The 120,868-nt window shown below is 42.7% G+C and overlaps 9 protein-coding genes and 2 long non-coding RNA genes across 23 annotated transcripts; 8 read left to right on the top strand and 3 right to left on the bottom strand.

Moving 5' to 3' along the window:
• Window positions 1-2,811: 2,811 nt before the first annotated feature.
• On the top strand, window positions 2,812-9,857 carry mlec (malectin). 2 transcript variants are annotated; one of them, XM_046350483.1, is made up of 6 exons: window positions 2,812-3,010; window positions 3,349-3,601; window positions 4,667-4,845; window positions 5,790-5,966; window positions 6,233-6,290; window positions 6,623-9,857. In XM_046350483.1, exons 2-6 carry the CDS (start codon window positions 3,394-3,396, stop codon window positions 6,868-6,870), a joined length of 870 nt encoding a protein of 289 aa, XP_046206439.1. In that variant the 5' UTR covers window positions 2,812-3,010; window positions 3,349-3,393; the 3' UTR covers window positions 6,871-9,857. The 2 variants fall into 2 exon arrangements, with proteins under 2 accessions (XP_046206439.1, XP_046206437.1); XM_046350481.1 differs by having other exon boundaries at window positions 2,812-3,086.
• Window positions 9,858-10,824: 967 nt separating this feature from the next.
• LOC124036212 (protein unc-119 homolog B-like) lies at window positions 10,825-18,076 on the top strand. Its single transcript, XM_046350480.1, has 5 exons — window positions 10,825-11,110; window positions 13,316-13,429; window positions 14,150-14,252; window positions 14,670-14,842; window positions 15,180-18,076. Exons 1-5 carry the CDS (start codon window positions 10,873-10,875, stop codon window positions 15,290-15,292), a joined length of 741 nt encoding a protein of 246 aa, XP_046206436.1. The 5' UTR covers window positions 10,825-10,872; the 3' UTR covers window positions 15,293-18,076.
• Window positions 18,077-18,147: 71 nt separating this feature from the next.
• On the top strand, window positions 18,148-20,109 carry lg05h12orf43 (linkage group 05 C12orf43 homolog). 3 transcript variants are annotated; one of them, XR_006838885.1, is made up of 7 exons: window positions 18,148-18,335; window positions 18,521-18,551; window positions 18,683-18,781; window positions 18,929-18,996; window positions 19,124-19,217; window positions 19,383-19,857; window positions 19,908-20,109. XR_006838885.1 is itself a non-coding variant. In XM_046350479.1 (6 exons), exons 1-6 carry the CDS (start codon window positions 18,206-18,208, stop codon window positions 19,756-19,758), a joined length of 795 nt encoding a protein of 264 aa, XP_046206435.1. In that variant the 5' UTR covers window positions 18,148-18,205; the 3' UTR covers window positions 19,759-20,109. The 3 variants fall into 3 exon arrangements, 2 of the variants coding, with proteins under 2 accessions (XP_046206435.1, XP_046206434.1); XM_046350479.1 differs by having other exon boundaries at window positions 19,127-19,217; window positions 19,383-20,109; XM_046350478.1 differs by having other exon boundaries at window positions 19,383-20,109.
• hnf1a (HNF1 homeobox a) lies at window positions 19,975-27,349 on the bottom strand. Of its 2 annotated transcripts, none has more exons than XM_046350476.1 (10): window positions 26,779-27,349; window positions 25,546-25,745; window positions 24,625-24,805; window positions 24,283-24,485; window positions 23,922-24,067; window positions 23,318-23,459; window positions 22,936-23,109; window positions 22,654-22,769; window positions 22,407-22,491; window positions 19,975-20,609 (listed from the first exon to the last, which is right to left on the bottom strand). In XM_046350476.1, the coding sequence occupies exons 1-10, from the start codon at window positions 27,075-27,077 to the stop codon at window positions 20,479-20,481; spliced, it is 1,677 nt and encodes a 558-aa protein (XP_046206432.1). In that variant the 5' UTR covers window positions 27,078-27,349; the 3' UTR covers window positions 19,975-20,478. The 2 variants fall into 2 exon arrangements, with proteins under 2 accessions (XP_046206432.1, XP_046206433.1); XM_046350477.1 differs by having other exon boundaries at window positions 19,975-20,571.
• An 8,849-nt stretch (window positions 27,350-36,198) lies between these two features.
• LOC124036208 (RNA-binding protein Musashi homolog 1-like) lies at window positions 36,199-62,411 on the top strand. Of its 6 annotated transcripts, none has more exons than XM_046350475.1 (15): window positions 36,199-36,426; window positions 36,795-36,835; window positions 37,571-37,652; window positions 38,897-38,981; window positions 51,552-51,593; window positions 52,244-52,336; window positions 55,464-55,512; window positions 57,773-57,855; window positions 57,962-58,079; window positions 58,634-58,714; window positions 59,383-59,439; window positions 59,709-59,765; window positions 59,872-60,017; window positions 60,460-60,505; window positions 60,657-62,411. In XM_046350475.1, exons 1-14 carry the CDS (start codon window positions 36,368-36,370, stop codon window positions 60,499-60,501), a joined length of 1,035 nt encoding a protein of 344 aa, XP_046206431.1. In that variant the 5' UTR covers window positions 36,199-36,367; the 3' UTR covers window positions 60,502-60,505; window positions 60,657-62,411. The 6 variants fall into 6 exon arrangements, with proteins under 6 accessions (XP_046206431.1, XP_046206430.1, XP_046206429.1 ...); XM_046350474.1 differs by having other exon boundaries at window positions 59,872-60,038; XM_046350473.1 differs by having other exon boundaries at window positions 58,577-58,714; window positions 60,726-62,411.
• Window positions 62,412-77,549: 15,138 nt separating this feature from the next.
• Window positions 77,550-92,911, bottom strand: LOC124036203 (phospholipase A2, minor isoenzyme-like). 3 transcript variants are annotated; one of them, XM_046350467.1, is made up of 8 exons: window positions 92,728-92,911; window positions 91,631-91,677; window positions 90,906-91,007; window positions 90,479-90,611; window positions 86,040-86,119; window positions 85,731-85,872; window positions 77,990-78,117; window positions 77,550-77,818 (listed from the first exon to the last, which is right to left on the bottom strand). In XM_046350467.1, the coding sequence occupies exons 5-8, from the start codon at window positions 86,071-86,073 to the stop codon at window positions 77,691-77,693; spliced, it is 432 nt and encodes a 143-aa protein (XP_046206423.1). In that variant the 5' UTR covers window positions 86,074-86,119; window positions 90,479-90,611; window positions 90,906-91,007; window positions 91,631-91,677; window positions 92,728-92,911; the 3' UTR covers window positions 77,550-77,690. The 3 variants fall into 3 exon arrangements, with proteins under 3 accessions (XP_046206423.1, XP_046206422.1, XP_046206421.1); XM_046350466.1 differs by lacking the exon at window positions 92,728-92,911 and having other exon boundaries at window positions 91,631-92,063; XM_046350465.1 differs by lacking the exons at window positions 90,479-90,611; window positions 90,906-91,007; window positions 91,631-91,677; window positions 92,728-92,911 and having other exon boundaries at window positions 86,040-87,482.
• Window positions 86,549-91,352, top strand: LOC124036207. Its single transcript, XR_006838884.1, has 3 exons — window positions 86,549-86,737; window positions 88,930-89,014; window positions 91,051-91,352. It is a non-coding gene; the product is annotated as an uncharacterized LOC124036207 (long non-coding RNA).
• Window positions 92,911-101,015, bottom strand: LOC124036206. Its single transcript, XR_006838883.1, has 3 exons — window positions 100,927-101,015; window positions 100,357-100,485; window positions 92,911-92,971 (listed from the first exon to the last, which is right to left on the bottom strand). It is a non-coding gene; the product is annotated as an uncharacterized LOC124036206 (long non-coding RNA).
• Window positions 101,016-101,094: 79 nt separating this feature from the next.
• Window positions 101,095-106,046, top strand: LOC124036205 (cytochrome c oxidase subunit 6A, mitochondrial). Its single transcript, XM_046350468.1, has 3 exons — window positions 101,095-101,253; window positions 105,402-105,550; window positions 105,740-106,046. The coding sequence occupies exons 1-3, from the start codon at window positions 101,151-101,153 to the stop codon at window positions 105,827-105,829; spliced, it is 342 nt and encodes a 113-aa protein (XP_046206424.1). The 5' UTR covers window positions 101,095-101,150; the 3' UTR covers window positions 105,830-106,046.
• Window positions 106,047-106,196: 150 nt separating this feature from the next.
• On the top strand, window positions 106,197-116,216 carry hps4 (HPS4 biogenesis of lysosomal organelles complex 3 subunit 2). 2 transcript variants are annotated; one of them, XM_046350464.1, is made up of 13 exons: window positions 106,197-106,432; window positions 106,709-106,767; window positions 106,910-107,000; window positions 107,144-107,287; window positions 107,567-107,674; window positions 109,566-109,682; window positions 109,859-109,953; window positions 110,056-110,128; window positions 113,401-113,534; window positions 113,737-114,469; window positions 114,954-115,080; window positions 115,452-115,563; window positions 115,732-116,216. In XM_046350464.1, the coding sequence occupies exons 2-13, from the start codon at window positions 106,727-106,729 to the stop codon at window positions 115,901-115,903; spliced, it is 1,947 nt and encodes a 648-aa protein (XP_046206420.1). In that variant the 5' UTR covers window positions 106,197-106,432; window positions 106,709-106,726; the 3' UTR covers window positions 115,904-116,216. The 2 variants fall into 2 exon arrangements, with proteins under 2 accessions (XP_046206420.1, XP_046206419.1); XM_046350463.1 differs by having other exon boundaries at window positions 113,395-113,534.
• Window positions 116,217-117,145: 929 nt separating this feature from the next.
• Window positions 117,146-119,667, top strand: si:ch211-170d8.2 (uncharacterized protein LOC571755 homolog). Its single transcript, XM_046348609.1, has 3 exons — window positions 117,146-117,882; window positions 118,132-118,276; window positions 118,914-119,667. Exons 1-3 carry the CDS (start codon window positions 117,471-117,473, stop codon window positions 119,257-119,259), a joined length of 903 nt encoding a protein of 300 aa, XP_046204565.1. The 5' UTR covers window positions 117,146-117,470; the 3' UTR covers window positions 119,260-119,667.
• Window positions 119,668-120,868: the final 1,201 nt, after the last annotated feature.

Raw genomic sequence — 120,868 nt, 5'->3', positions numbered from 1 at the left:
CATCAGAGAAAAAAGCCTTCTTCAGAACAATTGAACCGCTCTCCTTGAAGTTCTTGATGATCCGATAAATGGTTTATTTAGGTGCAATCTTACTGGCAGCAATATCCTTGCCTGTGAAACCCTTTTTGTGCAAAAAAGTGATGACGGCACGTGTTTCCTTGCAGGTAACCATGATTGACAGAGGAAGAACAATGATTCCAAGCACCTACCCTCCTTTTGAAGCTTCCAGTCTGTTTTTCGAACTCGATCAGCATGACAGAGTATTCTCCAGCCTTGTCCTCGTCAACACTCACACCTGTGTTGAGAGAATCACTGACATGATGTCAGCTGGTCCTTTTGTGGCAGGGCTGAAATGCAGTGGAAATGCTTTTTTGGGATTCAGTTAATTTGCATGGCAAAGAGGGACTTTGCAATTAATTGCAATTCATCTGATCACTCTTCATAACATTCTGGAGTATATGCAAATTGCCATCATAACAAACTGAGGTAGCAGACTTTGTGAAAATTAATATTTGTCATTCTCAAAAGTTTTGGCCACGACTGTAGAGCTTGAAAATTCAAGCCCCTTGGGTGCTGCCATAGTTACATTAGAAGTGCCTATCCATGAAGGCTCAAGGTCATTGGCCACAGATACAATTACATCAAATCACATATCTACAGTAGCTTTGAGTTGGACTGATCATGTCAACATCATACTTTCAAAATTGTGCAGTCATCATCACGAATCAAGTCAACAATCTAGTGGCAAATCCTTTTTAATCCTTGTCATATGAAGATAAATATATATATATAGATAAAACATATCGGTGCTCAACGGCTATTGGAAATAAACATTACACAATAAGTTGGAAATCGCAAATTCAACAATGAGTGGTTTGTAAGGAATCAGTGGTTAACTGCAAACATTGCAAAGCAATCATTAACCTGCTATTCAGTTGAGTGACTGTGTGGTCCCAAGTCTAAGATTAATGGTCTCTTTTCCTAGTTTAAAATTATAAACATTCAACATTTGGGAAAGCTGTCAATGAAGCATGATTTGTGCCACGCCCAAAACAACTGTTAACCCGGAAAGGCAAAATCTGACTTTAGTGAGTTCAAGACAACTGGGAACTCTGTGAAAAACAAGCTACGACTGGGAAAATACATTTTGAACTTTCATTGAACTCTGAATTGTAAATCGGGACCTCGGGCTTCTTTCTAGAGCTACGACCTGAAGATCACTGACGTCATCATGATTCAACCCCCCCAGAGTTCCAAGTTGTCTTGAAGGCACCATAAATCCAGAGAATACCAGACTTTGATGACAATTTGCCCACCAAGACCCGCCGCATCACCTTCCTGTTCAAGTGAGCACAGCACAACAAGGTGAGCCCAAACATGTCTTGTATGCTGCTGCATAAATGGTGTAATATGCCAGGGAGATATGTATACTGTAGCTAAGTATTGCTAAGTGTATGTTGTGTGGTAAGCTGTTAGTAGCCCATGTGCCTCACACTAATAATTTGGTCTATTTTCACCTCTTAATTTCACCTACTGTTCTGACTTGGTGGTGCACATGTAGCCTATAACCTGTTATTGAGAAATGTAATCATCTGATAGCCAGGTGTCTCAGTGGTATAGTGCAATTAATGTATTGTATAGTGTTGTGGCTTTGCTAGCATGCATCCCACTTGTATTTATTTTTTGCCCCACCAAGATTAACATGCTAAAAATGACCACTGACCATACATAACCCAGGGCTCTCCAACCCTGCTCCTCGAGAACTATTCTGTAGAACAATGCTGTAGATGTAAGTAACCTGATTGTTTATCAAACACTTCATTTTTAGAATCAGGTGTGCTAGATTAGGGTTGGAGTGAGAACCTACAGGACGGGAGCTCTATAGGACCAGGATTGGAGGGCCCTGCCTAAATCCCTTTCCAACCTAACCAATTGAAATGTAAACTTCAATGGTGGGTATGTACGTCCAAAGGATCCCGGATAGCAAGGGCCTTTTTTGACAAACCCATAGTGCAGTGCAAGCATGCTGCGTTGGACTCTTCTGATTGGACAATATTTCAAACATCGGTTGGTTCCAGGCTATTTTTCATTGTAGTAGCGCTGCGCCGACAATCAGATCCCAAAATGCCTGAGAAAGTGTTTTACATATTTCGGGAGCCACATTGCTTTATACAGCAACCTTCTTGTCTTGATAATGGGTTTCTCGAGAAGTTAAACACTTCGCATAGCAATGTGAGATCGGATCATTTACGCAGCACACCTACAATAAATACGACATGAAACACGGCCATTTCCATCTACCGATTTTGTGATTAGGGAAATCTGGGGAAATTAATATTACTTGAATTTAAATTTCTGCCATGTAGCAGACGCTCTTGTCCATGGCGATTTACAGGAGCACTTTCGTCATTCAAATTTGCACAAAATACATATGCAGATTTGAACTGCAAACGTTTTTTTATTGAAATTATTATCTATATATTATATCTATGTATTCTAAATGTTATTTTCGAACACACAATTAATAAAATCACGAATAACTCCCATTAGATGTAATTGTGTGTACCTTCCGCATTTTGCCAACTGAACAACGTTGCACTTAAAGCAAACCTCAGCTCGGTCTCTTTTGCATCAACTTTGACCCTCTCATTGGTAAATAAAGTGAAAGTTAATATACAGCGGTTGTATGGAACTGTATGTGATTCGTGAATCCAAAGCATTTCTATGAATATGCTAAACTTTTAATCCATATGTAGAAATACTTCAATAATGCCATGTGATTGGATGTCTCTTCAGTCATCCACTTCCTGTACAGTGAACCAGCAGTTCGTTCACACCCTCATGCAATGTGTGTTCCTCTATGGAAATCAACGTCAGTCATACCAATTTGGCAAAGAAGACCAAACGGCCATTACTGTCAATGAGAGCCGCAGTGTAGATTGTGGACTATTCGGTTTTATATTTAGCAGGAAACAGGCATAGAAGCAAGTTCCACCAAGGATTTTTCAACGTAAGAACTTCGTATTCAGCTAGCCACAGCTGCTGAGAGCTAGAGGAGGTCCTGAGATAGCTAACAAGCTAGACAGGTACTGTAGCTAACTAAATGTAGTAAAGCCCAACGAGGCAATTCGATCTAAGAGTATTTTACATTTTATATAGAGTAAACTGTGTTGACCGTACATTCTAGTTCGCGAACGTTTGCCAGCTACAACATATTCACAATCAATGTTAATCTTAGCCAGAGAGCGAACATGCTAGCTAGCTAAATATATTTGACTATCTGGGGAGGGTTTTGTGCTGTCATTTATGCTAGCTAACTACCTACTATTGATGCCTTCTCTCACACAGCTTCCTTGGGCCAACTGGTGTGTGTCTGCTTGTACCAAGCTGTGTATGGCAATGCGGTGGGTAAAAGTCCCACTGGTCCCCGGGCTGGTCGTGGCGGTGTTGTCGCTGCTGGCTGAACACTGTTGGGCGGATGGTGGGGGCCCAAACCTTGCTGAACGAGTTATTTGGGCAGTGAACGCTGGCGGGGAAGCTCACACAGACATGCATGGCATTCATTTTAAGAAGGATCCTTTGGAAGGGAAGCTTGGGAAAGGTGAGTGTCTAGGCATTGCTGAATCGCCATTTCCTCATTAGCTTCCTAGCTAACCTCTAACTTTGTATGATACTGATAGAGTTCCCTATTGCAAATGTGACTGCTAAATTTCAATTAAAAGCTAACTAGCCAGCTACACGTTAAATCTGGGTGAAATTAGCCACACGTTTAACTATTTGGCTAAAAGCAAGTGAAATATTTTCATATGGCAGAGGGTAATCGTCTGATTGCAGATGTGTATTTTTCATAAATAAGATATTTCAAGCTAATCGACTCATGCATTGTTTTGACTTCCGCAATTTAACCAGGTTAACCCAATGAAGAGTCAGCATTACTTTCTAGTGCCTCGCTCGAAAATGAAGCACCTCATGGAATAATAATTAATCCAACTGTGATAACTAATGATATTCAGAAATGTATTTCTTTAAAAGCAATAATTGGAAACTAATAACACTTTAATTAAAAGTAAAGTATGAGGTGAAGGATACCGTGAAGAAACGTCCTATTTGATGTTGTATGATAGCCACTTTGCTTAGTTCCACGGCATGTTCATCTATTCATTTGATGAAAAACACTTCACTCAGAAGCGACATTTCATATTGTTTCTTACATCCACTCTACTAAAACTAAAAACCAAATGGGTCTGTCAGGAAATATACTGAACAAAAATATAAATGCAACATGTAAAGTGTTTGTCTCATGTTTCTAAAATCGCTAGGCTACTCTTAACCGCTAGGCTATCTGCCGCTAACTTGCCAGAACAGATAAGTCATTCATATTTGAACATGCCAAACCATGGTTAGGCAGAAAGTTTGCATTTCACATTTTTTACATTACTTCATCAGGCATAAAAATGCATGCACTATTTGCCTTGTTTGCAGCATTTGTGTGCAAATACAGTACAAGAAAGTAAATGTATGCAGGCATCACTACTGTTCCAGAAGATGGGTAAGCAAATGGGTTTGTATATTGTGTAAGTTTATGTGAGTAGTGTTGGGTGCAAATGCGACTCAATTGCTTATAAATCGACAACGTAAACAATCTACTCTTTGTATTTCCCTCTAGCATCAGATTATGGAGTCCGTCTGCCCATATTGCGTTCTAGTCCTGAAGACCAGGTTCTCTACCAGACAGAACGCTACAATGAGGATACTTTTGGCTATGAAGTGCCAATTCGTGAGGAAGGAGACTATATACTAGTCATGAAGTATGCAGAAGTCTACTTTGCACAGTCTCAGCAGAAGGTATGACAGCCATCCAATCAAATCATAATAATATGTTTTCTATTTAGATCTCAAAGTTCTGTCCAGTAAACTGTTATTCCAGTAAAATGTTATTCTAATTTGGCTGCAAAGATTGTTGTTCAACTTAGATGATGATGTTGATAGTCTCAAAATTAACAAATAATTCCAACAGATGTTTTATTGCAAGGTAATGATTTATTAGTAATCTATAAATACTTCTTACTTAGGACTGAGGATTTCCCATGCTATTTTCTTTCTTTCTTTTGTATTTTCACCCCTTTTTTTCTCCCCAATTTCGTGGTATCCAATTGGTAGTAGTTAGTCTTGTCTCATCACTGCAACTCCCGTACGGACTCAGGAGAGGTGAAGGTCGAGAGCGTAGCCTATTGGTTCGAGCGTTGGACTAGTAACCGTAAGGTTGTGAGTTCAAACCCCGAGTTGACAAGGTACAAATCTGTCGTTCTGCCCCTGAACAGGCAGTTAACCCACTGTTCCCAGGCCGTCATTGAAAATAAGAATATGTTCTTAACTGACTTGCCTGGTTAAATAAAGGTTCAAAAAATTTTTTTTAAAGTGTCCTCTGAAACCCAACCAAGCCGCATTGCTTCTTGACAGTGCCCAGCCAGCCGCATCAATGTGTCAGAGGAAACACTGTACACCTGGCAACCGTGTCAGCGTGCACTGCGCCCGGTCCGCCACAGGAGTCGCGAGTGTGCAATGAGACAAGGATATCCCTGCCGGCCAAACACTCCCCTAACCCGGACGACGCTGGGCCAATTGTGCGCCGCCCCATGGGTCTCCCGGTTGTGGCCGGCTGCGGCAGAGCCTGGACTCGAACCCAGAATAGTGGCAATGCAGTGCCTTAGACCACTGCGCCACACGGGAGGCCTCCCATGCCATTTTCATGTTGCGAATCTGGTTGACTGAAATTATCCTTTCTACAGGTATTTGATGTGCGTCTTAATGACCATGTGGTGGTGAAAGACCTGGATATCTTTGAGCGGGTCGGTCACAGTACAGCTCATGACGAAATAGTGCCCTTCTCCATACGCCGCGGTAAGCTGAGTGTCCAGGGAGAGGTGTCCACCTTCAACGGCAAGCTCACTGTGGAGTTTGTCAAGGTGAGTTGAAGTGTCAGTGAATATAGTTTTTTCCTCTCCTCCTGACTCATTAAAAAATATATATATATCAGAAGTGTCCTCAAGTTAGACGATCAAGCACAAAATGTACTATTACCTACATTCAACTCTGAATGTGTGTTTGTTTAGGCTTTTTCTATGCCATTAATATTTTTGACAAATAATGGTAGGATAGTGTTTTTCAAAATGTTCATTTGACATGTGGCTTTATCTGCTGGGAACTGATAATCTGCCCTGTGTTTTCTCAGGGTTATTATGACAACCCCAAGGTCTGTGCTCTGTATGTGATGAAAGGGACATTAGATGGTGAGCCTCATCATTCTTAACAGGAGAATATTCAACAGTGCCAGTAAAAAAATGCATTTTCTAAGATGTTCTCTTTATAATTCTTAAATGAATTGTAATGGCTTGTTGTATTATTATGGAATATTTGGTCTTTATTTATCACATTCATTTTCAATAACATTTTTCATTTGCTCCTGAATCAATTAATTGTATGCACAATCCAGTCTAAAGTCATCACAATCTCTCATTGTCCTCAAGTTCTGTATGACAAAATATTTTATTACCTTTCTATTTTCACTTGCACTATCTTTAAACTCATAATCTCGGCCCCCTCTATATTTTCTGCATCTCAGATGTACCAAAACTCCAGCCTCACCCTGGACTGGAGAAACGTGAAGAACTTGAGGAGGAGGAGGAAGAAGAGACTGAGGTAGGCGAGGAGGGTGGTAAGAAGAGTACCTCGACAGCTCCCAAGTACAAGGTCCAGTCAGGCCCCAGAACGCCAAACCCGTATGCGGCCGACAATAGCAGCCTCATGTTCCCTATCCTGGTGGCGTTCGGTGTGTTCATCCCTACACTCTTCTGCCTCTGTCGGCTGTGAGAACATAAGTTTGAGGGGGAAACGGGGACATGAAGGACAAGAGACTGTGAAGAAAGGGGGGGGGGGGGGGGTTAAAGTGACATCAAAGACACAAGGCAAGCATACAGATGGGAGAGAGCACAAGATCCAAGGGGAGAATGTTGATAAGAGGACAAAAAAAAGAGACTACAAACCACATCGCAAAGAAATAAGACAGGATTTCCCACTTACAAACAAGGTTTCTCTTGTCTGGCAGAACGTGCCTGGGATTATACTGAGGGGTTCTGAAGTGTTAGTGGCTGTCCCTCTTTATAGATACACGTATTGTTATTGCTTTGGATGAGGTGTGGCTTGGAGTGAAGGGAATGCAGATAGGCTGCTATGCTGATCAACAAAAAATCAGGCCCAGTATTTAGTCAGATGAAACAGGAGGTGAAATCATGAAAATTGACAGATTATTACTAAATAAAAAATGAAAGATTTTGTTTTAGAGATTGCGTTGTTGGTGGAGGTTAGGGGGAGATGGTTACCAATTTGATCAGTTAGGCTTTAGAATGTTGTTTTTGCTTACTCTTTTTGACTTTTTATTTCTGTGTTTGGTTATCTCCCAACGTGCTGGAGTTTTAGAGCAAAAATGTACTTTAGCTTTTGATATAAGATGTGCCATAGTCTGATGAAGACAACATGCCAGTAATTTCAACAAGTTCATACTGTTACAGCCTGTTCTTTGCAGCACATTGACATTTCATGTGCTGTTTTATAAGACTGCTGATGAAGTGTTATCACATTCAAGGTGGGTTTCACAATTCTGTTGCATAATGTTTAAAAAATGCATGTGTACCTCAATGGGACTATCCCATGCTGTGCTGTTTCATATAGCTGATGCAAGTTTCCTCAAATGTGATCACAATTAAGAAGTCCACTTGTTGTGCTGGCACGCATAAATATCTGTCCTAGCAGGTAACTTTTGAGGCAACTAGACTATAATGTTATCAGAAATTGAATCCTTTGAGGGTTTACCTGGTTTTTAATCACATTGATAAAACCCTCTAACTTCTGTGTTTTCCACTTAACGGTACATGGCTTGGTTTGCAGCTGATGAAAGGTTATGTGAAATAGTTCTGAGCGATTTGAGTTACATTGCCAACAGTGAGAGACCTGATAATTTAACAAATACTCTAGTGGGACAGGTCCTAAATCAGGAACATGTCTAAATTGACTCAAAGATGCATGTCCTTTGTCATGGTCACTGCCTTTTCTGCTCATTTTATGATTGTGCATGCCTTTTTGTTTCACCAAAGAGTGTTTTGTGTTGTAAAATTTTGTTTTATAAAACTCTTAGTAATCCTCCATTCATAACATTATGTGATTAATATGATTTAGTTTTTTTACTCACATTGTTGGTGATGTAGTGATGATTAAGTACTAGGTCAAGATAGAACGTAAACATCACAAGTTATCCCGATACAATTTTGTGTCATTAGGAGTTATAATAACTGGAAGAGCCTAAGCATTTTATTTGATTTAGTATTTATGTAATGTACTCCTTTGAGATACTGCTGGATTCTTTAAAATTATTGGAACATGAATGTAGGACTTACAATGTGAAGAACAATTGTGTGTATGCATAAATAATTAGTTATCCATGGCTACCTAGAGGGTTAGAAAGTGAAATGAGTTAAAGAACTAGTTATGTTGAACATTTGTTGCTAAGCAAGATTTTCAGTGGTATGCTAAATTGAAACTGGCTGACCAGAAAGCTTGAGTGGCCTTAAGAATTATTTTATTGCAATTTTGAAATTATGATCCCAGGGAAAAGTGTTTATTTTTTTTAAGCCTGTACACTTTTTAGAACTAATTTGAGTCGCTATTAGTCAAATCAACATGATGTAAAAACAGTGTGCTTGCACCAGTCTTAATCATGATCTATAGCCTATTCACTATGCACCTGTGCGTAGATATGGGTGTGTGTATGTTTCACTGTTGAATATTTCTCCTCTTCCCCGTCTCTCCATTAAATAGTTCAGTTTAGGCCAGTATTTTTGTCTCATCAATCCCTAGCATACCTTGTCTTAAAGTAGACCGCAGCATTTTGTTATTAGTCTCTAAGGTGTCAGTGACATCCTATATTCTTCCATACAGTTAGCCTGGAAGTCAGTAGCTGCATGTTTGCATTTTTTTATGTGTCCAATTGCCTCTGTATCAAGAACGTAGCTCTTTTCAAGAATGACACGTCTTTTACCAAGCCTTGTCTTATGTTCCCCCAAGCCTCTCCACACTTGTCATTGATTTCACACTTGCTGAATACTTGACAAATAGTTGATCCAGGTGTTGTAAATCCCCTCACTCCTGAAGTTTCCCTCCATGTTCCATGCTGCTGGAAAATCAGCCAGGGGAGGTTACAATACTTGATTGTCAGCTGATAGTAGTTTGGTTTATTTGTGTTTTTTTTAATATAAAAATGAAACAATCCATAAATAATCAGAAGCACCTTTTGTTCCTTAGTTGAAAAACTGCAAAAAAATGTAAATCTTTTGTTTGTTGGCTAATCGAAATCTACACAGTTGCGTGTGTATATACTGTATGGTACAATATCACACTTATTGTAGTGTGACAGCGTTTTTTTTTTCTCATCAAAATATTGTTATTATTGAGGTGTTAGGTATTTTTTTTAATGGTTAATTGTAAAGAAGACTGGCCTTTCTGCTGAGGATGACAGTCAGGCAAACACTGACTGTCAGGAAGAGAAATGTGATTAGCATAGTATGGAATTCTTTACATTTTATATTGTATAATTTAAGTAAGAAAGTGGGGTTTAATCTTGAGATATTTGCTAAATGATTAATAAAGATTTGTAGCTTTAACATTTCTCAGGATTGGTTTAATTTTTTTTTAAATTACCATGATTTAGCTAGTTTATTGTCAAAGCATTTGTCTGTTATTTGTGTGTAATTTTGTTTTGATTGAGTCTTTGTTGCCTTGGTTTGAATACATTTGTTTTACCATTATCTGCTTTGAGGTTCCTTTTTTTGGTGTGCTTTTCATTACTTAATTGCATGGTTTTTATTTATTTATTTTTGCCCACGAAAGTCCTAGTGTGCAAAAATCCTAACCCTACATAAGCTCACCTTGGATAAGAATCAAAGGCTTGCCGCCATATAGATATGTAGGCCTAAGTCTTCAATAATTACATTTAGCTGCATCACTCTCCCATTATCCCCACTGAGGTACAGACAGACAACAATCATACACCCTTGCGCTCCACACACAGTCACAATCACAGAGTATGTATGATTTTGTGTGAATGTGTGTGAGAGTGATCAATGCCAATAAGGAATCCTACTCTCCTTATTGATTTCTCCCAGCCCTGAGAGCTTCAGGTGGACTGATGGGGTAACTTGAGATGCCCCCCCACCTTCCTCAGTTTTAGCTCTGCAAATAACATCTACAAAGTAGGAACTGCTGATAAATGCTGTCTCTTAATACATGTGCTATTTTATCTAACTGGTGTTTTAGCTAATTGTTTCTTTATAATTTATCCCATGTTCTATCCTTAGGGTTATTGCAGTACCCCGCCCTCAACTGAACGGTTCAACATGCTGTATCACTGAGATACTGCAGTCGTCACAAATAATGAGAACTACAATTATATATTTCTATGGGGGGGGGGGGGGGGAGATTGGGATATGTATGGTCAGTAAGGATGAAATGGCAGTAATGCGTTTGAGAAATGATGAATAAAAAGCATGGGCAAACTTAACTACATTGGTATAGTGAAATCATTTTCATGAAGTTGTACCATACTTAGGTGTTCCCTGGTTGGAATTCCATTTATCTGCAACCTAGGTTAAAGATGAAAAACATTTTTGAACATCCCGCCCTACTGGTAACTATGGTAACCACCTACTGTTTTCAGCCAATTACAATCGACTGTTCTCAGCATAGGTTCTCCATAGAGACGCTTCGCCATCTTGGATTTAGGGAAAGTTGCTGTTGACTAAACAAACACAGAACAACCAAGACATGAGCGACTCTAACTCTCGGAACGAGACGGCAGCCACAGTTAAAGGACCGGACACCGATATGGGGCTGGTGGCAAATTCCAGGGAGCGAAAGTCCGGTGGAGATGTGATGAAGAGACTCAAGTCGCAACGAAATCAAACGGATAAACAGCGGCCTGTTGTTACAGAGGATGAGCTCAGGGCGCTAGGACGAGACATCACACCAGATGAAATCCTTGGTCTTTGTGCTGTTACACGGGGTATGTATGGAGTTAGCTACAGATTGTTAAAGCAGATAATGTGATGTAACAATATTTCTGGTTTCCATTACCGGGAGTTACTGTTTGATGTAGAACAGTTGTCCAGTTGTAGGTGGTGCATTTGAATTTGAGGTGGACCCACCTGTCTAACGTTAAATCAATCAGTGAAGATTTTAAATAGCCAAGATGGCGGCATACACATTGTTGGATTACTTGAATGTAATTTTTGTAAATGTATTTTATTAAAATAGCTTTTTTTTTTATTCAAACGCTCCACCTGCAACTGGACTCAAACAAGTGTTGGTCCCATGTTTCATGAGCTGAAATAAGATCCCAGAAATGTTCCATATACACAAGTGTGTTTCTCTAAAATTATGTGCACAAATGTGTTTATATCCCCTTTAGTGAGTATATTTCCTTTGCCAAGATAAACCATAGACCTGACAGGTGTGGCATATCAAGAAACTGATTAAACAGCATGATTGTTACACAGGTGCACTTTGTGTGGGGGTCAAAAAAAAGGCCTCTCTAAAATGTGCAGTTGCACAAGTCAATGCCAATGATGTCTCAAGTTTTGAAAGAGTGTGCAATTGACATGCTGACTGTAGGAATGTCCACCAAAGCTATTGCCAAATAATTTAATTTTCATTTAACATTTTTGAGAATTTGGCAGTACGTGCAATTTGGCAGTACGTGCAACTGGCCTCACAACTGCAGACCTTGTGTAACCACGCCAGCCCAGGACCTCAACATCTGACTTCTTCACCTGTGGGATCGTCTGGGACCAGCCACCCGGACGCCTGATGAAACTTAGCTTGCACAACTGAAGAACCTTTGCAACAACCTTTCAGAAACTGCCTCGGGGAAGCTGATCTGCATGCTTGTTGTCCTCACCAGGGTCTTGACCTGACTGCAGTTTGGTGTCGTAAACAACTTCAGTGGGCATATGCTGACCTTTGATGGCCACTGGCATGCTGGAGATGTGTGCTTTTCATTACTGAATCCCGGTTTCAACTGTATCGGGCAGATGGCAGAGTGCCCCATTGTGGGGTTATGGTATGGGCAGGCATAAGCTATGTACAATTAACACAATTACATTTTATTGATGGCAATTTGAATGCACAGAGATACCGTGCCATTCATCCGCCTCATCACCTCATGTTTCAGCATGATAATACACGGCCCCATGTTACAAGGATCTGTACACAATTCCTGGAAGCTGAAAATGTCCCAGTTCTTCCATGGCCTGCATACTCACCAGACATGTCGCCCATTGAGCATGTTTGGCATGCGCTGGATCGACGTGTATGACAGCGTGTTCCAGTTCCCGCCAATATCCTGTGGTCCTGTGTGACTCATTTGGTAGAGTATGGCACTTGCAACACCAGGGTTGTGGGTTCGACTCCCACGGGGAACCAGTACCAATGAAAATTATGCATTCACTACTGTAAGTCACTCTGGATAAGAGCGTCTGATAAATTACTAAAATGTAAATATCCAGCAACTTCGCACAGGCCACAATCAACAGCCTGATCAACTCTATGCAAAGGAAATGTGTCGTGCTACATGAGGCAAATGGTGGTCACTCCAGTTACTAACTGGTTTTCTGATCCATGCCCCTGTCCTTATTTTTAAGGTATCTGTGACCAACGGATGCATATCTGTATTCTCAGTCATATGAAATCCATAGATTAGGGCCTAATTTATTTAAATTGACTGATTCCCTTATACTGATACCCAAGCTTTGAAGTTGTTGCGTTTTATTTTTGTTCAGTGTACATGTTTGGCCAAATCGAGAACGAAGATAGTATCGCCATGTTAAGGTTGGTCGAAAATTCTGTGTACTACACAGTACTTAACCTGTAACTCCCGGTAATGGATACCAAAAATCTTTGTGTAAATCTGGTGTAACAATCTGTAGCTAGTATGGAGTGGATTGATTGGAGATGATAATAGATGTGATTTGGATAAGATTCAAGTTAATCAATGTTGCCATCTATTTTTCTAGCTCATCTAGCTAGTTAATGTGTTAACTAGTTGGCTAACTTGATGTGGCTGCAAACACTGCATACCTCGCTTTGTAGTGAGTCAGTTGACTTTAACTAGCTAACTAAGTTTGCAACACTGTTTTGAGGAAGCCAAACAAAGAATCTGTGGACATACCAGATTCCCTGTATGTGCTGCTTACTATGAATTTCCTTCCAGATTATCTATGTAAACCTGAGGACAATGTCTACAATATTGACTTCACACGTTTCAAGATCAGAGATCTGGAAACTGGGTCAGTGCTCTTCGAGATTGCTAAACCTCACAGCTGTGGTAAGTTTAAACTTTTCCACAACACTTTGCACAACATAAGTGACAATCTTGGATAGGCCACATCTTAAAGGTATACTCAGCAATATGCCATCATAATACACACTGGGGTGACTTTCTGCTTATAGAAATCATGCTGGGGTTGCTGTCAGCTTGAACAGGGCACCAGGCTCAATCTGTGAGACACCCCAGTCGCTGAAACCATTGCAATCACTGCTAACCGGTGCACTGGTGGTGTTAGGTTGGGACACAAAACAACTGCTGAAATCTGCCACACATGACACTTGGCTCTTTACAATGTGGACTTGCCTCATTGGAAGGTATATATTGGGACAGCCCATAGTTTTGGGAGATTTGAGCATTAGTTTAGTAAGTAGGAAGTGCTTCTACACCTGCATTGCTTGCTGTTTGGGGTTTTAGGCTGGGTTTCTGTACAGCACTTTGAGATATCAGCTGATGTACGAAGGGCTATATAAATACATTTGATTTGATTTGAAGTTGCCCCGCTGTGTGTCATATTGCTGAGTCTACTCCGAAGGGCCCCAGACTAAATTAATCTGTATTATTTCAAGTAAAACAAAACAAGCCAAGTTATTTTTTCTATGATAATGAATGTAGTCCTTATGCAAATGTTGTAGCTATAATTTTAGGTTGAAATCCGAGATGACCTTTTGTCACTTATTTGGATGCCAATTACATTTGAATCCATGTTGTCTTTATCAGACCCTGAAGATGAGGAGAATGGAGATGGAGACGCCAGTGCTGGGCGCTTTGTGCGCTATCAGTTCACGCCAGCCTTCCTCAGACTGCGGAATGTTGGTGCAACGTAAGGCAGTGGATTAAACAGGAAACATCACATGCATTATTGTTAGAAGTCACATGACTCATCATTGAAAAACCACATACTTTGGTAAGGCCTAAATGTTCCATAGTATGTGTTTTCCCTTATGCTGACAAATTCTGAACTGTTTCGTTTGCTGGTGTGGCTTACCAGCACAAGAAACTAAGTCCTGCAGCTCCGGCAGCCACCTAAACTACAACAGAGAGAATTTGGCGGAGCACATAGCTGGGAACAACTATTGAAAGAATCATCCTACTTTTGGACTATAAAAAGGAATATAGATGGTCAATGAATAAATCTACAATTCAAGTAGTTGACGCAAATGAATGCAGATACCACCCACAGTTATGTTCAGCATGTCCCTGCTAGTATCTCAAGTGCCTCTTTCTAATCTGCTTTCAGTGTGGAGTTCACTGTGGGGGACCGGCCTGTTAACAGCTTTCGCATGATAGAGAGGCATTATTTCCAGAATAAAGTTCTCAAGAACTTTGACTTTGACTTCGGATTCTGCATCCCAAACAGCCGGAACACTTGCGAACACATCTATGAGTTTCCCCAGCTCCATGAGGACCTCAGTAAGTCTAATAGTAGTAGTGCGTCTTTCTCACTTCGTCTATCAACTTTGTTGTAGCCTGTATGTGTCCCTACAAGCTAAAGTTCAGACTGGCCAGAACATAGCTGGCCAAGTCTGTAAGTCTATACTATCCACATCCATACAGAGCGAGTCGGACAACTCTCGTTGTAAGGGGAGGAATGTGGATACTAGACAGTCAAATGGTTCCTCTACAGGTTGTTTGTTTTGGTGCGCTGAACAGCAGTAATTTACTTTTTTAGTCTGTGATATGTGTGTTCTGCTGTTCCTTATGAAGTCATTTGCAAACTGAATTTCCCTTATTTTTTGTCTCTTTTAAGTTGGCCTAATGGTGGAGCACCCGTATGAGACCAGGTCCGACAGCTTCTATTTTGTGGACAACAAACTGATCATGCACAATAAGGCAGACTACGCCTACGATGGGGGCCAGTAGTGTCTGAAGATTAGCTTCTTGTGTGCAATGCAACGCAGGGGTCACATTGCCCCTGAATACAACCATCATGTAGGTCTTTTGGGAACAGGAGTGTACTTTCTCCACTTCAGACATTCCAACAAACTTTACCAGCCCCAGGTTTGGGGAAAAATGACCATATCTACCTTCCAAACAGGTTGCTGCATTTATTTGATACCTCGTACCCATCTATTGCTTGGACTCATAGAATTCTCTCGTCAATCACTCTTTTGTAATGTTGAACATGTTTTCCTTTGTCTTTTCTAATGTTTCCACATTTAAATGGTTACTGCTTATTTCAATCTGCTTTGAGTTCAGTATTTGTTGTAATATCCTTGTTTTTGAGTTGTATTATGTTTAGTCAACTGTTACCAGACAGCTCTACAGAGAGCTAAGGGAACATTACATGATCCCAATCTGAATGTTAAATAGCGGTCAATTGTAGCCCGTAAGATGAACAATGATTGAAGTTGACCAGGACTTATGTTCTTTTCTACACACAAGGGTTGACAGATGGCACAATTGGATTGCAAGCAAATTACAACTGTGATACTACCTAATTTCATTGAACAATAGTTTGGTTCTGGTCATCAATTTTTAACTACTCATTCTGCTCAAGTAGCAATCGTGATCCTTTTTTATGTCTTTGTTCCTCAGATAGTGGGCTAAACTGTATATTCAGCTTTGAGACGAACAGATGCTCCATTAATTTGAAATCTTGGCACAATTGGATTGCAAGCAAATTACAACTGTGATACTACCTAATTTCGTTGAACAATAGTTTGGTTCTGGTCATCAATTTTTAACTACTCATTCTGCTCAAGTAGTAATCGTGATCCTTTGCTATGTCTTCGTTCCTCAGATAGTGGGCTAAACTGTATATTCAGCTTTGAGACGAACAGATGCTCCATTAATTTGACATCTTGCCTTGGTGTAGAAGCTGTTATTCGTTTGGGTGTCCCGTGTCACCCCTCTAGCTATATACACAGAGCAAAAAAACATTATGAACACCTGCTCTTTCCATGACTGACTAACCAGGTGAAAGCTATGATCCCTTATTGATGTCACTTAAATCCATTTCAATCAGTGTAGATGATGGTTAAAGGACTTTTAAGCTTAGACATGGATTGTCTATATGTGCCATTCAGAGGGTGAATGGACACGACAAAATATTTAAGTGCCTTTGAACGGGGTATGGTAGTAGACATCAGGTTTGTGTCACGAACACTGCTAGGTTTTTCACGCTCAACATTTTCCTGTGTGTATCAAGAATGGTCCACCACCTAAAGGACATCCAGCCAAATTGACATAAATGTGGGAAGCATTGGAGTCAACATGGGCCAGGATTCCTGTGGAATGCTTTTGACACCTTGTAGAGTTCATGTCCTGACAAATTGAGGCTGTTCTGAGGGTAATGGTGGGCAGGGGGGTAGTAAGTGACAGACAACACCCCTGGTCTGTTACGTGTTTCGCATTTGTAAATGTGCTTGTAGTATGTTCGTGCCTACTGGAGTTACACTGAGTTTTCCAAAACTAAATGAAACCTCCCACATGTGCCTTTTATTCAGACTTCTCAGCTCAAGGGGCTTTGTTGTGTGTGAGAGAATGTGAAGTCCAGCGCTGCTCCGCTACACATCTGTCCAACAACATGTCAAACTGTCTGGAAGAGATTTTTGTGAATTCATTCTAAGCAATCCCAGTCAGCTATAAAATAATATTGGTTACCCAGAAGTAAAATTAGAGCGAAAATTATTGTTTTACTTCTGGGGGAATGCCGTTAACAATTGATTACCTTGGTGCGAAGTCTCCTCCCTTGTAAACGGAAACGGCCAAATCTTCCTTCTGCTAATTTCACCTGTGTTTATCATGGTCACAAAGCACATTTTTTGTTTTCATGAATATTTATGATAGACAATTTTGAGTTTATATTTGTGGAATTTAGTGGAAACCGCTTATCATCCACACACATGCTTTAAAATCACAGCACCAATTTAAGAACCGCCTAAACCCAATCCTGCTGCTTGTAATCACATATTTGTACGTGAGTTTCGACATATTCTTGCCGTTTCCTTTGTCCACGAGAGGTTAGTTCTGAAATTATAACTATACAGTTCATAATGACAAGTGGAAGTTATGTATCAGTGGAGGCTGCTGAGGGGAGGACGGTTCAAAAATAATGGCTGGAACAGCACGAATGGAAACCATGTGTTTGATACTGTTCCACTCATTCTGCTCCAGCCTACCACGAGCCCGTCCTCCCCCATTTAAGGTATCACCAAACTCCTGTGGTATGTATGAGGATGTGGCTGTTATGTTAACCACTTTAGAGACTTGTCTTTTCTTTACCTTTACTGATGGGAAGGTCTGTTATAGCAGCCACCATTTTTTTTTCTAATAGCACCACCAAATTAACACCAATTATGCATTTTACAACACGGTTGCTACTGATTTCATTTTTCACTCTTGAAGTTAGACCCACATACTGTGTACACTGGAACCCCTTTGAATTTATTGAGCATATTGTACATTTATTGATGCATGTGTTTTAGGAAAGACACATTTCACAGTGAGATTTTATTCAACATTACTACAAAGATTACTGTCTTTTGAATGTTACATTTCAGGGACCATAGACTCAGGGACCATAGATTTGGTGAAGTAGAACTAGAAGCCCTCCTAACATTGCCTTTCATGTTCCGTTAAATGTTTCTGTTTCTGCAAGATGATATACTGCCAGGAGAGGGGGGAATAAAAAATTGAACAGATGTTCTGTATACATTTTGGCTTAAATTCACTCAAACTCTCACTACACTAACTGTGGCGTACATTTCTCCCACGAAAGACTTCATTACCCATATTGCATTGCTATGTAGCCGCAAATGTACTTGATCCAACATGTCAGCCCCCGTTGGAACGATGGTTGAAGACTCAAGCAGTGAAGATGAAGATTTGGAAAAGTTTAAGGAAGCAGCTTGGAGTTTTGGCACGTATGGAATTAATGGTACACACAATACCAACACGGCAGGTAAATTCAGCCTAAATAACATTTTGCTTTAGCTACAGGATGTAACTTAGCTAGCTAATGCTAGTCAACAACAAATGTGGGGTGGGAGATAGATTTGCTCGCTTGCTAAAGATTTCACACACTAAACTGTCTTACCCCAAAACAGCAGCAAAATCTTAACAGTAATGTAACGACTGTTGTTTTAGATGGGGAAAGCAATGGGAAGTTATCCCGTCGGTAAGTTGTTATTTTTCTCTGAATGGCATGCTATCCCCTCTGTATTATGACTCACCATCATGCATAGAGGTTCTGCCTCACGTTTGGCTTCGCCAGAACAATCGTGTTTTATGTCATACTATGGTCAACAGTGTGGCTGTATCTAAACATGAACATGATGGGAACGAGCTTCAGACGACTCCGGAGTTCCGTGCGCACGTTGCAAAGAAATTAGGTGCTATACTTGACAGGTACAGTATTTCTTCTTTGTCATGGGAAAATGTTAATGAAAGATCAGTTTTACTAGTATAGCTACGTTTAACCTTTGCCTCGTGTTACCTCCACCTATCAACTTTTCAGTCGCCAACTTTAATCTAACTATGCAATTCGATATTCAGTTGCATTTCAGTGATATCTGCAGAAACAACAAAACCCTGCACACAGGCAACCAAAGATGAAGATGAAGGTGAGGGTTTATCCAGAAATTGTTTTACATTGAAACTAATGCAGTAGTTACGAACTGTATGATGTCAAATATGATGCGATATAAATGCTGTGTGTGGTCTTGATCTTTTTTCTTGATTTTTTTAAAGAAGGTTTCCGGCTGTTCACCACATCTGTCCCAGGAGAGTTTACCATTGATCCCCCTCCTCCCCCTGTAAGGCGTCGGCCCGTCCCCAGCTCAAGGTGATGCTTGTTCTATGTAGGCCTGACCTTTTAACCTTTGGGATGTGTGAGGTGGTTTGATGTCACCTTCATAACTAACTTTGGGAATGATTGAAGTATTCCTGTATCTCATATTGTAATACTACTGTAATAAACTGTAAGTTTGTTTCTGCAATTTTCTCCTAGTGACAGTGACAGTGAGCTGGAGATGAGACTGAGAGAGGCGGCCGTGTCAGTTACAGACCTCCTATCATCTGCTCTCCCCAGCGCAGTTACACCTTCCCTGCCAGAGTCCCTCAGCTCAGATAAATTGAAGAAGAAGAAGAAGAAGAAGAAGGTTCAGGAAGGAGAGGACAGTAATAACAGCCCTGTCCCAGAGAAAAATAAGAAAATGACAGCTCCTCGTGAGGTTGAGAACTGTGGAGAAGCCTCATCTTATGCTAAAATGGAGGAGGACCAAAAGAGCCCCGAGGAGGATAGTCTACCGCTGAAGGTCAAGAAGAAGAAAAAGAAACAAAAAGGCACAGATGAAAGGGTGGAAGAGGAAGTAGAAAAGCACTGAGAGACTTCTGGACTCACTTGTTGTGTTTTGTGATATTGGCAGTTCCATGCTTGTAAGAACTATTAACCTTAGCATTCATTATAACATGTTCAGGTCATACAGTGTTATTTTCTTTAAATAATCACTGCAATGTTGTACTACAAACATTGCAGTGATTATTTAAAGAAAATTGTTTGGAATGGAATACGTTCTTTCAGAAATGTGGAATACTGTAAGTTTTACCAGATGTTTTATGACATTTTATTCTCTGCCCAAAACACAATCAGTGCTATGCCTTGTTTTGTTAAGAAAGCAGTTTACACTGATGTCAAGAATTCTGAGAGCATTTTTATTAAAACACTTTTCTATTGATAATATACATGTTTATTGTAAAACGGGGATCAATCGCTCAGCGTTCTCTGTTTGCATGGATTTAGATGTGGTTGTTTCTAATGGTTCATCTCTGACCTCAGATCAGCAGACTGACACTGAGTACAACATTATTTAATAGTAAGGCTGCTAATTCAAGTGACGAGACTGATAACTGGCAGTGAGTCTGTCCTGGATTTATGTATCTAGCAGAATGAGTTATAGTTTCTCTGGAACATTTTACTGCAGAAGTAGCTTTGGAGAATTTGCATTACATCTCTATTACAGTTCTCTACTTACTGTAAAAACTATTTTGTTTCACCCACCCTCTACTCCCACCCCTTCACATTACACAGTAGTTATATTCTGTTGCTACTGTGCGGTAGAGACCATCTGTGCAGGAATGTAGGAGTTGATGTCTGCTGGCGAAGAGGAGAGGCGGTGAGGTGGATGAGTTTCACTAGACTGAGATGAAGGATACAGCTGTAAATTCCCAGAGGAAACTAAGAAAGACACACGGTAAGTTATTAATTTACAGTTTCTCTACTGTCATTCCAATTACAACCCTGCATTTAAAGTGCCCTATTTTGACTGGCAACTAGAGAATTCCATGGGTTATACTATCTAGCTGTATTAAGATGACTTTGCAGTACAGTACCAGTCAAAAGTGTGGACACACCTAGTCATTCAAGATGTTTTCTTTATTTTTTATTATTTGCTACATTATAGAATAATATTGAAGACATCAAAACTATGAAATAACACATGGAATCATGTAGTAACCAAGAAGTGTTAAACAAATCAAAATAGATTTTTAGATTCTTCAAAGTATCCACCCTTTGCCTTGACAGCTTTGCCTTCTCAACCAGCTTCACGAGGTAGTCACCTGGAATGCTTTTCCAAAAGTCTTGAAGGAGTTCCCACATATGCTGATCACTTGTTGGCTGCTTTTCCTTCACTCTGCGGTTCAAATCATCTCAATGGCGTTGAGGTCGGGTGATTGTGGAGGCCAGGTCATCTGATGCAGCACTCCTCCTTCTTGGTAAAATAGCCCTTACACAGCCTGGAGGTGTGTTTTGGGTCATTGTCCTGTTGAAAAACAAATGATAGTCCCACTAAGCGCAAACCAGATGGGATGGCGTATCACTGCAGAATGCTGTGGTAGCCATGCTGGTTAAGTGTGCTTTGAATTCTAAATACTAAATCCTTGACATTGTCACCAGAAAAGCAACCTCACGTCATCACACCACCACCTCCATGCTTCACAGTGGGAACCACACATGCGGAGTTCGTCCTTTCACCTACTCTGCGTCTCAAAGACGGCAGTTGGAACCAAAAAATCTCAAAATTTGGCCTCATCAGACCAACAGACAGATTTCCACCGGTCTAATGGCCCAAGCAAGTCTCTTCTTATTATTGGTGTCCTTTAGTAGTGGTTTCTTTGCAGGAATTCGACCATGAAGGCCTGATTCAGAGTCTCCTCTGAACAGTTGATGTTGAGATGTGTCTGTTACTTGAACTCTGAAGAATTTATTTGGGCTGCAATTTCTGAGGCTGGTAACTTTTTAATGAACTTATCCTCTGCAGCAGAGGTAACTCTGGGTCTTCCTTTCCAGTGGTGGTCCTCATGAGAGCCAGTTTCATCATAGTGTTTGATGGTTTTTGCGACTGCTCTTGAAGAAACTTTCAAAGTTCTTGACATTTTCTGGGTTGACTGATCTTCATATCTTAAAATAATGGTCTGTTGTTTCTCTTTGCTTATTTGAGCTGTTCTTGCCATAATATGGACTTGGTATTTTACCAAATGGGGCTTTCTCATATATACCACCCCTACCTTGTCACAACACAACTGATTGACTCAAATGCATTGAGAATTTGTGGAATTTCTTACCTTAACTTTTAACAAGGCACACCTGTTTAATTTAAATGAATTCCTGGTGACTACCTCATGAAGCTGGTTGAGAGAATGCCAGGCGTGTGCAAAGCTGTCATCAAGGCAAAGGGTGGCTACTTTGAAGAATCTCAAATAGAAAATAAATGTTTTGTTGAACACTTTTGGTTACTACATGATTGCATATATACTATTTAACGTTTTGATGACTTCACTATTACAATGTAGAAAATAGTGCAAATAAAGAAAAACCCTGGAATGAGTAGGTGTGTCAACTTTTGACTGGTACTGTATGTGTTACACACTTAGTAGCTTTTTTTAGATGTCTTCAGTCTCCCCTTTAGTGTAGTGTAAGAAACGGCATCTTTTGGGAAATAGTCTACACTTGGAGTAACATGATTCATCTTACCTGGCACAGGTGAAGGGGACTGCAGGTGTAGGGAGTCCTCCTGGATGGGTTGGTCTGTCTGCTCATCAGGGTCTGTGGTCAGAATCTAACCAATGCAAAAGTCCTTAGCAGATTCAACCCACATTAATACTACTACTGATCATTAGCTAGTGAGTCTAGACTTTTCTGTACCTGTATACTCAGACTTATGCAACTGATTATTAATGGCATCACATTCATTTTAGGTGAATGTTTGGAATCACAGTACCTGTCTGACTGTGGTTAGACTGGTCAGTGTTCCAAGGCTGCTGCTGTCAGTGATGACCATTGCTTGGGACAGTAGGCTGGACGGAGGGTAGTGGGACATATCAGACTTGCTGTACACTGCAATGGAGAAATTGAGAGCAGGTGCATGGATACTTTATGAAACCCTCCTTAGTTCTAGCAGTTCTAGTTCTATTAGGTTGCTCTCACTCATTCCTTGTTTCACATATTATATTTCTGTCAAAGGGCAAATGAAGGAGTAAACATGCTGCCACTGTGGCCTTACTGTGACATGGAAGCTGTGTCATGGTTGCCATGAAAGGACTGTGGTGGCCCATGTGACTCTGGAACTGCTGTGTGAGTTGCTGCTGGGAAGTGGAATGAAGCTGCTGCTGGAAAGAGATTGGCTGAAGGGTGGTGAACCCGCCTCCCACGTTGTTGATGACAGGTACGGTTTGACCTGTTGAGCAACAGGCCAGGAAAACATGGATTATGCTAGGCTACTTTGTTAATGTCAGTTGGTTTTTATATCTGACAACTTTCTGATCATCACTGGAAAAGGATAAGATACAATACAGTGGATATGTTTTGAAATGACTGTTTTAAAAATAACTATGCTCTGACTTAGAGCTGTTTGAGTGAAGGGGACTGTGTGTAGAATCAGTTACCTATGAGGAGAGAGGACTCTCCCAGACTCATGACGCTGGGCAGGGAGGTCATGATGAGTCCATGGTGGGGAGCAGGCGAGGAAGACAGACTGTGCAGTGATGTCAGGGTGCTGACTGGGGGCAAGGGGCCACCACCTGATACCTGAGATGGGAAAAGTTGGTGGCAGAACCACAGCCATGGATTCTTGTGAGGATTGAGATGCTTTGTATACCCAAAGGTTTATGATGACGTGAAGTAATCTATGATCTCACTAGTTTAATGTGATATGGCTTGGGATTTCACTGCATTACATGATATATGGTTGGTGACCTCATGGTCTTATATAACGATGTAATATGGTTTGTGATGTAATTTGCTTATTATGATGTAATATGGTTTGTGAAATAATGGTTTGTGATCACACTGATGTGTTTTGTAGTTACTAATCGATGTAATAATGTGATTGGGATTATGTGATCATAGTTACTGATCTCTGGTTGACAATGAGTGACAATGAGAGGGTTGTTTGCTCCTATCTCACTGGTTTGTGATGGTGTAATGGGGATTATAACAATGTGTGTCGAGGTGAGATATGGTGAAGGATAATATGGTAGGTGATCTCACTGGTTTGTGATGGTGTGTTTCCAGGAGTGTGTGGCTGGGCTCCAGTTGAATGGGGCTGGCCAGGCGGCCCCCCAAGCCTCTGTCTCCATTGTGACCCCTCGATGACCCCAGATTGTCACATGTGATTTGCTGGCTATACTTCATGCCTGGAAGAGAGGAAGCCTGTTAGGATGAGTTAGGATCAGGTGTTTCCTGGGAGGAGGGAATGCTGCACCCTGTCAGTCTTGGCTCTGTTCCTCTGTGTAAGGGCACTGAAAATAGTACATAAGCAACATCTGATGACAACACTAATGATGAATTATGCTCTTTGTGGATTAAATGAAATTATATTTTGATTCACTTTGGTGAGGGTGAGTGTTACCTTGCTCAGGGCTGTGTGAGAGTGTGTGGTTGGTGGAGCTTGCTGATTGGCTGTTGTAAGGCATATCAAGAGCCAGTTTATGGCGGAAGGCCTCCTCCTTGCGGCGGTTAGCGAACCAGTTGTACACTCGTACCTCTGTCACCAGGTTAGAGCCCAGGCCAGCCAGCTGGGACGGAGACACGCCCCTCTGAAGACACTCAGCCCTGAGGGAGAGCCAGAGAGGGCCCAGAGCAAGAGAAACATCTTTAAAGGGGGACACTCTAAAATGACAGGGGCAGTTCCTCCATTGCACTGGAACTGGGAACATTTCCTGTTTTAGCTGACCTCTCCCCTCTCTCTCACCTGTTACACTCCTCCACTAATCCCTCTCTCTCCTCTTTGCTTGGGTTCCTCTGTCGTTCATAGGCGTGGAAGAGGATTTGCTGGGAGGCGGGTCCCCATTTGAACCTGTTCCTACGTCCCTTCCTCACATCCTCTCCCTGCTCCTCTCCAGACCCAAGGGCATGCCTGGCATTAGTAAACTCTGCATAGGGTGGTCAGTGAAAGCATATTTGTAGACTTTTGTATTGATATAGTATCCATATTGTTATATCAGTATTGTTAATTATTCAGATAAAACAATACTATTTTTAAAACAATAGGGCTAATTCACAGTAATCTTTTTTTATATTAGCGTTTGAGATCATTTGCAATGCAACGTGTGTGTGTGTGTGAGTGTAGGACATGCAGATATTGTGTCTCTCTACACATGGAATGTGAAAGTGGACAGTATCATGTTACCTTACATGTCTATATTTGACTCACAGTGACCAGTGGGCCTCCATAGTTGTTTACAGTTGATAGACATATTGAATACTGTATCATGATGGATTTACCAGTCTAAGGATTGGGGTACAGGGGATTGTGATTTCGCTATCATTGGGAAAACACAACAGAAGACCACACTTTCCTTACATGATTGAAATGGAAAGTTTGCAAATGTCAAAGCTATTTGAAACTTTTCCAGGAAGTGGATATAAGGAAGGACATAGAGTAAGAAAGATCCGTTGGCATAATTGTTCTTCGCATCCTGAGATTCAGTCTTGTGTAAGAGCTCCCAATCCCTAAAACCGTATAGATTTATGGCAATGTATTGTGAATATTAATGAATGAGGTAGTCACGATTTGACCTATTATAAATGTTACACTTCAGAGTCCAGACTGTAATATCATACTGTAGTGCAGTAAAGGCAGGGTCAGCTCATCAGCTGGTCAAATACTCACGCTGGCTAATCTCGCCCTGCTTCCTGACGTACCAGCTGTACAGAGCAGCCCGTTTCTGGTTCTTCATGGGCGTGCCTTTGTTGAGGTGCTGGGAGAGATGGGACTGGTTGAGGCCTGTGGACTCGACCACCTCTCTCTGGGGGAGGTTATGCTGCTGCATGTAGCTCTTCACTAGTTTTGCCACGCGCCATGGATCCTCCCTATCACACACAGACACACACACACACACACACACAGACAAAACACATATGCATAAAGAGGGGGAGGGAGAGAGGGATGTTGACAATAAGAGATAAGGGGAAACACAGCAGGGCAAAGTCCAGCTCTCTCTGGTCACTGGAATTAAAACCCATAAAGATATGGATAGCCTACTTGCTGCAACACAAACCTTGACGGCTAGCAATAGTACATTACATTTGTATTATGTATATTAACATACAAAAGCTTTATCTATGTTCGATGCATTTTATACTAAGGCGTGGTTGGTCAAGTTGTGTTTTCATGCTAGGTGTTGTAAAATGGCCAACTTTTAGCTAAATACAATTACCAGTTAAACCATAATCTTGAGATATATTTTGTAGTTTGAAATGTGGTGAAATGAAATCGGCTTTTCCAAATAGTAGTACATATTCACTCAAGCTGTTCTAACACACAGACAAACATAGCACATTTCTGTTAATCTTAACCATTGCATGTAGTTCATTCATTAAATGGACAGAGAAACCTGATGGGGTGGGTAATTAGTAACCAGGAAAGGAGGAACCCTCCTTTAAATTCACCTCAGAGGCCAAGAGAGATCTCAGAGGGAGCAGGAGAACGAGGGAGGAAGGGGGAGAGGGGGACTAAATTTGAGAAAGACGAAGAAAGGGAGTAGAAAGGATGCTGCCAGGTAAAACCGTCAATTGTTTGTCCTCTCTGGAACCTTTACTTGGTCAGAAAACGACAGGAAAAGAAAGCAGAGAAGAAAAAGAATGGAGAACAGAATCAAGTAACCATCCTAACACGTATTTGTTTTAAAGATGTTTTTTTTACAAATAAGTTGGACATTATTTTTTTTAAAGTGAGAGAATAATAGCACAGCAAAGGGGTATGGCTATGTTGTTGTTGTTGTTGTTGTTGTTGTATGGGTTTGTGTATTAATATTTGAGGTTTTATAAAAGGAAGAGATTGATATACGATAAATGTTGTTAAGGGGAGGATAGGGTGGATGGCAGACATTTGGGAGCTACTTACTGAAGCAGGTGGTCGACCAGAGCCCTCTGCCTGGCTGCCTCCTCTGGGGCTAGGGCCTCCAGCTCCTGGAATATGGGGGGTGGAAAATCCATTTCTCCCTCCTCCGAACTCTCGCCATCCCCCCTGTCCCCCTTCTCTGCTCCAGGGGTGACCCTCTCTCGCTCCAGTTCTCCCAGGGCATGGACCAGGACCTCCCGGGACAGTCCAGAGCCCAGCAGAGCCCAGATCAGCTGCTCCTGGAGAGCAGACAGACGCCCAGGGCCGGACCCTGCTTCTCCTTTCCTCTCCTCTCCCTCCATTACGCTGTTGCCTAATCTTTACCTCACTAACACAGCACACAGACTACGCAGGCCACAGGTCACAAACACACACTCACACACCAACACAGACACACTGCAGTCATGCGCTTACACAAAAAACAGAGCAATTGGCTTCTGGAATCATTGCATTTCTGTCCTTCAGTTTAGGAATAGAGAAAGTTTGCTTTCATTTTCCCCCGTTAGATTTTTCTCCTCGTTCCGTTCTGAGCTGAGCTGTCTGGTTTTAGCCCTCCACCTGCTGTTATGCTTTAAAAGGTATTTTTTTCCCTCCCCCTCCTCCCCATGCGCTTTCTGTGAACTTTGTCCTCATCTCCGTCCATCCCTAACAGTGAGCAAAGTGCAGTCAAACTATTAATGAAAATAAACTGCACATTCATACAGCCTCCTGTATAACACACAAATGCAATACATATGTGAGAGGCTACAAAAATAAGCAAACTGCATCTTCATACGCACATTAAAACCTAGCATATTTATTTTTCAATATATTCTAAACCGACACAATTCTCCATGACACTTATAGGCATTCGTTTTAGGATCCAAAAAGGATAACAGCAAAATGCATATGATGTCATTTATGGCTAGTATAACTATGCTATTCTATTTCAAATCAATTGTAATGTAAAGGCCAAATGGAATGGATGTTGTAGTTTAAACATTTATCATGAAAACCTGATAGGTGTGTTTTGAGCGGTTTGGAATGAATTGGACAGAGAAATGAAAAGTAACTGTTGTCCTGCACAGCACTAGAGGGCACTGCTGCATCATTCTAGAAAGACGAGGTATGATAGAGGTAGCTTTTAGATTCCCGAGAACACCTGCTAGTGTGCACTGACTTTGGTTTCTGTTTCTCTCTGCTCGCTTGAATATGTCTGCTGTCCCTTGACAGTCACCTAACCTTTCTTCTGACCCTCTTCCTGGGTCTTTTTCTCCCCCAGGTAACTTAAACTAAGGTTGGGTTTTCACTTTCCCAGAGCAGGAGACAATTTGGTCATAAAACCCAAACAAAAGCATAGCACCCCCCCCCCTTTGTCCAACCCTTTTCATTCCTTCCTCTGTCTCATTGAAAGTGCTTTACCTCCTGTGATTACATCAGACGTAGATGTCACATCAAAGCTTTCGCTAAAGATTTCATATATTTCAGACTCGCAGGTCGTTACTATCACACGTCTGTTCTGTATTATCCTAGATGACTTTGTCTAACTTCAAGCGTACATCTAAATCAGTAATACTTAAGAACCCCTACAGGTGGCATTGTAGCTATGCTGTGGAGGTATTGCTTTCGCAGTGTGGATTCATCTCCAATAACACTCTCTCTCTCTTTACCTGTGCTTCCTCCGGTTCAGCCTCTTTCCTCACCCCACCCTACACTAGGGAAGATGGCATTGTGCAGTATATGAAAGGGGGGAACAGGGCTCCCTCTATCTCTCTGGAACACTACTGCCCTGTAATTAAGTCCAATTGTGCCTGAATTTGCACTGTTCAGAGGACAGCCCAGTGAGGGAGGCAGGGTAGTGTGGCCTGTACTGCATTTAAATCCCATACAGTTCATTATATCACACATTCTAGCAGGCATTTGGTGTGAGAAAGTAAATATAAAGTTGTAATTTTATTATCAAAGAAAAAGTGTGTTTGCATGTGTTAGTAAGTAGCCTACAGTATCTTCTGTTCTAGAAATAAAGAACCACACTTTGTTTACTGGAAAAGTAGCTCACTAACAGAACTGCTATTTTCCCTGCTGTCCTCAGTCTCATTAATCAGCAAACCTCCGTTTCTGCCCCCTCCTCTTTCAGCCTTGTGTCCATGCCACCCAAGACCCCCTTCCCCCCTCCAATACTATTCAACCCCATTGATCATGCATGCAGAAATTTAACACACCCCTTAGTTCCTGCCCGAATAAGCACTGTCCACATTTGTGTAGTTTCCTCTGCAGGGAGGAGAGGCTGTGTGCCTCCAACAATGTCCAACAGCTCACCCAGTATAAACTTAATGGACACTTCACACACAAACGGAGCTTACCATAAACAGAACAAAAATAAGTAGTCAATAGACATAGCTTTCACATATTCTTGAGTAGGCAGTGCGAATGCGTGTTTGTTCAGTCTCTCATTCTTATTGTCATCTGGTGTTAGTTTAGCGGCTTACTTTGAGAGTGCACCCCCTAATGGAATGAGCTGAGTGTGTAAAGGGGAGTCGGAAGAACCAGAGGCTTCTAGGACTATACTGTAGTTACGGTTAGTCTATTTGAAGTGTTAATACAGATTTGAAAGTCTTTCCAAAGTTCCCTCTCAGGCATTCGGAGGCATGTGAATCAACAACATTGTTCACCTTTATCACCCTAGGCATTGGTGCTAATGCATTGCCATTGCTTGAATTATTTGAGTGGCTGTTTCTTTGAGGTAACATTGTGATCGGCCTCCAATCGGTTAACAAGTCACATGATGTGTTGGAGAGGAGATTAACTGGAGCTGGTTTTGGCAATAATGAAATACTGAAGACCCAGCAGTGAATGAGCAAGTGCACTACCCAAAATCACCTCATTGTCAGCGGGTTAGAGTATGGGGGTGGATGATGCTAGAGGGAGCGACTGGATTACTGATGCTCGTGTCAGGACTGTTCAGGTGTCGGCGAACCAATGCCTGGAGACTAGCTAGGTTTCCATCCAATTAGTAACACATTTACATGTGAATATTCTAAACTCTGCATAAAGAAAATCTCCACATTTTCCCAGCAGTGGTGTTTCAACTTAACTGACTTGTTGCAGATAAAGGAAATCAGAACGTGATGACAGTGCAGACACAATGTATTTTTGTGCTTAAGTTTTCATGTACCAAATAAAAATCTAAAGTTCAATGTGTTTCCATTGCATTTTCAACTCTACAGATATTTTTTTTAATCACAAACTGTTGTGTTAAATAGCAAATGTGTCTGCTCTGGTCTTGACAGATGTGCTCTAGCCAACAGCTAACAGATATAGTGTGGGTAGACTAGTCTTCCTGATGACATTATTATGGAGAATATATTATTTTTCTTGAACGGCAGTCATATTACCCTCAATATTTATTGGAAAGCAGCATCAAGCTCATCACCGTGCACTTGCATCACTCTGAAGTTCATCATAACTTGTTTCACCTGTAGCCTAATAAACTGCATGGTTTCCCAAGTCTTAGTAAGAGGACCACACACCATATCATCGTAAATGTACTTCGATATGATGGTTATTATATTAATATTTGCGCATAAAGGCGTTTCCACCGCCGTTTCTTGTATAGCGTAATTCATTTTAGACACACCAAGATCCCACTATGTCGAGCGAAGAATTATCTGTCAGTTCTACAATTGTAGCGAAAACTTCCTGTTTCCATCACAGCTGTCGTGATTTTTCTTTATACGTTATGCCTTCACTCTAATAACTGTGGGTGGAATGTGGCTAATGACACACAGTTTAAGACAATGTGGACACTGATATGACATCTGTCCTTCAAAGAACATCAACCAAAAGTTGTATTTTCTCAATCCATTTTATTTGTTGACCAAAAACTGCACATTTTCATGAAGGCCTATACTGTAGCTGTACAATGGCATGTTTTGTGAGATTGATTGAAAGTGGAGAGCAGATATTTCAAGGCTAGCTTCATTGTTCAATATTTAGTAATGCAGTTGTCAATAAGGTAACAAATAACTATATGCTATACATGACCTACTGTCAAACAAAATAGAATTCAAAATATGTCATCTGTACAGTGTTGGATACAATTTGGATTAGTCTGAGCGTAATTTGGTGTCGTATGTTCACCAAGCTTAGTCATTTATTTTCTTGTCTATGTCTTGTAAAGTGTTGCAGCAGCCTAGAGTGTATTCGAAAAGTATTCAGACCCCTTTTTGTTACATTTACTTATTCTAAAATTGATATAGTTTTTTCCTCATCAATCTACACACAATACTCCATAATGACAAAGCAAAAAGGGTTTTTGACATTTGCAAAATGTATTGAAAATAAACCATCACATTTACAGAAGTATTTAGACTCTTTACTCAGTACTTTTGAAGCAGCTTTGGCAGAAATTACAGCCTCGAGTTTTCATGGGTATGCCACTGCAAGCTTGGCACACCTATATTTTGGTAGTTTCTCCCATTGTTCTTTGCAGAGCCTCTCAATTTCTGTCATTTTGGATGGGGAGCGTTGCTGCACAGCTATTTTCAGTTCTCTCCAGAGATGTTAGATCGGGTTCAAGTCTGGGCTCTGGCTTGGCCAATCAAGGACATTCAGAGACTTGTCCCGAAGCGTCTTGGCATTGTGCTTAGGGTCGTTGGCCTTTTAGAAGGTGAACCTTCGCCCCAGTCTGAGGTCCTGAACACTCTTGAGCAGGTTTTCATCAAGGATCTCTCTCTACCCTGCTCCATTAACCTATCCCTCGATCCTGACTAGACGCTGTCCTTGCCGCTGAAAAACATCCCCAAAGCATGACGCTGCCACCACCATGCTTTACCGTAGGAATGGTGCCTGGTTTCCTCTAGACGTGACACTTGGCATTCAGGCCAAAGAGTTCAATCTTGGTTTCATCAGACCAGAGAATCTTGTTTCTCATGGTCTGAGAGTCCTTTAGGTGCCTTTTGGCAAACTCCAAGCGGGCTTTCATGTGCCTTTTACTGAGGAGTAGCTTCCGTCTGGTCACTCTACCATAAAGGCCTGATTGGTGGAGTGCTACAGAGGTGGCTGCCCTTCTGGAAGGTTCTCCCATCTCTACAGATGAACTCTGGAGCTCTGTCAGAGTGATCATCGGGTTCTTGGTCACCTCCCTGACCAAGGCCCTTCTCCCCTGATTGCTCAGTTTGGCCAGGCGGCCAGCTCTAGGAAGAGTCTTGGTGGTTCCACTTCTTCCATGTTAGAATTATAAGAAGCCACTGTGTTCTTGGGGACATTCAATGCTGCAGAAATGTTTTGGTACCCTCCCCAGATCTGTGCTTTGACACAATCCTGTCTCAGAGCTCTACAGACAATACCTTTGTACTCATGGCTTGGTTTTTGCTCTGACATGTACTGTCAACTGTGGGACCTTATATAGACCGGTGTGTTCCTTTCTAAATTATGTCCAGTCAATTGAATTTACCACAGGTGGACTCCAATCAAGTTGTAGAATCATCTCAAGGATGCACCTGAGCTCCATTTCGAGTCTCATAGCAAAGAGTCTGAATACTTATTTTTATTTCTCATACATTTCTAAAAACCTGTTTTCATTTTGTCATTATGTAACACTGTGTGTAGATTGCTGAGGATTTTAAAAATCAATTTTAGAATAAGGCAGTAAACATAACAAAATGTGAAAAAAGTGAAGAGGTTTGAATATTTTCCAAATGCACTGTATGTCACATGAGGGAGTTGGGTGAACTCAAGCATGTGTATTAGGCCTGTGGTTCGAGACCTGTGGATCTATGCCTGTAGGACAGTTCATTCAATCCTATTATCTCAACTAAATGAAGAGATGGTGGCACGTTCATTTCAGGATTGTTTCATTGAAAACCATTTTGTCAAACTAATCAAAAAGCGTTCTCTTTTTAAAACAGGTTTTTACAACACAGGTAACTACCAAAATAATGGAAACACTTGAGTAAATGAGGGATACACACTGTAACTCAGTAAAATCTTTGAACTTGTTGAATGTTGCGTTTATATTTTTGGTCTCTGTCAACATGATCCCAAACATGAGATGTTAATTGCTTAACTCCGGAACCACACAGTTCATAGAAGGAAATCAGTCAATTGAAATAAATAAATGAGGCCCTATTCTATGGATTTCACATGACTGGGCAGGGGTGCAGCCATGGGTGGGCCTTGGAGGGCAGGGGCCCACCAACTTAGCAGCCAGGCTACCCCACTACGGAGCCAGGCCTAGCCAATCCGAATGACCCTTCCCCACAAATGGGCTTTAGCTACCATGGCTATGCCCCCCATAGGATAACAATGTGCCCATCCACAGGGTACAAGTGGTCACTGAATGGTTTGACGAGCATGAAAACCATGGAAACCAAATGCTATGGCTGTCTGTCACTAGATCTCAACCCAATTGAACACCTATGGGAGATTCTGGAGAGGTGCCAGAGACAGTGTTTTCCAGCACCAACAATAAAACCTCAAAATATGGAATTACTTGTGGAAGACTGTTGTCGGACACCTGTCCACAACCTCAAAGTCACACTCCAAACTCCACTATGGCCAAGACCAAAGAGCTGTCAAAGGACACCAGAAACAAAATTGTAGACCGCCACCAGGCTGGGAAGACTGAATCTGCAATAGGTAAGCAGCTTGGTTTGAAGAAATCAACTGTGGGGGCAATTATTAGGAAATGTAAGACGTAAGATCTCACCCCGTGGGGTCAAAATTATCACAAGAACGGTGAGCAAAAATCCCAGAACCACACGGGGGGACCTAGTGAATGACCTGCAGAGAGCTGGGACCAAAGTAACAAAGCATACCATCAGTAACACACTACGCCGCCAGGGACTCAAATCCTGCAGTGCCAGACGTGTCCCCCTGCTTAAGCCAGTACATGTCCAGGCCCGTCTGAAGTTTGCTAGAGAGCATTTGGATGATCCAGAAGAAGATTGAGAGAATGTCATATGGTCAGATAAAACCAAAATATAACTTTTTGGTAAAAACTCAACTCGTCATGTTTGGAGGACAAAGAATGCTGAGTTGCATCCAAAGAACACCATACCTACTGTGAAGCATGGGGTGGAAACATCATGCTTTGGGGCTGTTTTTCTGCAAAGGGACCAGGACAACTGATCCGTGTAAAGGAAAGAATGAATGGGGCCATGTATCGTGAGATTTTGAGTGAAAACCCCCTTCCATCAGCAAGGGCATTGAAGATGAAACGTGGCTGGGTCTTTCAGCATGACAATGATCCCAAACACACCGCCCGGGCAACGAAGGAGTGGCTTCTTAAGAAGCATTTCAAGGTCCTGGAGTGGCCTAGCCAGTCTCCAGATCTCAACCCCATAGAAAATCTTTGGAGGGAGTTGAAAGTCCGTGTTGCCCAGCAACAGCCCCAAAACATCACTGCTCTAGAGGAGATCTGCATGGAGGAATGGGCCAAAATACCAGCAACAGTGTGTGAAAACCTTGCGAAGACTTACAGAAAACGTTTGACCTCTGTCATTGCCAACAAAGGGTATATATAACAAAGTATTGAGATAAACTTTTGTTTTTGACCAAATACTTATTTTCCACCATAATTTGCAAATAAATTAATTAAAAATCCTACAATGCGATTTTCTGGATTTTTTTCTCTCACTTTGTCTGTCATAGTTGAAGTGTACCTATGATGAAAATTACAGGCCTCTCTCATCTTCTTAAGTGGGAGAACTTGCACAATTGGTGGCTGACTAAATACTTTTTTGCCCCACTGTACCTGTAGAATCTCAATTAAACCTATTGAAGGGGAGCACCCACATTGGGGTTTGAACCAGCAACCCCAAAGGTTATAAGGAAAGTGCACTACCTCCTGTGCACTAGACAATTATCTTGGAAGAGGCCAGTAAATGTTCATACATTGAGGACTGGGCACACAAGTTATACCCAATGCTTACAGATTGAATCCCACTTACAAAAAGACAAGGAACTCTTTAAATATCCCATCACTGCCACCATTGTTGCGATTGACTGGAGACAACCACCACGGTCCAGTGGTTATGCAGTAACTGGGAAAGCTCTATTCCTCATGTGACAGAAAGGTCCAGGCTTCTTGGCAGAAGGCATAGTAGCACACGTTACATGTCTACTTCTATTTCACTACATGACCAAAAGTATGTGGACATCTGCTCGTTGAACGTCATCCCAAAATCATGGGCATTAATATAGAGTTGGTCCTCCCCTTTGCTGCTATAGCCTCCACTCTTCTGGGAAGGTTTTCCACTAGATGTTGGAACATTGCTGTGGGGACTTGATTCCATTCAGCCACGAGCATTAGTGAGGTCGGTCACTGATGTTCGATGGGGTTGAGGTCAGAGTTCTGTGCAGGCCAGTCAAGTTCTTCCACGCTGATCTCGACAAACCATTTCTGTATGGACCTCACTTTGTGCATGGGGGCATAGTCATGCTGAAACAGGAAAGGGCCTTCCCCAAACTGTTGCCACAAAGTTGGAGGCACTTAATCATCTAGAATGTCATTGTATGTTGTAGCATTAAGATTTCCCTTCATTGGAACTAAGGGGCATAGCCCGCACAATGAAAAACAGACCCAGACTATTATTTCTCCTCCACCAAACTTTACAGTTGGCACTATGCATTTGGGCATTTAGTGTTCTCCTGGGATCTGCCAAACCCAGAGTCGTCCTGTCGGACTGCCAGATGGTGAAGCATGATTCATCACTCCAGAGAACACGTTTCCACTGCTCAAGTGTCCAATGGTGATGAGCTTTACACCACTCCAGCCGACGCTAGGCATTGCGTATGGGGATCTTAAGCTTGTGTGCGGCTTCTCAGCTATGGAAACCCATTTCATGAAGCTCCCGATCGGTAGCGAGTGTTGCCACCAAGGACAGGCCATTTTAATACTTTTTTTACGCGCTGCGCACTTCAGCACTCAGTGGCTGAGCCTTTGTTGCTCCTAGACGTTTCCACTTCATAATAACAGCACTTACAGTTGACCGGGGCAGCGCTAGCAAGGCAGAAATCTTACAAACTGACTTGTTGGAAAGGTGGCATCATATGATGGTGTCATGTTGAAAGTCACTGAGCTCTTAAGTAAGGCCTATTGCCAATGTTTATCTATTGAGATTGCATGGTTGTATGCTCGATTTTATACACCAGCCAGCAACGGGTGTGGCTGAAATAGCCGAATCCACTAATTTGAAGGGGTGTCCACATACTTTTGAATATATACGTGTGTATGTGCCTCGTTTAAAACCTTGAACCGGTACGAAATATCTTTAGCTCACACCAACAAAAATTATCATTCTAATGATTTCATACAGTATTATCATTTACCCAAACTAAAATACATATTGATATCTCTACTTGTTTATTTTACAAATTGTAACACATTTTTGTATTTATAAGCATGAGTAAAATGTGCGTACCGCTAGGATGAGAGGAACACGCGGGCACAGCACAAGAAGGAGGAGTCGACCAGCTCCTTGAGCCAAATGCACTCGTCCCTCCTCTCTGCAACAGCCCGTTCCTCTCTTAAACCTTGGCCAAACCCCCGCACCATCTCTCCACTCGGTCTGTTTTTCCATACCGTACAGTCTGAACACACCGGCACGAAATGGATACGGAAGGGAGCCAGAGCAGCCTGTCCTCCACGGACTCCCCTCACGACCCCTGGTAAAACCTACCTTCCTCATTCGGCTATACCTAGTCATGAGATTGATACACCTCAGAGACAAACCCTGGAGTTGAGAGAAACTACCTATTTTACTGAGACGGAGAGCGTGCTCGCACTTTTTGTGTTGTTGGTCCAAGGGCTTCTCATCTTCAAAGAGAGACCGCCCATTCATAGTATTTTTGTGAACAACAAAGTTATTCTTAGGCTTCAATAACGGTGTTATAATTTATATTAAGCGAGTTAAATATTGCTGTAACGGGTCGACCTTTCTAAATGATTGAACTGCCCTTGTTTACCACTCATCAAAGCTTACATATTACGTAGCCCTGTTTCATGTGCATTCTCACTTACGTGTTATTTCTTTTAGCAAAATGTTTATAGGCGGTCTCAGCTGGCAGACGACACAAGGTGAGCTTTTTCTCCAAACTTGATCAAACTTTTATCTGCCGTTTATTCTCGTATGTGATTCTCAGTCGTGTGTTTTTAAAGTCGCAGTGAGAGTAGGAAATAATAATCTGTAGCTATTAGCCTAAATTCTTGTTTTGATTAAAGATTTCTAAAAGTGATGAATGAGTTGTGCTACACTCGCTTGGCATCTAGATAGATTCAATCAGAGGTCCTTTCCTAAAATCAAAGTCCCTCATTCAACAAAGATCAGTAGCCTAGCATACAGGGGGATATAATACAGAATGCCAAGATAAAAATGAATCAATGCTAAAGTAATGAGACAAAACTACAACTGTCCCTAAATCTTTGGCAATAGGCTATTGTTCAAGACAATAATTGAGCACATCGCAGGAAGAAAGATCGTTGCATTCCTTGAGGGATGAGTTTTGTCTTGATTCTGTCATTGGATATTGTATCATTTCTTTTATGCGGTATGCATGTTGATATAACCGAAATATATCCGATTCTGTATAGGCTGTCATGGTCCAATTTAAATATTCCTTATTTTATGTTCTCATTACTGGAAATTAACATTGTTGACGTTTGAACCGAGTCACAGACTGCGACCATCAGAAAGTTGAACAATGGTGGCTACAATTCTACCGTAGTAGGCTGTAGCGTCACACACCACCTGCCTTAAGCAACTGACATACAAAAAAAAATAGTTTCTCAGTTTGTTGATCTTCTTTCTTTCAGAGGGATTGAAAGAGTACTTTTGCAAGTATGGCGAGGTGAAGGAGTGCATGGTGATGCGGGATCCAGTTACCAAGCGCTCTAGGTGAGGGGGGTGTGCGCGGTGCAGCGCCCTATCAGAAAAGCCCAAGCCCGCTCAAGACACATCACATCAGTTACAACTGCTCGTGACTACACAGGCCTACTTAATTCACATGATTATTATGTGTCCATGCTTTCTTTGTGTTTGAATTATTTTACAGTGCCTTCAGAAATTATTCATACCGCTTGACTTATTCCACGTTTTGTGTTACAGGCTGAGTTCAAAATGGAATAAATAGATTTGTCTCACCCATGTACACAATATCACATAATGACAGTGAAAATGGTTTAAAAAAAAACATAATAAAAAAAAACACATTTATTGAAAATAAAATATAGATATCTCATTCAGTATTCATACCCCAAATGTTAGACTCACCTTTGCCAGTGATTACAGTAGTGAGTCTTTCTGGGTACGTGTCTAAGCGCTTTCCACACCTGGATTGTATAATATTTGCCCATTTATTCTTTTTCAAAATTATTTCAGCTCTGTCAAAATGGTTGTTGACCATTGCTAGACAACCATTTTCAGGTCTTGCCATAGATTTTCAAGCATATGTAAGTCAAAACTGTAACTCGGCCACTCAGGAACATTCACTGTCTTCTTGGTAAGCAACTCCAGTCTAGATTTCAGGTTATTGTCTTGCTGAAAGGTGAATTCGTCTTCCAGTGTCTGGGGGGAAAGCAGACTGAACCAGGTTTGATCCCAGGCTTTATCTCAACCGGCTGTGATCGGGAGTCCCATAGGGCAGCGCACAATTGACTCAGCGTCGTTCTGGTTAGGGGAGGGTTTGGCCAGAGTAGGCTGTCATTGTAAATAAGAATTTGTTCTTAACTGACTTGCCTAGTTAAATAAAAAATGAAACAGTTTTCCTTTAGGATTTTGCCTGTGCTAAGTTCCATTGTGTTTATTTTTTATCCTAAAACTTCCCAGTCCTTTAACGATTACAAGTATACCCATAACATGATGCAGCCACCACTATACTTGAAAATATGAAGAGTGGTTCTCATTCATGTGTTGTATTGCCATAAAAAGGGGTTGAATACTTATTAAATAAGACATTTCAGCGTTTCATGTTTAATTATTTCTAAAAACATAACTGCACTTTGACATTATGGGGTATTAGGCCAGTGACGATCTCAATTTACTCCATTTTAAATTCAGGCTGTAACACAACAAAATGTGTAAAAAGTCAAGGGGTGTGAATACTTTCTGAAAGCACTGTATCTGCTGATATTTATTTGCAGGGGTTTTGGATTTGTCACTTTTGTTGACCAGGCCGGTGTGGATTCAGTTTTGGCAGTAACCAGGCATGAGTTGGATTCAAAAACAGTGAGTTATTAATCCACTTAAAGTATTTCTGTAGACTAGAATACTTTTCTAATATTATCACTTCTATTTTTTACCCAAAAGCCTACTCCAAAACATGTTTTTTGTTCTCAAGAATTAACTAAAACCATATTTCATATGGCTGTAGTAGTTTTATCCATTTTTAAGTCTTTTAGACATTTTCTAAAAAAAAACTTTTGTAAAGTTATGACACTATCTCTGGGAAATAAGTCAAATGTAAATACAAAATTAAGTAAATGTAGATATATTATTGCCTTTATATGGCACTATTAAAGAGTTGCCATAGCTGCCTTTTAATTGAATCTAGACTACTAAACTATGCTATTAGTAAAATACTTTGCTCTTCCCAATATGATTTGCAAGTATTCTTTACACGTGACACTTAACGTGGTCTAAAAACTACATGTTGAGCCATGGAGTAAAGTTCAGGAATAGACTGGGCTACAGAATGTGCTCTCTTTCCCTTACCCCCCCCCCCCCCCCCCCCCCCCCCACACAGTGAAACGGTCAAGAAAGTGTTACACAGCGTCAATTGCCATGGAAACTGGGGGACCCAGACAGGGTTGTGCTCAATTGCACCGTTTCTGCTTCATAGCAAGTGTAAACTCATCGTCAAACGTTCTGCATGCTGTTTTATACTTCAGTTCGCAAGTCATTTGTTCCTAGGGTGAAAATGACCTCCATAACTGTCTTCTTTAAACACATCAATTCATTAACTTGTGCCTCTGCACCCTGAAATTAGTAAGCTACAGGTGTTTATGGAGTTGGGACAAGATAGTGATATTCCCAACACTGTCATATCGGTGTTATTCAATAGGGAGGGAGTGTCAGAACAACCACTACCATATGGAGGGGCATTATGATTCCTTGTAGGAAAATCTCAGAACTCCGTTAGCCAGATCAAAGACATGCACTATTGTTTCGAACAACCTGTTTCTATGTGTACATATGCATGAGGGAGTGTGTATAACTTGCGTTTTTAAAACTCTGGGGGTTGTGTGGTTTTGTTATTAATGAATGTGGGCTGGTTTGGGAACAATGCTGCCTGTTGGTCGTCATAGGGATGGCTGAGTTCCCCCTTACTGGGTGGGAGTGGTGATGGTTGGGGGGAAGGTCAGTGTATTGAAATGTGCTGAGGCTCCTTCTTTCCTTTTGTGTTCAGAGAGGTACACCATCAACATATCGACAGATATACACAAGGAAAATGAGACTAAAGAGGACACCACTCGAGGGAGGGAGGGTCATAGTTAGGGTGGAGAGCTATATGGGAAAGAGAGCGCGAGTAAATCTCAGTAAGACAAAAATAATGGTGCGCAAAAAAAGGTCCAGTCACCAGGACCACAAATACAAATTCCATCTAGACACCGTTGCCCTAGAGCACACAAACTATACAGACCTCGGCCTAAACATCAGCGCCACAGGTAACTTCCAGAGAACTGTGAACGAGCTAAGAGACAAGGCAATGAAGGCCTTTATGCAATCAAAAGGAACATAAAATTCAACATACCAATTTATGATCTGGCTTAAAAAAAAACTTGAATCAGTTATAGAACCCATTGTTCTTTATGGTTGTGGGGTCTGCTCACCAACCAAGAATTCACAAAATGGGACAAACACCAAATTGAGACTGCATGCAGAGTTCTGCAAAAATATCCTCTGTGCAAAACACCAAATAATGCATGCAGAATTGGGTTGATACCCGCTAATTATCAATATTCAGAAAAGCCGTTAAATTCTACAACCACCTAAAAGGAAGCGATTCCCAAACCTTCCATAACAAAGCCATTGCCTACAGAGGGATGAATCTCGAGAAGAGTCCCTTAAGCAAGCTGGTCCTGGGGCTCTGTTCACAAACACACCTCACAGAGCCCCAGGACAGCAACACAATTACACCCAACCAAATCATGAGAAAACAAAAAGATAATTGCTTGACATATGGGAAAAAATTAACAAAGAAAAAACTGCAAACGAGAATGTGATTTAGCCCTAAACAGAGAATACACAGTGGCAGAATACCTGACCACTGTGACTGACCCAAACTTAAGGAAAGCTTTGACTATGTACAGACTCAGTGAGCATTGCTATTGAGAGGCCTTCGTAGGCAGACGGCTATGTGCTCACTGCCCACAAAATTAGGTGGAAACTGTGCTGCACTTCCGAACCCCCTGCCAAATGTATGACCATATTAGAGACACATATTTCCCTCAGATTACACAGATCCACAAAGAATTAAAAAACAAACCAAATTTTGATAAACTCCCATATCTACTGGGTGAAATACCACAGTGTGCCATCACAGCAGCCAGATGTGTGACCTGTTGCTGCAAGAAAAGGGCAACCAGTGAAGAACAAACACCATTGTAAATACAACGCATATTTATGTTTATTTATTTTTCCTTTTGTACTTTAACTATTTGCACTTCGTTACAACACTGTATATAGACATATTATGACATTTGAAATGTCTTTATTCTTTTGGAACTTCTGTGAGTGTAATGTTTACTCTTAATTTCGTTTTTCACCCTTGTTTATTATCCACTTCACTTGCTTTGGCAATGTTACATATGTTTCCCATGCCAATAAAGCCATAAAGCAAGTCATAGGGTGGAGGGCTTTATGGGAGTGACAGAGAGAGTCATAGGGTGGAGAGCTTTATGGGGGAGAGAGAGAGAGAGAGTCATAGGGTGGAGAGCTTTATGGGAGAGAGAGAGAGAGAGAGTCATAGGGTGGAGAGCTTTATGGGAGAGAGAGAGAGTAATTGGGTGGAGAGCTTTATGGGAGAGAGAGAGAGAGAGAGAGAGAGAGAGCGAGAGAGAGAGAGTCATTGGGTGGAGAGCTTTATGGGAGAGAGAGAGAGAGAGTCATTGGGTGGAGAGCTTTATGGGAGAGAGAGCGTCATAGGGTGGAGAGCTTTATGGGAGAGAGAGTAATAGGGTGGAGAGCTTTTTGGGAGAGAGTAATAGGGTGGAGAGCTTTTTGGGAGAGAGAGTAATAGGGTGGAGAGCTTTATGGGAGAGAGAGAGTCATAGGGTGGAGAACTTTATGGGAGAGAGAGCGTCATAGGGTGGAGAACTTTATGGGAGAGAGAGCATCGTAGGGTGGAGAGCTTTATGGGAGAGAGAGTAATAGGGTGGAGAGCTTTATGGGAGAGAGTAATAGGGTGGAGAGCTTTATGGGAGAGAGAGAGTCATAGGGTGGAGAGCTTTATGGGAGAGAGAGAGAGTCATTGGGTGGAGAGCTTTATGGGAGAGGGAGCGTCATAGGGTGGAGAGCTTTATGGGAGAGAGAGAGTCATAGGGTGGAGAACTTTATGGGAGAGAGAGAGAGTCATTGGGTGGAGAGCTTTATGGGAGAGGGAGCGTCATAGGGTGGAGAGCTTTACGGTAGAGAGAGAGTCATAGGGTGGAGAGCTTTATGGGGGAGAGAGAGAGAGGTTGGAGAGCATTATGGAAGAGAGAGAGTGTGCGTGATAGGTTGGAGAGCTTTATGAGATAGAGAGAGAGTAATAGGATGGAGAGCTTTACGGGAGAGAGAGAGTCATAGGTTGGAGAGCTTTTTGAGAGAAAGAGTCATAGGGTGGAGAGCATTATGGGAGAGAGAGTGTGTGTGATAGGTTGGAGAGCTTTATGGGAGAGAGAGAAAGAGAGTCATAGGGTGGAGAGCTTTATGGGAGAGAGAGAAAGAGAGTCATAGGGTGGAGAGCTTTATGGGAGAGAGAGAAAGAGAGTCATAGGGTGGAGAACTTTATAGGAGAGAGAGAGAGTCATTGGGTGGAGAGCTTTATGGGAGAGAGAGAGTGTGTGTGATAGGTTGGAGAGCTTTATGAGATAGAGAGAGAGTCATCGGGTGGAGCGCTTTACGGGAGAGAGAGAGAGAGAGAGTCATAGGTTGGAGAGCTTTTTGAGAGAAAGAGTCATAGGGTGGAGAGCATTATGGGAGAGAGAGAGTGTGTGTGATAGGTTGGAGAGCTTTATGAGATAGAGAGAGAGTCATCGGGTGGAGCGCTTTACGGGAGAGAGAGAGTCATAGGTTGGATAGCTTTTTGAGAGAAAGAGTCATAGGGTGGAGAGCATTATGGGAGAGAGAGTGTGTGTGATAGGTTGGAGAGCTTTATGGGATAGAGAGAGAGTCATAGGGTGGAGAGCTTTATGGGAGAGAGAGAAAGAGAGTCATAGGGTGGAGAGCTTTTAGGGAGAGAGAGAGCGAGTCATAGGGTGTAGAGCTTTATGGAGAGAGAGAAAGAGAGTCAATAGGGTGGAAAGCTTTATGGGAGAGAGAGAGTCATAGGGTGGAGAGCTTTATGGGAGAGAGAGAGTCAATAGGGTGGAGAGCTTTATGGGAGAGAGAGAGTCAATAGGGTGGAGAGCTTTATGGGAGAGAGAGAGTCAATAGGGTGGAGAGCTTTATGGGAGAGAGAGAGAGTCAATAGGGTGGAGAGCTTTATGAGAGAGAGAGAGAATCAATAGGGTGGAGAGCTTTATGGGAGAGAGAGCGAGTCATAGGGTGGAGAGCTTTATGGGAGAGAGAGAGTCAATAGGGTGGAGAGCTTTATGGGAGAGAGAGAGTCAATAGGGTGGAGAGCTTTATGGGAGAGAGAGAGTCAATAGGGTGGAGAGCTTTATGGGAGAGAGAGAGTCAATAGGGTGGAGAGCTTTATGGGAGAGAGAGTCAATAGGGTGGAGAGCTTTATGGGAGAGAGAGAGTCAATAGGGTGGAGAGCTTTATGGGAGAGAGAGAGTCAATAGGGTGGAGACCTTTACGGGAGAGACAGAGAGAGTCATCGGGTGGAGCGCTTTACGGGAGAGACAGAGCGAGTCATAGGGTGGAGAGCTTTACGGGAGAGACAGAGAGAGTCATAGGGTAGAGAGAGAGAGGTTGGAGGGCTTTATGGGAGAGAGAGGTTGGAGGGCTTTATGGGAGAGAGAGGTTGGAGGGCTTTATGGGAGAGAAAGGTTGGAGGGCTTTATGGGAGAGAGAGAGGTTGGAGGGCTTTATGGGAGAGAGAGCGAGTCATAGGGTGGAGAGCTTTATGGGAGAGAGAGAGTCATAGGGTGGAGAGCTTTACGGGAGAGAGAGAGAGGTTGGAGAGGTTTATGGGAGAGGGAGAGGTTGGAGAGGTTTATGGGGGAGAGAGAGAGAGTGATAGGTTGGAGAGCATTATGGGAGAGAGAGTGTGTGTCATCGGGTGGAGCGGGACATCGGGTGGAGCGCTTTACGGGAGAGACGGAGAGAGTCATAGGGTAGAGAGAGAGAGGTTGGAGGGCTTTATGGGAGAGAGAGGTTGGAGCGCTTTATGGGAGAGAGAGGTTGGAGGGCTTTATGGGAGAGAGAGAGTCATAGGTTGGAGCACTTTACGGGAGAGAGAGAGAGTCGTCGGGTGGAGAGCTTTACGGGAGAGACGGAGAGAGTCAACGGGTGGAGAGCTTTACGGGAGAGAGAGAGAGAGAGAAAGGTTGGAGAGCTTTATGGGAGAGAGAGATTGGAGAGCGTTATCGGAGAGAGAGAGAGTGTGATAGGTAGGAGAACTTTATGGGATAGAGAGAGAGTCATATGGTGGAGAGCTTTATGGGAAAGAGTCAATAGGGTGGAGAGCTTTATGGGAGAGATAGTCAATAGGGTGGAGAGCTTTATGGGAGAGAGAGAGTCATAGGGTGGAGAGCTTTATGGGAGAGATAGTCAATAGGGTGGAGAGCTTTATGGGAGAGAGAGAGTCATAGGGTGGAGAGCTTTATGGGAGAGATAGTCAATAGGGTGGAGAGCTTTATGGGAGAGAGAGAGTCATAGGGTGGAGAGCTTTATGGGAGAGATAGTCAATAGGGTGGAGAGCTTTATGGGAGAGAGAGAGTCATAGGGTGGAGAGCTTTATGGGAGAGATAGTCAATAGGGTGGAGAGCTTTATGGGAGAGATAGTCAATAGGGTGGAGAGCTTTATGGGAGAGATAGTCAATAGGGTGGAGAGCTTTATGGGAGAGAGAGAGTCATATGGTGGAGAGCTTTACGGGAGAGAGAGAGTCATAGGGTGGAGAGCTTTATGGGAGAGATAGTCAATAGGGTGGAGAGCTTTATGGGAGAGAGAGAGTCATAGGGTGGAGAGCTTTATGGGAGAGAGAGAGTCATAGGGTGGAGAGCTTTATGGGAGAGAGAGAGTCATAGGGTGGAGAGCTTTATGGGAGAGAGAGAGTCATAGGGTGGAGAGCTTTATGGAATGGTAGCGTCACAGTTTAACATTCTGTGCAGTAGTATAGAAGTGTAGAGCAACGTTTGTAGATAAATACTAGATTAAAGAAGTCCGACCAAGTCAAAGCTTACTACATCAGTCTGATTTGGCAAGATGATAGTTACACTGGGGCTTTAATGGTTAGTTGCCATGGCTTTTTTGTCTCCATGACGCCTCCCTCCAAAGAGATTGGACACAAACCAACATCTTTGAAAATGATCATTCATGGGATACCAGACTAGGTGACAGTTTAACCTCCTATAAAAACCTAGAGCAGTCATAGATTAGATCCATGTGTTGCCAGCTGGATGGAGCATGGCTGAGTGTGGTTGGTAACAGGGTGTGACTGTGCTCTGCGTGGCCGGTGCTCTGTTGCAGCTTTAGAGTGTGTGTCTGGGGTGGAGAAGGCTCAGTGACCAACGGCAGGGGTGGGATGGTGAGTAGGGTTGGCTTTAGTTTAGAGCAAGAACACCCGGCTCCCTCTCTTCTCTCTCACAGCCGCAGGCAGGCTCTCCTGTTAGACAGTAGAGAGAGAAACCTTCTCTAGTGGCAACCGAAAGAATTGACCATGCTGTGACTGACTAACCTGCTCCAGGACAAGAATGGAGGGGGGTTTACTCAGAAGGACTTTTTTTAATTGACTTTTATTTGTGGCTGCTAGGCACACTGTCTGCTAGTGACTTGAGTAGCCTATCTATGTGGAATTATTGTATTATGCTTTAGGATTACTCCCATCGGAGTGATGTTGCACTCTGTCGTCATGGTTTAGAAAAGGGTTTGAGGTAAAGTGAGTTTTGCAAGATGTTATGTAGTCCTACATTTCTAAAGCGTAACTTGAACACACGGATACTCCCAACAGGCTAATATATTGATGATGGCAACAGTAGTTCAATCTCAAGTTACAGAGTGTTAAAGACTCCTGCAGCTCGTAAAACATGTTCTATCTAAACATAGAGAATTGTGTCAGTCGGACTCAGTCCTTAGTATGGATGTCATTGGTGTACTCCACTAGAGGTCGACCGATATTGAGTTTTCAACGCCGATACCGATTATTGGATGACCAAAAAACCCGATACCGATTAATCGGCCGAATTTCTTTAAACTTTAATTTATTTTTTATTTTTTAATCTATTTATTTGTAATAATGACAATTACAACAATACTGAATGAACACTTCTTTTAACTTAATATAATACATCAATAAAATCAATTTAGCCTCAAATAAATAATGAAACATGTTCAATTTGGTTTAATAATAATGCAAAAACAAAGTGTTGGAGAAGAAAGTAAGAGTGCAATATGTGTAATATAAGAAAGCTAACTTTTAAGTTCCTTGCTCAGAACATGAGAACATATGAAAGCTGGTGGTTCCTTTTAACATGAGTCTTCAATATTCCCATAAGAAGATTTAGGTTGTAGTTATTATAGGAATTATAGGACTATTTCTCTCTATACCATGTTTTGGAGCGATACATGGCCCCATTCATTCTTTCCTTTACACGGATCAGTTGTCCTGGTCCCTTTGCAGAAAAACAGCCCCAAAGCATGATGTTTCCACCCCCATGCTTCACAGTAGGTATGGTGTTCTTTGGATGCAACTCAGAATTCTTTGTCCTCCAAACACAAGTTGAGTTTTTACCAAAAAGTTATATTTTGGTTTCATCTGACCATATGACATTCTCCCAATCTTCTCCTGGATCATCCAAATGCTCTCTAGCAAACTTCAGACGGGCCTGGACATGTACTGGCTTAAGCAGGGGGACACGTCTGGCACTGCAGGATTTGAGTCCCTGGCCGCGTAGTGTGTTACTGATGATAGGCTTTGTTACTTTGGTCCCAGCTCTCTGCAGGTCATTCACTAGGTCCCCCAGTGTGGTTCTGGAATTTTTGCTCAACGTTCTTGTGATCATTTTGACCCCACGGGGTGAGATCTTGCGTGGAGCCCCAGATCGAGGGAGATTATCAGTGGTCTTGTATGTCTTCCATTTCCTAATAATTGCTCCCACAGTTGATTTCTTCAAACCAAGCTGCTTACCTATTGCAGATTCAGTCTTCCCAGCCTGGTGCAGGTCTACAATTTTGTTTCTGGTGTCCTTTGACAGCACTTTGGTCTTGGCCATAGTGGAGTTTGGAGTGTGACTGTTAGAGGTTGTGGACAGGTGTCTTTTATACTGATACCAAGTTCAAACAGGTGCCATTAATACAGGTAACGAGTGGAGGACAGAGGAGCCTCTTAAAGAAGTTGTTACAGGTCTGAGAGCCAGAAATCTTGCTTGTTTGTAGGTGACCAAATACTTATTTTCCACCATAATTTGCAAATTCATAAAAAATCCTACAATGTGATTTTCTGGATTTTATTTCTCATTTTGTCTGTCATAGTTGAAGTGTACATATGATGAAAATTACAGGCCTCTCTCATCTTTTTAAGTGGGAGAACTTGCACAATTGGTGGCTGACAATACTTTTTTGCCCCACTGTATAATATAATAACACACAGAAATACGAGCCTTAGGTCATTAATATGGTCGAAAACTATCATCTCGAAAACAAGACGTTTATTCTTTCAGTGAAATACGGAACCGTTCCGTATTTTATCTAACGGGTGGCATCCATAAGTCTAAATATTCCTGTTACATTGCACAAACTTCAATGTTATGTCATAATTACGTAAAATTCTGGCAAATTAGGTGGCCCAAACTGTTACATATACCCTGACTCTGCGTGCAATGAACACACACAATTTCACCTGGTTAAAATTGCCTGCTAACCTGGATTTCCTTTAGCTAAATATGCAGGTTTAAGAATATATACTTGTGTATTGATTTTAAGAAAGGTGTTGATGTTTATGGTTAGGTACATATTGGTGCAACGACAGTTATTTTTCGCGAATACGCATCGACTATATGCAACGCAGGACACGCTAGATAAACTAGTAATATCATCAACCATCTGTAGTTAACTAGTGATTTATGATTGATTGATTGTTTTTTATAAGATAAGTTTAATGCTAGCTAGCAACTTACCTTGGCTTACTGCATTCGCGTAACAGGCAGCCTCCTCGTGGAGTGCAATGAGAGGCAAGTGGTTAGATCGTTGGACTAGTTAACTGTAAGGGTGCAAGATTGAATCCCCGAGCTGACAAGGTAAAAATCTGTCGTTCTGCCCCTGAACAGGCAGTTAACCCACCGTTCCTAGGGCCGCCAATGAAAATAAGAATGTGTTCTTAACTGACTTGCCTGGTTAAATAAAGATTAAACAAAGGTGGAAAAAAATAAAATAGGCCAAGTCGGTGTCCAAAAATACAGATTTCCGATTGTTAACCTGTCCTAGAAAATGTCCAATTCAAATCTAAACAGTTTGAGAGATCATAAAATCATTTGTTCTATTGGTTGTAGAATTGGTATGGATAAGGGGTTTCAGTTAGCCCTGACGTGAAGGGACTAGCATGCTGACCCAAGAGGTCGTCGAGGAGAGCGAGGGAGGGAGTGCGGGAAGTTGTCAGGTGGGATCACCCCATCTGTGATTAATATGGATCTTTCAGTGTCACATTTCTCGTGTTGATTCAAGAGTTACATTAACACCGTAAAGAGTTAAATTAACACTCAATAGTGTAAAAGAACGCCAGTGTTGGTGTTTCCATTATTATCATATTTCCCAGCACACTCTATTGCAGGTCGATTTTTGTTGTCGTTGTTTGTGTCAATATTTATGTTTTTACATGTACATTGATTGAATTAATCTTATGCTACTCAAATATAAATAACATTTAAAAAAACATATTTATTGGACTTATTGCACCCGTTATGGTCGTTCCAGTTTCTAGATTTAAGGTATTCTCATATCTTAGTCTTCCTAACCCTGGCAGTCATTCTGAATGCAGGTGATGTGTTAATACAAATTCCAAAAATGTTGGATATCCCAACTCTGTCTGGATTCCAATAGGAATTGCACATCACTTCACAAGCCAGCATAATGTGATTTGCAGGGCTGATGTGGCATATAAACTGAGTTTCAGGCCATTGAATTAGAGTAAAACCTGGCCCTCAAAAGAAGGACTTATGAAATATGTATTGTATTGTCTTCAATAATTAAATTTTAATGACAATATATTCAGCTAAGACTTCACTTGGTGAATGCCACAGGACTGAAAAGTAATGAATGTAACAGCCATGTCTCTGTCACTAATAAACACAGTCATGGGGGGTACTGGTAACGCTAGAATTCACCCGAAAGGCACCCTGGGAAATATGCCATGGGAAATATGCAATTAAGGCTTAAAACTACAGCAGGGCTATTCAATATTGTATGGTTTGATTTTGTATGGTTATTCAACGAACCATCTTCAAAGAACCATCCCATTTATGGTTCTTCAGAAATCCTAAAATGGTTCCCCTATAGCATCGCTCTCAAGAACCTTCTTTGGTTCCAACTTGCACCTTTATTTTAAAGAGTGCATGGTTGGACTGTAATTGGTCAAATTGATTGTCCTGATTTGATAAGCCCCCTTGCCTTTTTCTAAGGCTCAGCTCTGTGGACAGTCGGTGTGCCTAGGTTACGGCCTATCTCCCTGACACCAACACTTCTGCCACGTTTAGCATGATCTAATATATGTCATCATTACATTTTTTAAAAACAGGATGTTTTGAAGTTTGGTTATGTATTTTACTTTGTGTCATAAATATAGAAAAGGGGGGAATTTATCTTTCTCCAATCAATTCTCTATCCGGGTCATTAATTTTGTTTTCAAAAGTAATTTTATGAAAAAGTTCCCTCACCTGTCTAATGTCCATATTTTCCACCCATGGGTGTGTGTTGGTTGCTGTAAGTTGATTTTTTTGTGTGTGTGTCTGTTTGTTTGTTTTTTAATGTGCACAGGAGTGTTGGACATCAGGAGGGTTGGTGACCGGAGGTGACTATCAGAGTAGTCTAGCAACCATAGAACTAAACAGTAGACTGCATCCTATACACCATTCAGTCTAGCCGAGCCTTCTCACTCTGCTCAACAGAACCTGCCGTGATGTCGACACTATACACGTAGACATAACTGTACTTTACTCTGGTAAACGCATGTGGTGTACCACAGAGGCACTAGCTCTCTACTGTAGTTCTACTGTAGTTCCACTCTACCCTGTCATGGTTACGGACTAATATAGTGCTCTTAGCACTGTACTGTCTTACTGTCTTGTAGCATAACAGTACAGCGTGGAATAGTCTAGTTGTTCTATTAGATCAGTAGAGACTAATACTATAGAGGTCTCTAATTCCTGTACTATAGTCTCTATCGTCGCATCTTATTTGTATGGTGTAGTTACTCTTTATCCAATCTGAACAAATGACTATATTGTCAATAGGAAATGTATGAATTCAATGGTTTGGCTTTTGTTATTTATTATCGTTATATTAATTTAGTATTATCGTCTTCCTGAAAATGTCCAATATTTCAGTCTCTGCGCTGTTAATGATAGCTTAGCTCCCACGTTTACTGAAGGACTGTGTGGAAGAATGGCGATAAACACACTATGAAATGTTGGCTTTTAAATAGCTCACAAAATCATCGTAATGTCTTAGCGGGAGAGAAAAGCAAACAAAATGAGGCTGATGTGCTGTCAGTGTGTGAGGTTGACGGCTCTCTCCTCGGTCTACGTCAGTCCATTCTCCCTCCTCCTCGTCTTCCTCGTCTTCCTCTTGTTCTGTGCTGTCCCTCCCTTTATTTCACCTACTGTGTCTCTTTCGCTGTCCTTCCTTTTTTTTTTGTAGAGGTGAGATGTGTCTGTGATTGTAGTGCCTTTGTGAGATTCCAGGAGGTCACATGTTGGTGACGAGAGGAGGTGAGGGCTGTGGAAGGCAGGCAGGCATGCCGGAAAACATTCCCACTCGTTCCACCTGCACACCTATAAACCAGCACTTCAGGGGTTGGAAAAGTATTCATAGAACTGAGAGCGACCCTGGCTAGGCCAATGGGGTTATGGTTACAATGAAGTTAAAACGAGAGCTTCTTAGTTCCAAATCTAGCAGCAGATTCTTTCGGAGAGAAAGTAAATGTTATACTCATGAATGTTTTTCACCTTCTATGCCCCCCACGTTGTGAAAACAACAATCCCTCGGGTCTATCCTCTAGTTGTCTTTTACCTCTAGCTTTCAAAATGACCTAATGTACTGGTGCAGCATTGTAACCCGGACACCCATGTCAATAAGGAACCCTTACAGGATGAGGCAAGGAGCGACACCAAGGAGACCACAACCATGGACTTGGTTCACATTTACCTGATTTCATGGGCTCTGTATTGAGCTGCGTGTCTAAACTGGCCTTTCTCCTCTTTAACTCCCTCCTCTAGATTGATCCGAAAGTTGCATTCCCTCGTAGAGCCCAGCCCAAGGTGAGTGAGCCAGTCTAGTCACGGTTCGTCAGGGCTTAGTCCTGTGAGTTCAGTGTGAATGGCATTGCTGGGAGGGAGCAGGTTAGCCTGTGCTTGCCATGTTAAGCTTTTCACATTCTATCTGGCCTAATGCCTTGTCAAGAGATGAACATGACTGCTGCTGTGACATCAATGTGATCTGGACACTCTTTTGTGATCAAGTGGCTTTTGTTAACACCTTATACAGCACAATAATGTACATGAGTATATTCATAAGAGCCTGTAACCTGCAAGTTCACCGGCATTAATGCAGGTGGTGGTAGGAGTAGTAATTTCCTACGTAAGCAGTGTAATAACTATGTTAATAATGTACTGTTGGTGGTGATGACATAAATATCAACATAACACAAGTCTAAAAACATTTTGTGCTAATACTTGGGCAGAATTATTTCGTCGGACTTTATTTTTCATGCAAAGGGGTCTTTTAGGAGCTTTGAGGTAAATTGGGAGCTTTGCCTGCTGGTGGTTTTTTCATTGGCACCTGAATTTATCATAGAGATGGACAATACCAGGCTACCCATCTACAGCCACCGTTAAAGGGTCATCTTAATCCATGGTGTTATCCCAGTTATTCTCCATCCATTCATAAACGGACCCATTTCTCCTTGCAGCTAGTGACTCGGACCAAGAAGATTTTTGTTGGAGGTCTGTCGGTGAACACGACCATTGAGGATGTCAAGACGTATTTCGAGCAGTTCGGAAAGGTAAGCCGCATGGGAGCTGGTATATAGCTATTGAAATGTGAGGTAGAAGGTAGACGTCTGTGGGTCTGTGTCTCGGACTGTGTTGAGAGGGAGTGGAGATGAGTGTGATGTCGCATCATCCTCCATGCCACTGTTTTCTTCAACCCGTCTCACATCTTTATTGTTTAGATGAAACTGATTGCTGTGGTAAAATGGTAAAAATGAAGTGCAATTGAAGAGTTGTTTTGGAAGGGAGGAGAGTTACTTGTGGGAGGGGTGGAGGAGAAGGATAGAGAGGGTAGAACGGAGGTATGGAGCATTAGGCTTTAGTTAGGGAAAAGAGGGAGAAAAAAGTTTTGGTGAGTGTGGTGATGGTAGGGAAGGGGGAGGGATTATCAGAATTTGAATTAATCTGATGTAACAGCTGCTCCTACCCCCAACCCCCTCCTGGCCCGTTACCGTGGTGACCCAGCTTGCCCATTGTCCCCAAGTAATTCAGCGGGCAAGGGGTTTTGTGTTGAGGGTGGGGAGGGGCGGGGGGTTGGAGAGTGTCAACCCAGGAGTTTTGTAACAATAACACTGGTTGACCAACGGTCAAACCGACCCAAACCGGCATACGTGTCACTTCCAGTCTGTCTTCACTTCTTCAAACTTATGCTTTTGATTTTATTTGAATATCCGTATTGTACTCAGTTTTGACGCTTCCCACCATAGATTCCAAGGGCTTTGAAATGCAGAACAGAGATAATAAATGAAGAGGTAACAAAGGCAGAAGGGAGAACGGGTGCAAGGACTATTATGTCTTTGAACAAAGCTAGGCAAATATTTTGCAAGTTTGTACAGGAGTTCAATATTTAGGTGGTGTACTCTTACTCCTCTGTTGAATCTTCAAACTTTTCTTACTTTTTGTTGACACTAACTATTTTAAACAGACAACTTGAAATAGTGGTCGCAAGTAACCTATGCAAGAAAGTAAGGTGCAAATTCAGTAGGAAATCAGATAAACCAATGAGCCTGCATACTAACTAGATTAGCTTTCAACCCCAATAAAAGGCTGAGGCAAAGCTCATTTATGTAAGTTTACCATTAGCCATTGTGATTATGTAATATTAAATTCAGTCTTGATAATTTAAACTATACTTCCTGTATCTATCACATACTACTGTAAGCGGCACATTTTATTTTAGCTTTATTTAACTAGGCAAGTCAGTTAAGAACAAATTCTTATCTTCAATGACGGCCACTTCTACATGAAGTGCTTCACTCCCAATCATAAAATTGCATTAATGGAATGAGATGGAGAGAGAGAGATGGCTAGATGGAGAAATGTCAACTCTAGCCACCCATGGAAGTTTCTGATTCGACTGCCTCACTGGACCTTTTGTCTCCTGCTCTGGACAAGGGGGCGGAGAGAATGACTGGGAGGATGAGCAGTGGAAGAGAGTGTAAGAGGGGAATATTGTCCAGTGCACCATTAAAATGTCCCGTGTTTGAAATATATAGCTTTGAAGGACGGTTATTGTCTTACTAAGAAACATTTAGTTAAATGAGGACATTGATGTTTTAACTTGTGTACATTTTAATTGCACTGGGTACTTGTGGGGATGATGTGAAAAACATACCTGAAGTGTCAGGACAGTTTTATCATCCTGCTGATTGTAGATTTCAGCATATAATTCAGTATATACAGTTTGGTTAAAGTTTGGTGCTCTAAACTGTGGAGCAACATTGTCTGTGTTGTTCCATTGCTGTGTCATGGTGCTTGGACTATGAAGAGGCAGGCCTGGTTAGGGAGACAGGAGGGGTGATGGGGAAATGTCAGAGTGGAAAGAGTCAGTGATTTGAGAGAGTGAAGACTGACAGGTCTTTCACTCTGGCTGGAAGCCCTCCTCCCTCACCCTTGACCTTTCTTCCTGCAAGCTACCCAAGGGTGGACCCAAGCACGAACACACACACACACACTGACACACGCCCATTTACTAACGCAATGTGTCAGCTCTGCGTGGAACCGTATAGGCGTGTGAATAAGTGGTTCTGGCAAATAGATGGTGGAACCATGTGCACCTGCCTTTGGCTTTATTGCAAACTGAAAGGCATTAGATATTGAATGTGGAAAGCACACATTTTGCTTTACTAAAATATTAGTTAGCAATTAAATCAGGAGTTAATTTGAATGATATTAGGTGTTTGACAGTTGCTTTTTTTAATGCGATTTTATATTGAAATGTATTGGTCTGTGTTCAGCTGAAGATGAATCCTGGGCCTCTACTGTGAAGGAGGGAGGTATAGAGGGAGAGGAAGAGAGGGCACTAGGAGAATAGGAGTTATGGCTGGCTGTGCCAACAGACAAAGCCTCCACACCTCTTTGTTCTCTTGCACCCATTCTTTGTCGCTCTCTGTTCTCCTCCCTCCCAATTTAGTCCCACGTTTTCTGTCTCCACCTCTATCTCACGATAGTTTCTTTCACCTCTCTCTCTCTCTCTCTCTCTCACACACCCATCTCTACCTCACCACGGGCTGTACCTGTATTCTCTCCCCAGTCCCTCTTCCCCACATCCAACATTATACATGCCCACATTTCTATCTTACTTATTGTACCTTCTGTCTATCTACATCTCTCACTCTTCCTCTCTTTCTCTGTCTATCTGTCTGTATCTCTCTCTCAAACTCTCACACATTCTCTTTCTCTTAACAAATAATGCTTGATGCCAGATAAAGATTTTTAAGATAACTTTTTGCACAGTTGCCATGGGAATGGCAAACTTTGGAAAGTAGGGGGAGCGAGGGTAGATTATGTCCTCTTTCAGAGAGAGATTCCAATTATGCAGTTCAGAGGCAAGACATCTAACTAAGAGAAACAGGGGAATTGATTTTGTGTTTGTGAATCAAACCTTTTCTAGCGGCCATCTTGTGCCCATGCATCACTAATGTCCCCTCTTAAGATGTTTATCCTGTTTTCTTCTCCTCCTCTACTGTGCTCCCCTCCCTCCTTTGAAACCTGTCCCCCTCCTCCACCCCTCCTCTCTCTGCCCCTTTTGTCCATCTGTTGCTGAGCCTCCCTGGAGAACTTGAGGAGGGGTGAGGTCAGACAATATGGCGCGTGCGTACATTGTGTGAGGTGATGTGTGTAAAACTCTGTGTCCTCTAGGTTGATGATGCCATGCTCATGTTTGACAAGACCACCAACAGACACAGAGGTGAGACTGAGAAACCCTCTCTCTCTGTCCAGTCCCCCAGTACTCTAAGCCTTACATCTCTGTATCCTCAATAGGTTTTTACATTTAAGTCATTTAGCAGAAGCTCTTATCCAGAGCGACTTGCAGTTAGTGGGTTCATCTTAAGGTAGCTAGATAAGACAACCAAACATCAACATTTAACATTTAAGTCATTTAGCAGACGCTCTTATCCAGAGCGACTTACAAATTGGTGCATTCACCTTATGACATCCAGTGGGACAGTCACTTAACAATAGTGCATCTAAAACTTAGGGGGGGTGGGGTGAGAGGGATTACTTAACCTATCCTAGGTATTCCTTAAAGAGGTGGGGTTTCAGGTGTCTCCGGAAGGTGGTGATTGACTCCGCTGTCCTGGCGTCGTGAGGGAGTTTGTTCCACCATTGGGGGGCCAGGGCAGCGAACAGTTTTGACTGGGCTGAGCGGGAGCTGTACTTCCTCAGTGGTAGGGAGGCGAGCAGGCCAGAGGTGGATGAACGCAGTGCCCTTGTTTGGGTGTAGGGCCTGATCAGAGCCTGGAGGTACTGAGGTGCCGTTCCCCTCACAGCTCCGTAGGCAAGCACCATGGTCTTGTAGCGGATGCGAGCTTCAACTGGAAGCCAGTGGAGAGAACGGAGGAGCGGGGTGACGTGAGAGAACTTGGGAAGGTTGAACACCAGACGGGCTGCGGCGTTCTGGATGAGTTGAAGGGGTTTAATGGCACAGGCAGGGAGCCCAGCCAACAGCGAGCAGTAATCCAGACGGGAGATGACAAGTGCCTGGATTAGGACCTGCGCCGCTTCCTGTGTGAGGCAGGGTCGTACTCTGCGGATGTTGTAGAGCATGAACCTACAGGAACGGGCCACCGCCTTGATGTTAGTAGAGAACGACAGGGTGTTGTCCAGGATCACGCCAAGGTTCTTGGCGCTCTGGGAGGAGGACACAATGGAGTTGTCGACCGTGATGGCGAGATCATGGAACGGGCAGTCCTTCCCCGGGAGGAAGAGCAGCTCCGTCTTGCCGAGGTTCAGCTTGAGGTGGTGATCCGTCATCCACACTGATATGTCTGCCAGACATGCAGAGATGCGATTCGCCACCTGGTCATCAGAAGGGGGAAAGGAGAAGATTAATTGTGTGTCGTCTGCATAGCAATGATAAGAGAGACCATGTGAGGTTATGACAGAGCCAAGTGACTTGGTGTATAGCGAGAATAGGAGAGGGCCAAGAACAGAGCCCTGGGGGACACCAGTGGTGAGAGCGCGTGGTGAGGAGACAGATTCTCGCCACGCCACCTGGTAGGAGCGACCTGTCAGGTAGGACGCAATCCAAGCGTGGGCCGCGCCGGAGATGCCCAACTCGGAGAGGGTGGAGAGGAGGATCTGATGGTTCACAGTATCGAAGGCAGCCGATAGATCTAGAAGGATGAGAGCAGAGGAGAGAGAGTTAGCTTTAGCAGTGCGGAGCGCCTCCGTGATACAGAGGAGAGCAGTCTCAGTTGAATGACTAGTCTTGAAACCTGACTGATTTGGATCAAGAAGGTCATTCAGAGAGAGATAGCGGGAGAGCTGGCCAAGGACGGCACGTTCAAGAGTTTTGGAGAGAAAAGAAAGAAGGGATACTGGTCTGTAATTGTTGACATCGGAGGGATCGAGTGTAGGTTTTTTCAGAAGGGGTGCAGTAGCAGACTCACTCTCTCAGTGGTAGCCATTAGTGAAGGCTGTAGCAAACATCACAAGCATAGTAAGTAATACTTTTCCTGAATAAAGCAACTATCAGCTATCTCCTCCTCATAGCCTGAACAGGAGGAACTGAGTAGGAGGAGAGGAACAAGTCTAGGCTAATTAGTCAGTCTGTTAATCGAGGATCAGGATAAAGCCTCCTAAAGCGCCTTCTACCCACCCTGGGACTGATCGATTATGACAGCCCGCCAGCTTTACTCTGCTGAGGGAGGGAGGGAGGCTCGCTGACCTGGCCAGCAGGGAGAGGAGGAAGGAGGGGATGAGCCAGGAACAGCACCCCAGAGGGGGGGAGGGTGCGAACGTACTAAACGGCTACTACAGTACCTAATACAGAAGGTGGTTAGCAGTCGTGCATTAGCTCCACACACTAACCCCCAGAGACAGCAGAATGGATTTCCCCAAACATGGGTTTGAGATGTTCAATAATGGGCTTTAATCAATGGTGTTGCTGAGCTCTTCATGAGCTGACCCTCCTCACATACATTATTTGTATTTGTCCACTCCAGGGTTTGGCTTTGTCACGTTTGAGAATGAGGATGTGGTGGAGAAAGTGTGTGAGATGCACTTCCATGAGATAAACAGCAAAATGGTGAGCTAAGAAGGCTTTGTTATTCAATACACAATGTAACTGTTAGTTGTAATTCTTAGTTGTAATTGTTGACTGTTTTGTTCCCCCTCGTGTGTATTCATGACAGGTGGAGTGTAAGAAGGCTCAGCCCAAGGAAGTGATGTCACCCACGGGCTCGGCCAGGGGGCGCTCTCGGGTGATGCCCTACGGCATGGATGCCTTCATGCTAGGCATCGGCATGCTGGGTAAACTCATAGTGCCGAGGATGACGACAGTAATGCCGACGAAGATGTGGCCCCTCATCCTGTTACCCCATACCATCACACATCCTCTCATAATATCATATTTTATATCATGAAGAGATGATTTACCACAGAAGTTACTACCGCTAGTGGACAGATGACATACTCTTCATAACATCATCTCCCCTTAATAAGATATTTTCATATTTGCACCTGCCAAGTCTATTAAAACATGTGGTACCAAATTTGTTTGAGGTACCCTGGAATTGATGGGGAAATGACACTATCATGTACTGTTCAGTCTGAGAACTGCAATATTCCCAATGACGTTGGCAGGACAAGAGGGAATTCTAGGCAAGGGTACAGTTGTTAAGTTAGATCAACTTTAAACTGAGCATACGTACACAACATACACTGTTGGCTGATCTAGAATAAAGAATGTTATTGAGTGCATTGTTTTTGTGAACCTGTTGTTACATTGACAGTATCCTCTTTCACAGGCAGGGGGCAGCACTGTTTCACTCAAACACAGACCCATGACTGTCCTTTCACCATAGGTTACCCAGGGTTTCAGACAGCTACGTATACTAGTCGAAGTTACACTGGCATCACCCCTGGATATACCTATCAATTCCCTGGTAAGAACCCACTCCTCCACACATTCATACTCCCTTGTGTCAAGCATGGCCATTTCGTTAGGTTCCTGGACGGTCACGGTCAACCATTTAATGATGGTTGTGTGATCCTATTCATCTTTACTTGGTGTGTGTCTAGACTCGTCATAGTGTGTATAGCTCCCACAACACAGAGTCTTTAACCAACACAGCCTCCATGGAAGCTCATAAAGCACTCAGTGTCATTTGCTGCTTATAAATATCAGGGAGTGGATTACATGTGCTTTGTGTGTGACTGTATGTGTTTGTAAGAAAAAGAGTGGGTATGTTTGTGGGGGGGGCAGTATATTCTTATTCCATCCTAACGTATTCGGCTTGAACCACCAGTTAAGCTGAATCTTTATTCTATGTAAATCTGCCACTTCCCATTCGCTCTTCATTTCTTCCTCTTACGCCATCTCATTGATGTGTTCCCTTGGTGTCACCCTAGTTGTATGTTCCGTGTGTGTGTGTGTGTGTGTGTGTGTGTGTGTGTGTGTGTGTGTGTGTGTGTGTGTGTGTGTGTGTGTGTGTGTGTGTGTGTGTGTGTGTGTGTGTGTGTGTGTGTGTGTGTGTGTGTGTGTATGGATGGGTGTGTCCCTTACCTCGCTGGTGTGTTGTTTCAACAGCACTCTCTGATGTTTCTGTTCTAGAATTCCATTTAGAGAGGACCCCCCTTCTGACATCACCACACCCCTCTGAGCTCACAGGTCAGTCCCTCCTCTGGCCTTTACGAGCAGCATGCCGTCCGTCTGCTACTCACCCCTTTACTGTGCTACACACCAGTTATTACACAGTGACACCAGTTACTACACTAATTACACACCAGAGTCGTGAGTAATGTAGCCCCATATGTTAGAGGTGACATGATGTCAAGGATAATGGCCAAAATCATGTTCTGACTGACCTCTAGAGAGGTCAGAGCTGTTGGTAGCCCGAGCTGGATTTGAAACCTGCTGTACCTCCTCTGCCCTATCAGCCATTCCTCTGTCGGCATACGGACCAATGGCAGTGGCGGCAGCAGCAGTAGCAAGAGGTATGTATGAGGGGTTGAGAAATGTTTGCCAATTTGATGTACAGTATTTCCCCTGTGTAACTAATTATGTGTCTGTCTACTTATTTGCATCTGTATGTTATTTTAGGCTCCGCCCCCTCTCGCTCTGGGGGGTTCGGCAGCCCTGGGCCAATGGCAGACTTATATGCAGCAGCCAATCAGGAGTCTGCTGTCAGCAGTTACCTCAGCGCTGCAAGCCCCTCCCCAAACACTGGGTTCGGCCATAGTCTGGGGGTAAGACACAGCCCTTATCACGTAGGTATTTTAGACCCTATTCATGTTTGGAAATGCAAAATGTGTCTGCATACTATCTGTTCAGTTTGTCATAGGAAGACTATCGATGCTACAGAGCAGTGCTCCTAAGATGTTGATCTTGGCACATGTTCATAGATCCATCTTGCAATACTGCCCAATCCTGTGTTATGACCGTATACATTCAAGGGGTCTGTTATGAGCATAGAATTGTCTGTCAATGTGTGACTGTCAAGTCAAAGGAACAAGTAATGTTGCTCTTGGGTAATATACTGTCCATTTTGACAGATTTTGCTTGCACATTTGGTGAGGGTTGTAATTATTGAATGTGATATGATGTTGGGGATGTTGAGAGTGTTGGTGGTTGTGTTCTGATGACTGGGTGCTCCCTCTAATCTCTCCTGTGTCTGACTGCTCCCTACAGGGTCCTCTGATTGCTACAGCCTTCACTAATGGCTACCACTGAGAGAGTGAGTCTGCTACTATACCCACCCACAGCATCACATACTCAGAAGAGTCATGTTCCATTCAAATAAATCACTCTAATAATTTACTGTACATTTATTGTAGCAATATAATGTTGCCTATAGACACATGAACATTGTCTCAATTTCTCTGCAGAGCTGTGAACTGAGAGATGGAAAGCTTTGAACTGGTCTGACACTCCTCTCTGGCTGTGTGACCCTGCAGGTGCAGTGGGAGCACTGACCCTTGACCCCTGATGTCCACGCCCCTCCTCCCACTGAGGATCTCTTTTCTTCAGACTTCCTGTGTTCGGTCTTAACATCCCCTCCTGTCTAACATGTTACTGTAGTTAGCAGAAAGGAACAACAACCTTTAAAAAAATATATTTCTGCTTGTATTAGAAAAACATGCAGATAATTCTAGCTACTTTTAAAATTTTTATTTCACTTGACTCTTTTGTGGAAATTGTCATGCATTCTCGTATGTCTTAATTATTTTTTAAATATTTTTTTCCATTTGATTATTTTGTCAGAAGGTGTTTTATTGAGTGGCAGTGAGGGAGAAAAGGTGATCTCCAGGTACGGAATATGTGAAGGACTGGAGCAAGTATTTGTACTGATTAAATGTATATTTATCTTTTAGTACATACAGAACATTGCTGATAATACCATATTTTTTTTGTATGTATTACAATGTTGAAAAATGTATATCTTGGTATGTTTTTAACAAACATTTGTTATACTAATAATGCTAAAAGTAACAACATTGATAGTCATGAGCCTATTTCCAGTCAGATTTGAACTGTGTGATATCTGTTTTTTGTAAAATATTGTGAATATAACTGCCTTTTGGATTCTGCAAAAAAAATGAGGGGTATTGGGAAGGCAGTGATGGTATTTGTTTTCAGCAGATGTTTTTTTAAACTTTCATTCATACTGTTCGGCGTTGGCCACTCCGACTCATACATATCATAGTGTATTTGTGTGATTCCTAATCTTTAGCTGTCTGAGTTGTGAGACTGGTCCAGGTATGACAGAGTGAAAGGGTTTGCTCCTATACTGTGAATTCACGCATGAACCACTGTTATCAGCACCGGGAGTGAGAAAGCTTGTGGGGATATTCCTCTTTTGAGTAGGCCTAAAACTGTTTCTTTCATCCTTACTTGGAACTTATTTTATTGTTGTTTTTAGAATGATCATTTTGAATATGTGGTGGTTGTAAAGGAAAATGAAGGACAAACATGCAGGAACCAGTCGTAAAAACAGTTTCACAGTGGTACGATTTCACGGCGAGATTCTTTCGCAGATTGTGTTGTGTGACTGCGCGTTTGTGTGTGTGTGCATTGTATGGCTATGCGGTCACACTGGAATTAGGTGTGAAATGTATTGTCAGGGAATGGATACATTGGTGGCAAATGTGAATTGATCATCTTCATTTTGGTTTGTTAATGAACGTCCTTGTCTCTGTCGATGTGTGGAGAGGATATTCGGTCATTTGTTTCAGTGCTAAATTAACACTCTCAGAGGTGGTCCTGAGGCTCTTCCATGATGACATTGTATGTATTTCTCCTCAACCCCCCCTTCTCCACACTGACCGATACGCTGTACATCTACTGGATGAAATAGACTGGAGCCATGAAACTCATGAGAAGCTATATACTTTTTTTTTTATTGACCTTTTTGCAATGGGAGGTTAGATAAGGTGTTTTACTTTTGTGGTTAGTTTAAGAACAAGAGGTGCTGTCAATTTCTATCACCAAGTTGTAGATGTTGATATTTTTCTAAGCCTGCTGATGGATTGCCATGGTGTTGCAGCCTTTGGACTCTGTGTTTACTCTGACAGGTTCTTGTCAACACTGTAACCCTCTTAAACATTTTTACAATTCCTAATAAATTATTTTTAAACATTCTACTAATGCTTTAAGTTGTAACGGTCTTTCCAAACATGGTTTCCATGAAAAGGTTTAGAAACAGTAGAAGATGAAGAGGGGGTAGTAATGGATTGATTTTCAAGCTTGACATGACTAGTATACTGTACTGTCTGTCAGATAAAGGGAGAGCAGTCTCTCCCACTGACAGATTTACCATTACGCAGAAGAGGCAATTGCCTCAGGCCTCACGAGCTGGGCATAAAAAATCTGTCTGTTTAAACTAGAGATGTCTCAATCCCTTGCATCCGCCGATGATCTACGACGGGGTTTGTCAGACCAGGACACATCTCGACAATCTGTCTGTTTAAACTAGAGATGTCTCAATCCCTTGCATCCGCCGATGATCTACAACGGGGTTTGTCAGACCAGGACACATCTCGACAATCTGTTTAAACTAGAGATGTCTCAATCCCTTGCATCCGCCGATGATCTACGACGGGGTTTGTCAGACCAGGACACATCTCGACAATCTGTCTTCTCATGAAAACATCTGTAGTGTCCGAACGGTCTGGTCTACAAATGACTTTGACCCATCGATGGAAAGATGAAACTCTCACACATGATGGTGTAACCCGGTACCAGGCCAAAACATGAATGTCAATGTACACAGGTAATTCCACTAAAAATTTGTAGCATTTTTTCCCCCTGAGCTTTCTTACATCTCTCAGACAGACACTTAGAAATGCATTGGATAACATTTTTTTATGGGCTAATAGCAGTAAGGCCGAATTCAGTGTTTCATCAAAAATAAATGTTATGACCATCTTAAAGGAATTGCATATGTTAGCTTAGTTGTAGTTTCAATTTGCCATACATCCAAAATCATGTCACTGTCACGCCTCCCTTGGAGGTCTGGATAATTTTTGATTGCAAAAATGGTTTGAATGGTCTGCTAGCTCCCAGCGGCAAGATCTTGATTGGATGTTACATTTCAATAACCCTCCCCACACAAGCCCATTGGTGCAGCGTGTTCTGTTCGTCACTGTTTTCAGACTGGAAAGGACACATTTTGCAGAGAGTTGTTCCATATGCCAATTTGCAACATTGCAGTAAACCTGGAGGAAAAATATAATTGTGTTTTGTCAGAAGTGTGCTCTATACACACAAATATTTTGATGGGGTTTTAAAATCGACGATTTTCCAGCAATCCTCAACGTAGACTTGCACCTACGACACTAATCTAGTGAGCATTATTGGAGCTCCCCGTCCAAGCAAGGCATTTGATTGGTTTGACGTGTAGCGAGGCGTCACTGATTTACACCGGGTCTCCACCCCTATTTACCTATTTTTCTGCCATGAACTTCCCCAGGCTTACCCGTATTAGGGAAGCCTGGTTCTCGACGAGGCTCGCTTAGTAGAAACGCAGACCAACCCGCACCCAAACTTACACTCTTGGGGATCCAATACACATTTCTTCAGTAAAAAGACAGGTGTTGCTGATAATACTGTCATCATCGAGGCAGAGGACATGTATGTGAAGCCCATGTATCTGATGCTGTCTGGCAAAATAGAGTATGGCATGTTATACTCTTTTTGGCCAGACAGCATCAGATACATTGGCTACATATAGTAAGACAGAGGGGCGCTGTTTCGCTCACTCGGATGCTTTCTCTGGTGAGATAGTCCATTGTTGATTTAGTCCCAACATGTTTTGCATCTCAGCAATCAAGTTTTCAAGATATATTACTTTCAAAATACAGTTATATGTATATTTAATGTGACCAGAGTAGTCATTCATAGGTGATTTACTTTTAAGTGAGTCATCTGAGACATTTACAATGGGCAGAGGCCCACTAACATCATGATCCATAACATGACTAGAATCTCCCAACCACCATTAGCAGTTTTCACTCCTACCCCTGTGTAAAAATGGCTCAATCTTTTCCTGCTCTCTTTTTTCCATTTTCTCTATGTGGCTGATTCAGACTTTTCCTACGCATACCTTTCCGACACACTTCTCAGTATTTGGTATTCAGTCAGGCTCTGGAGTGTAGCTACCTTGCATGTGTTGAATACATTCCATTCAACCCCTGAAAACCCTCCCACTTGCTGGCCAACATATTTTCCATCCCTTTAAATACGGTGTACATTTTAGTTTGAATTTTGTCGACAGACTCACTAGAATATATCGAGGGAATGCGTTCAAAATATTAGGGATCAATGAAAGAAAGCCATCTAAATAAATGCATATTTGTCTCCGTTTCAGCACCAATTGGTCTTGTAGATTATTTAGGTTTAGGAAAGTATTTATGAATCATAAAAAACAGGTTTGGAGAGCCTTTATGCATGAAAGAAAGTAAACAGTGGTTTGATTCCTCCTGAAAATGTCCACATTCAGTTCTTTAACTCATGGTCATGTTGGAAGATTAGTGTACATAGAATGATAATAGGGAGAATAGTGTACAACAGTAGGCTGTACCCTCGTCTATTGCCTGCACTAACCATGAAACTGTGTGATGACACGGCCAGGCATTGCGCCATACGTCAAGTTCAAGCTGTTAAGAATTGGTCTGCACTCCGATTCATAACAATTGAATTAGCCTATATGTCTTTATTAAAACATGATCAACTGTTACTAATGATCCTCAGCAACAACCACACAGCCATGATGGCGTTTACAGAGGAAGAAAAGGAAGGTAAAGGAAACAGTGTAATTAAATGGACTGTATGCTATATCAACTAAAGGGAATGAACAGTAAATTGGCAGTTGAATATGTGTTATTATTAGGCCTACTGACGGTCATTTACATTACATTTAAGTCATTTAGCAGGCGCTCTTATCCAGAGCGACTTACAAATTGGTGCATTCACCTTATGACATCTAGTGGAACAGTCACTTTACAATAGTGCATCTAAATCTTAAAGGGGGGGGGGGGGGTGAGAGGGATTACTTATCCTATCCTAGGTATTCCTTAAAGAGGTGGGGTTTCAGGTGTCTCCGGAAGGTGGTGATTGACTCCGCTGTCCTGGCGTCGTGAGGGAGTTTGTTCCACCATTGGGGGGGCCAGAGCAGCGAACAGTTTTGACTGGGCTGAGCGGGAGCTGTACTTCCTCAGTGGTAGGGAGGCGAGCAGGCCAGAGGTGGATGAACGCAGTGCCATTGTTTGGATGTAGGGCCTGATCAGAGCCTGGAGGTACTGAGGTGCCGTTCCCTTCACAGCTCCGTAGGCAAGCACCATGGTCTTGTAGCGGATGCGAGCTTCAACTGGAAGCCAGTGGAGAGAACGGAGGAGCGGGGTGACGTGAGAGAACTTGGGAAGGTTGAACACCAGACGGGCTGCGGCGTTCTGGATTAGTTGAAGGGGTTTAATGGCACAGGCAGGGAGCCCAGCCAACAGCGAGTTGCAGTAATCCAGACGGGAGATGACAAGTGCCTGGATTAGGACCTGCGCCGCTTCCTGTGTGAGGCAGGGTCGTCCTCTGCGGATGTTGTAGAGCATGAACCTACAGGAACGGGCCACCGCCTTGATGTTGGTTGAGAACGACAGGGTGTTGTCCAGGATCACGCCATGGTTCTTAGCGCTTTGGGAGGAGGACACAATGGAGTCGATACTGATAGTGGATAATATTTAACGTAATAGGAAAGAGAGAATGATCGGTTAGCCTATAATTAAAGGCGCTATATGTAATATTGTTTGGGCCAGCGAATCTCTTGTCAAATTGACTGGGGGCGCTAACGGTTTGTGCCACGTTCGGTTAGTGTGAAGCTCAGGCCCGGTCTGTCTTTTGTTGACCAATAAGAAGGCTACACCATTAGAATGGGGGTGGGTCTGATACATATGAAAGTTTCTGAAATTACAATGCAAAAAGATTACATGTAGCTCCTTTAAGACATTTGAGTGCCATCCCTGCAAATGAAAAGACCATACAATTTCAATTCTGCAAAATGGCACAGCATTCAAAAACTTTACTGTTGGAAAGTTGATATGTTGATATGCTTCTGTTTGCTGCCATATGACATTTGTCTTCAGCGATTATAAGGTAAAATAGATCTAAGACAATTGTCATTTATATTTACAATTCCCTTATCCAATCGGGTTTACTTATTTACATAGCTCTTATCAAGTTGTAAATTACAGTGCATGGAGAAGAGAAGGGTGTTTTTTCTATCTGAAAAAATAAAGTAGATGCTGTTTCCACTTGGAAGTGGTTGGTTTGCTAGACCTGGTTTCCATGGTTTCCTCACGTGTAAAGGTGTTGGAATATAGTGTATCTGCAGACACACCTCCGCCACGCCTTCGATTATATATTCGATCTCCACCCCAAAAGAATAGCGGGTGGAAAGCATGCAATTCTCGTGCTTAAGTTCAAGGTTAGAATACATATAGAGAAGTGCATAAACAGGGAATTACATGCAATTTACACACGCTTGCAGGTAGCCTAGCAGTTAAGAGAGTTGAGTCAGTAACCTGAAAGGTTTGAATCCCGAGCCAGCAAGGTGGAAAAATAGGCCATTAGTCCTCTGAGCAAGGCAGTTAACCCCAGTTCCTCCTCCCTATCATCGTCCTCTCGCAGCCCTCCTCTCATAAAAGAAGGATAGTATTCACCCCTGAAAGTAATTAGGTCATCTCTCATCTCTGGCTGGAGCCCCCTGTCTGTGTCCTTCTTCCCAGGCCTAAGGCAGCCTTAAGACACTCTTCCCCAGGTTGTTACATTTCCCATACATTGGCTTACTTTTTGACCTGGGTCTTCTACCTAATTTCTGTCCATCTCTGACTGACCTGTGTGACCCGTTAAGCTGGTTCGGTGTCTCCAGGAACGCCCTGGAGGCTACCTGCAAGCGTAAACGAAGGTGAAGAACAAGCGACCACTGAATGAGAGTGCTGACCACTTGGGGGGCAGGGAGGCACAGGAGATCTCCCCTCTGAAGAACAATATCTACCTTACCATCCTCACCTGTCAACATCAAGGCTCTGACCTTCTCTGTACTGGTGAGTCGAAGCAAATGCCTCAGGCATTAAGTAATGATATGTAACCTCTTATCTCTGGGTATTTTTAAGATATTGAGGACTGGTTATTTTGAAAGTTTTGTCCAATAAAAATGTTTATTGAGAAACACTGATAATTTTGTTAGCAGTATAATATCATGAATGAAACTTCAGCCATGACATCACGGTAGTTTTGTGGCACAACAGTGTGAGTTTCACCCCCTTTTGCCCTCAGAACAGCCTCAATTTGTTGGGGCATGGACTCTACAAGGTGTCAAAAACGTTCCACAGGGATGCTGGCCCATGTTGACACCAATGCTTCCAACAGTTGTCAAGGTGGCTGGTAGAGGATCTCTACACCGATTCATCAGACCAGGCAATGTTGTTCCAATTCTCCAGTGTCTAGTGTTTTTGGTCCTTAGTCCACTGCAACTGCAGTTTCTTGTTTTCTGCTGAAAGAAGTGGAACTCTGTAAGGTCGTCAGCTGCCATACCCCATACGTGTCACAGTGCAATGAGGTGTGTATTCTTCTTATGTCTTTGGGCACCAATGTTGTACTGTACTGTCAGTTGACTAAATGTATCCTGACTGTTGCACTCCACAATTTGTGTCAGCTTCCTTTGTCCTCTTTCATCAATGACCCATTTTCAACCACTGGCCAGCCGTTGACTGGATGTCGTTTGGGTGGTGGACCATTCTTTATAAACAAATTAAACAGTAAAGCGTGAGAAACCCACTACTACCATACCCCGTTAAAAGGCACTTTTCTTGCCCATTCACTCTCTGAATAGTACACAATCCATGTCTCAAGGCTTCAAAATCCTTCTCTAGCCTGTATACAACCCCTCATCTACCCGTACGCTTATTGAAGTGGATTCAACAGGTGACATCAATAAGGGATCATAGCTTTCCCCTGGATTCACCTGGTCATGGAAAGAGCAGGTGTTCTTAATGTTTTGTACACTCAGTACACTCAGTGAATATCCCTAATTTACTAAATGTCCATTATTTTGTCAGTTACCTGTATGTAGGGTTGTTAATATGACAACTAGTTGATTCACAAATATATAGCTGATGCACTGAGAGCTTTGCATAAAGCTAATGGACTTTAAATGTGGATTTCTCCTGTTGTTGTTTGATTTTGACATTCTACCTGCTTGACCAATACGGCTCTGGATTTGAATCTCTCTCTATTCCTCTTGGTCAGACAGACACACATGTGATTATTGTACAAAACAGGAAATGAGGAAGCTTGTGGATAAGGTCTGCAGTCTCCAGCCAAGCAGAGCAGACCTGCATCAGTAGTCAAGACTCCAGACCACCTTCCAAAAGAGGCTACACCTCCGCCGTGTCCCAGAGAGCTTAGTTATCACCCTGATGGGGACTATCGCCAACCTCCTCACCAGGCCAGTGCCGCACCTTCACAGCACTACATTGGTGCAGTGAACCGACAGTATTTTCCTCCTAGGGCTCACCCTGATGCAACAGCCTATGAGCCACGAAGCGCTGCCAGCCAAAGGCAACCCACTAGGTCGCCAATCAGGTCAGGTTCCATGGATACCTAGGCCAGACCCTCAACACCATCCACAGCCCCCTAGAGAAATCACCACCGCAGCAGCATTGCAGACCTACAGAGGCCCAAGGCCAACCATCCCTAACTTCAACAGCTTTAAGATCGCACTAGGGAACCTCCTGCCAGTTGACAGGAATGAGCTCTTCAAGTATCGGATCCTAGTGGATCACTTAAAGCTAGAAGAAGCCTGTCAAGTGGGAGATTCATACCTGAACTCCCCCATGCCTTACTCAGACATCATGGCAGCCCTGAACGAGAAGTTTGGACAGCCACACCATGTCACCCTGAAGAAGATTGCCAGTGTCTCCCAATGTCCACTGTAGAGATACAGCTGCCTTCGATAAGTTCGCACTACAGGTCCAGTCCTTAGTGGGCATGCTCCGAACACCACAGCCAGAAGGCGACATAGACCTGATGGTTGGGTCTCATGTGGCACTCCTACTCAGCAAGCTAACACCTGAGATGAGGTCAGACTTCCGCCATTGCATGTTTCATCAGCCAGGTACCACATAAACCTTACTCGAGTTCTCAGAGTGGTTACAGTATGAGTCCTGGTGTCAAGGCTACGATGGCCAGACATCAAGCAAAGGGCATAAGGACAGGCTTGGGCAGAAGTCAGAAGAGCGCACACAGGAAACATGGAGCATCCATCCTTCACAGGGCTAAAGACAACCCGGAGAGTGGAGCCGCTGCCTCAGCAATTCAACAGTTTGGCTGCCGGCAAGAAGAAAGGCAAAGCCATACTGTCCTTATTGCAACAACCCTGAGCACTATCTCAACCAGTGCTCGGCCATCCAGACGCTCACCAAGGAGAAAGTAACAGAGTGCTGGTGTTGTGGAAGGGACCTTCAGGCATCCCAGTGCACCCTGCCAGGGAACGAATCTACAAGTCCTTCACAAGATCAATGCTAGAACCCGCAAAAAGGCACCAAAAGAGGAGAGCTGCCTGGTAAGCACAGCCACAAAGGTGCTTTATCTACACAGACCACCCTGCTGAAGGTGATCACGCGTCCCTCGCGCCCTGCTGAAGGTGATCAGGGTGCTTCTACACCATGGAGACCATACCCTCAACACCTATGCTATTCTGGGCGACAGGACCGAGCGTACCATGCTCCTTCCAGATGCTGCACAGAATATTGGGTTTCAGTGTACCCCAGAGGAACTCGCCCTCAGAACCATTTGGCAGAACATCCAGACCCTCCATGGTGCATCAGTGACCTTACGCATCCCTCCTGCCTCACAATCCAAGACAAGTTTCCAGATCTAAGGGGCCTTCACTGTGACTCGCTTTGGGCTAGCAGACCGTTCCTATCCAGTGACCAGCCCTCAGAAGAGGGACAAGCACTTGGTTGGTCTCCCTTTACAGCCGTTCATCAAGCCTCTAGTCCCAAGCCTCTAGTTCTCATTGGTGCAGGTCATTCTCATTTGATCACCCCATCAAAACAGTGAGGCTGTGTCCTACCAGTTCCAGGGTCTCAACCTGAACGAGTCCCTGCTGCCAGAACTTACCTTGGGTGTGTCACTCCTGGGAGTACTGTTGCAGGTCTGCGAGCACGCTTTCAGGATCAGTAGGTACATCAAGGGGATGTTTAACCAGGTCCGCCTTCTGCCAGAAGATAGGCCCCTCCTACAGTTTGTGTGGCACGAAATGAAGAGAGAAAAGCCCCCTGATGTCTTTGAGTGGCAGGTGCTTCCCTTTGGCACCACATGCAGCCCATACTACCCAATATTTGCCCTCCAGAGGGATATTACAGAAAACAGCGAGCCTAGAATAGATATTCGGTTCTCCATAGAGAGGTGCTTCTACGTTGACAACACCCTCCAGAGCGTGTGAACACCAGCAGAAGCCAGACAGCTAGTGGACAAGCTATGAGAGCTCCTGGCATCTGGCGGGTTTGAGCTACGCCAGTGGGCCAGCTACGTGCCAAGCATCATCAATTACTTACCAAAGGAGGCCAGATCAGACAACCTCGAGCTTTGATTTGACTAAGAGAAAGAAGATTCACCCGAGTCTACCCTAGGCCTCAGCTGACAATGCCAGTCGGACACCTTGGGGTACAAGCATCGAGCCGTGGACTACGGAGTGCTGACCATGCAGAATGTGTACAAGGTTCTCGCCAGCCAGGTTGACCCCCTTGGGTTCATTTTTGGCATACACCACCCAAGCCAAAGTGTTGGTCCAGCGCCTCTGGGATTAACATCGGGACTGAGATGTCTCCCTTCTCCCTCAAGATCTACTCCAGGCTTGTAACAATTGGGAAGGAGAGCTACAGATCCTGCCACGAATCACCCTGTCTTGGTGCTACATACCAGCAGATGTCGAGTGACCAGAGAGGTCCATGTGTTCTGCGATGCGTCAAAGGCCTACGGGTCCATTGCGTACCTGAGGACAGACGATAGTCACAGCAAGGCCTACTGGTCAATCCTGATGAGTTGCTCCTAAGCGACTACATTCCATGCCAAGACTGGAGCTCTGTGCAGCTGTCACTGGAGCCCAGCTTGCCAAGCTGCTAGAGAAAGAGCTTAACTTGAAAATCGACCAGACCACCCTGTGAACAGATTCCACAACCATGCTGATGTGGCTGCAGTCCTGCTGCTTCAAAAACTTAAAGACCTCTGTGCATGGCGCTATGTGGATTTGCGAGGAATCCCGCAGATTACATCACAAGAGCCAAGACTCTGAAGAACCTTGCATAGCCGAACAGATGGAGCCAAGGACCACCGTTTCTCCTTCAAAGTCCAGACGAGTGACCAGCTAAGCCAAACGCTCATCCTGAATACAACACGTCTGAACTCTGGAAGCTCACCTTCTGCGGTGTCACTGCAGTTGCTGGTCCCCAAGACCCAGATGTGAGCCAGTGTTTCACCTGGAAGGAGCTTCTAGAAGTAACTACGCAAGTGCTACGGGGTGGGGGTGGGGGGGGGGGGGGGCAGGTCAGGGTGATGACCCTACTACCGAAGACTACCTTCCATCGCTTCCATCGCAGACCTGCACAGAATTCCGTAGATGGAAATCCAGACCTGCTGTCCCCAAGATGGCTGACCTGCCAGTTGCACACCTGTACCTTTCCAGGTCAAACTGGGGCAGCGCGTCGAGAAGAGATGGGGGATAATCTTCAAGTGTCTCACCACAAGGGGTGTATACTTGGACCTCCTGACCAACATTGATTCCAACTCCTTTCTGATGGCCTTTAGAAGATTCATCGCCTGCTGATGAGCTGAGCTGTTCTGTGATCAGGGAACAAACTTCCGGGGAGGCCTTCGCTGATTTCTCCCAACCTGCAACAGCAGCTTGCAAAACAGAAGATTGCTTTCCACTTCAACCCCCCTGCAGCACCACACTTCAGAGGGGTTTGGGAGAGCAAGATTGACTCCATTAAGACTGCCCACTACAGTGGGTGCCCAGTCAGTGACTGAAGAAGTGCTCAGAAATGTCCTCATTGAAGTGGGGTATCCTGAATTCGAAGCCCTTGGGCTCTGGGTCCTCCAGTATTGATGACCTGGACCCCATGACCCCTAACCTCCTGTTGATGGGGCAACCAAACGGATCCCTGCCGCAAGTGGTGTACCCAGAGACTGAGCTCCTCAGCAGGCGTCGATGGAGACACTGCCACACTTCTGCAGTTGCATCAGGTACTACATACCCAGCCTGAAAGCCCACCAGAAGTGGCATGCTATCCCTGGTGACCTCAAAAGGGATATGGTGGATATGTTGGTGGACCCCCAGCTTCCGAGAACACTCTGGCCCATTGGACGTGTTACTAAAGTTCACCCAATCACAGATGGTTATGCGAGGTCTGCCGAGGTCAAGATCAAGGACTGAACATACACCCGTCCTGTTGCCCGGTTGGTAGTCCTCCCAGCTATCCCAGACAGAGAAGATGATGACAGTATGCCTGCCATAACCCCTCCCAAGATCCATCACAATTTGGGGGCGGCTATACAGAAGGCTATTGAGAGTAAATATTAGTTCATCCTAGGAGAGTTGTGGTTCCACCCACTGGTGATGTGGAGCAGAGCATTCTGAGCAATCTCTTACTGAGGAGAAGAAAGTATCTAGAGAATACACAAGCCAAGTGATAAGTTCCAGCCATCTCCTGTGATTACCTTTAGTTAGCGTTCATTGTTTTAGCCAAGGCCATTGTGCGTCCTTCAGAAATGGGAGTTTATATGTGTTGTGGACGCACTCCTCTTTGTTATGCTAATTAGCATTTTTACAGCGAACTAGCAACTGTAAGTTTTCTAACCCTGTTGTTTCTGTCATCTCATTTCAGACATTTAGCGTTTCATTGTATAGCATAATGTCCATCAGTGTCTAGTCTTACATGCTCTGTGGTTGTATGGATGTATACTGTATAGGTTATGTGGGCATTTTGTTAGCAATGAGCCTTGTGGACGTAGCTAATATGCAGTTGAAGTCGGAGGTTTACATACAGCTTAGCCAAATATATTTAAACTCAGTTTTTCACTATTCCTGACATTTAATCCTAGTAAAGATTCCCTGTTTAAGGTCAGTTAGGATCACCACTTTATTTTAAGAATGTGAAATGTCAGAATAATAGTAGAGAGAATGATTTATTTCAGCTTTTATTTCTTTCATCACATTCCCAGTGGGTCAGAAGTTTACATACACTCAATTAGTATTTGGTAGCATTGCCTTTAAATTGTTTAATTTGGGTCAAACGTTTATGGTAGCCTTCCACAAGCTTCCCACAATAAGATGGGTGAACTTTGGCCCATTCCTCCATGCCTCCTTGCTCGCACACGCTTTTTCAGTTCTGCCTACACATTTTCTATGGGATTGAGGTCAGGGCTTTGTGATGGCCACTTCAATACCTTGACTTTGTTGTCCTTAAAGGCACAATCAATTTAGTGTATGTAAACTTCTGACCCTCTGGAATTGTGATACAGTGAATTATAAGTGAAATAATCTGTCTGTAAACAATTGTTGGAAAAATTACTTGTTTCATGCACAAAGTAGATGTCCTAACCGACTTGCCAAAACTATAGTTTGTTAACAAGAAATGCGTAGAGTGATTGAAAAAACAAGTTTTAATGACTCCAATCTGAGTGTATGTAAACTTGCAACTTCAACTGTACATTCAAGTTCATGCAATTGTGTGAGGATTATGTTGCTGCTCGGTAGTGCTGTGTAGTTGCACTCTTATGATCATTCATTAATGAAGTCACAGCCATGTTGTTAGGTTGTACAGGAGTGCAGCACATAAGCTATTGTAGGCATATTATTTACAGTTTATGTAATTGGAGGTTGCCTTACATTTATACCTGCCATTTACTATTGTATTTAATTTCCCCATTTTCAGAACCACACACACTCTTGGTTAACACAACTGTGAAGCCATACACTGTGCTGTGTCGTTCCGGCTTTATGTGAATCAGCGTCATTAAACTTCCTCAACTGGAATCCTACCTGTCTGTCATCTGTGCCCTTACAAGAACTTGGGAGAGAACAGTGCTAAGAAAAAGCTAAGAATATATAGGACAACAGGTCCTCCACTACACCCAGCCAGTTAATAAGCTAACTGGAACTGACCGTTTTTCTCAATGGTAAACTGCCTGAGTGAGACATCATTTTTACACCATCTTTGCTCTTGCCAAAGATTATATATTATATTCCTCAGCTCAGTCACGACTCACAAACTTGGCAGGCATTTCTAATTAATAAACAATTCCATGCTGGTGGGTGGTAACATTCAAATAAAACCCATCCCTGAAACTAAACCTAGGCAAAAAAAATATTTACACGTCATTTCATAGGAAAAGACACATTGGCACGACGAGGGCAGTTCCCTTTCAAGCCCAAATATATCATACTTTGATTAAAAAAGAATACTTATTGACTTACATCGTTGTGCAACATCATGGGTAATTGCACATCATTACCCAAGTAGCTAATTAGCCCAAATGTTAAAGTTGTCCATGATGAGATTTGAACACGCAACATTTTGGGTTGCTAGATGTTCACGTTATTCGCCCACTCATCCACCCTCCATTTGTTTTTGCCTAAAATGCCCACACCAGTGAAAATCCACTTTTTCAGCTGAAAGACGATGCCTAGAGTTTACCCATGATGTTGCACAATGATTTAAGTCAATAAGTCATTGTTTTAATCAAACTATGATATATTTGGGCTTGAAAGGGAAAACCGACACTGTTGCACAACTAAATGCATTCAGCCAAAATATGGTCTTCCGCATTTAACCCAACCACTCTCAATCCGAAATTAAATGTAGGATTTTTCCACTTGGCGAAGATGAAGTGGGCTGTGAGTCGATGATAAATTAACAGGCACTGCATTGATTAAATGCAACGCAGGACAAGCTAGTTAAACTAGTAATATCATCAACCATGTGTAGTTAACTAGTGATTATGTTAAGATTGATTGTTTTTATAAGATAAATTTAATGCTAGCTAGCAATTTACCTTGCAGCCACCAGGTCCTTTTGATGCTGCACTTGCGTAACAGGCAGTGTTGCCAATTCCTCAGTAAGGAAAGTAGCTATTGTCTGTCCTAAAAGTCGCTAGAAGTCGCTAAATGACATTTTCGCCTAATTTGCATAATTTGCCATGTGCATGTAATTGTGATGGACGCTGTAGGTGAGAGGAATAACGTCGTGGGAGAGACAAAAAGTGAGTAAAAAACACCCTAAATATGTCTAGAACTACAAATGAACTTTCTTCTGTCGATTTCTTGTTTTTTTTAATGTCACAATTCCAACCTTCCTCCTTTATTTGCAGTCTGGACGTAGAGGGGTGAACATCTCCTGCTCTGACTGCAGCTGGGAGGGACTGCTGCACGAGGACCGCCTGTCAGTGCTTTAGGACGGGGTGGGGCCCACGGCAGCACCCTCTGCTCGTTGAGAAGAGTAAGAACGTAAGAACTGTCTCCAACAGTTTTTTTTTCTTGGTACATTTTGTCATGTCTTTGGCATCATTAAAGTGAAGACTTATTTTATCAAATCAATTCTCTGTAATTATTATTATGTGATTAAACTGATCATGTAAATGTAATTAACTAGGAAGTCGGGGCACCAAGGAAAATCTTCAGATTGCAATTTTCCTAATATAACTTTTCAGATATTTTAATATCGGATCAATTAGTCTTCTAATTAATGAATTATTCTTTACCTCACGTTAGTCTAATTCCAAACATCGTAAATGGTTGGTTATCTGCACGAACCCAGTCTTTGCTATGAATCATTCATACATAAATTGTCTTAATCATTTATTTACTAAAAATAATCACAGAAATGCATAAAAACAGTAGGTATGGTTACAAGGAAATGATAGGGGATGTGCCCTAGTGGGCTAAACCGGTATGGCGGCTTGGTAGACAAAGGGACTGAGAAGGGTGCTAAAGACAAAATACACTACACAGTTGATAATTGAAATGCTAATCCTTTGCAATCAATATATATATTTACGCTCAGTGTGTCGTGATCTGTTGGAATCGTCCTTTTCTGTTGGAAAGTTAATCCGAGATTATCTCTGCGTCCCTGGAGACTTTGGTTAGAATGGATAGAGTAACATTCAGAAATGTTCTTATAGAATAGATGTTTCGGCTGTTGTCGGTCTTCGCATTCAATGGAACATAATTCCTAGCTGCAGACTAGTAATTAGTATTGAAGATTTGCTCATATTCTGTCGGTATCGATAGTCAGAGTTCAACCACGTGGTATGGTTAAGAATTCAGCAACCGAGGAATGCATGGTCTACTCAAACCTTAGCCCTCTCGGTAATCGAGGTATGCTTGGTCTGAAGGGACTTCCTCCAGGTGGGGGTTATATTCGTAACAGTAGAAAGGCTGTCTCATGACGCCAGATCGATGTCTGTGCTCATTGGGGGTAGACCAATGACTTGGTGAAACTTAAGGGAATTGGATTCTTTCATTAAAACAGTTTAAAAATCACAATTGCAAATAGTTCTTTACTCATTCTATAAAATTAGATGCAAATCTCATAACGGAGACGCTTGTATATAAACAGAGTTATGGTAATGTGGCTATATTGTCGAGGTTACAAATATTCAACATGGACCAGTCGTAGCTGGATTCTCCAACGACCGTTTATGCATTCTCCAAAACATGGATATTGTTCAGTTCAAGTTGTGAGATAGAAGTTCCTTTGTTCTGTGAACCCTCTCTCTATACTGCGTGAGGGAGAGAGTCTCCTCCAGGAATTTACAACCAGAGATGACAGAACCTGGGGGTAAGGGGGAGTGTGGGGGAAGGCACTCGCTATACCCAAAGAGGACCACGGCATGACAATTCTCTTTGGGGAAGCCTGGTTTACCTTGGCACCTATGAATACACACGACTGCAACTAGGCACTTGACAGTGAGCAATTTGACCAGTCAGTCAAATACAAGTGATATTTGCTTTAATTACCAGAACGTGCTGTTGGACTGAGCTATGTTAACACAGCCAACTACATCAACGATTTTAATTGGCTGATGCAGAACTTGTTCCAGGATATAGTCACTGCCACCTGGAAGTTAACCTTTTTATATGATGGGACCAGCTACAATTTAGCATTCTGTCAAGTGCAAGTAAAGCAACAATTTAAATTGGCTGATAAACTAACACAAATACTCAAGAGTGCCATTCAATAATTTAATCAGGTTGTCAGTTGTTAGCAAAATAAATTCCATTACAGCAAACATTATGCATTATGCATGAAACAGGATTCATAAACATTCTGTGAATCTACAGTTGGTGCTGCTTCCAGATTTGACTTGGCTCAGGAGAGACAGTGGACTTTGGGGTCCAGGTTCTTGTTCTTAGGGTTGTAGGTTGACTGGGCGAAGCAGTTGGTGGCGACACGGTCACACTCACACACTGAGACCTGGCACACGTGGTGGCTGGAGGCTGAGGAGTAAGGTCACAGGTTTAGGCTCATGAACATTAGTAGCAGACAAAGCTGAAACCTCACCTTCACAACAAAATGTCAGTGCATCTGACAATTTCATAGAGCTTGGACAGATTGCAATAAACAATACAAATGTCCAAATTATTTTGTTTCTAGAGTTCAGTCGTTACCTGAACAGGAGACCTGCCCATTAGCGCAAGAGAATCTATACAGATTGATGTAAGGGTAATCAATGACGGGACGGCAATCTGGAAGATGCCTGCTCGCTTCATAGCAGTGGTCGTGGACCTCACAACACCTGAGGAGTTAGAGGAAAAAGTAAAGAGTGAGATACACAGGGCTGTTGTGGTGACCATATTACCGCCATGAAGGCAGTCAAATTCCACATGACCGTTTAGCCACGGTAATTACGCTTCTCCAAGCTCTGATGCTGCTGATGGTCATTAGTAGCCTACCAAACGTGCTAGCTGCCTGGTACTCAGCACTCTATTGTCCCGCTAATCACTCTGACAAAGCAAATGTATTTGAAAATCTAATCAAATACTTAATGAGCTCATGTTGCGCAACATTTCAATAGGCTATGCAATTACACAAGAAAACAAAGTAATGGCCTCTACTAAAAAGAGGAGTATCAGCTTTCTATAGGGTAGGCCTACTATATTTATTTTTCAACTTTCCTAATATTAAGCATATTGCTTATCTTTACAACAGGAGTATAGCCTAACTGGCTAGCATAAAAATAAACTACAGGGAAAAGCGTACTCCAGTCGCTATTTAAGTGCATCGATTACATGTATTTTTTCCCGCTGCCCCCGTTTCGTTACAGGTGCATAACGGTCCATGCTAAATCAATTCACATATTATTTAGTATATGTAAAGACAAGATATACACTGCTCAAAAAAATAAAGGGAACACTAAAATAACACATCCTAGATCTGAATGAATGAAATATTCTTATTAAATACTTTCTTTTACATAGTTGAATGTGCTGGAAAAAACCCACAAAAAAACACAAAAATGATCAATGGAAATCAAATTTATCAACCCATGGAGGTCTGGATTTGGAGTCACTCAAAATTAAAGTGGAAACACACACTACAGGCTGATCCAACTTTGATGTAATGTCCTTAAAACAAGTCAAAATGAGGCTGAGTGGCCTCCACGTGCCTTTATGACCTCCCTACAACGTCTGGGCATGCTCCTGATGAGGTGACGGATGGTCTCCTGAGGGATCTCCTCCCAGACCTGAACTAAAGCATCCGCCAACTCCTGGACAGTCTGGATGGAGCGAGACATGATGTCCCAGATGTGCTCAATTGGATTCAGGTCTGGGGAACGGGCGGGCCAGTCCATACCATCAATGCCTTCCTCTTGCAGGAACTGCTGACACTCCAGCCACATGAGGTCTAGCATTGTCTTGCATTAGGAGGAATCCAGGGCCAACCGCACCAGCATATGGTCTCAAGGGGTCTGAGGATCTCATCTCGGTACCTAATGGCAGTCAGGCTACCTCTGGCTAGCACATTCCCCAAAGAAATGCCACCTCACACAATGACTGACCCACCGCCAAACCGGTCATGCTGGAGGATGTTGCAGGCAGCAGAAAGTTCTCCACGGAGTCTCTAGACTCTGTCACATGTGCTCAGTGTGAACCTGCTTTCATCTGTGAAGAGCACAGGGCGCCAGTGGCGAATTTGCCAATCTTGGTGTTCTCTGGCAAAGGCCAAACGTCCTGCACGGTGTTGGGCTGTAAGCAAAACCCCCACCTGTGGACCTTCGGGCCCTCATAGAGTCTGTTTCTGCCCGTTTGAGCAGACACATGCACATTTGTGGCCTGCTGGAGGTCATTTTGCAGGGCTCTGGCAGTGCTCCACCTTGCACAAAGGCGGAAGTAGCGGTCCAACTGCTGGGTTGTTGCCCTCCTCCACGTCTCCTGATGTACTGGCCTGTCTTCTGGTAGCGCCTCCATGCTCTGGACACTACGCTGACAGACACAGCAAAACCTTGCCACAGTTCACGTTGATGTGCCATCCTGGATGAGCTGCACTACCTGAGCCACTTGTGGGTTGTAGACTCAGTCTCATGCGATCACTAGAGTGAAAGCACCGCCAGCATTCAAAAGTGACCAAAACATCAGCCAGGAAGCATAGGAACTGAGAAGTGGTCTGTGGTCACCACCTGCAGAACCACTCCTTTATTGGGGGTGTCTTGCTAAATGCCTATAATTTCCACCTGTTGTCTATTCCATTTGCACAACAGCATGTTAAACTTATTGTCAATCAGCGTTGCTTCCTAAGTGGACAGTTTGATTTCACATAAGTGTGATTGACTTGGAGTTACATTGTGATGTTTAAGTGTTTCCTTTATTTTTTTGAGCAGTGTATATATAAAAAACAGGTGTATATATATATATATATATATATTAAAATCAAGAATAGTCTAATATTACCCTATCACTTAAAACAAAGCCTTTTTTTGCAACTTTTTCAAATCAGTCATACACGTCATGTAGCCTGTTTTAGTAAGATTTGTATCACAACTAAAATGGCCAAATAACTTCTTAAAAATCAAGCACATTAATCCACTTTACAATGGGTGTAGAGCCTAACTGGCATACATCAGCAGCGTGTGAGGTTCAAATTTAGGGAAGATCATTTGCCATAAAATGCACTTTTATAATAAAAGCATTACATGCATAATTGCATTTGCGGTCACTTTCGATAATGGTGTTTTCCACCAATGGAACATTGACGATTATAACCTACCACCATGTGTGCATTGCTGCGCTTATAATGTGAAGAAATAGCCTAATAGTTGATCAATATTTTAAGCTAAAAGTTCTGTTGGGTCAGCCACACTGCATTAAAAAAAGTTGATGGTAGTGGTTGTATTAATTTGGGATCTATCGCATCCCACAACTGTCCCAGTCCAGAGTGGTGCAATGCTAGCTGTGCCACTAGAGATTCTGGTTTCGAGTCCAAGCTCTGTCGCAGCCGTGAGACCCATGGGGCAGCACACAATTAGTTAAGAGGGTTTGGCCGGCAGGGATGTCCTTGTTCCATCACGCACTAGCGACTCCTGTGGAGGGCCAGGTTCAGTACACGCTGACACGGTCGCCAGGCGTACGGTGTTTCCTCCGACACATTGGTGTGTCTGGCTTCTGGGTTAAGTGGGCATTGTGTCAAGAAGCAGTGCAGCTTGGTTGGGTTGTGTTTCGGACACATGGCTCGACCGTCGCCTCGCCTGAGTCCGTACGGGAGTTGCAGTGATGAGACAACACTAACTTCCAATTGGATACCACGGAATTGGGGAGAAAGGGCTAAATCTTTATTTTGTTATAAGTATAAACTTTTTTTTATTTAAAACTGTCCCAGACTGTTTGGAATATTTATTTCTCACACAGAATAGGTCAATTTTTGTACTTTGGGGGATAGTAGATTGACACAGTGCTTTTTCTGTTCGTTAGGCCTACTCAGCTGGTTGGCTGACGAAAAGTAAAATTACATTTACATTTACATTCAAGTCATTTAGCAGACGCTCTTATCCAGAGACAGTTCTTCCAATATGCACCTCAGAATTTGTAAGGATGCACGCAGTTGCATCTCCGATGTGAGTCTTCACTTGTAGCCTGTAAGAAAAACCTGCTCACGTGATGAGCCGTGCAGCACTCAGGGACGAGGGGTCAACGGCCAAAAAAGGCCTGGATTTTTCTAGGGTGCATTACAGCCACAAAGGGGATTCCGCCATGAAATTCTAGGCATTATCAAATGCTTGTCAAATTGTGACTTATGTAGAGTCTACAGCCTGCGTATAAAACAAAGCAGAAAACTTTCAAGCAACTTCTCACAAATCATTAGAGGCGCATCATGCAGCTTGTATTAAAAATCAAAACATACAGCCCAACATTTGTAGAACAAATTAAAGTTCCATTAATAACTCTAAATTAAGCATGTAGATGTTCCAAAGGTCTGCATCAGGGGCGTGTATGCTATGTGTGGAAGCCGAGATGCTAAATGGTTTTTGTTAATTAACGGTCAATTACTATGAGACCGACAGTTATTTGCTGGCTGACGAAATTGTGACCCCCACAGTCATATATATACACACACACACAGGGGCAAAAAAAGTATTTAGTCAGCCACCAATTGTGTAAGTTCTCCCACTTAAAAAGATGAGGCCTGTAATTTTCATCATAGGTACACTTCAACTATGACAGACAAAATGATGGGGAAAAAAAAAATCCAGAAAATCACGTTGTAGGATTTTTTATGAACTTATTTGCAAATTATGGTTGAAAATAAGTATTTGGTCACCTACAAACAAGATTTCTGGCCCTCACAGACCTGTAACTTCTTTAAGAGGCTCCTCTGTCCTCCACTCGTTACCTGTATTAATGGCACCTGTCCACAACCTCAAACAGTCACACTCCAAACTCCACTATGGCCAAGACCAAAGAGCTGTCAAAGGACACCAGAAACAAAAAATGGTATACCTGTACCAGGCTGGGAAGACTGAATCTGCAATAGGTAAGCAGCTTGGCTTGAAGAAATCAACTGTGGGAGCAATTATTAGGAAATGGAAGACATACAAGACCACTGATAATCTCCCTCGATCTGGGGCTCCACGTAAGATCTCACCCCGTGGGGTCAAAATGATCACAAGAACGGTGAGTAAAAATCCCAGAACCACACAGGGGGACCTAGTGAATGACCTGCAGAGAGCTGGGACCAAAGTAACAAAGTCAACCATCAGTAACACACTACGCCGCCAGGGACTCAAATCCTGCAGTGCCAGATGTGTCCCCCTGCTTAAGCCAGTACATGTCCAGGCCCGTCTGAAGTTTGCTAGAGAGCATTTGGATGATCCAGAAGAAGATTGGGAGAATGTCATATGGTCAGATGAAACCAAAATATAACTTCTTGGAAAAACTCAACTCGTCGTGTTTGGAGGACAAAGACTGCTGAGTTGCATCCAAAGAACACCATACCTACTGTGAAGCATGGGGGTGGAAACATCATGCTTTGGGGCTGTTTTTCTGCAAAGGGACCAGGACAACTGATCCGTGTAAAGGAAAGAATGGGGCCATGTATCGTGAGATTTTGAGTGAAAACCTCCTTGCATCAGCAAGGGCACTGAAGATGAAACGTGGCTGGTTCTTTCAGCATGACAATGATCCCAAACAGACCGCCCGGGCAACGAAGGAGTGGCTTCGTAAGACGCATTTCAAGGTCCTGGAGTGGCCTAGCCAGTCTCCAGATCTCAACCCCATAGAAAATCTTTGGAGGGAGTTGAAAGTCCGTGTTGCCCAGCAACAGCCCCAAAACATCACTGCTCTAGAGGAGATCTGCATGGAGGAATGGGCCAAAATACCAGGAACAGTGTGTGAAAACCTTGTGAAGACTTACAGAAAACGTTTGACCTCTGTCATTGCCAACAAAGGGTATATAACAAAGTATTGAGATAAAATAAGTATTTGGTCATAACAAAAGTTCAATACTTTGCAAATAAATTCATTTAAAAAATCCTACAATGTGATTTTCTTTTCTCATTTTGTCTGTCATAGTTGAAGTGTACCTATGATGAACATTACAGGCAACTCACCTTTTTAAGTGGGAGAACTGGCACAATTGGTGGTTGACTAAATACTTTTTTGCCCCACTGCTTTTAATCAGGGCATGGTGTCTGGTAACATGTCCGAATATAAACAATGCAGCTATTCCCTCCGCAAGGCTATTAAACAACCTAAGCGTCAGTACAGAGACAAAGTGGAATCTCAATTCAATGGCTCAGACACAAGAGGCATGTGGCAGGGTCTACAGTCAATCACGGACTACAAGAAGAAACCCAGCCCAGTCACGGACCAGGATGTCTTGCTCCCAGGCAGACTAAATAACTTTTTTGCCCGCTTGAGGACAATACAGTGCCACTGACACGGCCTGCAACGAAAACATGCGGTCTCTCCTTCACTGCAGCCGAGATGAGTAAGACATTTAAACGTGTTAACCCTCGCAAGGCTGCAGGCCCAGACGGCATCCCCAGCCGCGCCCTCAGAGCATGCGCACACCAGCTGGCCGGTGTGTTTACGGACATATTCAATCAATCCCTATACCAGTCTGCTGTTCCCACATGCTTCAAGAGGGCCACCATTGTTCCTGTTCCCAAGAAAGCTAAGGTAACTGAGCTAAACGACTACCGCCCCGTAGCACTCACTACCGTCATCATGAAGTGCTTTGAGAGACTAGTCAAGGACCATATCACCTCCACCCTACCTGACACCCTAGACCCACTCCAATTTGCTTACCGCCCAAATAGGTCCACAGACGATGCAATCCCAACCACACTGCACACTGCCCTAACCCACCTGGACAAGAGGAATACCTATGTGAGAATGCTGTTCATCGACTACAGCTCGGCATTCAACACCATAGTACCCTCCAAGCTCGTCATCAAGCTCGAGACCCTGGGTCTCGACCCCGCCCTGTGCAACTGGGTACTGGACTTCCTGACGGGCCGCCCCCAGGTGGTGAGGGTAGGCAACAACATCTCCTCCCCGCTGATCCTCAACACGGGGGCCCCACAAGGGTGTGTTCTGAGCCCTCTCCTGTACTCCCTGTTCACCCACGACTGCGTGGCCACGCACGCCTCCAACTCAATCATCAAGTTTGCGGACGACACAACAGTGGTAGGCTTGATTACCAACAACGACGAGACGGCCTACAGGGAGGAGGTGAGGGCCCTCGGAGTGTGGGGTCAGGAAAATAACCTCACACTCAATGTCAACAAAACTAAGGAGATGATTGTGGACTTCAGGAAACAGCAGAGGGAACACCCCCCTATCCACATCGATGGAACAGTAGTGGAGAGGGTAGCTAGTTTTAAGTTCCTCGGCATACACATCACAGACAAACTGAATTGGTCCACTCACACTGACAGCGTCGTGAAGAAGGCGCAGCAGCGCCTCTTCAACCTCAGGAGGCTGAAGAAATTCGGCTTGTCACCAAAAGCACTCAAACTTCTACAGATGCACAATCGAGAGCATCCTGGCGGGCTGTATCACCGCCTTGTACGGCAACTGCTCCGCCCTCAACCGTAAGGCTCTCCAGAGGGTAGTGAGGTCTGCACAACGCATCACCGGGGGCAAACTACCTGCCCTCCAGGACACCTACACCACCTGATGTTACAGGAAGGCCATAAAGATCATCAAGGACATCAACCACCCGAACCACTGCCTGTTCACCCCGCTATCATCCAGAAGGCGAGGTCAGTACAGGTGCATCAAAGCTGGGACCGAGAGACTGAAAAACAGCTTCTATCTCAAGGCCATCAGACTGTTAAACAGCCACCACTAACATTGAGTGGCTGCTGCCAACACACTGTCATTGACACTGACCCAACTCCAGCCATTTTAATAATGGGAATTGATGGGAAATGTAAATATATCACTAGCCACTTTAAACAATGCTACCTTATATAATGTTACTTACCCTACATTATTCATATGTATATACTGTACTCTACATCATTGACTGCATCCTTATGTAATACATGTATCACTAGCCACTTTAACTATGCCACTTTGTTTACTTTGTCTACACACTCATCTCATATGTATATACTGTACTTGATACCATCTACTGTATGCTGCTCTGTACCATCGCTCATTCATATATCCTTATGTACATATTCCTTATCCCCTTACACTGTGTATAAGACAGTAGTTTTGGAATTGTTAGTTAGATTACTTGTTGGTTATCACTGCATTGTCGGAACTAGAAGCACAAGCATTTCGCTACACTCGCATTAACATCTGCTAACCATGTGTATGTGACAAATAAAATTTGATTTATATATATATATAAATAAAACACATACACACGATGTCCCACATAAGTTGAATGAAATTCAGTTACCCATCCAGCTCATCCCTTGGCTTGCCAGTCCCCCCCAAGCCACACCAACAGCCGTAGTTATTATACATGAAGGGGTTGACACCAGGCTGGGTGCACTTGATCATTCTGGCAAATTGCAGCAGTGAACCATGAACCACGTAGGCTGGCAGAAGAAAGAGATGAAGCTATCAGTCACACTACTGCACATATTCCTGACATTGAGGTTCAATATAACAGAATTACAGCCCACTGGGCACAGACATCAATTCAATGCCTATTCCACATTGGTTCAACAATGTTCTAATCATTATTAGAACATGACAGTCTTACCGGTCAGCAGCAACAGGAGGGCGGTTGGATGCATGACAGAGGATACACCAACTTTACCTCTGATATTGGATGAAGGGAGGCTAAAGAGAAAAAGTGATAAGGTGAGGTGTTGTGTCATTCAGCCAGGAATCTGAATGACATCTCAGGGTTCAAATACTTTCCTCGGGTGCTAAACTGGTTTACCAAGGATTGCTGCAATCAATAGCCCCATTTATACCTGGTTCCTACATCAGTCCTTTGTCCTGATCACGTCCACATTCCGATTGTGCCCATATTTTTAGACAGGTGTAGATGATTAGAAGATGCATTGTGATCAGATATTCCTGCCCACCTCTGGAGGTAGTCAGATATGCATTGTGTCTGAATAGCGTAGGCTGCGTTTACACACAGTCCAATTCTGATATTTTTCCACTAATTGGTATTTTGACCAATCACATCAAAACTTTTCCCGTGCCGATTGGTCAAAAAAACAATTAGTGCCTGTGTAGACCAGTGTTTTCTAACTCCAGTCCTCGAGTAGCCCCAACAGTACACATTTTAGATGTAGCCCCGGACAAGCACATCGGATTCAACTTGTCATCAACCCCACAAGACATGCCAGCAGCGGTCTCTTCACACTCCCCAAATCCAGTGCAGATTGTGGGAGGCGCACAGCATTAAATAGAGCCATGACTACGTGGAACTATATTCCACTTCAGGTAACTGATGCAGTATAAATATATATTTATTTTAAACATAAAAGTACACCTTATGGACAGCGGGGACTGTGAAAGGACACACAGGTACAGACACACACATTGTAATATTGTTGTATGGTGGTATCATACATTTTGTGTTGTAGCTATATAGTGGTGTATTCGTATATGATGGATGTACTGTTATCTCTTGTTTTGTGTAAGTGCCTTAATGTGTTTGGACCTCAGGAAGAGTAGTGAGGATGGGGATCGCTAATAAATACAAAAAATTGTAACCATTGAGTTTGTCCGGGGCTACAGCAAAAATGTGTGCTATTGGGTTAATCAAGGACTGGTGTTGGGGAAACACTGGTGTAGATGAAACCTTACAAATATAGACTGATCGGAACAGTGAAAGTTTTAAACCATTTAAATCATCACCACCTGCTCTCTAAAATCATTGGTGGGTAAATGCCATTGACTTATGGCATCAATATGTGTCTTTTTAAAATAATATCTGTCAAATAACTTACATACAGGGAGGGACCAGGATATCTGGTCACAATGTGGACGGATAAGAGACATGTTTTACTATCATGTGTAGATGTATGTGGGCACAATCAGAATGTGGATCAGATCAAGACAAAGGTTGTATAGTGTAATATACTCTAGTGCAGGTGTTTCCAACCTTGTTCCTGGAGATTAATTAACCTAGTTCAGCTAATTATTAGAATCAGGTGTGCTAGATTAGGGTTGGAGTGAACCTACAGGATGGTAGCTCTCCAGGAACAGGGTTGGAGTGAACCTACAGGATGGTAGCTCTCCAGGAACAGGGTTGGAGTGAACCTACAGGATGGTTGCTCTCCAGGAACAGGGTTGGAGTGAACCTACAGGATGGTAGCTCTCCAGGAACAGGGTTGGAGTGAACCTACAGGATGGTAGCTCTCCAGGAACAGGGTTGGAGTGAACCTACAGGATGGTAGCTCTCCAGGAACAGGGTTGGAGTGAACCTACAGGATGGTAGCTCTCCAGGAACAGGGTTGGAGTGAACCTACAGGATGGTAGCGCTCCAGGAACCGGGTTGGAGTGAACCTACAGGATGGTAGCGCTCCAGGAACAGGGTTGGCGTGAACCTACAGGATGGTAGCTCTCCAGGAACAGGGTTGGAGTGAACCTACAGGATGGTAGCTCTCCAGGAACAGGGTTGGAGTGAACCTACAGGATGGTAGCGCTCCAGGAACAGGGTTGGACATTTCCATTTCATGACTCCAGTCAAGTCTTGTACAATGACTTACTGAGTCTGTCTCTATGCATATGATCCTGTCGCTTGAAAAATAGATTTTTATCACAATGAGACTTAGACCTGTTAAATAAAACATGTATCCTGTATTGAAATGTGATTCAATGCACCTTTATCACTATACACAGGTCTGTAAGTGTTTATGATAGTGTCTGTTTGTGCAGTAACCTGTGTACAATTGTGTACTTTGCATCTGGCACACTCTGTTAATCATCAAAAGCTCAACCCTCAAGGCCATGAGTCTCTATAAATAATTTGTGTGCTAGATCATTGATTCTCTTCAACATCAAAATAAGGGCTTCTCACACTGCTGCTGTTAGCCTTCTGTCTGCCAGTCTGAGTATTATTAGGTATACTGTATGTTGAGACAGGGCTTTGATGCAGACTTGATGCTTTTCAGTAACAGAGCAGTGTAAAGTATGAGTTTTCTTGTAATTCATGTCCAGTTGTCCTGTCATAGTTTCTTCTGAGGAAATATTATTTTAGTTGAGTCAATGTGCACTGCAAGGTATTTGACCCAGTACCTACACAGTACCTCATTTCAGCTGGTTATGTCAAATGCACTTACATTATGCCACAAGGGCAAAACAGTCAGTTTTCTAGAATGAGACTTTGGGTCACCTTCCCATTTCAACCATGCTGCTATACTGTTAGTAAAGCAATACGAGTATGTGGATATTTGAACGCTTTTTTAAATTTTACCTTTTATTTTACTAGGCAAGTCAGTTAAGAACAAATTCTTATTTTCAATGACTGTCTAGGAACAGTGGGTTAAACGACAGCTCGGGGATTCAAACTTGCAACCTTTCGATTACTAATCCAAAGCTCTAACCACTAGGCTTCTCTCTCTCTCTCTCTCTCTCTCTCTTTTTTAAATTTTTTATATATATATATATATGAACCCATCCCATGGAAGTTCATGATTGGGCCAACCCTGACAGCTGGACTATGCTGCTACTGTGGGAAGGGCAGCTTGGGCCACCCGTGAATCCCCTGGACAGGTATGCAGTCAAAACTTGTATTCTGCAACAGTAACCTCTTTAGGATGTTCTCATCATCTGCATCTTGTAGATTTGTAGAAATCACTCTTATTTCCCCCTTAAACTTGCCATGCCATTTACCTGGCCTTCTCTCCCCCCGCAGTGGCCCACCTCCCTGCTTTCTGTTAGTACTGTACTAGCATGTTCTTCTCTTGAACTCAATAACTGTCGTGATCCAATATGTGCCTCTGTTGGTTATTGGTCAGTTTCAAATCTCCCTTGCTATTCATATTCACCCACAATTCCCTGAAAAAAAGATGTTACATTCTAACATACCAAGCTTTAATCAAACATTCTATGACTAATGTGAAACACTGTGTGCTTCTTCTGCTCAGAAGTCTGGTACAAACCCATGCCATAATATGTGATGTTTATATACAGTCACTGAAATAAATACATCCTTTCTTCTGTACCCTGAGAATGTCATGTTATCAAGCAGCACCGGCATAGCTAACAGCGCATGGCAAACATGGGTCTACTGTTCATCATTTCCTGTTTGCCTCCGATGTCAATCTACTTCAGGGTGCAGTCGGCATAATTACAAAGCTTGTGTTGTTCATATGGACCTCTAGCACACATTTAACAGCCCACAGACCCTAACTGTCTTACCAGCTCATCCTCACAGTTAAGGACAAGCAGGTGTGCTCCCAGCTCGATACAATTTTCCTTTGCACTGTTCCAGCTGAGTTTCCTTTTTGATGCCAGGTAGCAACTACCCTGGAAGGACCACTAGTCTTCACTACAAGTCCCTGAGGACAGAGGTCAGGGGGTCATGCTGGGTAACACTCAATGTTTTGTACAATGGCTGGGGATGGTCTATCTACCAATAAGTTAATTACCTCACTGGAATCTCAAATTCATCATAATTGACATGGTTGATAGTAGCGCTTGACTTCACTTGGTGGTTAATCTAAATAGTTATTACTTCAGGTATTTTCTCCATCTCCTCATTCAGTCTCTTCCAACTTTTAGTTAGCTCTATACTCCAGCGTTTTATATTTGAGATCAAATGTTTGAGGCGACAGTACAGACGGTCACCTTTTATGAGGGTTTTTTCATGTTTTACCGTTTTAGAAATGGAAAATAATACACTTAATATATTAGTTGTCCCGTTTATTATTTGGTCTCATATTCCTAGCACACAGTGACTACGGCCTTGTGACTCTGCAAACTTGTTGGATACATTTACAGCTTGGTTGTTTCAGATTATGTTTTGCCTTATAGGAACTGACTGGTTAATGATGACTGGAATAATTATTTCTAAGTGAGCAAATAAGATGTTTCTGAACACTTCTAAATTAGTCCTGATAATGAAGAACAATCATGAATGATGAGTGAGAAAGTTAGCAGCAACAACAAAACATGCTAACCTCACCATTACCAATAACAGGGAAGGTATAATCTTTGTGCCTCTAATTTACTTACGCATCATAATCATAGAACCAATCTTCTGAGCTGAGGGGTGGAGCCTTTACTTTACCGCAGACCCTGGAGTAAAGTAGGCAAAGGTGCCATCTCTCAGTGATCACCTAGGTGACTCAATGATCCAGTCTGTGGCCTGGGGTAAAAAAAAAACTCAGGACTAGACAAAACATTCCTATGATATACGTTAACTCATGTATTTCCTTATTCTGTTAACAAATCTATTCTGAGGTAATGGAACGATAAGGGTGTATGATGAGCTCAAGTCAAGTTTTTCAGTTGTCTATACTTTATTAAGTAAAGGAACATTTCCATAGTTGAGTTAAACAGGTTGTATTCCCCAGAATGTTCATATCAATGACATGAATTGACCCTCTGTGCCAGTTCCACACCCTTTCTGTTCCAATTTGCTCACAGACAAGGCAAATACCTCCTTGAAGGCCTCCCTTCACAGGGAATAGGGATGTGCAGGTTGTCAGGGTTAGTTTTGGTCCAGGGGGTAATGCAGGTATCTGGTTTCTCTATGGGGTTCCTGCAGAGGAAAATCACATTTGTAATGTTATTTTGTTTTGCAGGCTTTGTATGGCAGAATTCATCAAGCAGATGGATATGGACGAAACCCCAGTAAAAGGGGATACAAAGGTTGAGGTCCATGTGTTTTTTTATATATTTTTTAAATCAATCACATAATTCCTCCATTTTTTTGTTGTTGTAAAAAAAAAACATCTGGGACATAAACCAAAGGCTCTGGGTCTTTCTTGTGGCAGTCCTCGTGAGCCAGTTTCATCATAGCGCCTGATGGTTTTACGACTGCACTTGAAGAAACTTTCAAAGTTCTTAATTTTCCGTATTGACTGACATTCATGTCTTTAAAATAATGGACTGTCGTTTCTCTTTGCTTATGAGCTGTTTTTGCCATAATATGGACATGGTCTTTTACCAAATAGGGCTATCTTCTGTATACTACCCCTACCTTGTCACAACAACTGATTGGCTCAAGCGCATTAAGAAGGAAATTAATTCCACAAATTAACTTAAGGCACACCTGTTTCTTTAATTTAAATGTATTACAGGTGACTACCTCATGAAGCTTTGAGGGAATGCCAAGGGTGGCTAAGAATCTCAATAGAAAATAATTGAACACTTTTTGCTTACCACATGATTCCATATGTGTTATTTCATAGTTTGTCGTCGCTACTATTCTACAAGGTAGGAAAGTAAAAAGAAAGAAACCCTTGAATGAGTGTGTGTGTACATACAGTTGAAGTCATTAACTTGTTTTTCAACCACTCCACACATTTCTTGTTAAAATATATTTTTGGAAAGATGTTTAGATGTTTCTGTACAGCACTTTGAGATATCAGCTGATGTACGAAGGGCTATATAAATAAATTTGATTTGATTTGATTTAGGACATTTACTTTGCATGACAAGTCATTTTTCAAAAAATTGTTAAGACAGATTCACTGGATCACAATTCCAGTGGGTCAGAAGTTTACATACACTAAGTTGACTGTGAATTAAACAGCTTGGGAAATTCCAGAAAATGTCATGGCTTTAGAAGCTTCTGAAAGGCTAATGGACATAATTTGAGTCAATTGGAGGTGTACCTGTGGATGTATTTCAAGGCCCGCCTTCAAACTCAGTGCCTCTTTGCTTGACATCATGGGAAATTCAAAAGAAATCAGCCAAGACCTCACAAAAGAAATTGTAGACCTCAGTCTGGTTCATCCTTGGAACAATTTCCAAACGCCTGAAGGTACCATGTTCATCTGTAGAAACAATAGTATGCAAGTATAAATACCATGGGACCACGCAGCCATCCTACTGCTCTGGAAGGAGACTCGTTCTGTCTCCTAGAGATTAATGTACTTTGGTGCGAAAAGTCCAAATCAATCCCAGAACAACAGCAAAGGACCTTGTGAAGATGCTGGAGGAAAACGTGTACAAAAGTATCTAAATCCACATAACCTGAAAGGCCGCTCAGCAAGGAAGAAGCCACTGCTCCAAAACCACCATAAAAAAGCCAGACTAAGATTTACAACTGCACATGGGGACAAACATTGTACTTTTTGGAGAAATGTCTGATGAAACAAAAATAAAACTGTTTGACCATTGTTATCAAATCACATTTATATAGTCCTTACTTCAGCTGATATATCAAAGTTCTGTACAGAAACCCAGCCTAAAACCACAAACAACAGCAAGCAATGCAGGTTTAGAAGCACGGTGGCTAGGAAAAACAACCTAACCAGGCTCTGAGGGGTGGCCAGTCCTCTTCTGGCATTGCCGGGTAATTTTAACAGATTATGGCCAAGATGTTCAAATGTTCATAAATGACCAGCATGGTCATATAATAGTAATCACAGTGAACAGGTCAGGGTTCCATAGCCGCAGGCAGAACAGTTAACTGGAGCAGCAGCACGGCCAGGTGGACTGGGGACAACAAAGAGTCATCATGCCAGATAGTCCTGAGGCATGGTCCTAGGGCAGGTCCTCCGAGAGAAAGAAAGAGAGAATTAGAGAGAGCATACTTAAATTCACACAGGACACCAGATAAGACAGGATAAATACTCCAGATATAACAGACTGACCGTAGCCCCCGACACAAACTACTGCAGCATAAATACTGGAGGCTGAGACAGGAGGGGTCAGGAGACACTGTGGCCCCATCCGATGATACCCCCGGACAGGGCCAAACAGGCAGGATGTAACCCCACCCACTTTACCAAAGCACAGCCCCCACACCACTAGAGGGATATCTTCAACCACCAACTAACCATCCTGAGACAAGGCCGAGTATAGCCCACAAAGATCTCCGCCACAGCACAACCCAAGGGGGGCGCCAAACCCAAACTGGAAGACCACGTCAGTGACTCAACCCACTCAAGTGACGCACCCCTCCTAGGGACGGCATGGAAGAGCACCAGTTAACCAGTGACTCAGCCCCTGTAATAGGGTTAGAGGCAAATAATCCCAGTGGAGAGAGGGGAACTGGCCAGGCAGAGACAGCAAGGGCGGTTAGTCACTCCAGTGCCTTTCCGTTCACCTTCACATGTACGGCAGGACCAAATCTGAAAGATGGGTAGGAGCAAGCCCATGTAATGCTTTGTAGGTTAGCAGTAAAACCTTGAAATCAGCCCTTGCCTTAACAGGAAGCCAGTGTAGGGAGGCTAGCACTGGAGTAATATGATCAAATTTTGGGGTTCTAGTCAGGATTCTAGCAGCCGTATTTAGCACTAACTGAAGTTTATTTAGTGCTTTATCCGGGTAGCCGGAAAGTAGAGCATTACAGTAGTCTAACCTAGAAGTAACAGAAGCATGGATTCATTTTTCTGCATAATTTTTGGACAGAAAATGTCTGATTTTTGCAATGTTATGCAAATGGAAAAGCTGTCCTTGAAGCAGTCTTGATATGTTCATCAAAAGAGAGATCAGGGTCCAGAGTAACGCAGATGTCCTTCAGGTTTTATTTGAGACGACTGTACAACCATCAAGATTAAATTGTCAGATTCAACAGAAGATCTCTTTGTTTATTGGGACCTAGAACAAGCATCTCTGTTTTGTCCGAGTTTAAAAGTATAACATTTTCAGCCATCCACTTCCTTATGTCTGAAACATAGGCTTCCAGCGAGGGCAATATTGGGGCTTCCCATGTTTCATCGAAATGTACAGCTGTGTGTCATCTGCATAGCAGTGAAAGTTAACATTATGTTTTTGAATGACATCCCCAAGAGGTAAAATATATAGTGAAAATTGTGGTCCTAAAAACAGAACCAATTTACAGTTGATTTGTCAGAGGACAAACCATTCACAGAGACAAACTGATATCTTTCCGACAGATAAGATCTAAACCCAGAACAGAACTTGTCCCTGTAGACCAATTTGGGTTTCCAATCTCTGTGGTGATCCATGGTATCAAAAGCAGCACTAAGGTCTAGGAGCACGAGGACAGATGCAGCGCCTCGGTCTGATGCCATTAAAAGGTAATTTACCACCTTCACAAGTGCAGTTTCAGTGCTATGATGGGGTCTAAAACCAGACTGAAGCATGTCATCTACATTGTTGGTCTTCAGGAAGGCAGTGAGTTGCTGCGCAACAGCTTTTTCTAAAATTTTAGAGAGGAATGGAAGATTCGATATAGGCCGATAGTTTTTTATATTTTCTGGGTCAAGTTTGGCTTTTTCAAGAGAGGCTTTATTACTGCCACTTTTAGTGAGTTTGGTACACATCCGGTGGATAGAAAGATGATTATTATGTTCAACATAGGAGGGCCAAGCACAGGAAGCAGCTCTTTCAGTAGTTTAGTTGGAATAGGGTCCAGTGTGCAGCTTGACGATTTAGACGCCATGATTATTTTCAGCATTCTGTCAAGAGATATAGTACTAAAACACTTGAGTGTCTCCCTTGATCCTAAGTTCTGGCATAGTTGTGCAGACTCAGGACAACTGAGCTTTGGAGGAATATGCAGATTTAAAGAGGAGTCCGTAATTTGCTTTCTAATGATCATGATCTTTTCCTCAAAGAAGTTCATGAATGTATTACTGCTGAAGTAAAAGCCATCCTCTCTTGGGGAATGCTGCTTTTTAGTTAACTTCGCGACAGTATCAAAAATACATTTTGAATTGTTCTTATTTTCCTCAATTAAGTTAGAATAATAGGATGATCGAGCTGCAGTGAGGGCTCTTCGATACTGCACGGTACTGTCTTTCCAAGCTAGTCGGAAGACTTCCAGTTTGGTGTGGCACCATTTTCTGGAAGCTTGCTTCAGAGCTCGGGTATTTTCTGTATACCAGGGAGCTAGTTTCTTATGACAAATGTTTTTAGTTTTTAGGGGTGCAACTGCATCTAGGGTATTGCGCAACATTAAATTGAGTTCCTCGGTTAGGTGGTGAACTGATTTTTGTCCTCTGACATCCTTGGGTAGGCAGAGGGAGTCTGGAAGGGCATCAATGAATCTTTGGGTTGTCTGAGAATTTATAGCACGACTTTTGATGCTCCTTGGTTGGGGTCTGAGCAGATTATTTGTTGTGATTGCAAACGTATTAAAATGGTGGTCCGATAGTCCAGGATTATGAGGAAAAACATTAAGATCCACAACATTTATTCCATGGGACAAAACTAGGTCCAGAGTATGACTGTGGCAGTGAGTAGGTCCGTAGACATGTTGGACAAAACCCACTGAGTCGATGATGGCTCCGAAAGCCTTTTGGAGTGGGTCTGTGGACTTTTCCATATGAATATTAAAGTCACCAAAAATGTGAATATTATCTGCCATGACTACAAGGTCCGATAGGAATTCAGGGAACTCGGTGAGGAACGCTGTATATGGCCCAGGAGGCCTGTAGCTATAACAAGTGATTGAGTAGGCTGCATAGATTTCATGACTAGAAGCTCAAAAGATGAAAACGTCAGGTTTTTTTGTAAATTGAAATTTGCTATCGTAAATGTTAGCAACACCTTCGCATTTGAGGGATATGGTCACTAGTGTAACCAGAAGGCGAGGACTCATTTAACACAGTAAATTCATCAGGCTTAAGCCATGTTTCAGTCAGGCCAATCACATCAAGATTATGATTAGTTCATTGACTATAACTGCCTTGGAAGTGAGGGATCTAACATTAAGTAGCCCTTATGTTTGGAGGAAAAAGGGGGAGACTTGCAAGCTGAAGAACACCATCACAACTGTGAAGCACGGGGGTGGCAGTATCATGCTGTGGGGGTGCTTTGCTGCAGGAGGGACTGGTGCACTTCACAAAATAGATGAAATCATGAGCAAAGGACAATTCTGTGGATATATTGAAGCAACATCCCAAGACATCATTCAGGAAGTTAAAGCTTGGTTGCAAATGAGTCTTCCAAATGGACAATGACCCCAAGCATAATTCCAAAGTTGTGGCAAAATGGCTTAAGGACAACAAAGTCAAGGTATTGGGGTGGCCATCAAAGCCCTGACCTCAATCTCATAGAACATTTGTGAGCAGAACTGAAAAAGCGTGTGTGAGCAAGGAGGCCTACAAACCTGACTCAGTTACACCAGCTCTGTCAGGAGGAATGGGCCAAAATTCACCCAACTTATTGTGGGAAGCTTGTGGAAGGCTACTCGAAACATTTGACCCAAGTTAAACAATTTAAAGGCAATGCTACCAAATACTAATTGACCCACTGGGAATGTGATGAAAGAAATAGAAGCTGAAATAAATCACGAATACTATTCTGACATTTCACATTCTTAAAATAAAAAGTGGTGATCCTAACTGACCTAAGACAGGGAATTCTTTACTAGAATTAAATGTCAAGAATTGTGAAACTGAGTTTAAATGTATTTGGCCAAGGTGTATGTAAACCTCCAACTTCAACTGTACATACACAGTACCTGTAATGTATTCCATTATCTCACAGGGAATAACATTAGCTTTTGTCTAGCAACCATGCAGATTTATTCTTTTTTCCCCCTTTATTAAACCAGGTAGACAAGTTGAGAACAAGTTCTCATTTACAATTGCGACCTGGCCAAGATAAAGCAAAGCAGTTCGACACATACAACAACACAGAGTTACAGTGGGGCAAAAAAGTATTGTCAGCCACCAATTGTGCAAGTTCTCCCACTTAAAACGATGAGTGAGGCCTGTAATTTTCATCATAGGTACACTTCAACTATGACAGACAAAATGAGAAAAGAAAATCACATTGTAGGATTTCTTTATGAATTTGCAAATTATGGTGCAAACAAGTATTTGGTCAAGAACAAAAGTTTCTCAATACTTTGTTATATACCCTTTGTTGGCAATGACAGAGGTCAAATGTTTTCTGTAAGTCTTCACAAGGTTTTCACACACTGTTGCTGGTATTTTGGCCCATTCCTCCTTGCAGATCTCCTCTAGAGCAATGATGTTTTGGGGCTGTTGCTGGGCAACACGGACTTTCAACTCCCTCCAAAGATTTTCTATGGGGTTGAGATCTGGAGACTGGCTAGGCCACTCCAGGACCTTGAAATTCCTCAAACATACACCTTTATACACCATTTTAAAGATAAACTTGTTGTTAATCCAACCACAGTGTCCGATTTCAAAAAGGCTTTACGATGAAAGCATACCATGTGATTATGTTAGGTCAGCGCCTAGTCACAAAAAAACTGCCATTTTCCAGCCAAAGAGAGGAGTCACAAAAAGCAGAAAGAGAAAATCAATCACTAACCTTTGATGATAATCATCAGATGGCACTCATAGGACTTCATGTTACACAATACATGTATGTTTTGTTCGATAAAGTTAATATTTATATCCAAAAATCTCAGTTTACATTGGTGCGTTATGTTCAGTAATGTTTTGCCTCCAAAACATACGGTGATTTTGCAGAGAGCCACATCAATTTTCAGAATTCTCATCATAAACGTTGATGAAAATACAAGTGTTATGCATAGTTTAAGAAACTTCTCCGCACAAGGCGCGGGCACTAAGTACAGATGAAAAGTCACAAAAGTTCCATTACAGTTCGTAGAAACATATCAAACGATGTATATAATCAATCTTTAGGATGTTTTTATCATAAATCTTCAATAATATTCCAACCGGACAACTCCTTTGTCATTAGAAATGAAAGGGAACGGAGCTCATGCTCATGGCCGTGCGTGACTAAACTAAAGGCTTTCAACCAGACCCCTGGTTGAAACAGCTCTTATTCGCTCCCCTTTCACAATATAACCCTGAAACAACGTTCTAAAGACTGTTGACATCTAGTGGAAGCCTTAGGAAGTGCAATCTGACCCCATTTACACTGTATATTGGATAGGCAATCACTTGAAAAACTAAACCTCAGATTTCCCACTTCCTGGTTGGATTTTTCTCAGGTTTTTGCCTGCCATATGACTTATGTTATACTCACAGACATAATTTTAATTAATTAATTATTTTAACAGTTTTAGGAACTTTAGAATGTTTTCTATCCAAATATACTAATTATATGCATATTCTAGCTTCTGGGCCTGAGTAACAGACAGTTTACTTTGGGCATGCTTTTCATCCGGACGTGAAAATACTGCCCCCTTGCATAAGAGGTTAATTAACTTATCTAGGGTAGGGGGCAGCTTTTGGAATTTTGGATGAAAAGTGTGCCCAAATTAAACTGCCTTCGACTCAGGCCCAGAAGATGGGATATGCATATAATTGGTAGATTTGGAGAAAAAACACTTAAAGTTTCCAAAACTGTGAAAATAGTGTCTGAGTATAACAGAACTGATTTGGCAGGTGAAAACCTGAGAAAAATCCATTCAGGAAGTATTTTTTGTTTTTGTTTTGTAGTTTTCTATTCAATGCCATTACAGTATCCATTAACTTAGGGCTCAATTTGCAGTTCCTATGCCTTCCACTAGATGTCAACAGTATTTAGAAATTGTTTCAGGCTTGTATTCTGAAAAATGAGGGAGTAAGAGCAGTCTGAATGAGTGGACCCTGCCGTGTCACAGAGCTTTTTCATGCGTGCGACCGAGAGAGTGCCTTTCTTGTTTACCTTTTATATTGACAACGTTATTGTCCGGTTGAAATATTATCGATTATTTCGGCTAAAAACAACCTGAGGATTGAATATAAACATCGTTTGACATGTTTCTATGAACTTTACGGATAGAATTTGGATTTGTTGTCTGCCTGTTGTGACTGCGTTTGAGGCTGTGGATTACTGAAGAAAACGCACAAACCAAAAGGAGGTTTTCGGATATAAAGAGAAACTTGATCGAACAAAAGGAACATTTATTGAATACATGTATGTCTTCTGAGTGCAACCATATGAAAATCATCAAAGGTAAGTGATTAATTTTCTCTCTATTTCTGACTTGTGTAACTCTTCTACTTGGCTGGTTACTGTTTGTAATGATTTGTCTGCTGGGCTATGTTCTCAAATCATTTTAAGGTATGCTTTCGCAGTAAAGCATTTTTTAAATCTGACACCGTGGTTGGATTCACATCAAGTTAATCTTTAAACCTATGTAAAATAGTTGTATCTTTTCTGAAATTTTATTATGAGTATTTCTGTATTTGAATATGGGGCTCTGCAATCTCACTGGATGTTGGCCAGGTGTACAACATACCCTAGAGAGGTTAAGACTCTCAGACCATGAGAAACAAAATTCCCTGGTCTGATGAAACCAAGATTGAACTGTTTGGCCTGAATGCCAAGTCTGAAGAAAACCTAGCAGGTGACGCACGGTTGTGGCAGCATCATGCTGTGGGGATGTTTTTCAGCGGCAGGGACTAGCAAAGATCGAGGCAAAGTTGAAGGGCGGAAAGTACAGATATCCTTGTTGAAAACCTGCTCAGGACCTCAGACTGGGGCGAAGGTTCACCTTCCAACAGGACAATGACCCCAAGCACACAGCCAAGACAATGCAGGAGTGGCTTCGGGACAAGTCTCTGAATGTCCAAGAGGCCCAGCCAGAGCCCGGATTTGAACCCGATCTCTGGAGAAACCTCAAAATAGCTGTGCAGAAACACTCCCGATCCAACCTGACAGAGCTTGAGAGGATCTGCAGAGAATGGGAGAAACTCCCCAAATACAGTTGTCAAGCTCGTAGCGTCATACCCAAGAAGACTCGAGGCTGCCAAAGGTGCTACAACAAAGCACTGAGTAAAGGGTCTGAATTCTTATGTAAATGTGATCTGTTTTTTAAAATACTTTTGCAAACATTTCTAAACCTGTTCTTTGCTAGGTCATTATGGGGTTTTAAACTATTTAATACATTTTTGAATAAGGCTGTACTGTAACAAAATGTAGAAAAAGTCAAGGGGTCTGAATACTTTCCAAATACACTAACTGGCATTCTAACACTGTGGTATAAGAACATCTTTATGACAGTGTTATAATGTATTGTTCAGGTAAGTACCTACCAAGGAATGCTGCCATATAAGTGAACAGCCTTTGTAAAAGCACAAGACCGACGGTGTTTCATCATGGACCGCTCCTGCATCACTTCCTCCTTGGACCCAATGTGATGGACCATTTTAAGTAGTCCATTTCTGTGTAGACAATGACATTAAATGCATTACAAAATGCAGTGCTAAAAGGCTTGCCACTGGCCGTACCCTGTGCGCCTAGGCAGTATATTAAGGGAGACCTATGGCAACAACACAAAAAAGGTACAAACATTGGTAAGGTCAAATAACAGCCAAGGGACAGAATAGGCTAAGACAATGCACATCAGGACAAGAGGGATATCACAACACCAGATAATGGAAAGCCTCGGTTCGCCCATGGCTAGTTACCTTGCAGCAAACGTAGCTAGTTATAGCTAATCTACTGAGTAGTTTTAGCCTTAGTTTACCATTCATTTTACAATTACGTTTTCACGTGAATATTTATTAGTGTACTTACAATCGCTAATACATGTAGGAAATGGATATAGCTAAATGTGTGCACAAGTGAAATTACTGTCGCTAGCTAGCAAGCTAGCTGCTTACCAGTTGGCTCCATGTTTATATTGTGCGGAATAAAATTCTGCGCACTGATTGGTTTGACGCTAAAAAAATAATGGTGCGCAGAGATTGGCTTGAACGCACAACCACCCAGGGTAGTTTAAAGTGACAGCTACCTTGGGTACGCGTCTACCGTGGAGCCCCATTAGAAGAGCACGTTTCCCCCTACATCACTTCCGTTCATCTGATCGGTCAGAGAGACTGCGAAAATGGTGTCTTTTGGAAGAATTTCGCAAGCTCTCCTACGGTCCTCAATAATCCAGACCCGTCAACTCTCTGCCTCAGCGGCCCATAGTCATGGGGAGCAAACAGGTAAGCCCACACAAACATTTCTCAAATTAAACGATTTAGTAATGACAAGACATAAACAGTTGTTTGAAGGACATGATAACGTAGTGACCTTGCTCGTTAGCCAACGTAACGTTAGCGTGAGGCAGCATAACAGAGCATTTTACTAATGTAACTAGCTAAGTTAACGTTAGCTACATGAACTTGGCAAATCGGGAGTTGTTGGCAAATCAACCACATACACAGGAGTTGTTGGCAAATCAACCACATACACAGGAGTTGTTGGCAATTCAAGTCCCACCTATACTAGCCAGATGGCTAGCAACACTACATAACCTAAAGTATGACACCTGCTCATCGAACATCTCATTCCACAATCATGGACCTTAATATGGAGTTGGTCCCCCCCGTTGCTGCTATATCTGCCTCCACTCTTCTGGGAAGGCTTTCCACTAGATTTTGGAATATTGCTGCTGGGACTTCCTTCCATTCAACCACAAGCATTAGTGAGGTAGGGCACAGATGTTGGGTGATTAGGCCTGGCTCGCAGTCGGCTTTCCAATTCATCCCAAAAGTGTTTGATGGGGTTGAGTTCAGGGCTCTATGCAGTTCTTCCACACTGATTGACACATTTCTGTATGGACCTCGTTTGTGCACAGGGCAATTGTCATGCTGAAACAGGAAAGGGCCTTTCCCAAACTGTTGCTACAAAGTTGGAAGCACAGAAGTGTCTAGAATGTTATTGTATGTTGTAGTTCCAGTGAAGGGAAATCTTAACGCTAAGGGGCCTAGCCCAAACAATGAAAAACAGCCCCAGACCATTATTCCTCATGCCAACTTTACAGTTGTCACTGCATTTGGGCAGGTAGCGTTCTCGTGCCATCCACCAAACACATATTTGTCCATCAGACTGCCAGATGGTGAAGTGTGATTTATCACTCCAGAGATCAATGGTGGCGAGCGTTACACCCCTCCAGCCAACGCTTGGCATTGCGGCTGGAGATCTTAGGCTTGTGTGCGGTTGTTCGGCCATGGAAACCCATTTAATGAAGCTCCAGACGAACAGTTCTTGTGCTGATGTTGCTTCCAGAGGCAGTTTGGAACTCTGTTGTGAGTGGAGAGATGATGTTTACATGCTTTAGCACTCAGCGTCCCTGTTGTGGGCTTCACAATAACAGCACTTACAGTTGACCGGGGCAGCTCTAGCTGGGCAGAAATTATTTACTAACTTGTTGAAACGGTGGCATCCTATGACGGTACCACGTTGAAAGTGACTGAGCTCTTCAGTAAGGCCATTCTACTGCCAATGTTTGTCTATGGAGATTGCATGGCTGTGTCCTCGATTATTTTGATATACAACTGTCAGCAACAAGGTGTGGCTGAAATGGCTCAATCGACTTTTTTGGGGGAAGGGGGGTATACACTACAGTTCAATAGTTTGGGGTCGCTTTGAAATGTACTTGTTTTTGAAAGAAAAACAAATATTTAATTTTAAAATGACATCAAATTGATCAGAAATACAGTGAAGACATTGTTAATGTTTGAAATGACTATTGTAGCTGAAAACGTTTTTAAATGTTTTTATTTATGTAATATCTACATAGGCGTACAGAGGCCCATTATCAGCAACCATCACTCCTGTGTTCCAATGGCACGTTGTTAGCTAATCCAAGTTTATCATTTTAAAAGACTGCCCGCACGCATCTTAGATGGAACATTGCATTCTGACCAATCATAGTTACATTGCGTTTTTTTACACTTGTAGGATGGCCAGCTTTAGGTTGAGTAAATCAACTGAGATGTCAACTGAGCACTTGAGTGTATACCAAGCTTTTTATTTTCTATACCTTACATTTTAATTCAGCTCGTCATGCTAACTTAGCTTTTTGCGACTGGCAGAAACAACTTTGAAGACAAAGACCATAAAATGTAAAATCCTCAAGTTATGAGAAACATGCACCGATATGTCAGAGCTCTGTGCTTATGAACGGATGTATTGGGTTATGAAATTTGACTATATGGATAAATTGCACTCGGAAAGTATTCAAACACCTTCCCTTTTTCAAAATGTTATATTACAGCCTTATTCTACAATTGAGAAATGTTTTATTTAAATCACACATGCTACCCCATAATGGCAAAGCGAAAACAGGTTTAGACATTTTTGCAAATGTATAAATAAAAAGTATTCAGAGCCTTCGCTATGATACTCAAATTGATCATCCTTGATATTTCTACAATTTGATTGGAATCCACCTGTGGTAGGTTCAATTGATTGGAAATTATTTTGATAGGGGCACACCGGGCTATATAAAGTCCCACTGTTGACAGTGCATTTCATAGCAAAAACCAAGCCATGAGGTCGAAGGAATTGTCAGTAGAGCTCCGAGACAGGATTGTGTCGAGGCACAGATCTGGGGAAGGGCACCAAAAAATGTCTGCAGCATTGAAGGTCCCCAAGATAAGTGGCCTCCATTCTTAAATGGAAGAACTTTGGAACCACCAAGACTCTCTTCCTAGAGATGGCCGGCCTGGCAAAACTGAGCAATCGGGAGAAGGGCCTTAGCCCAGGGAGGTGACCAAGATCCCAATGGTCACTGACATAGCTCCAGAGTTCCTGTGTGGAAAACCTTCCAGAAGGACAACCATCTCTGCAGCACTCCACCAATCAGGCCTTTATGGTAGTGGCCAGATGGAAGCCACTCCTCAGTAAAAGACACATGACAGACCACTTGGAGTTTGCCAAAAGGCACCTAAAGGACTCTCAGACCATGAGAAACAAGATTCTCTGGTCTGATGAAACCAAGATTAAACTCTTTGGCCTGAATGCTAAGTGTCACACCTGGCCCCATCCTTACGGTGACGCATGGATACTGCAGCTCTGATTGGTTATGGCTCACCAGTCTGTATAGAATATGGGCCTGAGTCATGCCTTTTTGGGGTGGCAGCGTAGCCTAGTGGTTAGAGCGTTGGACTAGTAACCGGAAGGTTGCGAGTTCAAATCCCCGAGCTGGACAAGGTACAAATCTGTCGTTCTGCCCCTGAACTGGCAGTTAACCCACAGTTCCCAGGCCGTCATTGAAAATAAGAATGTGTTCTTAACTGACTTGCCTAGTTAAATAAAAGGTTAAAAAAAAAAAAATGCAATAGAATCCTTACACTCTGAATACGAGACAATCCTTTGCATAGTTTGTTTTTGTTTTGGTATGTTATATTGAAAGTAGCTAATATTGCATTAATTCGAAGGGAAACGTTGTTAACTAAAGGGGAAAACTGAAGTGCAATCTCGTGCTTCTCTGTGTGGGCTGATATTTCTTATGCATGGCAGTCGCATGTGTGTAGCTCCCCCGGAAGTCAGAGGGAACATTGCTGTCAGGTACTTAGCGCAGTAGGAGGCCGTTCCTTCTCTTTCTAGAACAAGACGACCCTACTGCGTATCGACCTGGTGCCAACGAACATGACGTTTTCTACTTGTTGAATCACAATGCTTGTCAGTGGCCGAGAACTTGACTTTGAGCCAATCGGAGAGTACAAAGCCAGAGAAGTCACAAGAGCAATTAGAGGGCACTTTTCCCGGTATAATCCATCCCCCATTTCATCAGAATTATAACTAAGGAAATCTGCATATAGAAAAAAAAAGATGTATTTTTTAGTTGTGTTCAGTTTGATACTGTGCACATGCTCATTGGCAAGTTAACTTTAGCTAGATAACTAAACTGAGCCAGGCAGTCACACACATTTCATATGAAATTTGGGTGGTAAGTGCAGCACAATGCTTTACCAATATGGCTACCTAGCAATAAATGACAAATAAAACATTTATTTCACTCCAATTTCCAATACTGCCAGTTTACTTTCTAGCTAATGTTAGCTAAACGGTTCACATGGCCATTTAGCACAACATAGCTAGCTAATTTCTCCACTGACTCAACAGCTAACAGGCAGCTGCTTCATTCAAAAATGAATCCATTGTGATTTAATTATGTTGGTAGTTGTGATTTTAATTATGTTGCTGAAAATAAAGATCAAATAATAATAATAATAATAATAATATATGCCATTTAGCAGACGCTTTTATCCAAAGCGACTTACAAATGTATTGCTTAAGTGTAAATAAAGCCTTTGCTTCAGTGTTACTCATCAAATTAAATGTGTTCTTGTTTCTTCTCCAGCCAGAACATGGAAGATCCTCTCCTTTGTAGTTGCCCTTCCGGGGGTTGCAGTGTGCATGTTGAACATGTACCTGAAGATGCAGCAACATGCTGCACACCATGTGGAACCTGAGTTCGTACCTTACAGCCACCTTCGCATTCGCAGCAAGGTCTGATTCAAGTTTTCAAATGTTTTATGGCAAAATACTAAATGCATCCAGTTGTTGCAAAACACCTCTGATCGTATAGTTTTGGGTATTATAGTCGCTGTAATTTTGTCTAGAGTATTTACACATTTTAATGTGCCCCCTGTTAGTTGAATTTGTCATTATGTTAACTTAACTCTTGTCTCTCACCAGCGTTTCCCATGGGGTGATGGCAACAAGAGCCTGTTCCACAACCCTGAAGTAAATGCCCTCCCTGATGGCTATGAAGGACGCGAAGAATGATCACTCTTCTTCCAGATTACCTCATACACTGGGACCAGAGTCTTCCCTCAATTCTTTACTCTGTTACTAGACCACGCTCTTCAAACAGTTTACGCTCCTCTATTCCATTATGTTTAACTATACATACTTGTCACAAGGGATTCAATGATAGTAAAACCTTTCTGGACCATTTAACACAATGTGTGCTTAAACTTAACTAAAATAAATATTACCAAAATGTGTTTGTCATTATTAACTCGTGTACACTATCAAGTGGTTTCTTATGTCTCTTTCTCTACCAAATAAGTCTGCTATGTTTGGAGTTACGAAAGGAGTTTAGAAATTCGTGTTTCAGAGCAACGCACTGTTTGACACTATTTGCTTCCCCTTCTTTCACATGACTAACTTCTTGTGACTCGCATTCCTCTAGCAAGCGAGTGCTAATGTTAGTTACTCTGTTTTAAATTGAGTCTGTTAAATGGTCTGAAACAAAGGAGTGAAGTTTGGTAAAGTTAGGAAATTTGAAGGTATTGTTCGACTGAGATGGCGACTTTACATGTATTACCTTGAAGGACCTGGAGGAAGACTGCGTCAACATCATTTGGAAGCGGCTTGACGAATTTGGTAAGCTAAATGCCAGCCAGCTGGTAGTCCGCGAGACAACTTGATTTGTGAAATTAACGTTACATGCTAGTAGAAGTACTTTGGGCAATTCTGTTCAATGTGTGGTCTTACGATTTTTAATCATGCAGTCGGTAATTGCCACCAGTTGGTTCAATAGCGAAGGCATGTCCTATCAAAATGAAAAACAATAGGCCTAGTTATCTGCATTGTACCTAGCTAGGATATAACATTCACGTAATGAATGCACTTGTTTTATTAATCACGGTCTTTATAAAGGTGAGGACAGAACAATCGATGGCAGCTATGGCTGAGATCATTGTGCCTGACTCAAGAAGGTGGGACTGTCACCTCTGATCTGAGGTTTTATTGTTCTATTGAATTCCTAGCCATTGTTTTCTGCTATTCAATAGTCCTTACTTGGTTTTCTAATGTTAGTTTGGTTATTTTCACTCAATCAGATTTCTTGGTGATTTGCAGATGCATTAACTTCTTCCTGTATGATGGATCAAAGGTCAAGGGTGAGGGTGACCCTACAAGAGCTGGCATCTGCTACTTCTATCCTGAAGAGGTAGGGATGTCAAGTTTGTATGTGTTCCCTCAATGAGATTATTGATACTGTGAATTAAGAATGATTACTTGATTGCAGTAATGCTCCCCTACCAATTGGATGAGTCCATTGAATGATGGTTATTTGCCTTTTATTTCTTCCAGACACCTCTGGATAAGCAGGAGCTGCTGTGTGGACAGCTGGCAGGCGTGAGCCGCTGTGTCTCTGAGCTCTCCTCCTCCCCTGTACGTCTGCTCAGGCTACGGCGGAGCAAGTTCGCCATCCGCATGAAAGACAACTTTTTGTGGGTGAGTTAAGCCATAATCTCGTTACGACACTTCCGCCCGAGGTTATTTGCACCATAGCCTGGAACCACACCAGATCATTGTCATATGACAACTATGCACTAAGTCTATAACATATCTTCAGATGTTTGAGCAAAACCTGATTTATCTTATTGAAACATTCACCGATATCTGATGGATAGACTACTGTAATGAGACAGTTCGTCCCCTAAACCAGTTTTTGTTTTTGTCTCAATCCCCTGTGTATATGTCATAATAACTATCCATGTTGCCCTCCCTCAGGCCTTAAGCTGTTCAGTGGAAATACCAGACGTCAGTATATGTGACTTCCTGGATCAGCTGATAAATCTCTTTAGTTTCTATAACGGCCCTATCCGCCAGAGCTACCAGGTACAGTCATCTCTAACACTTCATAGTGATGGGAAGTTTGCGTATTTTTACTGACTGGTCTTTTCAATTTGTTCAGTCAAAAGAACCAATCTTAAGACTAATTTTGTTCATTTGAGTCTGTAATGCCCAGAGCACGCAGGACCCCTACCAGGGAAAGATAAACTGAGTCAAGCCTCTCGTTCACATGTCATCAGGGCAGGTTCACACGGTGGCCCTAAGCGACCTCTTATGTTGCTTATGCCTGGAACCGGCCCTGAAGACATGTGAACGAGAGGCTTGTAGAATCATGAGTTTTCCGTTTCTTTCACTGGTAGGGATCCTGCGTGCCCTCTGGTGAATGAGATGTGACCTCCAGCGCCGCCCCCCCTATTGATTTGTTAGTCATTCTCACTCCGATATCATATTAACATTGCACAAATCATTACAAAATATGTAGAATTGCAGTAAATTAACTTTAACTAAAATAATCACAGTTTAGGAGGGGGTCCACTAACATTTTTTCCGCAAGGTCGGGAGTCTCCCACAACCCAATCTCGCTTAGGGCCCCTAGAAGGCTAGAGCCGGCCCTGCATGTGGTTCACCATAGTATGCTTATTGGAGCTGTCATTTGTGACAAACATGTAAAAGTGTGCTTTAACCTCTAAGGGATCGGTTGAGCTAACGTAGGCTAATGTGATTAGCATGAGGTTGTAAGGAACAAGACATTTCCCAGGACACAGACATATCCTGTATTGGCAGAAAGATTAACAAGAACTTTAAGCTAACTGCACTGTCCAATTTACTGTACCTATTACAGTGAAAGAATACCATGCGATTGTTTGAGGGGAGTGCACGGTTATGAACTTCAAAATGTATTAATAAACCAATTATGCACATTTGGGCAGTCTTTATACAACATTTTGAACAGAATGCAATGGTTCATTGAAGAGTCTAAAACTTTGCACATACACTGCCTCCATCTAGTGGCCAAAATCGAAATTACACCTAACCTGGAATATTACATATTGGCCTTTCTCTTGCATTTCAAAGATGATGGAACTAAAAAAAGATTGCACATTTCTTTTCTTTGTATTCTCTTTAACAAGATCTAATGTCTTATTCTCCTACATTCATTTCACATTTCTACAAACTTCAGTGTTTTCGTTCAAATGGTGTCAAGAATATGCATATCTTTGCTTCAGGTCCTGAGCTACAGGCAGTTAGATTTGGGTATGTCATTTTAGGAGAAAATTTAGAAAAAAAAGTGTCTGATCCTAAAGAGGTTTTAAACAATGTACATTTGTTGATTGCTAGGAATAAAAATACGATTATTTTTTTCAAATGTTTGAAAACAGGTCTACTTGTGGCCGCAACCGGACTAGATTCTGAACTACTCTTGGCGGAAAGCATTGCTTGACTGCCGTATGGCTGATAAGCACAATATCGTTCGAACTGCAGCCCTCCAAACTATTAGTTTTCGAGTGTTGGTTCTATAAAGCTATGTCCTTCGTAACGTTCAATCAATTCATTGCATGGTGCAAGAATGAATTCGATCAATTATCAGTTATAATAAACATTTTGTTCTCTATGCTGCCTACAGCATGATCTATTTTCCTTTTGCGTATGCCTATATATGGTGGTCGGATCACATCTCAAGAGGAGCATGTATCGGTCTTGTTGTAGGACTCATTGCGGCCAGCTGATCAAATGAAAGACTCCAATGAATGAATCTCAGGAAAAACTAATCCTGACTCTCCAGTCAGTAAAAAGAGGCGCTAAAAAATAAACGATTAGTTTGTGAACAGCACATCACTAACACTTATCTTAGCTCTGTACAGGAATCTGTCATATCCATATCATGTCCTCACTTCACATAGATGTGCTTTGTTTTTTGCTAATGCCTTGCATTTAGATCTACAGTCAAGAAGATTTAGCTGTTCGATGGACCCAGTACCTCTCCCACTTACAAGGAGGTGCCACTGAACTCCACCACATCTTCAGTGTCTTGAGCACCATTGACTCTACACATGTAAGTAATAAGTCGTCTGTTGGGCATGATGTCGATAGGGTTTGCTACCTCAGGTAATATTATACGATTCCTTATTTTATTTATGTAAAGCGCTGTTACAATTACTATCTATTTCATTGATCTTTTAAGTTGATTTACTCCTAGCCTGGCAATTATCTCCTTGTTTTGATTCTCAGATTGACCCACTTCTCCTACTCAAGGCTGCCCTCATTCTGCAGGCCTGTCAACGCTGCCCCCTTGTGTTAGCTGGTTGTGTACTCTACTGTGGGAGGTAAACTGTCTGACCTTTGCTGCAGCAAAGTGCTGGAGTAGTTAACCACAGATTAGAACCAGACACAAACTGTGTGTATATAAACCTGTCTTTGCTCCACAGGGTTGTCAGCACACAGATGCCTCCTGATCTCACAGTGAAAGTCATGGTTCATGAAATGGAAACATACAAGCAGGTATATGACAATTGCTGATAATTTAGGTGCTTCTCTCATTTGAGATTTCTATTTTATCTTGTGATCGTCTTAATTTGTTGGGTTGTTGTATTATTCATCAATATCTTAATGCAAATCAAAATGTATTTGTCACGTGCGCCGAATACAACCGGTGTAGACCTTACAGTGAAATGCATACTTACAGGCTCTAACCAACAGTGCAATTTTTTTGGGGGAAAGGCATTAGGTGAACAATAGGTAAGTAAAGAATTAAACCAACAGTAAAAAGACAGTGAAAAATAACAGTAGCGAGGCTTTATACAGTAGCGAGTCTTATGGCTTGGGGGTAAAAACTGTTGAGAAGCCTTTTGGTCCTAGACTTGGCACTCCGGTACTGTTTGCCATGCGGTAGTAGAGAGAAAAGTCTATGGGTGGGGTCTTAGACAGTTTTTAGGGCCTTCCACTGACACCACCTGGTGTAGAGGTCCTGGATGGCAGGCAGCTTAGCCCTAGTGATGTGCTGGGCCGTTCGCACTACCATCTGTAGTGCCTTGCGGTCGGAGGCCGAGCAGTTGCAATAACAGGCAGTGATGCAACCAGTCAGGATGCTCTCGATGTTGCAGCTGTAGAACCTTTTGAGGATCTGAGGGCCCATGCCAAATCTTTTTAGTTTTTTGAGGGGGAATAGACTGTTGTGCCCTCTACTCACGACTGTCTTGGTGTATTTGGACAATTCTAGTTTGTTGGTGATGTGGACACCTTCAAGCTCTCAACCTGCTCCACTACAGCCCTGTCCATGAGAATGGGGGCGTGCTCAGTCCTCCTTTTCCTGTACTCCACAATCATCTCCTTAGTCTTGGTTACGTTGAGGGATAGGTTGTTATTCTGGCACCACCCGGCCAGGTCTCTGACCTCCTCCCTATAGGCTGTCTCGTCGTTGTTGGTGATCAGGCCCACCACTGTTGTGTCGTCTACAAACTTAATGATGGTGTTTGAGTCGTGCCTGGCCGTGCAGTTGTGGGTGAACAGGGACTACAGGAGGGGATTGAGCACGCACCCCTGAGGGGCTCTAGTGTTGAGGATTAGCGTGGCAGATGTGAGTCTATCCTACCCTTACCACCTGGGGGCGGCCCGTCAGTTGGTCCAGGATCCAGTTGCAGATGGAGGTGTTTAGCTCCAGGATCTTTAGCTTAGTGATGAGCTTTGAGGGTATTATGGTGTTGAACGCTGAGCTGTAGTCAATGAGTAGCATTCTCACGTAGGTGTTCCTTTTGTCCAGGTGGGAAAGGGCAGTGTGGAGTGCAATAGAGATTGCATCATCCGTGGATCTGTTTTGGCGGTATGCAAATTGGAGTGGGTCTAGGGTTTCTGGGATAATATTATGTTGATGTGTGCCATTACCAGCCTTTCACTTCATGCCTACGGACATGAGTGCTACGGGTCAGTAGTCATTTAGGCAGGTTGCCTTCGTGTTCTTGGGCACAGGGACTATGTTGGTCTGCTTGAAACATGTTGGTTTTACAGACTCAGTCAGTGCCAGTGGTTCAGCACATGCCCCCCCGGAGCACACGTCCTGGAAATCCTTCTGGCCCTGCAGCCTTATGTATGTTGACCTGTTTAAAGGTCTTTCTCACGTTTGCTATGGAGAGCGTGATCACACAGTCGTTCGGAACAGCTGATGCTCTCATGCATGCCTTAGTGTTTCTTGCCTCGAAGCGAGCATAAAAGTGATTTAGCTCGTCTAGTGGGCTCGTGTCACTTGGCAGCTCGTGGCTGTGCTTCCCCTTTGTAGTCTGTAATAGTTTGCAAGCCCTGCCACATAAGTTGAGCGTCGGAGCCGGTGTAGTATGATTCAATCTTAGTCCTGTATTGACGCTTTGCCTGTTTGATGGTTCGTCGCAGGGCATAGCAGGATTTCTTATAAGCTTCCGGGTTAGAGTCCCGCACCTTGAAAGCGGCAGATCTACCCTTTAGCTCAGTCCGAATGTTGCATGTTATCCATGGCTTCTGGTTGGGGTATGTATGTACAGTCACTGTTGGGGACAACGTCCCCGATGCACTTATTGATAAAGCCAGTGACTGATGTGGTGTACTCCTCAATACCATTGGAAGAATCCTGGAACATGTTCCAGTCTGTGATAGCAAAACAAACAGTCCTGTAGTTTAGCATCTGCATCATCTGACCACTTTTTTGTAGACCTAGTCACTGGTGCTTCCTGCTTTAATTTTTGCTTGTACGCAGGAATCAGGATAGAATTGTGGTCGGATTTACCAATTGGAGGGCGAGGGAGAGCTTTGTACGCATCTCTGTGTGTGGAATACAGGTGATCTAGAAAAAAATATCCCCCCTGGTTGCACATTTAACATGTTGATAGAAATTAGGTAGAACTGATTTAAGTTTCCCTGCATTAAATTCTCCGGCCACTAGGAGCTCCGCCTCTGGGTGAGCGATTTCCTGTTTGCTTATTTCCTTATACAGCTGATTGAGTACGGCCTTTGGTGCCAGCATCTGTCTGTGGTGGTAAATAAACAGCCACGAAAAGTATAGCTGAAAACTCTAGGCAAATAGTGTGGGATGCATTGTATCACAAAATACTTGAGACTTCCTTCCATTTCGTGCACCAGCTGTTGTTAACAGATATGCACAGACCCCCCCCCCCCCCCCCCCCCCCGTCTTAGTGTGCTGTTCTATCTTGCCGGTGCAGCATATATCCCGCTAGCAGAATATCCATGTCATCATTCAGCCACGATTCCGTGAAACATAAGAATATTACAGTTTTTGCTGTCCCGTTGGTAGGATATTCGTGATCGTACCTCGTCTAATTTATTGTCCAGTGATTTCACGTTTGCGAGTAATATTGACGGTAACAGCAGCTTTCCAACTCACCTTCTGCGGATCCTCACGAGGCACACCGCTCTGTGTCCTCTATACCTTCGTCTCTTCCTCTTGCCAATAACTGGGATGTTGGCTTGTCGGGTGTTCGGAGTATGTCCTGTGCGTCCTGCTTGTTGAAGAAAAAAATCTTTGTCTAATCCGAGGTGAGTGAACCCTGTCCTGATATCCTGAAGTTATTTTTTACCGTACGATACGTTGCAGAAACATGTACAAAATAAGTTAAAAATAACGCGGGAAAAAACACGTAATAGCACAGTTGGTTGGGCGCCCGTAAAACTGCTGCCATTTCTTCCTGCGCCAAGTTATACTATTAATTTTTTCTTCCCAAATTCGGCCGTTTTAGTTACAGGCCGTGCCATACATTTTTGCTTATACTTCTACATTGCTCTAGGAACAGAGACCCAATGGACTGAGTTCCTCCAGCTCTTCTGGCAGCACTCCTCTATCTAGCCCAGTGACCTCCACCACTGTGTTCCTGACCGCCACTGAACTACAGTATCTCCGCTCCGCTCCTGTGGACAGAGAATCCAGGTACTTCACCCACCTCTGAAAGAAACCCCCCTCCACTGTATAAATGATATCCTTTTCTGGTAAACACTCTAACTAGAGTGAGTTGTGTGTTCCGTCCTGATACAGTAAGCTCAAAGCCAAGTGAAAGTGGGGGTTAGACACGTTTTGAATGGTTGCCACACTGATATAAGGATACATTGTTGAGCCTGTCTCTGTCCTGCAGATCCAAATCTACCCAATCTACTCCAAAGGAATCAAACCGACCTAGGAAGTCCCGCCTCCTGTCAAGAACTCTATCTGACACACCAACCACTGATCCGCTTGACCCAGACCCCACCCACTACGTGCCACTATCCTTCCATTATCCCTCCACTCCCCAGTCAACTATACCTGATGAGTCGCTATTTAGCCCAAGTCCTTCATTTCACACTCCTGACCCTCTCAGCCCTTCACCAATCAAGGTCGCTCCAGAGACCTCTGGTCATAACTTGTCCAATGGAAAGCTGTACCATGAGGTGGAGGAGAGTGTCACAGGAAGTTCGTACGACCACAGTTATAACAGCATAGATGGTGGGAGAGATGAATCGGGTCTTGCAGGAGGCAGGTCAATGCAAAACAAGGACCTGCATCACATCAATGGACAGAATGGAGGTAGTATTGTACTGAGTGGAGAGAGAGCTGGAGCCCTCCGGTTCAGAGGTCAGGAGTCCCCAGAGCCTGGCAGTCAGAGGATGGGAAATGTGAAGGTGTTTAAGGAGAAGGAAGGACAGGGGAGTAAAGGTTTACTGCAGGCTGATACTTGTGATGTGCCCCCCTACTCCCCTTCGCCCGGTGAGAACTCTACAGAGGCCCCTCTGCTCCCCATGTCGTTGTACCAGCACAGGGTGAGAGGGCTCGTACTGGCCCTACTGGTGGAGCCAGACTTCCACAGCAACACTGCAGCCACGGAGGAAGTGGTGAGGAACTTTTGGGGAATATGGGAGGGATATGAATGTTTGTTCATGCATGAGTGTTTCACAATAGTTTCTGCCTTCTGGACCACCACCTGTGTTCAAAAGTTAGAACATGAAATGTATAAACTGGGTGGTTCAAGCCCTGAATGCTGATTGGCTGGCAGCCATATACCACGGGTATAGCCAGACCATATATACATACACCACGGGTATGACAAAACATGTATTTTTACTGCTCTAATTACATTGGTAACCAGTTTATAATGGCAATAAGGTACTTTGGAGGTTTGTGGTATATGGCCAATATACTGGCTAAGGGCTGTATCCAGGCACTCCACGTTGCGTCGTGTTTAAGAACAGCCTTTAGCCGTGGTATATTGGCTATATCCCCCCCCCCCCCGTGTCTTATTTCTTAAATATACTATTGCCCCACATGTTATTACAGCAGTTTGTTATTTAGTCTACTCTCACCCTGTGGTTTGCTCAGTATCACAGCAGCCTGGCATCTTTGAACGGACTGGAGGCACATCTGAGGACCACTGCTCTGGGGGCTCCCGGCCCACATGGACCGTACACCTTTGCACACTTTGACTGTATACAGAACACCCTCACAAGTGAGGCTTGAATATTCTCAGCGCTCTGTATATTCTATACTTATTTTTTCCACCTTTGCCTGACTCTTACCTTTTGCCTCTCTCTTTGTCCATTTCTGTCTATGGAACCATGTCTTTCAGTTTCCCAGTGTTCACCTTACTGCTAGAGTGAGTAGAAAGCTCAGTGCTTTGCAGTAGCTGATTGGGATGTTTTGGGGCATTTTGTGGGACTGTGGTGTTTTGTGTGAACTTTGTGTTAGCTGATGGGTATTTTGGAGTACATTTGAGCAACTAGGACCCTGTACACGATCTCAGGCTTTTTTATTGCGTGGTTGATTGCCGTTCATGTTTGTGTGGTATTTGTAACGAGAGACTGCTGTGTGTCCCTGCAGCCAACCTGTCTGGCAGGCCAGGGGGAGCCCAGGAGTGTTCCTTTGTGAGAGCCACATCGCTGCTCCACTCGCATTTCTCTCACACTGAAGCTCTGCAGGAGGCTATTGTCAGGTCAGTATGACCAGCAGTGACGGAGGGGGCTCTCACCATTCATTACTCCTCAAGGCTGATAATGGGGGGAAGTGGAACGGAGGCCATCATTATGCAGTTTGTATTATCTTTGAGTGTTTTGGCATTGAGTTGTATGTATAATGTTTAGACACAATGTTTATACCACAGGAGCGCTGGTGCAGCTGTGTACGGGACCCGCAATGTGGCCCAGGAGACGTACTTCCTGCAGAAAGGCGGAGCAGTGAGAAACTCTGGCATTCCTAACCACCAGGACAGCGCTTTCTCTCTGCCCAGCAAGGCCCGACACAGATTAATGAAACATGGGGTAAACCTGCTCTGACTGACCACGGCAAGGAGAGTTCCACCAGCACTACTCAGCACTCACTCTCTACTCAGTCACTGCTCTGAATATGATTCTCTTTAAATTCATTTCCAACACTGTACTTACACTGAACCTTTTTGCAAATTAATATAAGCACTTTGTAAAGAATTATAGGAAGTTGTATGTATTTACCTTTTTAAGAAATGTTTAAGAAATGTTTGCTTTATCTTGTTCGCTTTGCTGCATGGTTCTAGTCCTATCTTGGTCAGGTCATTATTGTATAACCGAATGTGTTCTCAATGACTTAGCTGGTTAAATAAACTATTTACAAGAATGATGATCAAGTTCTACAATGTTTTGTGTTAATGTGCAGAGGGCCATGATCTTTGTCAAGACTGCAGACATTTTGCACTATGAAATTCCAACACACCACATGATCTTGTACAGAACACAAGTGGTTTTGTGTAACAAATACTCAATGTACAAACTTTAGGACATGGCTGCTGGGTTTCCTAATCACTAATCCTCTCGGCTGCCACTAAATCGTTCACCACCACCACCCACAAATGACATGGTGTATGTAGAAAAAAATATGTATTTATTTACAGATATGTAATTATTGTGTACTCTTGGATTTCCTTATGGGGTTTATGTTGATAACTCAAAAGCCATTGCATACACTCAATGTGACAATTTTCAGTCCTTTTCCAATAATATTCGATGAGGTTGTTTGCAAAGACTGCAGTTTGCTAAAAATGAATGGGTGATTCTTGGAAAAAAATATTTTTGTCAATACATCTCGGTCTTATGGCAAGCAATTTTTCTTCCAGGTAAACTATTTCAAATGCATGTAATTCTAATGTGGTTGTTTACAATATATCAACTGATGTATGGGTGAATTAGTATATTAACTCTATCTTTAATTGTATTGTCTAAATGAGCTGCACATTGTACTCTAAATTACAGGGGGCACTGGTCCCTGTAGTGCCATATCATTAATAGGAATAGTAGCTCAATGGAACAAGAGATGGAGGCGCTCGCAGCATCTTATAAACACTCAAGTACGAACAACAACCCCACTTGTTATCATGGTAATTATATTGTTTTGGGTGAAGTGGAGGAACAATGACAAAATGTAAGTTGACATAAAATGTAAGATCATTTGGAGCTTCATAACATACAGGACTGTCTACGTGCGAACACTATCCATATAGAAAGTAATCTCGGTTTCTGTGCCTTTTGTTTGTCTTGTAAATGAAACCATTCTTGGTGGTCCAAATATAATGTAATTAGGGTCATTAGTTGCGAAGCTGAATTTGAATGACTGGAGTAGGTGTTCCCGGGTGCCTTATTATGCAAACGCATTTTATGGGCCAGTGGGGTGCAACTAGGTGGTTAGGGGCACGAAAAAAACAGGGTGTGGAGAAACAGAATTAAAATTCTAAGAGGCAGAATGCCCGGCCATTGTCAGTGTAAGGGCATACCCCTTAAACCACGGAGATAAGCGGTCCTTTTCAGTAACGCTGTACTACTGGACGGAGCTGGTACAACTCTAGTGGAGCACTCCAACTACGAACCCACCACCATGGCTTTTACAGCCTTATTTTGGATTGCCTTAATGTGTCTATCTATGACTACTCATTTAATTGGAGTACAGTGTGGCGCGGTTAAGGAGTTACTGTCAACGTCATCCACTTTTCAGGATGGACACAAGACTTTACACACAGATATCTTGAGACGGTGGCGACGGGAGAGCGAGGCGACACAGCGGCAACATTGCGCACTGTTGGCAGTGCCTTGGATGGAAACCAACGCGCTCCCGATGGATTTGGCACAGCAACATCGTCTTCGGGTGCTTTCAATGTCCCAAAGAGGTTTACGGCGTGCAGTCTATCCAGAGCAACCGCTATTCCGTTTTGTCAGACGGGTCTATCGTTGCTGTCAATTACATTTCCATTGCAGAGGCGTCAAGGGGATTCAGGGTCGTATCAGTGGAGGTAGGAATCTAAATCCAGTCATTTGAAGTAGATTATCAGCCATTTATTGTGCCTACTCTTGGACTAAATAAGTAGGCCTGTGTAGACAGACCTACAATAAAGAATCTAAATTCAAAGTGCCTTTAAGACTTAGGTTTTATAGAAGATAACATTAATTCTAGTGAGGAGGAATGGGGCCACTGTCACATTCTGAGTGGTACTTCTTTCATGTAGGCCTTACATAATGTTTCCCCCCCCCCCACCCATTAGATACAGACATGGAGTTCCTTCTCAGTCAGGATGTTCTGTCAGTGACAGTAATGAGAGCTGAGATTCATCTCTATGTGTTGAATCCTCAACACCTGAACATTGAGCCTGTCCTTTCCTACATGGCAAAACGCAAGCTTCCCACACGGTAAGAGTCCTAGTTGACATGATGATACACATACTTAGCTGTATTACCTCAACTTTTTTAATAACTATATTCCATATCTATGGAAACTGAAAGTTGTGATTATGAGGCAAAAGTACTGTGGTCCTTTTTTATTTTATTTTTTATTTCACCTTTATTTAACCAGTTGAGAACAAGTTCTCATTTACAACTGTGACCTGGCCAAGATAAAGCATAGCAGTGTGAACAGACAACAACATAGAGTTACACATGGAGTAAACAATAAACAAGTCAATAACACAGTAGGAAAAAAAGAGTCTATATACATTGTGTGCAAAAGGCATGAGGAGGTAGGCAATAAATAGGCCATAGGAGCGAACAATTACAATTTAGCAGATTAACACTGGGGTGATAAATGACCAGATGGTCATGTGCCGTGTAGAGATACTGGTGTGCAAAAGAGCAGAAAAGTAAATAAATAAAAACAGTATGGGGATGAGGTAGGTAAATTGGGTGGGCTATTTACAAGTGGGCTATGTACAGCTGCAGCGATCGGTTAGCTGCTCAGATAGTAGATGTTTAAAGTTGGTGAGGGAAATAAGTCTCCAACTTCAGCGATTTTTGCAGTCCTGACTCCACTCTTCACCTTTTTATTCCACAGATACAGTTTGCTGTCAAAGGAAAACGTTCTGGAGCTTCAAGTTGATCTGCTGTTCCTATTCCAAGGTCTTCAGGAGGCAGCTGGTGGTGCCATAGGGGGGCCAAGCCTAGTTGGCATGCGGAAAGTGGGGGAGCTTTCAAGTGGGGGCCCACGAGAAAGGCCGGGATCACCATGGTCTCTGCAGGATACCAATGTTGATCTCTGGGGGAAGGGGGTGGGCCCCCTGCTGACCAATGTGGAGTTAGGCCTTGCCCTGAACTGTGACAGGGGGGGAGTGGAGGTATCTTGTGAGCACAATGGAGTCCACCTATTACACTCTCCATTCATTGCTTTCTCCTACAGATAAAGATGACACAAACCAGGATTGTACACACTATCACATTTTACCTTGTGATGCTCCATAACCCCATCTCCATGTTGTCTCGAATGTCCTCAAGTCTATGAAGCTGCATTTATTTTTCTGAGGGCAACAACTTTTATTACTGTTATGTGAAGGCAGTGGATGTGATGTGTTCACTACCTAACATTTTTTTTTTAAATTGCAAAATCTATATATTTTTAAGATGTTATACCCCAAGGGGTTCTTTGCACTTCAGCAAATGCTTGTATATATTAAATTATCTATGTTGCTGTGTTTTGTATGAAAGATATTGATTTGTAAAGATGCAAATATTGTATATAATCACATATGTTTATTGGAAATGTGTTTGTTTTTCCTTTATTGAAACTGAATCTTATTAAATTGGTGAATCTCTGTCTCTCTTTTTTTTGTTGCATTAAACAAAAGTTGTTCATAATAGGGTACAGTCCTAAACTGTGGCAAAAATCTCATTGTCTTGTATCTTATGTATGTGTGATTCGCTTGTTGTTTTCCCTGTTTTTTCGCCTGCAGTTTTCAAGCAACAGGTGTTTTTTTTATCTCAGCTGACAGAAATACCTTCACTTGCTAGGGCTCCTGAGTGGCGCAGCGGTCTAAGGCACTGCATCTCAGTTCTAGAGACGTGATGTCCTGGGCTGTATCACAACCGTCCCGAATCAGGAGTCCCATACGGCGGCGCACAATTGGCCCAGGGTTGGCCGGGGTAGGCTGTCATTGTAAAATAAGAATTAGTTCTTAACTGACTTACCTAGTTTAATCAAAATAGGCTTCAACACCAGTTTTGACAGTTGGCGTGAAAAAAAGTGGTGGACAAAGAACCTGGACTACCAAATCATGAGAAACCAACAGCTAGCAAAAACATCTATTCTGAGTTGTTGACACTTAATTGTCCATGGGGATGGCAAATAAGAAATAGTTATGAGTTATAAATGGTAATGAGGGAAAAGGAAAAATAAGAAAAAACATGTCAACAACTTAAACTCAGTTTCATAATACAGTCAAAGGGGGAAACATTGCATATAGAGGTAAAAATGTCAGTAGTACTACAGTAGTTATATATTCTGTTGGCAGAAGCCAAGTAAAAGGGGTTTGGATTGGTTTTGATTAGAAAGGATATTAATATTTGTATTCATTAAGGATCCCCATTAGCTGCTTCCAAGGGGTACAGCAACATTAACGCAGTTATATACATTTAAAAATATTACATTTCAGAACACTTTTCACAACACATTAAGTGTGTTCCCTCAGGCCACTATCCTACTACCACATATTTACAATACCACATCCATGTATACGTGTCTTATCATGTGAAAGTGTGTCTGTGCCTGTGTGTGTGTCTCTTCACAGTCCCCACTGTTACATAAGGTGTATTTAAAAAAAATCTGATTCTACTGCTTGCATCAGTTGCCTGATGTGGAATCGAGTTCCGTGTAGCCATGGCTCTAAGCAGTACTGGGCGCGTCCCATAGTCTGTTTTTGACTTTGGGATTGTGAACAGACCTCTAGTGGCATGTCTTGTTGGGTATGCATGGGTGTCCGAGCTGTGTGTTAGTAGTTTAAACAGACACCTCAGTGC

Source organism: Oncorhynchus gorbuscha, linkage group LG05, assembly GCF_021184085.1.
Source record: "Oncorhynchus gorbuscha isolate QuinsamMale2020 ecotype Even-year linkage group LG05, OgorEven_v1.0, whole genome shotgun sequence".
In the NCBI taxonomy this organism is placed as follows: domain Eukaryota; kingdom Metazoa; phylum Chordata; class Actinopteri; order Salmoniformes; family Salmonidae; genus Oncorhynchus; species Oncorhynchus gorbuscha.
Note: the sequence above shows the minus strand (reverse complement) of the source record. Positions and strands in the feature narration are given on the sequence as shown.

What these genes read in the sequence shown, in the direction of transcription:
- mlec (XM_046350483.1), top strand. Translation starts at nt 3,394, where the DNA reads ATGGCAATGCGGTGGGTAAAAGTCCCACTGGTCCCCGGGCTGGTCGTG. An exon ending in TTGCACAGTCTCAGCAGAAG is followed by an intron (nt 4,846 to 5,789) that starts GTATGACAGCCA and finishes TCCTTTCTACAG; the next exon opens with GTATTTGATGTGCGTCTTAA. An exon ending in GATGAAAGGGACATTAGATG is followed by an intron (nt 6,291 to 6,622) that starts GTGAGCCTCATC and finishes TCTGCATCTCAG; the next exon opens with ATGTACCAAAACTCCAGCCT.
- LOC124036212 (XM_046350480.1), top strand. Translation starts at nt 10,873, where the DNA reads ATGAGCGACTCTAACTCTCGGAACGAGACGGCAGCCACAGTTAAAGGA. An exon ending in TCTTTGTGCTGTTACACGGG is followed by an intron (nt 11,111 to 13,315) that starts GTATGTATGGAG and finishes ATTTCCTTCCAG; the next exon opens with ATTATCTATGTAAACCTGAG. An exon ending in CCAGCTCCATGAGGACCTCA is followed by an intron (nt 14,843 to 15,179) that starts GTAAGTCTAATA and finishes GTCTCTTTTAAG; the next exon opens with TTGGCCTAATGGTGGAGCAC.
- lg05h12orf43 (XM_046350478.1), top strand. Translation starts at nt 18,206, where the DNA reads ATGTCAGCCCCCGTTGGAACGATGGTTGAAGACTCAAGCAGTGAAGAT. An exon ending in AACCAAAGATGAAGATGAAG is followed by an intron (nt 18,997 to 19,123) that starts GTGAGGGTTTAT and finishes ATTTTTTTAAAG; the next exon opens with AAGGTTTCCGGCTGTTCACC. An exon ending in CGGCCCGTCCCCAGCTCAAG is followed by an intron (nt 19,218 to 19,382) that starts GTGATGCTTGTT and finishes ATTTTCTCCTAG; the next exon opens with TGACAGTGACAGTGAGCTGG.
- hnf1a (XM_046350476.1), bottom strand. Translation starts at nt 27,077, where the DNA reads ATGGAGGGAGAGGAGAGGAAAGGAGAAGCAGGGTCCGGCCCTGGGCGT. An exon ending in AAACACACCATCACAAACCA is followed by an intron (nt 23,460 to 23,921) that starts GTGAGATCACCT and finishes TTCCCATCTCAG; the next exon opens with GTATCAGGTGGTGGCCCCTT. An exon ending in GTCTAACCACAGTCAGACAG is followed by an intron (nt 22,492 to 22,653) that starts GTACTGTGATTC and finishes TGCATTGGTTAG; the next exon opens with ATTCTGACCACAGACCCTGA.
- LOC124036208 (XM_046350471.1), top strand. Translation starts at nt 36,368, where the DNA reads ATGGATACGGAAGGGAGCCAGAGCAGCCTGTCCTCCACGGACTCCCCT. An exon ending in CTCGTAGAGCCCAGCCCAAG is followed by an intron (nt 51,594 to 52,243) that starts GTGAGTGAGCCA and finishes TTCTCCTTGCAG; the next exon opens with CTAGTGACTCGGACCAAGAA. An exon ending in ATTTCGAGCAGTTCGGAAAG is followed by an intron (nt 52,337 to 55,463) that starts GTAAGCCGCATG and finishes TGTGTCCTCTAG; the next exon opens with GTTGATGATGCCATGCTCAT.
- LOC124036203 (XM_046350465.1), bottom strand. Translation starts at nt 86,157, where the DNA reads ATGACACAACACCTCACCTTATCACTTTTTCTCTTTAGCCTCCCTTCA. An exon ending in CCAAGGGATGAGCTGGATGG is followed by an intron (nt 78,118 to 85,730) that starts GTAACTGAATTT and finishes CTAACTCCTCAG; the next exon opens with GTGTTGTGAGGTCCACGACC. An exon ending in TGGGCAGGTCTCCTGTTCAG is followed by an intron (nt 77,819 to 77,989) that starts GTAACGACTGAA and finishes CTTACTCCTCAG; the next exon opens with CCTCCAGCCACCACGTGTGC.
- LOC124036205 (XM_046350468.1), top strand. Translation starts at nt 101,151, where the DNA reads ATGGTGTCTTTTGGAAGAATTTCGCAAGCTCTCCTACGGTCCTCAATA. An exon ending in TAGTCATGGGGAGCAAACAG is followed by an intron (nt 101,254 to 105,401) that starts GTAAGCCCACAC and finishes TTTCTTCTCCAG; the next exon opens with CCAGAACATGGAAGATCCTC. An exon ending in ACCTTCGCATTCGCAGCAAG is followed by an intron (nt 105,551 to 105,739) that starts GTCTGATTCAAG and finishes GTCTCTCACCAG; the next exon opens with CGTTTCCCATGGGGTGATGG.
- hps4 (XM_046350463.1), top strand. Translation starts at nt 106,727, where the DNA reads ATGGCAGCTATGGCTGAGATCATTGTGCCTGACTCAAGAAG. An exon ending in ATTGTGCCTGACTCAAGAAG is followed by an intron (nt 106,768 to 106,909) that starts GTGGGACTGTCA and finishes GGTGATTTGCAG; the next exon opens with ATGCATTAACTTCTTCCTGT. An exon ending in GCTACTTCTATCCTGAAGAG is followed by an intron (nt 107,001 to 107,143) that starts GTAGGGATGTCA and finishes TATTTCTTCCAG; the next exon opens with ACACCTCTGGATAAGCAGGA.
- si:ch211-170d8.2 (XM_046348609.1), top strand. Translation starts at nt 117,471, where the DNA reads ATGGCTTTTACAGCCTTATTTTGGATTGCCTTAATGTGTCTATCTATG. An exon ending in TCAGGGTCGTATCAGTGGAG is followed by an intron (nt 117,883 to 118,131) that starts GTAGGAATCTAA and finishes CCCACCCATTAG; the next exon opens with ATACAGACATGGAGTTCCTT. An exon ending in AAACGCAAGCTTCCCACACG is followed by an intron (nt 118,277 to 118,913) that starts GTAAGAGTCCTA and finishes TTTATTCCACAG; the next exon opens with ATACAGTTTGCTGTCAAAGG.